This window comes from Ammospiza nelsoni, chromosome 4, assembly GCF_027579445.1.
Source record: "Ammospiza nelsoni isolate bAmmNel1 chromosome 4, bAmmNel1.pri, whole genome shotgun sequence".
In the NCBI taxonomy this organism is placed as follows: domain Eukaryota; kingdom Metazoa; phylum Chordata; class Aves; order Passeriformes; family Passerellidae; genus Ammospiza; species Ammospiza nelsoni.
This window is the reverse complement of record NC_080636.1, coordinates 49,698,952-49,832,063: the sequence shown is the minus strand read 5'-3', so window position 1 is coordinate 49,832,063 and position 133,112 is coordinate 49,698,952. Positions and strand designations below refer to the sequence as shown.

Below are 133,112 nucleotides of genomic sequence, written 5' to 3'. Positions count from 1 at the left end.
TGAAGGTGCTTTCAAAGATTTTGATGGTTTCATTGCATGCTCATGTAATTAACTGTTTTAACCAGTTGGGGATGACAAATTTCTTGAGGAACAATGTAAGTTATGTTGGATATAACAACAGAGAAATGCTGGACTTAATTTGGCTTTAAGAGTATTAATACTCAGTAATTACTTACCCCAGAATCCCTTCATTAATTGCTTATGCTAAGTATCTGAATTTAAATACTTTGATATGTGTCATAAGACTTAATTAACATTGCCCACTCATAATGTAGTTGGGTTTGTTTATCCTTAAATTCAGAATAAATTTTGTTTACCCTCTCATGATGTCCCTTGCTTTTCTGGTTTTGTCATCTGTGTTATCCTAAAACAGAGTGCACATCTGATGTGAAATAATTTAGAGAAGCAACACTCCATGAAAAATGAGGAATAAGCCTACCTGCTAAAACAAGTAAAAGCCAAGATAATGGTCTGTCCACTTAAACATCTGTGTATTAAAGGATTTACAGAGCTAAGTCAATTTGCAGTTATTTATTGGGACAAATGGGGTATAGTTGAATAATCATCAACTTAAGTATTTCACAATTTATTCTGCTGTTTGGTTTTATTTTCATCTTCCCTAGTTTGTTTTAAGTGTCTGAGATGTTCTGTACTTGCTCACAAAGTATTAGAAACACATAATGCAACTTCAGTGCAATCAGTGAACCTGGATTCTTATTCAATGTTTCTTTCTGCCACTAAATACTTTAAAAATTATTATGTGGCAGCTGGTGTCTGAATTGACACTTAAAAACTTCTGCTGCATGTTCATGAAGGAGCTAGATGGTTACTGAAATGCTGATAAAATATGCTTGGTTTGACATGTAAATGATGGGTAATAAACTGTTTACCACTTGCCTGCTTATTGAAAATAATATGACAGCACCAAGATTAGTTGAGATACGGAAATATGAAGAGCTGAATTCTTTTGAAAGTACTGTACTCATTTGCAGTGGAATACTTTAAAATCTCCCATACACAATGTCATTGTACTTGGTGTAACTTAGAAGAGGATTGCCATTGCAGTAGTTCCACACAGCCTTGCAAAAACCCAAGCAGATAAATTGGTTTCTGCTAATTTTCTGAACAAGCCAAGCAGAAGAACACTGACCTGGCTGAGTACCAGCACATAGCATTGTGCAAGTTTCAGGAAAATACAGAAGTTGGCTGCTTGGACATAAAAATACAAAATTAGTGGCAAACTTCAGACTACAGCAACAGTTTCCTCTCCTCTTGGAGGAAATTGCTGCTGTGGGCTCTGGGCAATCACTTCATATTTGCTTGTGATTGTGTTGTGGCTCCTATGGAAGGAGTTGCTCTGTGCTGCCTGTCCCGAGGGAACTGTATGGGCATTTGGAGAGGGAATGAGGGACCAGTAGGTATTGGTAAGAATAAGGAATATTCCCCTAAGGAATATTTACAAATGATTGTCGTTTGTAACCATTTCCCTTCCGTCCCATTACCTAGGAAAATCTATCTAAAATAAATCACATTTTGCAGCTGACTACGTGTAGAGGCAGTGGTTTTCTACAGAAAATTATATTTTGGATCTTTTCAGGTGGATATTCCAAGTGGTGTAGAGCTCATAAACCTATTTTATGGAATTTTCCTCTTTGCTTGAAAACAGCCACTGAAGGCAGTCGTGGAAAATATCAGAAATCTGTTGAGAAAGTCACACAGTCAACAAGTCATGCACATGCACAGCTACAGCAATGGGATTACAACTTCAGTACCAATTGAAATACAACATGGGCTACCTCAGGAGTTTCCAATGCAATTAATATTCTACTTTGCTCCTCATTTGATTTGCAGTTCAAATGGGCTGTTACATCCAAGATGGTCGTGATACCAGCATTTCTAGGGATTTGTGTAATTTTGTTAAATGTCTTATAGGAATTCTGATATCTTTTTACACCTCAATGCTCACTTACCTTGCTGTAGCAGTCTGGATGCTCAGACAGCTTCTCCACCAGTCCCCTTACCATCCCACAGCCAGCCTCTCTTATGGAAGGCTTTTTGGAAGCTGCACAGCTCCAGGTTAATTCAGTTCAGTAGCTGCCTGCTTCCCAGACACCCAAAAAGGTCCTGGTGTCTTCCCACAGTTCTGCTCTAAGGCAAAACTAGGCTTTCCCTTATTTATGGCACTGGACCAAAACATATTAGTACAAAGCTCCAGGGTACCTACTCATACACATATGTGGAAATAACACAAGCACTCCAAAAAAATGTTCCTGATGGAGGCTCATATCCTGTCTCCATACAAATATGCAAAGTATTTGGAAAGCCATCACTTGTTAGCATCAGAAGTCAGAGGAAACCCGTGCCTTGGAGCCATTCTGTAACCTTTGCCAGGACTAAAAGAGGAAGATGAATCATTTCTTCAACCCATTCTTGGCTGCTGTGAAATGAAAGTGAAAGAAAGGCATGAGAGAAATGAAAGAAGAACACAGAAAGAAATTGTTAAGGTTGAAGGGAAAGAAGATAAAAGTATATGTAAATATAGAAACAGAAAAAAAGACAACTGATAAAAATATATGGAAGAAGGAATGGAGAAGAACAAAAGCAGCAGTTTGGACAAATGGATGTGAACATCAGTCCCTGTCGCAGACATCTTTTATGAAAAATCCTTTCCTTAGGATTTTTCCTCCTGAGAAGCTGAGAGGCCTCAGGAGCAAAATGTAAGCAATGGTTATCTGCTGCTGTGGAATGCAACAGGTGCATCTGGGATTGGCCCATGTTGGATGTTTATAATTAATGATCAGGGAATAAACTAATCATCATAAAATCACCCCAAGACAGAAAGGGAAATAGCTGAGGGTTTAAGTATGACTGAACATGGTGATGAGACTCTGGAACACCAAAGAATTAAAGGAACCATTCCAGAAAGAGTTTCATATCAGAAGGGTTAAAACTACCTTTGGGAAGAAAAAACAGTTAACAAACCGTAGATGACAGAAATAAAGAAAGATGACAGCAATGATAAATCAGAAAGGGAATAAAATATGCCTGTACCTATGACTGAAAGTGGAAGAATTTACTTAATAGATTCAAGGAGAAAAGTCATTATCTCACAGCTAGTAAGTATATCAGTGTTGCACACCATGACTGCCTTACTGAAATTAATTATTCCTGAAATCTCTATTTTGTCCTAAAAGGAAAAGAGTAGGATGTATTGAGTGAATATTTCAAAATAATTTGTCAGGAAATACACATTTCAAGCAGTATTGTATGCTACACTAAAATACAAAAAAGCTGCTTTGTAGGTTGTTTTATTTTCTGTGCAGCATCCAGAAGCAGAGTTGTTAGTGGCATATAACCACAACAGGAAACCACTTTCAGCACTTTCACTAGTTTTTCTGGGTATGACTAACTATGAAAGTGTTTCACAACAATTCTGGTAGGGCACCAGAGGCATTACTTAATCTTTAGCTGTGCTGGGTAGTTAGGCATACTTTTGAATCAAAACACAACATTATTCATAATATATCCATATTCACAACATATCCATAAATTATCAGCTATGAATTATGCAGAGCAGTCTGTAAACATAACAGCATACACAAAACCCCCAAACTCCTTTCTAAGTAACTTGTAGGGTATCTTAAACTGATTCCAGGGTTGAAACAAGTTTAGGTACAAAACACTGAAATTTTCTATTAACAACAGCCAGTCTTTTAACAAGTGAGTGTTTTTACCACTTGGAAGCTCTGAAATTCTCAGTACTGCTCTAGAGGTTCTCCAGGGATGAACTTAATTAGTTTCTCTGTAGAATTAATTTATGATGTATTATTATATTGTATGTACATGCATTATCAACAATTTTGTAATCTCATACTAATGACTTTGGTTTGTCCCTTCTAGTAGCTTTCAAATGCCAAAGAAAAACCTGATGACCTGTGGGTTTTTTCCTCCCCACTCAGAAGCATTCATGGGCAGCAGCTATCTCGAAAGTCCACAGCATACAGCTCTTCACAACTCAGCAACTGCAGACAAAAATAACATTGAAAATAATGACCATAAAATGTTGTACTTTGGGTTTTTTTCCTGTAGGAGCACAGATGGCTTTCACATAAACACCAAAGTCCCTATCATTGCATATTTTGTGCTGTGGGATGGAGGCTCAAGCATTCAATCCCTAACATTTTACAAGTAATTTAGGAGAAATAGCTATTTTATATCTCAGAATTCAGCTTTTCTGGCAGCCTATGCATGGAAGTGATATTTCTGTAGCCATGAAAAAAAGTCATGGAAATGCAAGGCAGTTAATCAAGAAAGTTGGGGTGGAAAAGTTTCTAAGGTAATCTGGCACAACAACTTCAGAAAAGATTGGTTCAATTTTCAATTTTACATAAAATAATCACTAGCCCTAATATATTTCAAAACGCATGTGTGTGTGTGTATATATATATATATATATATATATATATATATATATATATATATATATATACACAATGGAAAAATCTCAGAAATCAATTTGTGTACATCTGAGAGAAAAGCAGCCAGAAATACTTTTTATTCTCTGCACAGCTTCCTGACTTATTGCATCTGTGCCTTGCTCTGAAAAGATGAATTACTCTCAAGGCAAGAAGAGACACAGAGCTTTTCAGAGATTGGAAAGTCATGTGTGTCTGGATCAGACTGATTTTTTTTTTTCTTTCCTATAAAAAGCAAGGAGGGGGAAGGAAGCAAGCTCTTGATACAGAAAGAGATTGCTGTGGAGATGAAGGCAATCTCACACTAACACAAACCCAGATATTGGAACTAGGTGATCCTGAAGGTCTGTTTCAACACAAACCATTCTGGCTTGGAATCTCCCACTAATTTGCTTTGAAACTAGTACACCTAACAGTTCTGTGATTCTTTGATTGTTTCTGCAAAAAAAGATCAAGTAGTTGAAAATCAAATCTTCAAGTTTCAATGGCTGCCTCTAAGCTTTAGACCCCAGCCTCTCGTTATGCCTGCAAAAGTATCTAACACCCTCTGTTCAAATCTGTGAGAGTCCTCAGTGTGCCCAGAAACACAGAGGAAACTTGTGACACCTTCAGATGTCACACACAACCCAGGGCGAGAACAGCACTGAAGGGATCTCTGAATCAGAGGCACCCTCCTTAATCATCTGTAGTAGAGGACCATCAACAAAGTAAAATCCATTTAAACGTAGGGTGTGTCTTGCTGGGATCAAAATGAAGAAACAACGTCTTTCTAATGCAGAAGGACCTCTAGAGAGCATTTCTCTGCAGACCATCATCAGGATATTGAGACGGTGCTGTAGTCAGCCCATGACATTTAACATATACAAAAAACAGGAGGCCCAGTCACAGGTGGATAATGTGCAAAAGAGTCACACACCTGCTTCCGCCACATTTCCTGTTAAAAACCAACCAAATAAATCCCCAACCCTGACAATTTGTGGAGAGGCATTTACCTTCTGATCATCTTGGTAATAAAGCACCAGTTCTAGTTCCAGAAAGCAGAGAGAAACAGCGCTAAGGAAGCATTGTTCTGAGCTGCTGAGGTTTCCACAGGCTGGCTGCCAGCTCCAGGTCACTCTCTCAGCATTTCCTGCCTGCTTTTAGCAGCAGAGCATCAAAGTAATTAGAGAAGGAGGAGAAAAAAGGCAGGAAAAATAAATCGGTAGAATCTGGTAATCTGTTCAAAGAATGAAGCTCCAGTGTAATGGATAACCTGTGTAATCATCCCAAAGTAACTCCTCAGACACATTTAAGAACAAATTCAACTTCTTCAAGCCTAGGTCTGAAAGTGAATTATATTGATCTGGATCAAGTGACTACATTTTTCCTCTCAGAATAAGATTATGCTCCAATGAACCCTTCAGTTACAAATATAGTAGTATAAACCCACACCTCCCATGACCTAAGCTGGTTTTCATGTGTAGACCTGTGTTTTGAAGAAGGACAAAATTAAAAATGATTGCTATTAAAACTACTTTCAAATGGTACTTTAGCAGCTGCATGTTAGCTCACAAACATGGAAGCAGGAATAATTTCAAGGTTTGCGGGTTTTCCTTTGATTATCAATCAGTAGATTACCTTTGAGTACCTCTGACAGGGTTTTTTTGTGTGATTTTACCTTCATGTGCCCACAAGAGCTGTGATGTGCAGGGAGAAAGCGATTACTCTCGATTACTCTTGAGGTGGAAAAGCTATGTGGAGGATGTGCCTGCAGAGAGCATCCTGCTGTGCTGCATCAAGCATGATGAGGTCTGTCAGAGAGTCACATTTCCTTCCTCTTTTAAAGGAGAGCACCTCAGCAATATCAGCCTAAAAGCTTTCCCCCTCCCTTCCTTGTCATTAATGGCAACTTTGGTTAGCTACCAGCCCTAGCAAAACATCTTTGCATGTTGCTTAACACACACACTACCTGAGCACATGCATAGAAAAGCACTCGCTACCCATAAAATTTATGATATATTTATTTTTAAAAAGCCTGGCTCCGTAGTTAAGATCAGGAGCGTATCTGGACATACCTGGAACTGTGAGAGCTCCTCGTTAATCAGGCAGTGACTTTGGCTGGGCTGACATTTCCCTGGCTATTTTTGGAGCATGACTCAGATGCTGAGCTCCAGAGCCAGCAGAAATCCCTGTGGGCTGATAGCAGAGCCTCATTCAGAGCTGAAGCATCACTTGGGAGGGAAAGGGACTCCAATGGGCAAAGAATTTTGCTCACCTGCCTTTGGGCTTTCTTTAGAAAATCAAGTACACATGGAAAACAAGATATTATGGCAACGTAAGGGGATATTAGGAACCGAAAAGGAAATTGTCTTACCTGGCTCTGACAGGAATATTTTCAACACACTTTTGGGCTGGTGGATAAAAACACAGAGCTTTATGAGTGCCTGCTCCTAGATGTGCAGCTGAAAACCCAGCAGACACATTTTAAGGCGTTTTTCCCCAGCCAGTGCTGTGAGTATTGAACTGAAGCCTGTGTGAAAGTCTGTAGCACAGGTCTCAGCTCCCACCTGGCCTCCTGACCATTTGTTGCTGTGAAGAGAAGACCCACAGGTCTGGTTAATGACTGTTTGGTAAGATCCAAGGGTACACATGGGTATTGGGGTCGGGGGAAGAAAATGAGGATGCAGGAAGAAAGGCATCAGTCCTTTGTGGTCTGCCTTGTTCGCATTGGTAACTGTTATGTGTCACTTCACAGAGGGCTGATGGAGTAACTTTGGGGCTTGTTTTTAAATCCCTGTGTGGCCTCCAAGACCTGCCCTTTGAAGCAGCATATCACTAGAGAAGAAGCTATTCCTGTGAGCCAGACTTCTCTTACGAAGGATGGTGCAACCTGAGCCCTCATCGATCAGCTTTAATGCAAGTTAAAGCAGTAAAACCTTCCCATTAAAAAAATCCCCTGGCTCCTCCAGTCACTGGATTTTTTTTTTTTCTTTCAAATAGCAGAAAATATATTTGGCTTGAAGTGTAGTGGACACTTTTTGCTGCATCCTGAAAAGGAATGATGTCAATTGTTTCATGTTAGCTCCATATTACCATGGCTCCAGACTGAGACAAAAGGCACTCACAGCACAAAACCTGGGCATTGCAGTAATATACAGGCATGGCAGAAGCCCCTGGACCCCATCAGCCCACAAGTGAGAAGCAGAGAGCTTTAAGCCCTAAGGAGTTTTTGCCATGATTTGTTTCCATGCTATAATTATTTTAATTCTAGTCAGTACAACTGCAAACATTACTTGTGGCGCCATCATCTCAAGCAGTGGAAAATCCCACAGATCAATAGGACATTGCATTATGTTATTCCCTTCCATTGTTTTTGGGTCTCACATCTTCCATGCCTTCATCTCAGGCAGAAGTAAGTAACTACATTATTACTACATGGCTGTTTTCTGCAAGGGCATTTTACACATCCCTTAAGCTTTCTCTACAGAACAAACACCTATTCTCATATCCATCTTTAATGGGGGTAGGAAGTGCTTAGTATCCTGCAGTATTTATGACTCTCTAGGTGCTTCTTATAGGAGATATTGGATACTGGACTAACTAGAAGGGCTCAAAGCAGATACAGAACTGTAGCTAACTTAAAGCCCAATGTGATTTCCATCTCCATCCCAGGAGCCAGCTCTGAAGGCAGCCGTGGCTCCTCTGCCCAAGGCAGCTCCCCAGGATGAATTGCAAAAACAATCTTCCCCCAAAAAGCCCCACCATACTTCAAATTAATACATATCCATCATAGAGAACCATCTTTTTCTCCACCTGTTTTTTTTGGTGATAATCAAATACCAGGCCAGAGCTGCCTGAGCACAGCCAGCACAGAAGGTTGCTGCTGCTGCAGAAAATAGCTCCTCCTGTGTGATCAGAATATGAACAGCTGAGAACTTGCATTAAAAGCAGAGAAGAAAACATGCTCTGCAGAATACAGCAAAGCAGCAAGGCTGCCTGTGACAGTGTTCACAGGGGTTTTCAGGTGAGGGAAGAGATGAGGACCTGACTCCATGTTTCAGAAGGCTTGATCTATTATTTTATGATATATATTACATTAAAACTATACTAAAAGAATAGCAGGAAGGATTTCATCAGAAGGCTGGCTAAGAATAGAATAGCAAAGAATGATAACAAAGGCTTGTGGCTCGGCTCTCTGTCCGAGCCAGCTGACTGTGATTGGCCATTAATTACAAACATCCAACATGGGCCAATCCCAGATGCACCTGTTGCATTCCACAGCAGCAGATAACCATTGTTTACATTTTGTTCCTGGGGCCTCTCAGCTTCTCAGGAGGAAAAATCCTAAGGAAAGGATTTTTCATAAAAGATGTCACCGACAGGAACGCTCCAGGGAGATCAGAGAAACCCTCCACAGTGGGATGTTCGCTTGTTTAGCACGGCAAATAGTCACAGATTTGGCTCAATAAATGAAGCCAGGCGCGGGCAGGGCGCCCGACGCCGGATTCGCGAGGCGGGAGAGCCTCCTGCTGGAGAGACAAGGATGTGGGATGCGGGATGTGAGATGTGGGATGTGGGATGTGGTGCGGGATGCGGGATGCGGGATGTGAGATGCAGGATGTGGGATGAGGGATGTGGGATGTGAGATGAGGGATGCGGGATGTGGGATGTGAGATGCGGGATGTGGGATGTGAGATGCAGGATGCGGGATGTGGGATGTGAGATGTGGGATGTGGGATGTGAGATGCAGGATGTGGGATGCAGGATGTGGGGTGCTTCTCACAGGGCTTGTGTTCCAGACCCTTCCCCAGCTCTGTTGCCCCTCTCTGGTCACACTCCAGCCCCTCCATGTCTCTCCTGCAGTGAGGAGCCCAGAAATGAAGGAAGGCATGGAACAGCCCACAAAGCAGGACTCTGAGCTCAGCCCCTGCAGCCAGGCACACTCACACTTACACTTCAGCAGTTCAACTTGGTGATCCTAGAGGTGTTTTTGAACCTGAAGAATTCTATGATCCCATAGTATAGTAGACCTTTTTAAAGCTGAAAGTATGAAAGGACACCTCCTTTCATGCTGCACCTGGTTTTTAAAAGGTTTACTACATTATGGAATCCTTGTCCTGGTGTTACTCCTTTGTGGGTGTCTGCTCAGTTTGCACAGAGATTGAAGCTGAGGAATGAGCCTTTTGCAAAATTATAGCCTCACCTATCACCACTGATTTCTCATAGCTGAATTCTGATAAATGCATTGGCTCATTAGATTTATTTTGGGCCATGAAGTCCTATTCCCTCAGGGATGCCCCCAAACCTGATCCAGGTATGAGACCCAGGACAGGTGAATGCATCTCCTTTATGGGCACCCTAAAAGTGCATTTTCTTTCTTGGCATGGTTTGGATATCACGGGACCCTGCATGGAATTTATCCAGGTTTGCTGTGCAGGAAACTCCAGGTTTACACAGGCTGTCAGAAAGCACATACAACACAATCATCAGATTTGTTTTATTAAAAAAACCTGCAATAAAATTCCTTGGAATTCACCATCTCAACTTTGAGAGTTGCAATATTTTACTAGTACATAATAACACAGTCTCACATATTTACATTATAATCCTCTATATAGCAAAAATAGCCATGTTGGACTACTGATTAATGCTTCCAAGTATTAGCCTCAACATTTCGGTATTTCCCCCAGCTGAGTCACTGTCTATGCTCTTTAGCATTTACAGTATTTAACAAAGCAAAAAGGACACAAAATAATAGAAAGTATGTGTCTCATGATGTCAGGCAAATCCCTTTAAGATGGTATTTCTCTGACTCCCACATTTTTCAAGAGAGATAAAGTGCATTGGAGAGGAAGATGTATACCTTATAAAATGTCAGCAAAGAGTTAAAAGTTTATTTGCAAGACTTTACAGAAGGGAAAAAAGGCAAAAAAAAAAAAAATCTTCGCAAACTGCTACTGCCCAGCTTTGGCAGCACGTCACAGGTAGCAGGGAAAGGGATGAAAAAGCCAAATACAAGAAAGAGGATGGCCCATGCAAATGCCACAGGATGATTGTGCCATGGCCTTTTGGTGGGTGTTTCTCAAAGTAGAGATGCAGGAATGAGTGCTTTGGAGAATTTCTCTGGGACAGGCCATTGTCTCTGAACTTAATGAAGTCATTTTGTTAAGCTGTGCACTTATAGCTTAACAAAATGTGGTCCATGTGGTATTTATTTCATGTGGTATTTATTTCATTTGGGATTTTAATTCCCTTTACAACACTGGCATTTGCTGCTATGGCTGTGCTGCATGTGAGAAGAGACACGGCTGGAAAAAGCTCTGTAGCCATCACTGAAAACCAGGATACTGCTGATAAGAGGGACGCTACCTTTTTTCTTTTTTTTTTTTTTTTTTTTTGGTTTGCTTATAAACTACTCTAAATAGAAATAATTCTCTTCTGGAAATGGATGGAATGTATATCATTTGACAAGTACAAAACTGTTTGAAATGTTCACTAAATACAAGGAACATCTTGGTATAAAAATAACAGACCCTCCCACCCACTGTCCCCTCTTTACATGTCTAATTATAAAATGGTACAGTCATTTCAGGTTTCTAACATGAAACAAGTGTTGTGGATGGCATTACATACATATACAAAACATTTGGATATTTGACATCGGAAATAACTGTATACATTCAGAGAAAACAAGCATCTTGATCTGGCTATTGTGTTTAATGCTACTCAGAACCAAGAATCAAGAAAAACACAAGAAAGGGAAAACACTATTACTCCTTTTTTTTTTTTTCCTCTCATTTCTTTTTCCATTCACTACAGACAGAAGTAACTTCCACCAATCCACAATTAAAATGTTGGAGAGAGACAAGATTAATCCTGTGAAATGGATGCACTCCAACATCAATGCTCTTCTTGCAATGACTTCCTTGGGATTTGATCCAGAGGTCATCAGTGAAATCCAAGGGACCGCTTATCATATGTGATTTCAATAATTTCTCTTTCAAAACTGCATCTATAAAGCCTTTTTCCTTTGTGCCTCAATCTCCCTTAAATAAAAGGCCTAAAAATGACAACTGACACAGGGGCTTATGTATGCTCATAGAAGACCTGTTGAGAATAATTAAATTTTAGTGCAAGTCCAAAATTAATTGTGGGTTTTGGTTTTTTTTGGTTTGGTTTTTTTTTTTTTTTTTTTTTTTTTTTTTTTTTTTTTTTTTTTAAGAAGGATGGAATAAAACATTTACTTAAGTGCTTTCCTAAGTTCAGGCTTCAGTGATGTGTAACTCAGCTTCACCTCAAGATTACCCTGAAATTTAGGGACTAAGAACATAAAACAGAATTAAACTAAATGTTCAATTAGTTCTAAATGGACAGAAAAGCATGGGGAATATTTTTTCCTTCTTTCTGTACTGAAGAAGCAAGTCAGCCAAAGTTTTAGGGATAAACACACGTGTTCCTGAATAAAATCTGACAAACACAAATTTTGACTGGAAGCTGGTTTTCACATTTAACAAGTAAATCCACGAGGAGATTAAATGCAGTGAGCCCCAGCAGTTGCATTTTGAGATGCCATCATGACACTGCCAAGTCAAAATGTTTGACCTCTGCATGAAATTTCAATGTAAGATGAATTGTTGATTCTGTGGACTGACTCAAGAGGCAGCAATGTGATTCAAATCATCTGACTCTCAGCAGAAACTATGAATTCTTGTGTAACAGTAAGCTTCTTCACAGCTGAGTATTTACACTGAAAAACCAAATCACACACTGCACAATTAACAGTGAGCTCTTACCTGGAAAGCAGAGCTCAGGATGAAATAAATTATTAGGTCAGGTCATTATTATTTAGGTGTTTTGATTTGTATTAGTTCTTTTATTTTCAAATTCCCTCCCCAGTATATTTTGGTGTATGTACCTGTATACAAATTGCAAATATTCTTCTGCAAACAAAGACAGGGATTCTGGAGGGCAACAAACCACCTGAACTCTTGTTAGATAACCAGCAGACAAAAACTGCTGTCAAAATGTAAGAAATGAAACACGCTGAGTGAAAAGACCCAAAGCAAACCAGGAATTAAACATTTCAAATGGCTGCCTCTTGCTCCCTTGGCAATTTCTGACACTGACAGCACCATCTCCAGACCCTTTGTAAGAATACTGTCACCTGCTCTATGCAGAACTGTTAATAAGCAGCCTCTGGAAACCTCTCAGATGCTCCCTCAGCCCACTGATCTGGTTTTGGTCTGTAAAATTAAGAAGTGATGTTATGCTAGATCTTTTTTTCCAGCTACGGAATTGTCACTTGGAGGAAGGACACAAATGTACTGACACCTGTGAATAGCATAAAATACAGGACAGGAGCACATGGATGGAGTGATGCTTCAAGCTCTTTCTCTCCTTCACACTGTACAATACCTGTCTAGAACAGAACTTTAAGACACAAATTAATGCCATTTTAACCCAGATTTCTGCTAATTCAGAAATACAAGCAAATTACAAATGAAAGCCTTCAGAATGCACCATTTCCAAGCCTGCCACCTAATGAAGGCAGGTGTTACTTAATGCAGGGTGCTGGTGCATGATCCTTCTGGAGCCAGCCACATGTAATTCATGCAGAAACAACAAGGGCAGGGATGAATCCTGCTCAGATCATGACGTGACCAATGAACGGGAATTCGGGTGTCTGGACTGAACTCTTGAAAAAGCTGGGGTCAGTCAATAGAAACATTGTCCATAACAAACCATAAACAAACAAACAAAATAAACATATGCCTTTTCAAAAAACACAACAGAAACTGGACTGAACAAGTGTAAAAAACACTCAAGCTGTCATTTCAGTTGCACGTTGAAGAGCCCCTGGAGAGCCCCATGGGTACTCTCGAGCACAATCTGGACGTGTCCATGTCCCAGGTGAGCCAGACAGGTGTGCAGGCGATGGAACCGCATCCAGGCAGACACAGCAGCTGCTATTGCTTTTCACCACCTCAGCATGGAGTGTGCAGGATGACAGTGCTCTGGAGGCATTGGCGTGACTGCTCCAAACCCCAGAGAGCTGGCTGGGTCCCTACCTGTGGCCCTGCCCTGTGGTTTGGTGCTGGAGCTCTGTTTTCAGGATTTCACCTCCTCGCAGTCCTGATCCGTGGAAAGCTCCACATCGGAGAGTCCAACCTCCATGGCCATGATCAATGAGATATCTGAATCACTGCTGACTGCTGGCTCCTGCTCATCTGTCAGGGCACAAAAGGAAAGGGTCAGGTCTTTCTGTTAATGCATTACTGATTTTTAGTTCTGCAGGTGGAATCCAGAGGGCCCTCCACCACTGAGATTGTGATTAGATTACAAACTTTGCTCTTATTTAATATCTGTCTACAACACTTCCAAAATACCCCAGAATTCAAGACATTCACAGTGAAAAGCATGATGAAAGGAGCCTGGATGGGTAACATTTTCTTCTCTTAATCCTCTCAGGGCTTTTCATCCAGGTCCTTCATGAACTTCCGGCCCCCATGTGAGAATTTCCCTCCCCGTCCCCTTTCACCTTCTCAACCTGGCCTCATCCTACTCTCCCCACAAACACAGCAAGCTAATGACAAAGCCACAGGCACCTGGTGGAGCTACTGAATCATCAGGAAAACATTTCCCAGAGGAAAAAACCTGCCCAAACCCTCAATAAGTGATGGAATCCCAGAGGACATTTTTAAGAGCGCACTACTCTAATGTAGGAACACTGGCATTGGACAAGGATGAAACAAATCCAGGACTTTGGACCAGGCTACCTGCTTTCCCAAGTGGCTTCTCTCATCCTTTTCTAGTCTCTTTAAATTCTCTCTTTCCTCTGATTTGAAGACACCTTGCAGGTTCTTGATGCAGGCCAAAGGGATCTACCCTAATGCACCACGACCCCAAATACTCCAAGAGTTGTATTGCTGACTTCTGCCAATCTGCAAATCACATCCTTGGAAGAGCAGCTTGTTTTTGTTTTGATCCCACAGCACTTACCATGTGCATATTTAGCAGCAAATAAAGCCAACAGATTTTAAACCACTAAAAGCTAATTTTCTTCCGAGAACAATCAGGAGAAGCAAAGCACACTAGGGAGATTTTCAAAGGCACAAAACCCTCATAGGTGGCTGAGTCTCTGAGACAAAAATTTGATGGTTCATATTTTCAAGTGGTTTAATTACAGAGATGGTATTTATACTGTAACAATACAATGTATTTAAATCTGTGACAGTTTTTCCTTTACATATTCTATTTTTTAGACATTAGAAGCAGGGCCTGATTGATGCTAAAAAATCTAGAAATTGAATATCTAAGAATTAATAAGTAAGAAACACGACAAAGGAGCCAGGAAAATAATAACTCCTCACAGTTTAATTATTCACTTGAAGCTAAGTGAGCACAGTTAATCACCTCTCAACAGCAGCATGATTTTAAAAAATTTTAGATTTTAAACCCCCCACATGTGCTGGGATTAGACCTCATGTTCTGCAGAGAAATCTTGAATGGGGTGTGCATTATTCAAACTGAGAGCCAGTGTTCTCCTTCGCAACTCTGCCCAGTTTGCACCCTGGATTGCTTTTGTGCTTTCTTGATTGCAAGATAAATAATTAATGCACACAACATGTTTATATCTCTATCCTTTTTTTTTGCCCTTCCATATGACATTAGTAAACATTTCAAGGCATTGCTTCTGACTATAAATGCTTCCACCAGAGGTGGAGGAAGTATTTACAAGCTGAATGATATATCCTTCAGATTTAGTGGTTTTAAATGACGCTGAACCTTCAGGTGAGCTGCTGGGTCCTGGAGCATCTCATACACCTCCAACACCAGAATCACCACCAAGAGTTCAAGAGAGGCAATAGAACAGGGCCAGATTTGCAGCTCACACACCTCATACCCGATGGAGGTATAGCAGGTCACTCTGCAAGCCAGTAAACTCGAGCTTTCCTTTACAAATCCTATACAATTATTCACATTCTTGGATCTCAGTCTTTGCACTGTGGGCTTTTGTGGTCTCCTTTGGAACTGAAGTGCAGGTTGGCAGGAACAAGGAGTGATCCTAAAAATGCCTATGGCTATGCTCTGGCATTGATTTTCCAGCACTGTGACAGTGCCTGGAAACAGAAGCACTCCACCTTCCTTGTTTGCTACCAATCCTAAAGATACAGCTTTGGCAGAGTGGGGAGAGCACCTTGGACATCACCATCCTTACACCTTCCCTTTCACCTGCCATTTCCTTGGAAGCTGCAGTGCATTCCACAAGGAATCAGTGCATCCCTCAGCATCCCCTGCTGGCTGTGCACACAGGAGTCCTGCTGGGACCCCAGCACACAGTTTAAAACCTTTCTGAAGCTCTGGGAGGCTGCAGAAGTCACACAGACACGATCAGCTGTAGGTAACCCTGCTGCAAGGTCTGTATTGCAAGCTGCCCCACACAACACAGCCTTGCCAGACCTTGCTGCTTTGTTTGTTGGGATTTTTGGCTGGCTGCTCAGTGACACAAGCCAGCACAGTTACTGCTATTTGTTAAAGGTAAGCAAACCTCAGCTACATTGCCAGTGCCAGGAGCTTAGCCTGCATTTTGCATCCCTGCCTTTCAGATCCCATTTGCAATGACAAAGCTTATTCAATCACACAGCTTCTGCAGGAGATGTCTGGCTCGCTGTTAACAACCTTTGTGGCTCTTCTGCAAGGTTTTTGTAATTTGCTGTTTTTCTTAAAGCCCTGAAATCAGATGAGGATCTCAACTTTCAGTGAAGATCTCAGCTTTCACTTAAAAATAAATGAAGCTTAAGAGGCAAAAAGGAAACGAAGTGTTTTAAAAATTAAATCTCTATTTTCTAGACCGATTTTATGCTGGAATACCTGACTTGTGATTTTAGCTGCTTGAAATTGGCAACCCTGCCTAACCACACACACTATAATACTTCCACTGTGCTTTACAGCACTTCTTGCCAGGGGCAGAAAGCATTTTGTTTAATGAAGCTAAAGGCACATCTCAAGCTGCTTTCCAGCCAGAGTGTCAGTGCCTGCAGCAGGGAACTGTAGACCTCCCTGCCACATTCCTCTCATGTCAGAGAAACACAATACACCACAGCACGCTGCCTCTCCAGACAGACTTTTTCCACTCACTTGTATTTCCTGACACACATTTGCTTGAGAGGTGAAATGCACCAAACTCCTTCTCTAGCCAATGTTATTTTAGATCAATCACAGCAGCATGGGAGGAATATCACCACGTAGATTTGGAAGGGGCCTACACAAGGGTGGCACAGCTCTTGCTTCTTGAAAAGTGCATCAAGTGATGCTTATATTTGAATATTAGTGCAATCAGACCAAGATGAAAATAGCTAATTGCTCTGGTGTGATGAAAACAGTAAGATTGCACACTAGTCATAGTTACCTACTGCTGCTGCTATTCAAGACCATTGGTGTAAGTCTGTAGCTGTTGTACACTAATAAATATTCCAAAAGGAAGAGGTCAGACAATGGGTTTCTAAGAATTTGATACTGCTTCAGGAGGCTTGGGAGGGAGCTAAGCACTGAACAGTGAGTGAAAAGTGCATTCACAAACCCATTGCTCTGCCAAGCATGCAGGCATGGGCACCAGAGATGGGCAATGACCCACCCAGGGGTGAGAAACAAGCTGATGGTGGCACTTCTTTCCTTCTCCTGACTTTTGGGTAGCTCTCTGCTATTGCACCCACTGGCAGTAAGCAGAGAAGTACCACTACTCATTTCACATCCTCATTGTAGTGAAATATACCTTATTTCACAACTCTTCAGTTTGTGAAGACAGATTTAAACAAAGCCATGAAACCCCTGGTGTTAGTTATGCTCCCAGATCTAGACAAGTATCTAAAACCCATGGAATACCATGAACCTTGTTTCAGTCTAGGGCTCACTTCTGAAGAAAACATTCAGATGTGCCTAGAAGGACTTTGCTTCATAAGAAACCAGGAATGTGGCCATCTCCTAGAGCTTTGAGGACCTGATCAGAAATAATATCCAGAGTACTGGAGGCATTGATATGGGATCTTTATCAAAACAATCAAAACACATTCTGCTCAGCTTGAAGCCACAGAGGAATGCCAATGCAAGCAGCACCATTCAGATTTTGTTTCCAGTATAAGAACAACCAGGATACAATTAATCACATTTGATTTATGAGAGAGACATACCTAGAGTCCTCTATTTTTCTCTGTCGTTCTAAGAAAGCACTTTACCATTACAGAGTTTATTGTTACCTCCTACTGTGGCCTTGCCATTTCATCCCTTGGCTGTTTCTAGTCTAAGAGGAAGAGCATCTTATTAAATTATTACCTCAAATGGCAACTATTTCACAACAATACCAATTAAATTTATCACTGAGATCCCTTCTTTTAAAATTACTACTGATTGTTAAAATTACTCTCAAGTTAATCATCTCACAGTTCTCCTTGGATCATTTTATAAGTTTCAAATTCCTACCATATCATCTTGAGAATTGTAACACTTTAGAATGGGCCATAACTGCACTAACATAACATTAAATAAAATACATGTTTAAAAATGCCTATAAATGGCAAATTGAAAATTTATTAGTAATATAACTAATTTTCTGAAACCTAAATTTGGACCATGTTGTACTTAAGCAATAACTTTAACACCAGTTACCTGAGAAGACCTTTTGGGCTTTGGCAAGACCAATAAACTCATTTTCAGAGAGAGTGCAGAAAGTACCAGCAGCCAAACGCTTTCTTCAAAAGAAAGTAAGAAAAAATTGTCCAAATAAGGGGAAATAACACAAAGAGCAGACAGCAAACACATTTGCAAAAGACTGAGCAAAAAAAGGGGCAGAACACATACCAGATGTTATTGTATGGAAGTAGTTGGGCCCAACTGGCTAGAAAAGTAAAACTTATTTTTTCCCATTGTATATATACGTATATCTACCTTTAATGAACATATACTAAGTCTTTGGGATTTTACCCACGAATCAGAACACTCAGCCTTTGAAATGCACAGCCCATATTAACATTATTTTAGTAGCCAACACTTTGGAAATCAGTCTCCTCTCTGTGAGAGACTAGTTGACATTTTGGGAACTTTTGATCAGCTGCCAATCCTCTCTGTGATACAGCAAACATGCCTCTGCCTGGTATGACACAAGAAATTAGAATATTTTTGCTTTCAGTTTAATTTCCTCTTTGTTCTTACTCTTACCAGGTCATGCTCATCATGTTCCTGGGACCAGCAGGGAAACTCCTTCTGTGGCCCACACGCTGCAACATCATTTTCTTTTTACATGAGTGGACCTTCCTTTTTCCCACTGGAAACTCAGTCAAAAATTGGTCACAAGGATTGCCAGAACAGCCAGTGGAGCCGTGACACTGCCTCTTGCACTCTATGCTCTTGGATCAGCTCATCCCCACATGCCAGGCCCTTCACAGGTTATCTGCCCGTCTGGTCTTCAGGGAATCACAAAGACACTTGGGTTGGGAGGAACCCTAAAGATCACCCAGTTCCACCCCCATGCCACAGACAGAGATACCACCCATGAGATTTTATTCACTGCAAAGTGTTTTGTTCCATCTTTGACCCCACACCTCAGTCCCTCAGCACTCTCGTCCCTTGTTTCACTGACAGACAAGAATCACTCTGCTTCCTTCACAGCAGGGCATCCAGCCTCTCGAACAATTTCTGCTGTTTAGATGTCTGTTAGCAAGGAAGGAAAACAACATGACAAGCTGAAGTGTCGCCTCTCAATTTTATGAGAATTGCAGTAGTTTTTAAAAATAGATTGTAGGTGCTTTCAGAGCATTCTACAATTTAAATCTCCTCCCTATGGGCTTCTATAGTACCCATACTCTTCCTCTTTTGTAGTTCCTAATTAAAAATTCTGCAAGGAACCTTTCTTTAACATCCACTCTCACAGAATCCTTACAGAAGGAAGTTTTAATCCTAATGGAAAACAGTGGAAAGTTTTGATCCTAATGGAAAACACACTTAAAATTTAGGGCCCCCTGGCAGTGATAGATGAGTTCAGCTCCTAACTCTCCTTTCCTTAAAACCCCATCACAAGCCCATCAAACCCTGCAACACATTCTCTTTTCATTAGTTTAGAAATAATAAAAAAACCCTAAATTTTGAGATTACAGCAAAACCTTTCCTTTTGGAAAAGTAAACCTTTTTAATGTCCTCTGCATCTTCTTTAGGTTGCTTTCACTGTTTACTTAGAGGATTAAGCAATATTTTTTATCTAATCAAAAGCATTCCACAGGAAAGAAAAATGAGTACATATAAACCCCATCATGAGCACATGAGATGAGGATTAAAATATGACCAGGAGGTTTGTTTGGAACAGAGATGTCCAAAATGTTTCTTGTGTCTTGTGGTAGGGCTAGTGCACCAAATAAAATTCTAACAAGCTTGTCTGAGTACATTAATGCACTCACAGAGAACACATAAGTACAGAACAACAATCCAGAAAAGCTCTCAGAAAGGAAGAGGTCAGCTGTTTATCCTGTATGTTAATTTTGGAAAATTTAAATCAGTTGATGCCAATCTCCTTTTAACTGGAACATTTGTCTGACAATCATGCAATAGCTCAACATTTTTTTTTCCCATTAAAAATAAATCTGAAGTGCCAGGCCTGGCCTGCTACACTCAAATATTGTCTGAAAAAAAATTATGAAAATAGCTGGCTGGTATGGAATCCTGCAGGGACACCCACAGAAACAGTTTTGGGGTATATAAATCTAGGGGCATTTAGCATTTCCCTACAAATCAGCCTCCAGTCACAGTGTAATTCCAACTGAGCAGCTTCTGGCATGGGAAAATCCCCTCCAAAGCCCAGCTTTTATCAGGGATGCTTGCTGAAATGCTCATGGGAACACAACAAAGGCCAAACCCAAGACATCCATTTTCTGAATTTCTTCTTAGAGCGGTGGATGGGAAAGGTCAATTGAAGTTTCAACAAACTGCAGCTGGAATTTCACTAGAAAATATGTTCAATAGGTCACTTGGCCACCACCACTAGCACCAAGACCTTCCTAACATTCTACATGTGAAACTCAAATTGGAACAGAGTAACTTAAAATCACTGTTTCTCTGCATGAAAAACCTTTGTTTCAATTTTTAAAGTTATTATATAGTCCTGTTCCTCCTTTTTTTGTGTTCTGAGCATTAACACTGCTTGGGGAGGCAGAAGAAAGAGTTTTTACCCCATATAATGATACCTCCGTAGAAAAATAAAAGTAACAAAACCACTGTAACCAACCATGTAACTTCAAAAAACCTAAATGCCTTTGCATTGCTTGTTATTATTTCCCTTTGTTACACTACTGTAAAGTTAGAGTCAAAACTCTGTGGCATTAAGTTCAGTTTTAACCCCTTTGGCCATTCCTTTTTTATTCAAGTTCCTTCACTTTTCACTCCTCTCATTGAAAAGTGGCCATGGCCAAGAGGTTCCCAGGCAGTTCCAGAACAAGTTGGACCCCAGGAGCCTTTAGAAAACACAAGATAAAATAATAAAATAAAATAACAAAAACTCCAAGAATAAAATATTGGTATATTTTTTATCTAGTCTGGAAAAAGGGCTTTTAGAAGCTGAGTACCACTTTATAGTACATATATACATTTTAAGTTTTAACAAGGGAAGTGGCCTTGTATCTGTCAGTCAAAATCAACCAAGAACTGAAGGATTAATTCAGGAATAGAAGAGAGACAAAGGGAACTACTGCAAACACATGCAATTGTTTCTGCCCTTTGGAATATACATTTACAGCAGGTTGGTAGAGGGTCATTCTTCTAAAATTCCCTTCTTTAAGGCTATTTTGGTCTTTCAGATTGACATTTATTCATGTGCAGAAAGACAGTTTGCTGGTGCCTTTTCAAAATGCAATTATAGGGAAGCAATGAAGTTCAGCAACACCTTAGCTGAATTCAATATCCTGAGCACTTGGGGGCAAAATCTGAAGTCAGGTTTCTCATGCATACCTGACACACCATGATTGGTGGCTGTCTCCCAAAGAAACCTCAGCAGCTGAACACACTTTTATAAGAACACTGTGTATTTAATTACTGGGCAAGGAACTGGCAGATTTTAAACCCCCTTTGTGTGATTTTTCTCCCCCCACTGAGATGCCACAATTTAATAAATTTAGTAAAGCTATTTCAGCTAAGTGCTTTTCATATTCTGACTGCCAGTGGCACCCTTGTTCTATACATTTGCTGTGCACTTGTCCTTTAGGAGCATTTTTTTCATTGATTTATAGCACTATGCTACCTCAAGAGGGAAAATAGAGCAAACATTCACAGAGATCTCCAGGAAAGTTGTTTTATACATTGTGTATATTAATTCATGGCTTAATTATTGCCACCCAGCAGAGCCTATGTTCTTGCCTACTCCCTGAGTGCCTCAGATATGTTACCATGAGTTGCAATGAAAAGAACAGTCAAATGCATTGGCACTTGCAGAAGACAGTCACAATGAAAAGCCAGTTTGGGTGGATGCTCATTAATGCAACTCTGATGCTAGTGTGCACTGTGCTGTTTTTACCATGCCCTCTGACTGAGCCCTGTCACAGCTCCGTGGGGAAAAGGGACCTTATTGATCTGATGTGTTCATCCTTACTCTGTACACAGTGCCAATGGACACAGGAAATGTGAAAGAGAAAACAAAAAATAAATTAGAATTTAAATTTCCTCCTTGCTTCACAGCAGTTTTGTACATCCCTTTTCGCAATTTTCTGTGCAGAAACTCTTTGTATTTCACTCCTCAACATATGGAAAGAAGGAGCAGTCTTATAACAGGAAAACTTCCCTGTGCCTTCAGAGCCTGGCAGGAGTCTTGTGGTGTATGTGATAATCCAGAGCACATTTTTAGTGCCAGGTGTGCTTCACTTGGTGGCTCTTCGAAGCCACCATGTTGGCATCAGTGTTGGTCCCAAAGCAATCCAGGAACTCAGCTCATTGGAAGTTTTGGTCCATGACAATTACTCAGTGCAATACCCCCACAGGATTTCAGCAGAGCCACCAGGACTCGTGTCACACGCCAGGCACGTGGGACCCCATCAGCTCAGCCTTCAACTAGGTCCCATCAGGATCCTCTCTCTGGGACAGCATCACAACCTGCTAATGCGAGTGCTAATAACCTGCTGCATTAACTAGTACCTAGGGAATTTTCCACCTTTTCCTCCCCCTTTACATTCCACCTATAAAAACCCCACTATTCACAGCAAGGAGGAACAGTCAAGTGGTTACACGACAACAGTGGATCAGGTTCTCATCATGCACTTTCATCCACTTCCAGAGGCTGACTATTCTTCACAAAGATATTTTAGACACACACAGATGAAAATAATTGCCTAAAAGTTATATTAATAGATGTAATGAAGAGCTATCAGAGAGATTTGAAAGGGTCCTAACAGCCATGATGAGCTGTAGGTTGGCAGGGTTTTATGGGAAGAACAAAATGAGAGGCAGAAAAGGAACCACTGATATTGTCTAGACTGCCCACACTGCTGTACACTGTGCCAAACTCTGTGCACTTTGCAGGTGGTATGACACCTTGGAGGAAAGTTTGTGGGTTTTCACACTAAAAATCCTGCTCATGTGTGCATTAGAATTATTTAGGGATCTCCCTCCAGCTACAGAGATAGTGCCAGTGGGATTTCTGAGGCCCTATGTGGTGGGATGAGATATCCTGATGGATGGAACCTAAAAGCTTGTCTAAACTGAAAAATGGGAAGTATTTATGAAGAGATAAACTCTACTGGCAAAGACAGTGCACATTATTTACTGCAGAAATTAGTAAGTGCTTCAGGGAGATAAATGACCATGGATGCCATAAAAGAATAAAATCTAATAACTACTTTTCACCTGCCAGTGTCACCATACCTTTAGAATACCTAGATGCTACTTTCCCAGAAAACTACCTTTTTAACCATATCATTCAATCCCAGCTAAGCCTGACCCAAAGAATCTTGCCATGGTCTCCTCAAATCTCAGATCCACCCTCTGAAGCTGGTGCAGCTCAGAGCTCCTTCAGGTTCAGATCTTAGCCAAGCCCAGCTCACACTCATATCACATGTAGAGCAGGAAATGCCACATGCACTGAGATTTCCAAAAATGTCAGCATTTTGCATAACTCACTAAAATTGGGCACCACAGATTGCCATGATGCATGATTGTAGAAAAAGGTCCTTAGGTTGTCATCTGTCACATGCTCTGGAGAGCTGAAAAGGTCAGAGCAGTAAACTCAGCTGGGGTGAACTCTTATGTATTTCACACTATTTCCCCCATCTACTCTCCCCACTCTTTTTATTATGACTCCTGTCCAGATGTTCACAGTACACCACATTTCTAGAGAAGGCAGGATGTCTGCTGAGCATACCCACAGAAGTAAAAAGAAAAGCACTGGCTGAGCTCCAGACATTATAAATCTGGCCCCACTGAAGCAGGCAGGAGCTTTGCCACCATGGAGACAGAATTTTACCCCATGTGAGCAGTATTCTGGGAATACCCTCCCTCCAGACACACTGTGGGAGGTCTTCTGGTTCTGAACCATCACTGGAAACACAGGAAGGGAAATTAAACCCAAACCAAGACAACAATACCAGAGTGATTAATCAACAGACAAAAAAGAATGCAGCAACAACGAAGTGGGAGGTGTTGCAGGAGTGGGAGGAAAGAAGATGGCAAGTCCTTTACCTCCTGGACCACTGAACTTTTGTGAGGAGCAAGGGATGGTGCAAGGACTGGTGGAGCTGGGTGCAGCAGGCCAGGTCAAGGCTGCACTGGAGTCTTGGAGTCTGCACAGATTCAATAACAAGGGGAAAACCTTGGAGTGCAGATTCAGCCTTGGAGCAGGCTGGCATCAGTAGTGCTGTACAGAGAGGGCAGAACCCACAGCTTCAGCAAAGATTCCTGGCAGCAGTCAGTGCCATCACTTACAAACTGCCAGGCAGGCCAGCTCACAGCAAGGGCACGCTCAGCAAGCCCTGTGCTGTGTAGCTGAGCATTCTGAATATGAGAAATACAATAAACAGACATAATGCCTATAAAGTCCATCCACTCTGACAGCTATCACCCAGTTATTTAGCCTACAGCTACCCTCTGATTTAGTTAGCATTTGGATTCATACCATAACTATACATAAGGTCCTGGATGTTCCCCTCTCACTCCCTTAAGAGTTCAGGTTGCCTACAATGCCCAGTTCTACCTGTGAAAAGCCTCTTTTCACAGCCCTTTCCTGGCCTGGCCAGGATCTCCAGGTGATGATGCTCTCCTGATGCTCTGTGGTTTGCCTGCTCTTGGTGCAAGGTCCTTGTCCGTGGGCTCTGCGGCCAGCCCTAAGGATTGTCTGTTGTCCAATATTGTTAAAGCTAAGGGGGCAAATGGAGGGTAAGGTGGAAAACAAAGGGCACCAAGGCAAAATCAGGCATTTCTGTAGCCTCACAGTATTCTGCTGGCTCTGAGAACCAGCCTTAAATGCATTTCAAAACAATTATTGGAAGGAACAGAATCCCATCTTGTTCTGAACAGCTCTTGCCAGCACTCAGGGAGACTTGAGAAAACTGAATGCCCCCAGATGGCAGCATGGAAGATGGCTGGGATTAAAACCTTGCTGCTCACCCCTTGCTGAATCCAGAACTTAGACCAAATCTGAAACCTGAAATCCACAAAACAGAATGTAAAAATCTGGGTCACCAGTATCTATGGTCACAAGTCTAGTCTTTCTAGAAGTTATTTTCACTTCAATGACACTGGCATGACAACATGAGAGAAAATGGGATTATCAAGTCTCTCCACAGAGTAAGAAGAGTAATGTAAAATCATTTCAGCCTAGTGCCATCTTCTGTCTCCTACCTTTTACACATAATATTATTACTTACCTTCTTTTTCATGCCCAGGCCCATAGCAGTACCTAGAAATCATTGAATATGCATATTTTTCCCAGAACTTAGACAAAACTGCATTTTATCACATTCTTCTACCTCCCTTCAAGCATATCTGATGATTTTCTATAACAGTCTTGTCACTATTGGTGACAAGGCACTATTGGTGTTTGATACACCAACCGGTATCAAACAGATAGGTATTTTCTACTGATCTGCTGTTTTGCCTAAAAATGAGAATTTTAGACTAGCACAGTCCTCATTCAAAATAGCTGACAACATTTCTTTTAAACTGTCAGAAGCAGATATTTGAGAGAGAACATAATTTTTAGGAACAGAGAGACATGCAAGCATTTTGAGAATTACCTGTTCCAATGGTACCGCTGACATACCTTACACAGTGAAAACTGAAGGCACTGAAAACATGTAATGATTTGGTTTTGTACAGATCATCGGCGTTGCTTAACTGCACTCAGGCTTTCAAGTACAGCAACTCTGACCATCAGTACAGCAGAATACACCATAATTAAGTTTACTTATCCTCAGGCAAATGGAAAGCCCTCAAAGGCCGCTCACTAGAGACGGGTGTGTGGCGGGGGTTCCTGGACATGCATTTCGGCGCAAATGCTGCCAGAATGTGTCACTTACTGGTGGCAGTGAAGGTGCCCTCGGCGGGCTGGGGGAAGGAGGGCCCGTCCTGGATGACCTGCAGCGCTCCCACGCTCCGGGCAGGGGGGTCCAGGGCCACGGAGCTCTCGTTCACCGTGGTGTCGCTGGCCCCCGTGATCTGGTTCGTCGGGGGGCCCCCGATGGACGCCTCCAGGTCCGGCGGTATGTCATCCATGCAGTCTGCATTGGGCTAATGGGAAGAAAAGGAGAAAATCCAGCTCCTACCTAAATATTCCATTCACTTATTACCTCTTCTTCAGACTTTATGGCTTTGAAAAATGACAACATACAATGAATAAGCACACAGGGTTTGTCTCCATGTGCTTAAAACAGTCTGTTGGGAGAGAGACCCAAAGTATGCCATGGAAATATTGAGTATTAAACTGTGTCACCTACAATTGCTAAACATTCTTATGTATGCTTTTAAAAGGGTTTGGGAATGTGCACATTGAAAAGGTAACTCACTTTTTGGTATGATCTGCTCAATCACAAATGTAAACAGAAACAGGAGCTGAGGGGGAACAATTATCTTTTCTAATGATTATTATTATTTTTTAATATACATTTTACAGAGCCAGTATTATTACAGAGCTTACAGGAATAAGAATTCAATAAGAATGCCCTGTGGATGCATCTATGTGTGTGGTGCAAAACTAGAAGCTAAAACTGCTTGTAAGACAAGTTTCTAAACACCAAAACATCATCTTTGCTAATACTGTATTTCCTATAAAACACAATTATGAGAAAAGAAACAAGCAGACAAGAATGGGAAGCTGAAGAGCATTTTTTGATTCACAGTCTTTCTTGCTATGTGAAACAACACCAGTGACAGAGGGACACAGCAAGACGTGTTCCTAAGGAAAAAGACAAGCGATTTAAGCAGTCTTGTATCCACAAACTGAAGTTTGGAATGGAAACTAGAATTGCTGTTGTCTGGCTCCAGTGTTATCCACAGGCAGCAAGAATACCTCAGATTTGGGATAAAAAAGGGACATTCAGCTATACCAGATGTTAACGAAACTCAGTGAATCTGTACTTTTGCAAGTGAAGTACAATCACTTATATGTAGGACCCAAACCTATCCCTTAGATCCATTACTCTTTCCCTCTCTCTTAGCTATTATAAAACAATGTTTTCAGAATTTCATTTTTAATTTAATTTACCTTTGATGGCAGAGTATATTAAAAACAAAAGGCCTATTTTCCTTTCTCCTACAGGAAAACATTATTTCAATTTTTCAGGGGACCAGTTGTCTGTCCTTTGCTCTGATTCCATTTATTCCTAGAATGGGGTTTTATCACAAACTTTTAAACCTTTTAAAGAGGGGATTATAACTGAAAGTCAAACCAAACATTAAAGATACAAAAATAATATTGCTTGAGATAATTAAGCAATATTATTTCCTGTTTACTCCTGAATAATTTTAATCGAAAAAATGCCCAAAACTAAGCAGCATGCTATAAAATGATTTATATTAAATTCTGATCAGATAAAGGCCAACCATTTGCTGGTAGATGGTTAATAATGTCCTGGAGCTGCAGAAGTGGAGGTGTTGGGGTGCTCAGCCACTGTGAAAATGAGTGGAGGAGTTTTGGTTGACACCAGCAGTTTATATACAGACACAAATTTTTATAGATTCCCCCATTGGTTCCCCACAGCTGCCTGGGGAATCTGAGCTTGGGGCACATCATATTTGAAGTCTCTATTACAAAGCAAATGCAGAGTTTAGCTGTGAATTGAATTGAAACATTTAGATATTTGGGGTTTAACCGATCCTTCCTGGAAAACCCAAAGTCTTCCTGCTAAATGAAGCACAATATATCCACAGACATGCAAGCCAGGTCTTTAATAACAACCACAGGACAAACATGCAGCTGGCAGGAAAAAACCCCACAGCCTGTCTGGGGCAAGATTTTCTCATTCATCCCATTGTAAAAGCCTGCAAAAGGGCTTTGGCAAATTTGCACCCAAGTCTCCCACCAGAGGCTGATGCCTGCCTAAGGCTTTTTTCTTCTTTTGTGTGTGGAAATTTCAGCTAAGAGGGCTCAGCAGGACTCAAGAACGTGGTTGGGGAATGACATTTTGCTTTATCCACTCTACAGCAACGTCTGCCACCTTTCACTGAGAAGCCCTAGAACTTTACAGGTTCTTTGAGGGCAACATCTTTTCCCAATGGACAGCAGCCTGTGGACACCTGGCTAAGTGACGAGCCTCTGAAAACACCAGTTCATGTGTGCTGGTGGCTTTTTTGGCTCATGGGAGCTCCAGAAAGCATTCCTTAGGAATGACAGCCACCCTGGGCTGTCCTCAGCTGTGCTGGGCAGGGAGAAGGGGGCGGACAGCGTGAAATCTGTGCAGGAAATTTTTACAGAATAAAATCCCCCCAAAAAAACCTTTGCTAGTGGAACATAAACATCCAAGTGCTTTGTTTTTAGTGTCAAGACACACCGACACCAAAGCTGATTTGGAAATCTTAATTTGAACCAGTTGTTCGTGTAAGTTACAGCAGCATCTTTAATGGTATGCTCAGTACAATTATCTATCTGAGATAGAACCTAAGGAAATATTTCTGTATTTAAGCCTAGGTCAGAGATGTATTTAGGCCATCAGCAGAGATGCTGAATGGCAGAGCTAGCCTTCATTCATGTATTTAAGCCTTCATTTGTGTATTTAAGCTTTCATTTCTGTATTTAAGCTACCAGTGGAGATGGTGAATGGCAGAGCTAGCCTTCATTTCTGTATTTAAGCCTTCATTTCTGAATTTGAGCCATCAGTGGAGATGGTGAATGGCAGAACTAGCCTTCATCTGGGCTTTTCATCTTAGACCCCGATTTAATAGCTGTATCACCACTAAACATATGAAAGACAATATACACATTTAGCAGAAAAAGTAGCCACTCTGTTTGGATGCATTACCCTAGCTACAATGCCCTCCTTCTTTTTTCCCACTTGCATGTTTTCAGTTTGGATTATATTAGGTTTATTAACATATCTGCCTGCTACCTGCTTCCTATCTCCATGGAACTGGTTTCTCTGAGAATGGCTATAGCAGCTCCCCAACACATTCAGTGAGCTATTTTATTTTATAGAGCTCTTTCAAATGTGAGCTGGTGCATCACTGACTGGAACTTGGGGGGCTATTTACAGCACCTGGAGGTGTTTCAGTATTGAACTTCAGGAGCCTTGCACAGGGGGGAGAGTGACTCACTCCTTCCCTGAGCTCTGTGATAGCTCCAGTTGGGAATGTGTATGGCAGACAGGACACACACCATCTGAATGCAAACACACAACGACAAAGATCAATCACTCTGGCAGCCTCTAACCACATCTGAATGCTCCAAATAACAAAGAGCTTAACAATTTCTTGTATGTCATGTGCTCCACCACATGCTTAGTAGCTGGGAGAAATGGCCCTTAACTGGAATTAGGAGTACAGACCTTACTTCAGATGGACTTTAGGAGAAATCTGACAGAAAAAGGACTTGCTTCCCCAGAATGAGCAATTAGCTGTCCTTGATGAGTATAGCAGACAAAACTTTATTTGCAGACTTTCTACTTTCAGATTTGAACCGAGGGCATGATTAAAAAAACATAAAGCCAGTCCTGAAAGCTCTGTGAAAGATTCTATAGATCCACCAAAACACCAGTGACCAATTTCTGCTTCACCAAGCAGGCAGGCACAGACACACAAATCCAGCACCCAACCAATGCCCACGCACATGCTCTGCCTTGCTAATACCAGTGGGGTGCAGGACAGAGGTAGGGTCAGACATTTCCGACTGTACTTCCCTTAGTAAATCAATCAATTGTTCAATAATATGGCAAAAAGAGGAAGATGGGGACAGACAGGTGGCTGGTGTTTCCCCTGTGCCCTGATGGGCTGCTCTGCACAGTGCTTACCGGAATCCCCAGAGCTTTTAGAATATTCATTTTGCACATCGGGCAGGTGCGATGGTCCAGCAGCCAGGGGTCCACACAGGACTTGTGGAACAGATGCCTGCAATGAAAACCAGGATATCTTAATTCAAATGCACCACAGCACAACTTACCACTTAGTACCACATGATTCTGAATTCCTTTAAGTGAGAGTATTTCAACTGGTGCAGTTTGTGACCTATTCAAGGACTGCAGAACCAGGTCCTATGCACATAAGGCTAAAATGGTTCCTGAACAACTCAAGCACGTGTGCACATTTCAGTGTGCTGGGAATGGATGATGTACATACTCAGAGACTTAGGGAAAATACACAAAATGCATTAGCAAACCCAATTCTCTTTAAATGTTAAAGGCTGCCAGTAAACAAAAGCTGTTTGTGGGAAAAGGTAACAATCATGTTAGTTTTTCTTAAACTTCTACAGACAAACCTGATTATACATAATTTAAATGTGAAGCCATTGAGGGTCTAGTATTTTTCAGGATAGAGGCATAAAGAAATAAACTGAATTAGAAAAAAACCAACCTATCTTAGGAGAGGCATGTTCAGCACATCATCAGACAAGCACTCTGAACAGGTGAAAGCATTAAGATACAGTTCTTAGGCATGTGTAATTTTACATTTAGAAGTCTAACCAACAGATTTTCTTGACTTTGTTAGTTCAGTGTTAATTCATTATGTCTTACCTTTCAGCTACATGAAATTGTTATTAGTGATTGGTTTCTTTAATTATATAATCAAACCCATCAATATTCTTATTGGCAAATATTTGAAGCATGTTTGTGCCAAAATAATCAGTCCATTTACAAAACCTGAGATATTTATGAATCTCTCAGAAAACAAAACAGATTTCCAAAATCTGTTTTGAATAAAAAATACATAGTTTCCACCAAGACATTTTACCATAGGCCAGAAAATTCCCTTTTGTTTTCAATTTCCAGCTTTGAAAGCCTCAGTCAAACTGGGATTCATATTAGAGAATTTCATGATGTTTGTTCATCACTAAAAGCTTGGAACACTTTCATGCCTTAAAGACTTTAAAATCTGAAGTTCAGTGTTCCTAAAGTTGGCTTCAAAAACAATATTCTAAAAGAAATCCTAACAACGCCAAGTAATTTAAAAACATGACAGATCTTGTCACTTTGCACATCTCAATACTAATTTAGCACACTGTATTATGACTCCGTTAATTTCAGATTTAATATGTACTACAGAGGGAACCTGATTATTGACAGAAATCCACAGAATAATGGAATGCTACTGAAAATCAGATTTGCCCTTTAAAAAACTTTTACTGCATTATACGATTAGAGCTCTTTTTGAACATGTAAACATTTGTGCAGCAAAGCAAGGTGGCAGGCTTTGCCGATTTGGATTTGAAAGTTTATTGGGTATAGTGCTATGTACATGCTAATGGCATTCAACTAATTATCAATTGTTTCAAATTCAAGAAAAAGAAATGTCAGCATAAAATATGATGAGAGAACTGCAGCATTTCACTGTCCCACGGTAAGACAAAGATGTAAAAAGATCAACTGCACCAAAGATCCCTCCCTTTCCAGTTCTGACTGAGGCAGGTTTTAAATGGAAGGAGGTGATGGAGTCACCATGGGTGATTTCAGAAGTAATGACCCAAACAGGAAAACAGTGAGAGATGTTTCAAGCTCAGGCTCAGGACATGGCTTTGACAATCAAAGTCAAAGCTAGAAAAAAATACAGATTTTTTCCCTATTGTGTGCAACCACATTCATTACAAAATGATGTTGATGTCGATTTGAAAAGTTTTTCAAAAGAACTGCAATTGAGGGGCTGACAGAGAGGAAGGCGAGATGTTGTCAGAGCCTCAAAAGGATTTTTATGACGGAAAGGAAACAACTGTTCCCCACCTCTCCCAGGGACAAGCAGCACAATGATGTTGTTTAAACTGCAGCAAGTGAGATCAGGTTACACAACAAGAAAGGCTTCACCACAGCCAAGGTAATGAAGCACTTCAATAAATTGCCAGGGGGTTTGCAGCCTTCATCCCAGGAGACTGCAGAGTGTGTTGGAAAAAGCTGCCAAGAACGATGTGTGTGCCAGTGCCCTGTGCTGCTCCAGAGGGCTGCCTTCCTGGGACCCCTGCTTTTGTTTGAAATGTACTTGTGGCTTTTTTAAAGATGCAATTTTAATCATACAAGAAAAAAAAATCATGTTGCACTCAGTCCAGATAATAATAATAATAATAGTAATAATAATAACAATAACAATAGCAATAACAAATGAAAGATATATAGATATATAGACAAATATAAATATAAATATAAATTGTTAATTATAATTATATATAAATTATATATATTAATTATATATAATTATTTATATAATATAAATATTTATATAAATATAAATTAAATAATATTATTATCTTTTTTTTTTTTTTTTTTTAGTACAGCTATTGTAAAGTGTTCAGCTTGCCAACAATTTTGAGAGGCTTTTTTTCCAGATGAAGGGAAACTATTCTCCTCTCAGCTTCCACTCCTATGCAGAAAGAGAGGTACATCCCTGATAACCCCAAGTAAGATCATCAGTTGCCTGGATTAGACCTAGGGCTGAAGTAAAGGATTTAGAATTTTTGTGAGAGGCTGAGTAGCATCCAACAAGAAGGTGTGAGATTTTGGGGGGTGCATGTACAGCATTATTTTCTTCTGAGGAGGACAAAAGAAGATGATGAGGGTGAGAGGAAGGAATAAAAGGGAAGAATGCGTGTGACGAAATAGTTTTCACAGGAAGATAATAAAAAGAGAAAGCAGGAGTGAAAACTGAAATCACAGCTGTTCGTGGAGTGAAGGTTCAGGGAAAAAGAATGAGTTGGAACAAGGTCAGAGAATGTGTTTATCAGTGAAAGAAATGAAATGGCAAAAACAAGAACCTATGAGGCACTCAGCAGAGATTAGGGCTGGAAGAAATGTCTCACCTCCCTACAGAAGTTTAGTTAGTAAAAGTTTAGTAACAGGCACACACTGGGAGCAGCAGGACCAGCACCTTCTCCAAAGCTGGAGCAGAAAAGGCAGTGGTGTTCTGAAACTGGAGATGGAAGACAAGCAGAATGAAGTAAGGCTGTGACAAGAGATGCCACTCCAGGAACAGTGAACTTGGCTACGTTTGATCTGGTGTCAGTGCCCTTAAAGACAACTTCAGGGATGTTTGCTACCATTAAACTTAAAACCAGCTGCAAGTCAGCACTTTTTACTGCTATCAAGTGTCATTCCTTGTTTGTTTAATACACTCTGTAGAGTGAAGTTTATTATTCAGTCAGCTGTGGGAGCTACCTGACGAAGACAGAGGGGAAGAAGCACAAGTTCACTGGAAATTCTCCTCCGAGCTCTCCAGAGTGGGGTACACAAGAACAGCTATCCAGAGCCAGCAGCAAAGAGAGGACAGCTAGGAAAACAAGACTAGTAAACATGTATTGTTTTTTACTTCAGAGCTCATCCACTGCTATACTGGAGGTTTAATGAGGTTCCCATGCTAGAAAATGCACATGGCTCAACTGAGGATACTGGAGCAGGAAAACTACAGAGTCTGTAGGTCTTTATCAAGATATAACACTCTCCTACTCACTTCAAAGAAACAGAAATGAATCGACTCTTTGTTTTGGATGAGGAGATGAGATTGAAAAGAGCAGAAAGAGTCATGAGTACCATTTCATGTTTCAGAAGTTCAAACCCGTGCAGGTATGTAAAACACTGACTGCCCATGCAGTTTGCGCAGCAGGAAAGCCAGGGTTGGTGAAAGAGCTGCTTGAGAAACACCTTTGGGTTTGTGTAACTCCAGCCTGCTAAGGCTCAAACTATGGGTATTTTACAAGGCAGTTCTGCTGCTGCTGCCCTTTTAGCATGAGTCACTTTCTGGGTGACCTTTCAAGCCAGCCAGAACTAAACACCACCTGTTAACTCTGTGTTTCCTATTCCCTCTGCCTGACACAACGCCCTGGGTGACAAGTGCTCATTGAATTATGAGGTAGGACACAGTGAAAGCTAAAGCTTGGACATATATTTAAGCTGTTGTAGATCTACCTCAAAACATTGCCTGTCTCTATCATGCAAAATTTCTAAGCTTTATTCTCCTTCTGTACTAACAGGCTTGATGCCAAACCAAGGTCCACATTTTCTGGTAGTTTCTCATTTTTCCATATTTCTGCTTCATGAAGTGATGTGTTTGTGTCTGCTTATAGAAAAAAAAAAAAGAGTTCACATGCAATTTGTCATTGCGGGGAATCTACAGTAGGTCAAATTTGTGATTAATCTGTTGCTTTGTGTTAGCCATTTAGTGATGGCAGTAAACAGATTTAATGAATCACATGAACTAACAGAAATGGACAGCTTGTAACATTCAAATATCTACTACAGCAGGAAAATAAACAAGTATTTCGGTTTCTCAAGCCAGTGAACATGACAAGTCAGAGGCAAATTCTCCTAAGGCATTCATTCTAATTAAAAAAAAAACAGTGAGGAAAACAGATAAATCAAAACTTCAGTTTAAAAATCCTACTAAAGACTTTATTATAGGCTCAGGTCAGACAAAATTTCTGACTACCACACGAAACCCTCAGGGTCTCACCACCAATCACTAGTTTCACTTCACGTTAAATAAAGAGGCATTTCAGATATCTTTACCAAGAGATTCAAAACAGGCCAAAATAATAAATTCACCTTTCCCTCCCCGAGTTCTCAGGTAATCTCACCACTGTGAAACTGAGAGCAGAGACTGTCTTGAAGTAGAGATCATTAGAACTAAAAGCACATTCAATTTACCTGCAAGGCAATATCCTGACAACATCATTGGGCTTGTAGCCTTCGATACAAACAGCACAGTTATCAAAGTCTGGCTCAGTTTCCTATGGAAAAGAGAATATTCATCATATTTATTTCTTAGTTTGTTAGCTAATCTCTTCATACACGAGACTATGTGACAAAGTAAAACAGTCACTGAAGCACATTGCAAATCCAGTAATGCATTTCAAAAGCAGCAAGTCAGATTTTCTGACACGTTTCCAGCTGGAAACTTGCACTGGGAAGCATGCAGATTTAGTTGGTATGTTTTAACTTTCAGAATTTTTTGCATCTTTAACCGAATCACCCCCTCTCCACACTCAGCTTCACCCATAACTTGCTTACCAGCGCTGAAGGACACAGCAGCTAAACAAGCAATTGGCATTTCTGTTCTGCCTCGTTGTTCCAGAGGTCTGCAGGAATCCCCAGCACAGAGTTTAATTTAGTAACAAGCATTTTGAAAAATTACCTTGTCACCTTTCCTGATAGTCCTGACTTGCAGCTTGCTGATTGCTTTCTTCGCAGCATCTCCAAGGCGCCGCTGCAACACAAAAGTGGCTCTAAGCAAAGAGCATCTCATCATGCACAAATCAAACCTTTTCCTCCCTAGGCTTCTTAAAAATTTTAACTACATGGAACAACAGGAGAGTGTATAGATATAAACATAATAATTCATAAAAAGGGCAATAGGTGTTCAACAATAGGGTGAACAATAGGTGTTCGACGCTGCAGCAGTGCGTACCAATGCAGGTAACAAGTCCATTATTTGGTTATCCTACTTCTTCCCTCTCTTTTTTTAATGACACTTGTTAAATGTAAAAAAAAATACTGGTCAGTTAGCAGAGTGAAGGCTGAACTTTATTCTTACATGTTCCATAACTAGTTCATGATCTTCAGCAGGATACAACTTCTGAAAGTGAGCTGTTAAATTTTTTAACTACAAAAACTCTGAATAATCTCTCCTGTCTTTTTTCCCGCAATACAGAGTTGCCTATTTCATAAAAATGAGGTGGAAGCATCTGCAGTTTCTTACAGGTACAGCACTATATAGCCCAGCAGTAACATCCTGTCCATACATAACCATTTACTCATTCTTTGCCTTTCTATCATTTCCTCCAGTGGACCATAAAGTGATTACCACGTGATGTTTCTGACTGTTCCCCCACATTTCCTAAACACTGTTACTGTGCTGGCAGGGTCACAGCCACCAGGGTTAAAGCCTGACACAAAGCACCCTGTGCTCAGACACTGCAAAAGGACGTGTGTGCTCCTTGCAAGAGGCTGGGAGCATCGCAGGGTCACAGCCACCAGGGTTAAAGCATGTAATTACAGCCTGACACAAACCACCCTGTGCTCAGACTCTGCAAAAGGACATGTATGCTCCTTGCAAGAGGCTGAGAGCATCACAGGGTCACAGCCACATGGATTAAAGCCTGACACAAAGCACCCTGTGCTCAGACACAGCAAATGGACATGTGTGCTCCTTGCAAGAGGCTGGGAGCATCACAGGGCAGCTCACACAGTCACTGGCCAGCCATGGAGCTTGTCCTGTGTCAGTGCTAAAGGACCTGGCTGCTCACTTGTGCTAATCCAGCCACAAGGCAGTCTGGAGACAGCCTCACAGGCTGGAAAAGCCTTTGGGAGGTCATGCATTCCCACCCCCTGCTCAAGGCTGGATCAACTTCAAAGTCAGAGCTGCGTTAGTCAAGTTTTGACTATCTCCAAGAAAGGAGATTTCACAACCTCTGTGGATAATTTGTTCCAGTGCTTGACCAATCTCGGCCTCTTTTCTTGTCTAAACACACTAATGGAATTTCCCTTTCTGGTAATTTGTGACCATTAGCCTGTGCACTTCCAGGAAGAGGCTGATCCCGACTCCTCTCTGGCCACCCTTTCTGCAGCTGGAAGCACAGCTGCCACGTGCTTCTGCCCCCAGACCATCCTGCGACCCTGCTCTGGGCATTCCTCGTTTTTCCATGCCTCTCTCACATGGTTTCATGCAGCAATGCCCACTCCAATGTTTTCTTTAAAACAGTTCATGACACAGCACATTCCAATTTGCCACCAATAAATGACCTGAACCCTTCCCTTCGCCTCCTTTCCCCAAACACATTTCCAGCCATGTGATGCTAGAGAGGAGAGACACTTAGGGCCTTTGGTGATCCAGAAGACATTCAACTTTCTGAGCTGGGAAACTGCAGAGTTCAGAGGGGCCTGTCAGCAGCAAGGGTTTCCAGCTGGAGGGGCTGAGAGCACGCGGCCAAAAACAGAAGAAAGTTTGAGGTAATTCATAAGCTGAGACCTAATCACCACACAGATGTGACCACTAAACTGCCACTTTGGTCTTCACATTCAATTAAAATCACTAGATTAAATTTAGACAGTAAGTTTGTTGGATTGGAAAGGCTGACAAAACACACACAATATTGACAGCAGACTGCAATTTCAGATCTGGCTAAAGAGGTGAAGACAATCTTGGCTATAAAGGAGATTTACATATGAGCTTTCCAGCAACTTAATTATTGCACATGAAGGAGTATCTTGTAGTTAGACAACATCTCTTTCTGTGGTCCATCTTTCTCAGAGTCTCCCTTAAATAAAAGAATCAATGAGAGTTGGAAACATTTCTTGTCAGCTATTTGGTTCTTTAATGTGAATCAAAGACAGACTGATAACATGCAGCCAGACAAGAGCCATTATGTCATGCTTCAGAAAGTGCTTGTGATCCCTTTTTATCATTACTATTACTTTAATGAATGAAATGTCTCAGTTCTTTTTTGAACATTCTTGAAGGGGAAAGGACAAGATTAAAAACTCCTCTACATCTTTGATTTGATTGCTTTCATGTTTTCTTTCTCTTATCTATCGTAAATATAGATAAGTTCATAACTTACACATAAATAAGAATAATTTAGTTTCTGAAAGAACAGGAATTTCTTGGTCTAAAGTCGTAACTTCAAAGGATTCTCCCATTTGAATGCAAGGCATGCTATCAATAACCAATTATTTTTCCCAAAAGATAAGAGGCATTACAGCAGTTTAAGGGTTTAAAGTGAGGCTTAGAGATTTACAGTCATAAATCTCATAATCTCATTAGCAATGCTGCAACATTCAGTGCTGGACTGGAAGGAGTTAAGCATGTCAGATGCAGTGGTCTTGAGGAGATGGCAATGCTGAATTGTCTCTGGAACTTAACTTGTCATGTAATTCTAATTCTGCTTCCAATTAGCTCTACAATGTGATATTTCTTGATTTAAACAATTTCCGCAGCCTTTTACAAAATCTCTCAACTCTCTCATCTTCAGGAGCCCTCCAGGAGCAAGCTGCTGAGGAAACAGATTTTCTTACACAAATTTATTCTCTTCATGTCGAAAGGATTCATCAACAAGGCAACCACCAACCTCCTGGACATCTCGTTAGATGGGAAAAAAGGTTCAATCAATGTGAATATTACTACCTATCTTCTACTTCCATATGTAATGTACAGTTGTCTGTGCCAGAGGTACTCTCAAAAATTAAATGTATTAAAATAGAAAATTAAAATAAAAATAGATATCTCACCACGTTTGTAGCTGACACCCTGGCTGTAGGTGCACAAGCCCATGGTGGAAGACAATTCTGCGCTCTACTGCACTGATCCTCAGCCAAGTGGGGATGAATAGACCCTGGCATTCAGCAAGAATCTCTGAAATCCTGATTCTCCACTCATCAAAATCAGGCACCTAATTGGAGTAAGCTGTGTCTTCCTCCTGGCATGTGAACTTAGATTTTGCACACATGATGAGTAAGAGTGGTGGCTGAGGATGTAGATGGACTATGTCCAAGTTTCATCTCACTGTGGAGTCACAGCAAATGATTCCAGGAGATTTTTCAGTCTCTCTGGCTTCCTCTCTCAACAGCTGGACTCACTGCTTTCTTGATAGTAACCAAATCACTTTGTTTTGGATTTACTGCTTGCTCAGAAACTTACACCTAGTGAAAGAAAGGAAGTGAACTTGGAGAGTCACCAGATAAAGAGGGACTACACAAAAGTGTTTATGAGGCCTGACAAAAGGACAGCATGATTTTGATCAGAAATTTGTGATCCCATCCTTGAACTACAACAGAATGTGTCAAAGAAAAAGAAAACCCAGAACCTGATGGAAAACAAAGAGGAAACTCATGGGAAGGGCAAGAGCAAGCTGAGCTCTTCTGAACTATCTACATCATTATATTCTGTAGCCTGGACTAAAAGAAACAAGACTAAAAAGCCACAGCAACCCATTAACACAAATAACAGAGTTTTGTTTGCATATTGCTACTGTTTTCATATGAAAAGAGCTAACAAAGAGACTAGATGTCAGACAAAACTGTATGAAGAAAACTGCATGAAGACTTTTTAGGTTGCCCCTTATAATTGCCCAGTTTATCCCTTCAAAATAATAATATTAATAATTAATAATATGTAATTACTTAGGAGGCATCCTTTCTAATTCTTCTAAAGAACAGAAACCCCTCCATAGGACAACTGCTTGTGCACATGTAGGTCTCATTCAAACTTTGTAAAGAAAATACTGAAAAGGAAATATGTTTGAACATATAAAGACATCTGTTTCAAACTACAACATATTACCTGAATGAGCTTCCTATTTTTCTGAGTTTCATGTTTATGTATGTCTATTTACACTGCTAAGCTGCCTGTATAATTACTTGACTGAAAGCACACTTACTCACACACACAAATTAGGCACGCATGTGCTTCTGCAGACAAAGCATCTAAAAATTACCCCAGACGCTGCAGTCACAGCGAATCTGCTGCCAATGATGTTCCAATTCCAGCTGGGATAGTCTCGTTCTTGCTATCCAAAATTCCAGACTGTATATTTAAATGGAAAATACATTCTTTCTGTCTGTAAATACAGAGCAGCTGCTCTCCATCTCAGAGGATGCCTGAATTTCAGTGGGGGAAGGCGAGGGATTCCTACATGTCAAGTATTTGTTACAGAGTGTGTAGCAGGGCTTTCCTCTACCAAATGATAGTTCATACTCTGAGTTTTACCTTTTCTGCAGAATAAGCTAGGTAACCCTCCTGGCCCTGACAGTAATTTATTGAGGGTTCAGAAAGCTCTCTGAATTACAGTGCATTTTTTACAGTACAGTAAAATGGTTATCTCTTCAAATTTCATGCGTTGATAACATTTTCTACTGTACCATTAGCTTGAAATGTACAAGTCTCAGCTTCCCAGTTCTGCTGAGATAGCTGCATCTGGCCAAGAAAATATTACATTTATTATTATTGTTGCTATTATTATTCACTGCTGAACTACCATAAAGATGGGCAGTGCTTTACAAAACCACTGCCACTGACGTCTCTTCAGCTCTATAGGCTTTTTATCTCTTTCAAGGGCTTTGGACAAGATGCCAAAACCAATAACAGTGGTTTAATAACATTAGTGGCTATCACTACAGTCCTGTTCAGTGATCATTGTCAAATGAAGAGCAACACTTCTCTTTCTAGCCCAAGATCCTTCTAAGGAAGCATTAAAGTGAGAATAGGTTTTTTTTCCCCCTTTCTTCACTCATCAAGAACACTGCTTGACACACACATACCTCACAATGCACTTTGATCTCAAGGGTCTTTAGTTGTACACATTGCTATGACATTTGGCTATATGTACCACAACAATATTTTCACAAATAAACATCACCTTTCTGTCTATTTTTTTGTGTTTTGCATAAGGAAAAAAACCCATAATATACATACACTATTAATTTCTGTTTTTCCTTGAGTCCCATCTATACTGGCATAAGTTTTGGATTTTCCCAGTCATTTTAATGCTCCTATTCTTTTCACCTTTATTGGGCTTTGCCTGTTTTTACTACACACAGACAATTTCTTTAACTTTTACTCCTACAACAAACCCCGTGGTGATGTTTTGGAAACACAAGCAGTCTCTCCAGCCCTGCTGACCTGATTTCTGTCTCTGGCGTTGGCGTAGCGGAACCTCTGGATGTAGTAGAAGACCAGCCATGCCAGGGAGATGATCATCAGCACGATGAAGGAGATGGAGACGAACACCACCGAGGTGCGGCTGACGTACTTCTGCAGGTTGCGCGTCCCGATGGTGATGTACATCATCACCGTGATGTTCCTCTCCAGCAGGCTCACTATCTCCTTGCCTTTGGGCTCGGGAATCATTATTGCTACCACGTCTTCTAGGCCTAGCAGACAGACAGAGAGAAGGAACCTTAGGTAAATCAAATGATCACCAAAAGGCAATCTTAGAATCACAGATTATCCTGAGTTGGAAGGGACTCACAAAGATCACTGAAGTCCAACTCCTGGCCCTGCACAGGACATCCCAAGAATTCCACCCTGTGCCTGAGAACTTTGTCCAAATGCTTCTTGAACTCTGTGAGGCTTGGTGCTGTGACCACTTCTCTCCGGAGGCTTTTCCAGGGCCCAGCTATCCTTTGGGTGAAAAATCTTTTCTCAGCATCCAACCTAAACCTCCCCGGACACAGCTTCATGCCATTTCTTCAGGTCCCATAACTGCTCACTTGAGAGAAGAGATCAGTGCCTGCCCTGCTGCTTCCCCTCCTGATGAAGTTATAACCGCACTGAGGTCTCCCCTCAGTCTCCTCCTCTCTGGGCTGAACAGACCAAGTGACCTCAGCCCCTCCTCACACAACTTCCCCTCCAGGCCCTTCACCATCCTCGTGGCCTCCTTTGGACCCTCTCTAATGGCTCCATGTCTATTTTACTGAGGCTTATCTGGATGACATTGCTGCAAACACTGCAAAAAGAGAGGTGCACTGCACCCAACACCCCATACACATTTATGACAGTCTGTTTTGCAGGGCCATGAGTCTGTCAGAGAAGCTCCTCCAAACTCTGCATTCGGATCAGAAACACTTTCAATCACAGATTCCCACATGGTTTCACAACCAGAACTCACCAAAGCATCACTGCTCTTGCACCAGGCTGGCACCCAGAGAACAGCTCCACATGCTCCCAGTGGCGCCCACAGCCCAAAGCCATGCAGCAATTTGTGACTCCTTGCTGGGAGCTGGGCTCTCCAACTGATAACATTTACAGTCAAGATCACTGATCAATTCCACAAAAACGCACGGTCAGCACTGGTGAGGCAGCAAAATCCCACTAATGGGATGAAGCAGGGACTTCCTACAGTGCTGCCAGGCATTCTGCCGTGACCCTGTGAACTGGGCCCTCCACTGATCCAGCTATCTTCAACTTTACACCCGTTTTCCTCTCTGTCCAGCACTTTTTGATGTTACCTGCATCAGACATTGCTGAAAGTATTTTCCTTTTAATTTTAAATCCCCTTTGTACATGAAATATATGTGGTCTGAAATTATCTGGGAATCACCAGGTTGTTAAATGCCTTTAATGCCTTTAATGGCTTCACAAATAAATCATCACTGCTTTACAGTTTATTATTAGGGATATTCTGTTCTTTCACTTCATGAAACAAGCACGTAGACAATTTTTACACCTAAACTATGTTTTGCAATAGCAATTGCTCTAAGCAGCTAAGGGCAGACGGTGTATTGTAATGTAAAAATGTGCTAGGAGCAGCAGCAAATGAAATGGTCACAAACTGGCATTTAGAGAGGTAAAACTGGGAGTGTCTGAACTCAAAGAGCTGTGCTGGGGTGGGGCCTCAGAATTTGACATGAAATCCCAGGAGACTGGCTGATGCTGTTAATCCCATGGCTATCTGTCATTTTACTGTGGCAGGAGGAGAAAGCACTGCAGCCATGGGGCACTCATGGAGATGGAAGGGATCCCTCGGCCACAAATGGAGGTGTGGGAGGGTGACTTGTATTTTCAGCAGCATCCCTCTCCCTCCAAACTGCTACCCAATGTGAGCCTCACCAGTTCAGCACTGCATCCTGCTCCTCAAAGTCCAGCTCAGACGTTTCTCCACTAAGAAATCCTGGGAGGTATAGCCCAGGTTTTCAAATGGATTTGGATGCTGAAGGCCACGAAGTGTTTGGCAGGCCTTTGGATGGGGATGGTGCTCAGCAGAAAACCCTAATTGTGGTGGAAATTTTATAAAATTCTGCTGGGTGCCTGCATCAGCTGGAGGCACTGAAATAGCCGTGGCAGACAGAGAAATGTGCCATGAGGCTGGGAACTGAGCCCTGGTCTCTCAAGGCGCAGAGCACAAGTGCAAACACCACCCTCTTTCCCTCAAGAGGCTTTCCATCATAACACTTCCCTGATTATGAACAGGTCACTCAGTGGATAGAGAGGATCAAACGTTTGGCTGAGTCAGGAGTTTCAGATATTCATGACTGGAAACTTAACCTTCCTGCTGATACTATAAAGCATTGCTGTTTTTCAGCTATTCCCCTTGATTTTTTCCTAGCAAGAGTCTACCATCAGCAGTCAAGACAAATCTAGCCTTGCAACTCTTCTGATACCTATTTAGTACAAAAGGCTAATGCAAACATTACCCTAATGGCCTAGGGAAAATTTGCCAAGTCTCAAAGTGGCTGAGAAGGGCACTGGTGCCACGCCAGTAATTTTCCTGCAGTCAAAAAAAAAAATTGTCTGGAGCAGGGCTTAGCTGTCCAAATGACTTCCTTTGTTCTTTTCCCCACCTTAAAAAAAAAAAATAAAAATCATTCTACAGGAAAACTGAAACACCAATCTCATGCATAGCCAAAAAAAACCCCACAGTGAAAAATTCCACAGCCAATATTACTGAATTTAATCAACTGCTCTCAAAAACCACCACTCTGTCCAAGTGACTTATCCAGCACTGACCTTTAACATCATGGTCAGTGCAACCCAGGACACTGCATGGACATCTCCATGAAAATGGAGACAGAGACAAACCCAGCAGAAAACACAGGTACTATCCTAACAATTTAATCATCTTGAATCTTGCACGTCTTAAAAAACTTTAACAATGTAGTTTAATCATGTTCAATTATATTATAGTTTAATATAGCTTTAGTATATTTCTGGGCACAGGACACTAAGCAAATTGCCATGGATGTATAATAAATAAAACTTTTTTGAAATGCAATGTAGAAGACACTGTTATTCCAAGAGGAAAACAGATGCTTTTATTTATTCAAACCCTTAATATATTTAAAATTTCAGACTATCTGGTTATTTTCTTGGAAAATATTACCACTTGTAATGAAGCATTGTTGGAAAAAATAACCAGAGCAGTGACAAATAACAATCATATTTTTTTTTACGTTTTACTGATTTTATGATAATTTCTCCAAGACATTATAGAGAATGATATTTATCAATCATGCTATTAAGCTATGTTTTAAATCTCAAATATGTTCACATTAGGAAGAAAATAAAAGGAAAATAAAGTAACTTATAATTTATTTTTCTTTTATCCCTTTTTAAACAAAATATTTGTATTATCTCAGTTTCACATAAGCTGCAACATATGTAAAAAGTATGCAAATTAAAGAAAGGAAATAACATAATGAGACATCATTATGTGTTAGAGGTGCATTTTTATGCCCCAGTACACATTTCCTCAACAGATTTAAAAAAGAGACAGGATCTCGTAACATGTACTGATGCTTCCCTGGCAAGTTAAATGCTACCCCTGCCTTTCATTAAACACACCCACAGTGGGAACTGCATTTTGTGGCACTCTTGTTCCCTAACACATTTATTTTCTTTTTCTGGCCAACATTAATGCAGAATTTGACATGAATTTTTAAGCAGCTGTCAGGATGAATCAGAGATCCATAAATCAAAGGCATTTAGGCTGCAGTGAATGGATTTTATTCTTCTTTTTTGGGCTAGGAAACATTTAACATATCAGTGTTCTAACGAAACAAGTAAGGCAGAAATTACAGGCATTGGGGGTGATTTAAGTAATTTTACCTTGCTGAAGCATACCTGCCTAATCAAATATTTCTGGGTGGAGAAAATGCATGCTTTGGGAAAAGATCCATACGACCCTCTCCAAACCACCCTCTCCATGGAAATACATTTCAGCAGGTATGGCCTCATGCAAAACCTGCAAACTTCAAGGGCAACCATCTGTTCACTAGTGACAGAGGAAATGAAAGACTTCAGTGCAGGAACAGTGGCTTTTTAGCAGAAATGAACAAGTTTTACACCCAGGAGATGTACATAAATGCACACCTTAGCTGCAGGCTGTGCTCACAAACCTGTGACATTCCTTATTTTGCTCTGGGAGCTCTCAGCGGTGACACTGAACACAGTCCTCTCCTCTCATTAGCAGTCAGGCCCAGCTGCTCTTTTAATGCTTTGTCAGTTTTTGATGGAGACTCTAAATCGTGGTCTTTCTGACACATTTTACAAGAGGCAGTTTAATTCTTCATGCTTGGCAACAGCTAGAAGTCAGTCAGAGAAGTTAATTGAACTATTTGAATAGAATTTCAATTGGGGAAGCATATAGAGTCTTCTCTCCAAGATATCCTATCAAGATATAAATAAAGATTTGTCTTATATTGTAGATCAAAATCAAGAAGTAAAGATTTTGTAAGTGAAAATCCAAACACTATTTTGAATTCAGAAATTGCCCTGACATTGCCCAGTGCTCAATCTGACTCCAAGCCCAGGAATAGAAGCTTTAGAGGAAGGTGCAAGAGCCTGAGAAACTCTTCCTTACCCCTTGAAGAAATGATTTTGTTTTTAGGAATCCATTTCAGCAGTGTCAGGGAGTTCAGTGCTGCTGGTGGTGGTGTTTTCTGGGGGCTCAGCAGGGCTCCCTCTGCATAAGGACTCACTGAGCTCTCCTGCCACAGCTTGTGCTGCTGCCCACTTCCCTGGGAATGGATTTTATGCTATGGTCTGGATAAGGGGTAATATTTTAAAGCAAATTTGGAGCAAAGAACAGACATTTGTTAAAAAAATACTATTTTTTTCCTCTCCAGAACAGCAACTCAGCTGGACAATTACCACTGAAGAGAACGAAGAGGACTCCATGGTGATGGTGCTGTGGTGATTGTCTAAGCTACAGCCAAGAACAGCCTGTTTGGCCATCAGAAGATACTACCTTCTGCTGCAGATCTTGCTCTCTTTGAAGAGTATTGCTTTATATTTGTGTTTGGTATCTTTCCAATGGAGTTTCATGAGAAATGGTGTATAGGTTAATGAGAATGCCCATATGAATTGCCCTAATATCACAGAATCACAGAAAAGTTTAGCACCCAACCTCCCTGCCATGGCTAGGGATGCCATTCATTAGATCAGGTTGCTCAGGGCCCCATCCAAGCTGGCCTTGAACCTCAGCTGCAAAATGTGCCCTTGAACTACTATCTTCATAATTGCAACAAGGGTTCCAAGCCTTTGTGACCATCCACTGAGAGCTCAAGTTCAGTTCTGATATTCTGCATGGTGCAATTATAAATTGATCAGAATAACAGCTGATAGATACCCGTTTTTCTTAGAAAAAACCAACAACTTAGCCTTACATTATGTTTTTGTGAACATTTGAAAATCAAAGCAATATTTTAAAAAATCTGATTCTCTGACCTTCACTCAATTTGGAGAAGAAGAAGCATAATATTGTTTAAACAATGTCTTAGACACTTATGTAGGCAAACAGGGAAACATTACATTGCTGGTAAGAAATCAAAGTGGGTTTTTGCCCACAGGACTGTTCCCTGCAGGAACCTTTCCCTACTGGGCATTCAAGGCATTGGCCTCAAATTGAAGTATTAATAAATGATACTATAGGAAAAACATTGGCAGGAGAAGAGCAATATACAGCAAGTGGCAGTAATACACAGTCAACACACCGTGTGTCACAGGTGAATGGCTACAGACTGTCATCTATAATCTCTTACATAAACTGTCTCAGTGCCAGAGGACTGCAAAGGACACCAATTTCTGATGAGGTTTCATAACAGATGTGGGCAGCTACAGACCTGCTTGGCCAAAGTTATTCAGTGAGATTCCTCACCCAAGACTCCTAAGCCAAAAGGGCAGTTCTGAATAAAAGAGGAAGGGGCTCACATGAGAACATGAGGAGCTAAAACACAGGATCCAGGTGTTTCATCTCCTCCCACCAACACTTCCAACTTGTTTTCCTTGTATGTTACAAAGCACGGAGAAATTTCCTTCAGCTTACCCTCTCACAAATTTCCCACTTCTCCTTGGCACTGCTAGCACTCACCTTGGTCCTTTACCCATCTTCCCAAACATTTAACTATAAATCAGGTTTCCTTTAAAAGGCAAATGCAGCAGCCATGGAGAGAGCAGTGACACCTTTTCCCTACAGCATTGCAAAACAAAATTCTTTTACACAAACTATTTTTTTTCCTTAGATAATCTTATTGCTATGAAACACTTGTCATTGCAGAAGCACAAGTATCTATTAAGATAATTAAGTAACACATAGGGGAAAAAAATGTACTGATGTAAATGATTGACTACAGTATTTAAGTAGGAATATAAAAGTTTGTTATTCTGTCCTGAATTGGACAACAACAACCTCCAGCAGAGCTGCTCTTGGTTAACATCTTTTTGATGCTAAATCAAGGAGAGACAAGATGCTTCTGACTGTGATCTTTCCTGTGGAAAGCAGCTTCAGACACTTTATTGCTGTTTAGGGACAAAGAAATTTCTGCTCATGTTTTTGCAATCAGTGCTGATCCTGCCAAGGCTGTAAGAGCTCAGGATATATTGACTTTCTCTAAATGTTATGCAGCAACTGCAGCAAAGGAAAAAGAAGTAAACAGCTACAAAGCTCACAGAATCAAATCCAGCATGATAGCTGCATTTTTGCTGGGCCTCTTTCCTGCAGTATCAGTCTGCTGAACTAACCAGTGCTAATGAACCAGTGCAGTGATACATAATCATATTTAATTACAGAAAACAGCCTGTTCTTCAAGAGGCTTTCTTAGATCCCACCTAAGGCACAAATTGTCAGACTCTGTTACCTTAACCAGGTTGGTACTTCATTATAATTGCTAAGCCTTTGCACTGGAGACCTCCCCAGAATTTTTCCTCCTTTTCTAAACCATATATACACTGCTAATGGCATATACCACTGGTTTTCTGTATTGGAATCTGCACTGGGATACAAATGGGAGCTTTATGTATCAGGGGCCAGAAATGCTCCTTCATGCAGGCTTTACAGCTCAGCTGTGCTCCAACTCAGACCAAAATATGCTACAGGGATGGTTTGTATTAGTAAATTACTACTAATAATTTGTATTAGTAAATTATTAAATTAGATAATGTATAAGTAAAATGCAACCTTTTCAGAGTTCTGGCAAAACACACCCACTGTCTAAAGCAGAAGCTGCTTTGTTATTTCCAGTGGAATTGTGCCAAAAGAAAATATGCCTTAAACGGCATCTTATGTAGTCAGGGTAGAGTAAAATGCAAACACGAACCAGTTAACATGCCTGGTGCTCTTAGAAGGGTGTAAATATATATTCTCTACACAGAAAAAAAATGCTGCCATTATTATAGAGATTAATTATTCTTACTACATGCATTATCATGAAGCTTCTAATCTAAACTTAAGACACAGAATAGTGTGTTTTTTTCATGTACTGACCAATCCTGCCCACTTACCCATAACATTAAGAAAATATTAGTGGCATATGCTACATAAACAACATTTTCCCCTGGAGAGCAGAGAACCAGGAAATTTTCAAGCCATTAAAACAGGAAAAAAAGAGAAGAAGGCATGTATGCAAAAAATAGAATTTTGTTGAAGAAATCTTGTTTGCTTAGGAACCCTGTTAGGGAAACATTCCATTTTGAGGATGGGGCAGAGCTGCTCAATCTTTGGCCTTAATTTTCAGGCATTATGGTCAAAAAGCTCATTAAAACCAGGAACCTATTCCATACACTGAAATAAAAAAGTAAAATCAGTATGAATCAGACAAAAATCAGGGAGACTGAAAACTGGAAAGTCTGGCAGAACAGTCAATCAAAATAAAATCTGCCATATCAGAGGCAGAGTTCAGAGGTAACCTAGTGGCATAGAAAAGTACAATCCTGGGATTTATAAACAGAAAACAATGAGCAGAAGGAAAGGGGAACTGAGAGAAACAGAATAATGGAAATGCTTGTGGCTGTGGAGAGGGATTTTTGGAGAGACCTTAGTTTGAAAACCATAACAGACCTGAAGAATTTGAGGAGCTTCACTGAAAACAGAACCAGGAGATGATAATTGGTAATATGTGTACACACATCATGTGTATACAGATATATATCTACATATATGTGTGTGCACATTGATCTGCATGTTACCAAACACATATGGTCCAACTTGAGCTCAAGAGCAGAAAGCCTAATTCAAAACAAGAAGCAGAACAAATACTGAAAAAAAATAAAAAAAAAAAAAAGAAAAGAAAAAGAAAAACTCCCCAAATGAAACACAAGTATTTTTTCAGGCTTCAATGAGATGACTGAACCGTGTGAGCCCAGAAATAGCTGGCAGTGCTCACCAAACCAAAGCTCTGCGAGATACACCCACCCTAAGCTAAAACTACACATCCAGCCTGAAAAGGTTTGGAATATGCAGGCCCTCTTACAGACGGAAAAAAAATAAAAAAGAAATAAAAACAGTCTTCAACAGCATGTGAAAGTCTAAATGTCTTGGAGAAAAATATTTATATTTCTATAGAGGCACACTGTTTGTCTTTCCTGGTTTCACAAGGAGAAAGTCACTGGAATGCTTTCTAATGCAGTACAGGGAAACAACTATGCTCTGGAACCTTATAGTTCTGCAATCCACGTGGAGCTTGGATATACAGCTTCTCTTAAAAATCCTTTTAATGCACACCTTGCTATGACAGTAATAGAAACATCTCAAAGGGGCATTTATATAATATGAAAAGTAAATGCCATATAAATCTTATTTTCTCACCTAAATCAGGAAGGAAAGGTCTGTACTTCCAGTTAGAAGTCACACACCTTTTCTCCTCAAAGCTGATTCTCCCAACAATGAAATGAAAGTGAAATCCCCCATTGGCTAATGCAGAACTGGTCACTTTGGGTGTAAAGTCAGCTGTGGAAGAGTTACTCAAGGGATGGAACACATCCACCACCACTGAAAAAGCTGTCATTTTTATTTATGCACTGCGCTTTAGACAATAGGTTTTAATAGACTGGCTCACAGGCCTTATTTTCCCAGCATAGGATATGAGCAATTCTTATGGATTCTGTATGGAAGTTACAGACATCCTAGGCAAAGGAAATAGGGCCCCAAATATCCTGGCAGGTGTAAGAGCTAAATGTTTTCTTAAAAACCTGAAGTAAGTCCAGCATTGTACAGGTTGTCATTTTCAGCAAAACAGAAGTGCAGACTTCATGAAACACCACTTTACCCAGCATCTGAATCAATCAATGCCAGGTATATGCTTCAGCTAAAACAAGTCACAATTTTATTTCAGAGATGCGGTTTCCAAATAATTAATTAAAACAAGTTATAATTATTGAATAACATTCCCCTGCAGATCAGATCACCAAATCCCTCTTCATCTGCTCAGCATATTATTTTCCCACTGTCAAAAGCATGTGGGCATGATAAGAAAAGGGTTGTAGCTCTGCTGTGACTTTCAGATGTAAGGACTGTATTTCTTTCAAGATGCCATTATTTTTACATCACCATTATCAAATTTGATAGAGCTATATACTTCATATTTGAATGACACAGGGAAATAAATCTTCTTTATCCTTCCATTTATTGCTTCTCAGCCATTCAAGTATCCACATGGGAAATGACTTAAGAAAAGACACAAGTCACAGCTGTTTCACCTATGCTTCAGCTGGAAATGTAAAACAAAGTTCGTGGATGGGATAAATGCTGTCTGAAATATGCCTGCCATTTGCCTGGTACTGAATCTTGCATTGTTAATAACCAGACAGTGCTTTGTAGACCAAAGTGCTTGTGCTCTGCAGGAGGGAAAAAATATCTAAAAGAATGCACTAACAAACTTGAAATCATTCTCAAGATATACTTTGTCTCTTTGTAGGAAGAGCATTAAAAAATCACCACCAAAATTCTGGTTAAGAGAAGAATTTCATTCAGTTTTAGGTCCTTTCTTTTGTTCTTTCTGATTTGCCCCCTGGGAGTGACTGTCCAGGTTTAAGAATGTTTTTGGTATAGAAGTCCTCTGTGTGTTGACTTTTAATGTACCAATCTTTGAGATTCCAGGCTCACCTTCCGGGGAAATGTTCCATAATTGAAGTGTCACATAAAATGTGTTGCTTTTTGACTAAATTCCTTTAAAGTCTTTGGTATTTCCCTCTTTTATTTCTGCAGTTCCTTCATTTCATATCATAAACACTGACCTTGCTGAACCCTTGCCTATGAATTGCTTTGAGACTGTGTGACCACCAACACAAAGGGAAGTGAGAGATTTATTCAAACCTGGCATTAATGCAAGCAAGTGGATTTAGAGGCTTTGACCTCAGGAATAGGAACCCCAAAACATCTACAAGAATCAGGAAACTGATGTTTAACTGCTTTAAAGCTAGAATCAGAAAAATTAGTGGGGAAGACACAAGAGATTTACACACCCAAGCACACAGACATTATCATTGTCAATGTGTACATAATGCAGTAACTTTGCATTAAAAACAAAATCCACATTCTTTGTTATGGTTGGAAAGATTTGATGCCTGCCAAGGAAGGTGTGAACCTCCCTTGAAATGGAAAATATGATCCCTTTCCTTTCAAATTATTGTCATTTAGAAATTAAGTGGCTTTCAGGCAAAGATATGGGAAAAGGAATAACAGTTATTTAACGGTAGATAGATAGATAGATAGATAGATAGATAGATAGATAGATAGATAGATAGATAGATGATAGATAGATGATAGATAAATGATAGATAGATAGATAGATAGATAGATAGATAGATAGATAGATAGATAGATAGATGATAGATAGATAGATAGATAGATTTTCTTCCATTTGTTGCCCAAGAGGTGTAATGAACAAAATGCACCTAGCTTAATAAAATGCAGGCCTTATAAAGAATCCTGGAGCATTGTGGAAAACATTTTAGTCAGTACAGAAAGAGCAGAGTAAGAGCACTCAGGTTAATAAAGATACAAACCAAAACTTTGTGCTCTGTAGGAACAGTTGTTTTTACTGAAGAGTAGAACACTGGCCTAAATGACTTTTAAAGGTCCCTTCTGATGCTATTTTGACATGATTCTCTCTGTTACCAGTTTGTAGCACTTACATGCTACATCATGGTGGCTCCTAAAAATGTTTGGTAGAAATCTACATGAAAGAGAAAAGAAAAAAAAGGAGATTAAGAAAGCCCCATTGAAACAATGTTTGAGACTTTGCGGTGGATCAGTTGTGAGCTTCACCTCAAAATACGGCAATCAAATGTTATAAAAAAGAAAAGAAAAAAACCCAGACATATTAAACCTAACACTTTGAACATGGGATGCCTAAGGCTCTTTCTACAGTCTAAAAGGATGAGATATTCATCCTCTGCAGAGGCCTTGCTCATTAAAACAATAAATGGATCTTACCTGCCTCATTCAGACTAGTGCTGCCACTTTAGGATAACTTTGGCTAAAAAAACTCCAGGATGAATGCCTTCCAAAGCAATCCACCACCTGCCATTGGACAACATCTGCAGGAGACCAAAGTACTATATTCCACACCCTGAAGGCTGCCCCAAACCACAAATCTGTTCAGCTCAGTTTAATCCCAGCTGAAACGTGGCTGGAGAAAGCCCGCAGGGAACAATGGACAGTAAGAAAACCAACACCTATTTCTTTACAAGAAGCAAGAGAAAAGTCAAGGAATTCTTTTTAAACATCCATAATCAGAGGTCATAGCAGAGGCACATGTTGTTAAAAAGACAGGCTTTGCCAAGGATCCAAAAGGGAGGTCACTAGGCAATTAGTACAGCGGGCTGCACTGACTCGGAATTTTGAAATCTGTCACTTCTTGATATTCTCATTCCCCATGAGGGAATGAGCCATCCAGAAACACATGAAAAAAAAAAGATAGCATGCAAAAATAAAAGGTTCTCTTCAGTCTGATTTCTTCAGATTTCATTTTAGTAGGAAATACTGCTTGCAGCTTTCACATCAGCTCTCACGTGTCAGGCAGATTGGACAGCAGCAAACAGAGCACACAGAGACAAACAAAAGCTGACTTCCCTCTGGCCCCAGAGGAACTGCAGTCACTCCAAGGCAGGGATCCTGCTGCTGATGGGGACATGCAGCCCACACAAGCTGGTGCTAGTTTGACCAGAAGTGCTGCCCAAAATGCTAAAGGGCAGCAGGACCCTTCGAGGAAAGAGAGCAGTTCAGTGTCCCATTGGAGACAGGCATCAGTGGCTTTTGCTGGGATGGCAATTACCATTTCAGATTTAGCTCTAAAAAACAAAAGTAGCATCTGGGCTAAATGATGCGAAGTGAATTTAATGGATCAATGGCAACACTCTGAGAAAAGATTGGTTCACCTGAGCTTTCAGGTTTTTAGCAATCACCATAGTGTTGAGTTCTCATGACAAAGGTAACCATGGAAGGAACTGAAGCTCTCACATCACTGAGTTAACTAAAACACTGGTTGAAAATGAGGGAAATGCTGCCAGGTTGTACATTGGTAATGGCTTCCTTCAGTAGTTACCAACCCATCATACTGCCAGAGTGCAGCAAGCACAGATGTTCAGTTTAGAAATTCCTGTATCACTAGCCCTGACTGGAAAAATGAATCCCCCACTGTTTCAAAGGTTTGATAACATTTTCTTGCATTTTGAGAGAAGAAAACGGCTGTATTGCTCTAATCTGCTTAACCACAGTGATATTATCCATTCCTTTCTACCTCAATGTTAAAAGCCATGTTGTTTTTTACTTGGCTGCAAATACCTGTATGCATTAAATAGATGTCTGGATTACAGCTGCCCTTTTTGGTTTCCTTGTTTATTAAACAGCTCAGCAGTTCATGTGCATTACGTGAACTCTTCCTGAGGGACTTAAGTTTTGAATTATACATGACACTTCACCTTTCTAGTCAATAATACAATGCTTTTTGCCTTTCAGTAGTTGTTTCATTCATTAACTACCTACAAAAGTATTTTTTTTTTATATTAAAAAGAACACGCAGCCCTGCTGTGACATTTATACACTCCCCATGGACAGAGATATCCAGGTAGCAATAACATGGGTGTATAATGAGACAGGATGCTTCCCTGCAGCTGTTAGTTCAAGTTTAGCAAGCCCAGCTAAGCAAACATTCCCAAACAACATTCCCAAAAGATACATACAGACTGTGACCCTGTGACTCCACACTGAGCTCTCCTGTTATCACAGAAATGCTTAGGTTGGAAAAGGATTTTGAGCCCTGCCATTTAACCAGCACTGCCAAGTCCAAGACTAAAACATGGCTGTAAGTGCCACATCTACACATCTTCTAAATACCTCCAGGGAAAATACAGACTTTTAAAATCTCTTATTCCTGCCCTCATTGCATGACAGCTAGACACACACCAGAGATATCCACATCTGAGCTTACAGAAACAGGTGAAAAACACATATTGCCCTAAGACACAGAACTGAAAAGTGAGTGTCCCTGCATCATTCAACCTGTCTGGGAGCAAGCTGTGCAGGAGGAGGCTTTGAGCTGAAGGCACGGAATCCTCTAGTTTCTGTCTTGTCCCCTAGGCTATTATTAGTTCAGCCCTGTCCGCACTGGCTGAAATCTCATCTCTGTGATGTCAAAGCATGGTCTTACATCATTTTCACAGAGCAAAGCACAATGCAGTCCTGAAAAGGCAAGGCTGCCTGTAGTTTTAGTGCCTGTTACCAGGCTTTGGCTGTTTCTCAGCATCCCCACTGCACTCAGTGCAACCTGTGAGAACGGCGCGTATTTCTTTGATTCCATTAAGCTTTCACCTCCTAGCAAATGCTGTGTAAATTGCTTTCCCCTGCTCAGAGGCTTTGTGAAGCTGGAGCTGCAGAGTCCAGAGTCACCCTGAAGGAGCACACTGCAGTAATCTGTGCAGATAAAGCACTGGAACTCTATAGCAGCCATAGCAAGTTCTACTGGGCTTGATCAAAACAAGCAAAAGACAGTGAAATAAACATATCCCCATCCCCATCTGTGCTCTAGGTGAAGAGGAAATAGTCTTGCTACATATGGATAGTTCCCACACATACGCTGAAAAATAATAATAGTCTGTCTCTAAAGGAAGGAGGCTAACATTAGCACAGATTGATTTTAGTAAAAGATCATGGAATTGTGAATTTAACCACCCAGGGTCTGGTCAGTATTAAAAAGTGATGAAAAATGTAATCACAGCCTTAGGAGCTGTTCAAGGGAGACTGATGATGAAACTATGGCTCTATTTTTTTTTTTTTTTTCCATAAGGGAAGCTGAAGAGAAAAGCCAATGTGATGGATGTGCTGGCTGTTAATGCCAGGTTCCATAGGCAACAGCCTGAAATTTAATCCTGTGAATCACTAAAAGGAAAATGCTTGGTTGAAACAGCTTGCTCTCAGAAGAGCTCCCCCCTCCTGCCCTCAGTCTGCTCCTGGATGAGCTGCTGTTCAGAGCTCCAACAAAACAGATTAACTGTTAGATAATCTGATTTGAGGGGGAAGCTCCCCACCAGCCACACCACACTCCGCGAAGAGCACAGGGCACACAGAGTCACAGATATTAAGCAGCACAGTCTGGTCTTCCTCTTGTCTTTGCACAGTTTGGAAGCATTTCTTCTCCAGTCAAAAATGGCAAAAGGATTTAATGAGGAGACAGCCTACTCTTTGCTTAAAATGCCCCCACAGAACATGAAAGCTGCTGTCTGAGCTATTATTCTAGAACTATAAGCAGTGCATATTATGAAAACCTGCCTTTCAAATGACAAATAAACCTCATCTAACAACAAGTTACCTCTAAATGCATAAAATTGCATGCATGTTTTTCATGTTCCTAGGTAGAGAGCTAAACCCCAGTAGTATGTCTTCCTTTTCTTTTGCTCCCAACAGCTTTTTATCAGTCAGGCCTATTCCACTCCATCCTTGCAGTGATCCTTTTCAAATGGTTTTATTTCTTGCTGTCAAGTCAATGTAAATGGCTGTTGCTGAATTAGAGAGATGTGCTTTTCTCCACCCAAAGAAGTGATTTAAATCACAAAGCACCGACCAGGAGAGAAGCAGGCAGTGAGACACAGCAGCTGCTGATTTTTCTGAGCAGCTGGACAACAACAAGCTGACAAAATCAGACCAGCACTTGGGGATTTTTCAAAATTAGGACCTGTGCATTCTCTGCTTAATTTTTACTTAATTAAGTAAATTTTTACTTAATTTTTACTTAAATTTACTTAAATTTACTTAAATTTTTACTTAATTTTTCCTTACTCTGCTTAATTTTCACTGCAAAGAGCAAAGAGATATCCACATAGATATTTCTGAGGTACCTGGTTCTGGAAGTCTGGAAATTTATTTAGCCAACAGCTTATTAATAAAAAGACAAACAAACATACAACTTCCTCTGGGTGTTTTGGTTCTTTGCCACACACAAGCTCCAGGCAGCATACAATGAAACAGTACAGCAAATTACCTTAGATCAGCTTAAATTATATTAGAATCACATTCTGCAGTAATGTAAAGTATAGGTATATTTTAGTAAAACCACCATTTTTTTTCTCCTACTCATATTTAATTAATATTGTATCTCTTATATTTTTTTTTATTTAAAGAAATTTACACAGGAATCAGAGCTCTTAATATATTATAAGGAGGATTAATTAGCATCACTACTTCTTCCATTTTGGGAAATTATTCAACACGGAAAAATTCAGAGGAAAATTTTGGCCTCTGTAACATTGACAGTAGTTTCTTAAAAAGTCCCCTTATTCCAGCTTCCCATTTGAGGCTGTGTGCATAAATCCCATATAACAAATTTAAGGAAATAGTTTTCGTTTTCAAAGGTTATTACCTTAAGCAGATCTAGATTTTATTTATATATCACATATGCCACTGATGCACAAATATTAGACACTATCTAAAAACCTTTTGTTGAGGAAATAACAGCACTTAACAATATCAAAGCTATCCTTGAAAGGAAGATATAAAATTCAGCCATAGCGCCTTTATATTCCCAGGCATATATTATTTAATAATAAATATTTTTTTTCCTGTGATCTTGTTAAGTTTTGTGATATAGCTATTTATGGACCATGACTGGATGTATATTTAATGTGTTAAGAAATACATTTTATTAACTGTAGAAGTTGTGAACCATCAATTTGGTTCATATTAGTCACCTACAGTATTGACAAATAAGTGAATTTGCATCATGTGAACCCTTTAGACTGGACAAAATTCCTCTCCAACCTACAGAACATGGATGTAATTTATACATTAAAAGATCTATGGAAAGACAAATCCTGAACTACTTTTCAGCTACAGCACAGACACACATGACACCCTGGTGACATGGCTCCCATTTGAGGCTGTGTGCATAAATCCCATGTTTTCTGGCACTACAACGTCCTTTAAATGCTTGTCACCTGTATTTTCAAGATCTGTGCCTTTTCAAAGCTGAGGAATCATAAAAGGTAAAGGTTTAAATGCCAGTTTTGATGCATAAACAGCAAAGCCAAGCTGGGCAGAGCAGAAGAGCAGGTCCCCTTGGTTCAGTGAGCAGATGCTGCCCCATCTCACTGGGATCTCTTTTCTGGGTACATATTGCACAATCATGTGTGACTGTGATGCACATCTGGAACTTCTGGACCATACCTTTATTCTCCATGCCTTTATCTGGAGCATACCAATAGCAAAACACTTTTAATTATTCTAAACTTACTTATTCACATGCAGTGTTTCCAGATTTTCACTCGAGAACACAGTACCGCACAAATATACAGGGAGTGACTCTGCAGAATGCTAGGAAACAGGAGCATGTTGGAGCCTTGCTATTATTATTATTATTATTATTATTATTATTATTATTATTATTATTACTCTCTTAAGAAGTATAGAGAAAAACTCCTCCAAACGTGCCCATCTACATTAAGCCCTGGGCTGTGGTGGAGACACATGGAATATGGGCAGAGACAGTCACTCATCAGCAGGTTTCTACAACACCAATGTCTTCAGCAAAAGTAGCAAAAAAATATTGGTTGGTGGAATTCTTTTTAGGGCACAAGAAATGGAAAGAGAGAGGGGACAGAAAGCCTGAGGATCTCTCATCTTTTTGCCCTTCTGAAAGAAAACAATGGAGCTCTGAAACTTACTTCTCAACATGCATGTGCATGCATGAGGAGGGAGCAAAGCTACAAGGACAGCTCAAAGAAATGAGAACTCAGACAGAAAACTAAAAGAGAGCAAGGAAAAGAAAAAGTCTGTTTTAGATTGTACATCACAATCTAATCTTCAAATGAAACAAAACAGTAAAATAAATTTACACCCAGAATAATCTCCCTGGTCCCAGGTAATGCAATATTCAACTTAGACTCAGTTGTTTTTCAAAACACCAGTACTTTGGTGTGAAGCAACAGCAAGACAACCTGGTTCTTCCAGTCACACATCCATCAGCCTCATCCTTTTTCCTGACCTTCACAGAATTCATCAGCACATCCATCTGCCCACAAGATCAGTGTCTGCTTAAGCACAAGAGGATTATTAATTAGCAAAGGAAGGGGCAAGGAGAACTCAGTCACAAAAGCAATCAGGAAAATACATCTAAATAAACTAAATGACTGCTGTGGGAAAGGAGAGGTGAATTGCTGTGTGTGCTACATTATTCTAATTTTCTGTTTGTTCCAACTGCCAGCACCATCTTCCCTCAGATGGGAAGTGGCAAGAAGTGTGCCCAGAAAGCAGTCAGATGCAAGGAGTGTTACCTAGAAGGACTGTGTTTAATTTCCACAAGGCTGCAGGCATGTTTCTCACACAGCTGTATATGTGATGAACATTACACAAGGAACAGAGACCAAATTTTGGGACTGAGGCCTACCTCATTAGTGGAGCTATATATCAAAGCACAGAAAAAGCAGTTTCATAGACAAGCACATCAATTATATAATTATCCTGCTGGCAGCAGCTCAGCCTCTTATGCTTCCACTGTATTTATATTCAGTTTATGTAAAAACTTTCTGTACACACATGCATATTTTTCCATGCATTTCTTATTCATAATTGCTGTTTACTTTATCTTATTAGCTTTTGCCTGTGACCTTTTTGCTATTTAAAAAAAACAAGCAACGAATACCACAAAAAGAAACCCTTGCAAATTGTTTAAAGGAGAAAGGTCTATTCAAGGAAGAGAGAAAACTGCCACGTATGCAGAAGCAGTGTGGTGACAAACACATGAAATTATTAGGTATTCATATTCTTTCCCACAGCTCCCTTTGCATTTAGCTTTTGAAGAAGGGAAGAAAAATAGAAAGGTGATCATTCTAAAGATGATCCTAAACCGTGAGTGCAGCTGGCAGAGCAGCACAAAAAGCAGACTCATGGCATAGACAGTCCTCACAGCTTATGCTGCTGTCATATTTAGATTAATGATGCATTTTATTTTCTAAGCAAGCTGAAATCCATCCCTTTTTCCCCTCTTGCTCATGCACATCCAGATGCTCCCATCACACAAATCTCTCTCACTGTACAATTCAGCTACAGCTCACTACAAGCTGAGCAAGTTATCTTTGACACTGAAACAGGAATTCAATCTGAAACAGGCTTTCAGAGAAAGAGTATTGTTAAACCTGTCTAATCAATCTTTGCCTGTTTAGCAGTACCAAGAAATCTCTCTTCAATTCCAACAATTCAGATTAAACCCTCACCCAACATGGATGCCTTCCCAAGGAATATGCGACATCTTTTTTGACCAAAATCATCTTAATGAGAATTTAGAACACAGACTTGGTTAGAAATACATCTTCTACTTTCGAAACAAAAGACATGGCAGGCACCTCTACTTCAAATCATGACAGTAGGTTCCAGTGAAAATGATTCCATTGCTGCAAAACAACCTGCTTAATAGGCCTGAATCAGTGGGCACATCTCTATAGACAAATAGTGCTAAGGGAAAACACACACAGGGATGGGGAAAAGGTGACATTCAATCCAAACTGCACAAAGGATCTGCTAGAAAAACTTCAAAATTTCAAATTTAAAATGCTTTTGTTGCTCAAGGTTTGATTTTAGTAAACTTGAGGCAGCCTGGGGATATGCTATAGCATATTTCAGGGTCAAAATCATTCTGATTGTTGAAACACTCAAAACTATGCCCTTAATTATATACTTAATTTGACCAGAAATAAACACATTTGTTAAGAGCTCTGGAATAACAAGAAATGGCCTTCTGAGGATGAGGGCTATTCTTAAACAGGCAGATTTGGGATTTGCATTTCAAAGGCACTGAGCAGTCACTCTTTCCGCTGATAGAAGAGTTGCAGGTGCTCAGCATCCCTCAGAAAAGACCAAGGTTAAATCCTTGAAGGCCGTAGCCATTAACTGTTTGCAACATTTCATATTGGATTAGAGTTTGCATAATAAAGTAAATCTCACTAGAAGGGACACAACCTGGAGCAGCAATATGGAACAAAACTAATTTACAACATGGTTAAACTAAGCAAATGAAGATTTCCACCTATACAAAAGGACATGCGCTTAAAATGTTGTGTGTTGCATTCATGTTTTTCTTTTAAACCAGCATTGAACAAATAGAGAAAACGACCAAACTTTTAGCTGAACTTGGCAACAGCAAAACCAAAGTAATTCAGACACCTCATTACTTGATTCCAGCTCCATAGGACAGAGCAGTTCAGCAAAACAGAGTGTCATTGATGACCCAGTTCAGCACTGACCAAGAATAACATTTATTGCTAGCCCCCAAAATGTACTATTTCATCACCTGCGGTGATAACAGTGCCACAAGCATCTTACTTCCCCTTCTGTGGGATCCCCAAGGAGCACTGCCGTGTCCATTGGGAAGAGCAGGCCCTGCCCAACTACTCAAGAATAAATTCTTGCTTCCATGGGTTTTGGTGAGGAACAGCACACACAAGAACCTACAGTGTAGGTAGAAAACACACATTTATATCATGAAGTATATGATACAGGCTTGGGAGGATTTTATTTCTCTCCTTAAACTCTCTGTGCTGACATAACTCACTGCTTTTCCTAAAAAGACACCATCAGTAACTTTCTGTGACACATTCTGCATTTGACTGCCTCTTTCTTTATTATTTTTTGTTCAAATTCTTCAAGTATATTCATTTCTTGAGAGCTCCAGCTGGGGGTGGAAGAAGGATGGTAAATCTGCAGCAGGTTCTGCCCTCAGCTTCACTTGCATTTTTCCCAGTAATTTTAGACTGTGAGATAACACAGTCAAGCCAGGCACTGATTACTATGGGGCATGTCAAACACTCATTTTGTGAAAAACATATCTGGCCCTCAAATAGATTTCTTTATCAATAAAATACTATTTGTCATTAAGTAAACAAAATGGAAAAACAGCCTCTCTGCCCCAAGCCCTGTTTTAAATGCCTGAAAGGAACATTTATCAGAGACAGAAGTCACCGTGCACTCCAAATTCTGCCTGCACTAATCTGAAGCACTTATTTTTGTATCTCGCTCCATCAGTGAGCATTTTCTCTACATTCTAGCAATCAGCTGAGGTGAAGATATAGACAGGATCTTTTTATGGCAAGGGAGTGAGTACACTGGCATTCAGACAGCAAAGCTTAATCTGGAATTAAACTCTGCGAGCATGCCTCAAATGCCACTTCCACTGCTCATTCACTTTATTTTCTCTAAAGGTTTTTCCTCTGAAGCAAATATAATATGATTTTAAATCATCTAGCAGCCTGTCAGAGCTAGAGCTAGGTGCACTTGTTTAGCATCAGTTTTGTTGCTGCTGCTGAGATGTGTTCAGACCATTCCAGAGCTAACAAGTGAAACCATCCCAAAATAGCTCAGGCCAGAGCTTACAAGGGCAGACGGTCATCTCAGCAATAAAACTGACTTGTGGAGGGGCATTTTGGGGTGAAACAGAATTCTCCATTTTTGCCACAGAAAGCACTCGCTTTGGTGTGGTTTGGTTTGGAGCCACAGGTGATCAGAACCTGAAAGAATTGTTCCAGTTAAACACATGGGGGAGGGAAATAGCACATCTTTCATTACCAGATTAAATGGCACACAGGAAAAGATCAACAGGGCTGCCAGACAGCTGAATTTCATTTTAGTCCATGATCAAAATATATCCGACTGTTATTTTTATCACAGAGCCCAGATATGGATTATTTGTTCAGGTCTGGATTTGACAAAATGTCTGATAAATAATACTCTTACATACTTTAATCTGTTAGAGCTATGTATTATTTTGTAGCTATTACTGTCTTTTAAAAAGATAGTAAATCAAAAGATGCAGATATATGGTTGATTTAATCTATTATATTGAGTTAATATATTCTATTTTATAATTATCTATTATATTGACTTAATCTACATATTTTAAAATGTTTTAAAGTGGAAAATCCTCAGCAAACCATATACTTTCATGAACACAACAAGGCTGCAGGGCTATAGAAATGCATATGCCACAGTAGGCAGATGAGATTTCAAAACAAACTGTTTTTTCTGGCTATTACAGTTGAAATATATCCTAACGCTAATACTAACATTTCCAGCTGCAGCGACAGATTCTTTTTTTACTGACTTTTTTATTCTGCAAGAAATTTCAGAGAAAAGAGACAGATGAAGCTTTAACTAGTTCTTCTCAATAACTTGTACATCAAATTTTCTTAATCTTTTCCAAGGACAACCGTTCACTTTCACAATAATAGACATGGGCTTAAGCCACATGTGAACTTAATACTCAGGACTATGATTAAATTGAGGTAGAAACTTAGTATATTTAAATGCACAGCTTTCAGGATAAGAACTTTAGATCTTTAAAATGTCTAGATTTGAGTGTAACAAATAATTGCATCTGGCTGAAAAAGCAAAGTTTTTTGCACAAGTAATACAGGAAGTTGCATGAAGTCATAAATATAAAAAGATAATGAAACTCAATTGTGATTCCCAGCAATTACAACAGGAAATTAAATGGAAACACTTTCTTTTTAGAAACTATTGTTTAAAATATAGTTTTATATTATTTAAAATATAGTTTTATATTGTTTAATATACAGCTTTAGCTGTGTTTTTATCTCAATATTAAAACAGATACATAAGACACGGCAGCGGTTTTTTTAACTTCAATGCATGAACATTCTCTTGCGAGGACCTATTTGCAAAACAGATTTTTTTCAGGGTCACATATAATATATAGAAAAGTTTATTGACTTTGCCACCAGTCATGTGATTTTTTCAGCAAAACTTTGCCTTCAGAAATACAAGAAAAATGCCAACTAAAATTTTATTCCTACAATTAGGGCTACCACAATTCCTCCACAATACTCAGTACTCTGATCTCGTGTATTTCAGAAATGTTAATACATGGAACAAGACTGTTTTCTTCAGCTAATCAGAAACCATCATTTTTAGAAATGTTTAGAAATAATTTTTTAGATTTTTAGAATGTTTAGAAATTTTAGAAATCATTTTTAGAACCCTAGAGCTCTCAATTGGCCAGGTAGGACTTTCACCCATTATCAAGAGAAATTAAGTCCTCGACTGACAGTAAGTGACAAGTTGAAGCTTGAAAGACTCAATTTGAAAAGTTACAAACCCCAAATAGAGGGGGATTAAGGGAAGTTCCTTTTCCACCCTGTTGTACAGATAGCAGAGAGCTGCACCTAGCACTGTAGTTCCAGGCAACATGCAAAGGATTTTGTGCCACAGGCTGAATGGATGTTAAACACATTCACAGAGTGCACAAACTGGAACTATAAGAGGTTATAATTGGGGTTCTTGTTCACCTAAAATGAAAACCTATTTCACCCTATTGAATTCTGACAGTCTGACATCTGCATGTACAGGGAACCTGACAGTTGTAATGTCAGAACACATTCAGAGCCCTCCACCTCTGCACTATTGTGTCATTGCCATATTTTCATATTTCACAGGGAAATTCAATCTCATTTTCCTCTTACTAACATGTGTGTGATGTTGTATTTACAATCACTGCAGAAAATGAGGCATTTGAGATTACCCTACTCTGATATTTCACACAGAGGAGCTGCTATTTAGGATTCTGTTTCACTTCATGGAAATGCAACTTGCAGCATTCACAGCCCTCAGTGAAGAATTCAGTGGAGCTAGATGAGATTCTCCTGAGGCATGAGTGGCATTATTTGTGTTACATCTCTGTTTTCCGGGTGGTATTCCTTGAGCAGGCTTGTGGGAGGAAGCTCAGCACTGATTTGTCACTGTGTACTGATCACACCAAAGCTAACATCTGCACACACAGAGCAGAACTTCATTCCACAGGTCTAGGGAATGAATAGGTACTTCTTTTCAAAATATTGATTAAAATGCCACTTAAAATACTTGTAGCAAATACTTAGCACAAATTTTATTTCGGCGACTCCAGACCATCAGCTTTCCTTTTCTACTGTGTACTGGACAGTCAGCTGCACTCCTCAGTAAGTTTAAACAAACAAAATAAATAACTGGCTTGAGCCATGAACTGCTCTCTGACAAGGAGATACCAGAGCTGTAAATGACAACTTCGATACATATGGCACTCAGAAAACTAATGCTGAAAGCAGAATAAGAACACAGAAAGCCATTTAATTATGCTTGTCTCTTTGATATTAATGTGGTAACTAATTGTTTTTCTTCTAGAGACACAAAGAATGCATTTTTCTTGCAGTAACATAAAATAATTGCAGACTGACTATGTGCTCCCTAACAAGGTTCTGTGATAATATGTTTTTTTCCTAACATTGCTTTCCAGCTGCTGATGGAGAGCCTCACAATAAACCTATACTGATACTAGACTCTAGTGCCAGCTTTTTTACTCCTCATCCATCTTCACTGCCCTAAGAGGCATCTGATCCCACTCTGTAACATGCATTGTATTAAAAGCAATGTATTAAAAGCAATATTTAATGAAGGCTGCTGCTATTGTCTGTTGTCCATCACAGACCTTTGTGTAAGCTTTCCTAATATAAAAGGCCCCTTCTTAAATGCAAAGTGAGTAGTCATTTTAAATGTGAAGTATGTACTGTACTCTGGGAGACCCAAACAGCCAAAGAAATGACAATCCATGCTGATGCAGTACTGTGACCAAATACTCTGATGCCACACAGACCGGCTTTGCTTGACGACTGTTCAAATGAGATGTGGAAACATATTAAGTTCCATTTTTAGCATATTCCATCTCCAAAATCTCCATCTACAAAACAGAATAAAAACCTTTTCATATAAAAGGTTTTTTTCCCATGTGCTGGGAAAAATGCTTTCCCATTCTTACTGGAATCAATTAATCCCTTCACATTTTATCTCTCAAATGCTACAATCTCTACCTTTGCCAGTTTGCTACAAATAATTAACTATTAATGAATTAAAATACATCTGTGATAAGAAGACAACACAGGATTAAAAAAAGTCCAGAATCCTTACCACAGACAGGTTTATTCACCAAGTCTAATTCAAAGAAATCATATTCGAAGTTGCATAACTACTTTAGGTTTGAGATCCTATTTGTTTGCAAGGATTTAATTTCAGTTCTGTCAAGGCACAAGAAAACACAGAGATGTGAAAAATAATAAGGAGAAGATGCTGTCCACAGCCTAGACAGTGTAATACAGATAAAAAATTAATTAACTCAATTAACTAATTCATTGTCATTGAGAGATGTGCAGCTGGGTACTCATGAACTACAACTCCATAAAACAAGATCTACCTTGATTTTAAAGACTGAACTACACCTGTTTGTGTCTTTGCAGAGGAGAAAGCAATAACTCCAGGTAACAACTAAACTGGACTGTGAGTTTCAGGCTGTTCACAACCTTGACATGATTTGCATTGTTCAGTTTCTGCTCTTAGGTCTGGAGAGCATCTGATGATCTGAGAGGCTTGTGACTATAGGAGGGTAGAGCAGGAAAGCATAATGGCTCTTTGAAGCTACAGTGGCCAAGTAGGTCAATATGTACACAAAAGAAATGTAGAAAAAGCCTGTTTCTAATTTTTTATTGAAGTCATAAAGCACAGAAGGGAAATGCATAGAGAGAAAGATGCTGCTCTTAGCCTTGATGAGAAAAGCTTCCTTGAGAAGAGTTGCACTTCTAGCTCCTTCACATCTGACATGAGATGACCAGTCATTCAGCAGTCACATGAAGGATGAGCATGAACTTTGTGTGTGCTCTTGGGAATTATGAACATCCTCCCCACCACCAGGAAGCCACAGGCAGAGTTACCCAACACGCAGTCACAGATTTCCCAGTGTAAGTAACTGCTCTTCCCTGACCTCAGCTGTCTTTCTTTGAGCATCTTCCCTGCCCCTCACAACATTTTCAAAAGGAAGATGGACATTCTACATTTAGTTCCACTACATGACAGAATACTAAAGCAGTTTCAAGAAGATGTGGTTACTGAAACTGTGCAAGAAGACCAGAGATCACCCTTAGGAAAACCACTAATTAAACATGACCAGGCAAGCACATGGCTAAGGAAGAGAAAATGCATGCCCTGGAACAGTGTGGCTGTGACATGACTTGAAATCACAGTCCAAAGAGAGAGGAAAGAGGCAAAGTGGGGGTGAACTGCTAATGGGATAGGAGTCATCAAGGATATGGTAGCTAGAGGAAGAGATGGCTCTGCAGGAGCAGGGAATATCATCGAGCCAGCCAACCCACAGGGCATGCCAAGACCTGGAGAGCGGGAAGCTGCAGCTGATGTGACAGAAATGCTGGCAAACAACAGTATGAACAGCCTAAGGACGTGTGACAGGAAAGGACTGTGTCAGCAGTGTGAGGCTGGAAAGCTGGGGCACACACATTACACCAACAGTCCCATTCCACATGTGAGTTATTCACACCAATTCCAGACCTTTGCTCCTCTAACAAAGGCTATACAGGATGTCAATAATGTCAATAATGTCAGCAGTCTGAGGGTGGAAAGCTGGGGCACACACATTACACCAACAGTCCCATTCCACATGTGAGTTATTCACACCAATTCCAGACCCTTGCTCCTCTAACAAAGGCATCCAATGGTTTTCTGCAGCCCAAACCATCTCAAACAACATTTCAGTGCACAAAGGATTTAGATGCAGGGCCTTCCCCTGGAAGTTGAATCCAGGGATGAGAATCCTTTCCCAACTGATCTCAGATTAGGAAGCTGCTAAGGGGCTTTTGAGCTTTGCCTGCACACTACTTGCTCTGTTTTGCAGACAGTGTAATAAAAACAGCTGCACTTGATGCTCAACATGAGACTTAATCCATATGCTCTGCTTTTGGGGAACAAGGCCATTTTACAGAGTTATGGGCTGCCATTCCTAACACATCCCTGCCATGCACCAAGCCTTCAGCGATGGAACTAGGGGACTGCAGGGTGAATCAAGTCTGATAGGGTCCATAAAAAAAAACAAGACTAGTTTCTTCTTTAACCTTAAAAAAGTCTTCTTGAAGCCCAAGTCATTTTGGAAGAACTAAAAGGGAAGCAAACAGCAGTTTGGGAGAGGGAACCAAGCAGCCTGAAGGAGGACAAGGAAGGAAGAGAACAGGAGAGAATGGGGAACTATTCCCACATTCACTGCTTTTCTCTTTTTTTTTTTGTAGAGCCTCCAAAACTAGAAACATTAGCTTAAAATTGACAATCAATACCTCACAGAACCTGGCTCTTTACAGCGGGAACTTTTATGGAGTACACAGGAGGCTGTTTTGGAACTTGAGGTGGTTTCATTCATTTTACAGAAATACATTAATCTCCCCTCCTTAAACTCAATGTGCTGAGTAGTTCTGATCAGGAAGCAGATTTGTAATGCTAATAATACTGCAGTTCCTTTGATGTGATCCCAATCTAGTAATTGAACCTGTTAAAAGTCACAGAAAATACTTGGCAATCACTGAGCTCAATTAAATCATTGCACTTGTATTTTCAAATGCTTTTAAAGTAACAAACAGAACAAGGGAAGCCAGTTTCCTGACACATGCTGCAGAGAAAAACAAAACAAAACCAAACCAAAAACCTCCTGTACTTTCAGCCTGTACCAGATACATTGTACAAGGATCAGGGCATCAGCGGATCAAACAACTTTCAGTGGCTGGGGATGTTAAAAAAAAACCCAAAAATATGTTTTATTCAAATATTGTATTTAACATGAAATCTATCATTTCAGTAGGAGGGGAGGAACATGGGGAAAGACATTTGGTCCAACTACAGTTTGGTGTAAGCATGCTTAATGTCATTGCCTGGATTATTTCCCTTTACAGGCACGTTTTTCTTTTTTTTTTTTTTCTTAATTTACAAAACTACAAATTGGTAGATTAAAGCAGAATTTCAGAATGTATATGAAAATGATAACATTTTAAAAATTAAATAATTACAAGAGTACCTTATGAAAGAAGTGAATACAAATAGACCTCAGTTGAAAATGGAGGAAAATTTCAGTCTTGCTGGAAAAGAAAGCAAATCAGTCTTGGTGGTAGGTAGGAGCTCAAGCATATGAAAAGAGTGAACATATGGAACCCAAACTATCAAATAGGAAGTTTGGAGAAGGAAGGTGCTGTAGGGTTAGGAATAATCCAGTAGTAGGCTGGAATCCACTCCTGGCACACTGTAAGGTTTGGCTACTCCACCCTTTTTGGATATTTCTCCATTCTCAAAACTGAGTGTTATTTATTTATCCTTGGAAAGAAAACTATCCAAAACAAAAACAAGATAGTAATTACTAGCAATTTTGAAAGTTACAAATCCTTCTTGCAGAGAGGCACCATAAAAAAGTCATAAGTATTGTATTAATTAATTGCGAATGTCTATTTAATTAAGTATATTTGTTTGCTACCTGGCCTCCTGTTCTGCACTGTGATCTTTAGTGTGAACTGCTGCTCATACACACAGCCCAGTGAAATTTAAGGAGCACCATCTGGGCACAAACACACCCTGAGTAAACTATAAATAGATAAACAAGTTAATTACATCCAGTACATGCCTGCATGGGTATTTTCAGCATGAGGGCCTGCACTGTAAAACTGATCTCTCATTTTCCTACAAGGAACCTTGTCTCTTTAGTTAAAGCTTTTACCTAAGGATCTGAACACTCCTAACAGGATTTTTAATTTCAGATCTGAAATATGGGACTACACATATCCAGAAGGAGAAGAACACGGAGATCACTCTCTGACTCATTTCTGATCAAGCAGTTGGAACAATACAGGAACAACATTAATCTCCTTTTTATCTCAGAAACTTAGAAACTCTTCTCCAGATGGAATCTCTTGCTTTCAGCATTCTGAAAAGCTGACAAATAGAAGGCAAATTCCTGTCCCCACTCTGTTACACCTGTGCATGTACAAGCTGCAGGATTGCATTATGAGTTGCCTGTGTCAAACATTCCATTTACATTTCAAAACAACACATTTTACTCACATTTCAGAACAACACATTTTACTTGCGTTATAATACCTGAAAGGTTAAGGACTCAGGTTGGCTGAGACAATTTGTTTTCCCTACCTCTCTCCTGAATCCCCCCGAATCAGAGAAGCACACAGAAGAGGGGTTTCTTAGAACTTTCTAACTTTTTTAATAGCTCTAGATTTTTGTTTTTCCCCATGTCCTGCAGAACTGCAATTGAAACGAATTGCAAAGCAAACCAGCAAAAGTGCCATCACCATGCCACGTGCAGATCAAACATAGGGCTGGTTTTGTCTATGCAGATCATTCTTGGCCAAATAATGACATGGGATCCCTACATCCTTGCCCCTCTGTGAGTTTGATACCAGGTGTGGGTTACCTGCTGTAGCTGGCCTCCCTGGAGGAGGTTAGCATTTTATGAGATACATGAATGTGAATAAAAACACACAGACACATCTGTGCCCACAGGCAAAAGATTCATGCCATCTACCCCTAAATAAAGATATTTACGCCTACATGGGAGTGATATGCACAAATGGGCCCAAATCTGTTTAAACAGGCAGAGTCCTTCCTCTGTACTTTGACAAGAACATGGCAATGCTAAAATAAATTCAGAACTAAATTCCTCTTCAGTCAGAAATACATTCCTCTATCTAAGCACATGCTTCTCAGGCAAATTCACAATGCTCTGCTGATGCTCAGTGTGTGTTCCACGTGTTCACATCTATAAAACAAAGCTTTTGTCAGAGTTACCTGTCAGCATTTTCAGGCTTCACCAAAAGGTATGTTTTTGCCCACACTACATTTTGTACAGCTGTGACTGATTTTGTATGGTTGATAATATGGTTTTCCCCATTTCTCTCTGAGATTTAGGCATGCTTTGAGGATGATGAAAACAAAAGCACTTAACATAATGCTGATACCACAGTACATTCCTAATTAGATTCTTTCTTTTTAAGTCACAAATGAATACCCATGCAGATCTTTTTACAGTACCTGCTGATTATAAGAGTTTTCCATGCTGGATCTATCTGCAATAGATAGGGCAAAGGCTATATTTCCCTACTGAAATGTCATTATCTGAACATGCACTGCAGCCAGAAGGTTCAGAGTATGAATGTGAATTTCATAGCTATTTAAATGACTTGAAACAAGAGCTTTATATGAAACATTTCAGATTGAAGATGTTCAGAAACTAAATCTTGCCCCAAATGTGCAAGCTTTAGTAGACAAGAAAGAGCTGAAGATGTCAAGGGATGTACTTAAGTTGATTCCAAAGCAAGGTTTGCTTTAAGCCAATCTTCAATGGTAGCTTCTAGTTATCCCCTGAATATTGAACTCAGATCTTGTATCATGCAGTTTCAGATACTTACATGCTATTTCACATGCCTGTTTCCTCTCCCCTTAAAAAAACCAAAGCAAACCAAACCAAAGCAAAGCAAACCAAAGAAAAAAAAAAAAAAAAAAAAAAAAAAAACCCAAACCAAAACAAACAAAAAACCCCCAAAAAACCCTAACAAAACCCAACAACAAACATAACACACACTGGCTCCCAGGGAGGAACACCAGTCATAACTATTGAAAATTTTCCTCTGCTGGTAATATTGGTGTTGCTCATGTATTTCTGTCTTTGGATTGCATCAGAGACAAATTCAGCCCATGAGTTTGAGGACGTAAAAGGCAGGTAATTTTTTTTACCTTGGTTCTTGTATGACAGCTTATGTTCTCTCTCCTTCTTTACTTTCCTGCCTCTGATGACTCAGTGTCTATGGACGAGCAGATCAGAACTGGAAGCTGAAACCATGAACTTCAGCTACCCTGTTATTTCCATGCTCCATCACCTCCCTGGATCCCTCCTTTGATTTCTCCTGCTTGTATGTAATTGTAACATTTCTGTTAAGCACTGCTGTGCATTTGATATTTCTGTCTGGATTTAGCCTCCCACAATTAATCTGGATCAAGGAGATCAAAAGGCAGGATGTCTTCAGGATACAGCAGTGCCTCTGCTGAATGAGAGACATCGATTCTCTCATTAGCAACAACCTTGATTAGCAGAGAATTTCACTGCAATATGGCACGCTGAAGGCTTACAGAGAGGTTAAACAGTTAAAGAGTTCCAAAAGGATGGTGCAGTGAAAACCTGAAAACAGCCCATTTGCACCACAAAACGTCATTCAGCACCCTGCAATCAGGCTCCGAAAAAGAGAGAGTGATCCGAAGTATGTTAGAGAACCCAAATGAGATTAACATGGTGGTTTTGAAAATCCCATAGGCTCTCAAAACAGAATGGCATCACTCAAAACACAACATGCACGTCAGGAGGAAGGCACTGAAACCACCATGTGGTATTGCCTACACTGTGCTCTCTTCAGCAGAATAGTATTTCTAGAAAAATTATGAAAAAAAGGAAAAAAAGATCACCAACCAGCCATGTATTTCAAGATCTCATAACTAATAAACCTCAGTCTGGAGCAAATTCAGCCCATATTAAATAAATGGCATCTTAACTTAGTCAGATGTTAGGAGCAGTTTAGAAGTGACCTCTGCTAGGCTTTATGTGGATAGGCACTGTCTCTGTAGCCATTTCTATGACAACTGTCCACATCCATGTGGTACCTAGATGGATGGCATACAGCACAGATCCCATCCTTCATGGAGACAGTGAATGCTAATTTTGAGCATTCTCCTAACAACCACCACGGAAGCACTCCCCTTGTGATGAGGCTGTCATCATTGCCATTCCTCCTTAGTGTACCAGCTAGTGAAGAAAGGTGTGAAAGCCACATTGCTCTCTCTGTCTCTCCAAATTTAGAGCAGGTATTTTTGCAGTGCATCCAGCCAGTACCTGCTGAGATTCTGGGGATTTTATCTCAGCTGTGGCTTTGGTCAGGCAGCATCCTCTGTGCCTGCCCTTGGAGACAGGCTAGCAGGGATGTGCATCCTGCACACCAAGCCTCTCAGCCCCTTCCTAACACAGCTCTAACAGCACCCAATTCCTCTCACTTCACACAAAAGCCATAAGCCCTGCAGGAACCAAATTTCAGCTCTCAGGAGATTTCAGAAAAAATGATGTTTTGAAGCCCACTGTCAGAAATACACATAAGACAGGACCTGTTATTCTCAAGCTCTTCAAAAGGCAAGAAAATTAACTTCTTCCACTATCATAAATGTAACAATGACTACACACTTTATACATTCACTTGAGGCCAGATGGACCCTTTGTTGAATGTTGATATTTACAGGCCCAAGGCACTCACAGGCTGACCCATCATTTTATGCAGTTACAGAATTATCTTAATGAAGCTCTGGTGCTGTCTGATGTTCTGCTTGAATCCAACAGATGTGTACAATTCATATGAAATGCTGACTGCTGATGCCTCATGGCCAATGCTGCTGAAAGCCTGCTATTATGGTTCTTGGTGGCTCTTCTGCACTTGACAAAGTGTTAAATATTAACAGGGCAGCAGAAGATATAATGAGTTCAGTTATTAATTTTTCTGATTTAACTAGATATAACGAGTTCAGGTATTCATTTTCCTGATTTAACTATTTGGCAATTAAATCCTTAGGAAGCTTTGCCATTGACTTCAGCATGGCTAGGGTTTCAGAAGTGAGGTTACAAATCAGTGGCATCAGTGGTAAGTGCATTTGTGGAAATCAGCAATCTCAGGATGCTTTTTCTAAAGGAAAGATTTGGGAGCTGGGATTTACAGGACAGTTACTGGAATTCTTTTCATAACATGCAAAATATAATTAAATTAAATGGGAACTTTGGAGACCCTTAAATAGTGAAAGAAGTTTTTCTTTCCTATGAACTTCCTGTGACTTTTCCAGTCATTCCAGTCACATTCCATTGTGCTTCTTCAAAGTAGCTATAAAAGTGGACCTAAAATTCACCCACCTATTGAAAACTTAATACATTCTTTCAGTTTTCATGCTACCAAGTCTGCACAGAGCAGCATCCTTTCTGAAATAAAAGGTCCAGTCTCTTCACTGCCAGAGCCTGGAGGTGCTTACATGCTGTGAATGTTACCCATTTCAGTGACAGGGACATTGCCATTATTAAAGATGGAAACCAAAATGAAATTGGAATTACTTTTTTTTAAGTTGACTGAATATCGTGCACTTTATGAATAAAGCCTTCATGCATTCTCAGCTCCTGAAACTCTTGCCAACCAATGGAGAGAACTGTTGGATAGCAGCATGGACATCAGGTTTATTTATAAATTAGTCAAACCTGCAATAATTCACTCATGGATGGGCTCCAATTCTGATATAGCCAACTTCTGATATAGCAATTCTGATGATAGCCAAATGACTAGCTTACTAATGTGAGAAGTGGTTTTTAAGTATTGGTCTCATTTGCAAGGAAGAGATTTTAGGAGCTGCTGTATTAGTCCAGATAAGATCCCATCAAAATTGCCTCCCTGCTGTCATTACTACAAGGATACTATTGCTTTACATATGCACAGTACCTCCTGTTTTGTGGGCTAATGCACATTTGGCTCCTGAGAGCCAAAGATAACAGCTTTGTGATGGAATTTGCAGAGTTGTCTTTGCATTGGCAAAAAATATCCAAAATATCCTGGTGAGTGTCCAGAGTATGGAAAGGCAACAGTAATCATTGTGCTAATTCAACACAGCATTGCTCAAGAACTAAGAACAGATGCTACACTTCAAATGTACGAGGTACCCAACAGGAGATATTTTCCACTAAAAATTCAGTGCTTGCTTTGTCATTTTCTGTAAGTCTGATAGCAGAAAGATGGTTACATAAATTAGTTAATGGGAATGAAGCTCTTAATTATTGCAGAAATAAGTGATGTCATGCATGTTTAGAAACCAGATAACACCAATTCTCTGGCATCAAAAATTTCCTTGCACTAACAACCATTAGAAGCCATAATTTTGGAAATAAATAGTTATGCAGTCATATTTTTGTTTTAAAAATTGTCTGTGGGCTCTCATACCTTGCACCTCAGTAAGTTCTGATCATTAGACCAGGACAGGAGAAAAAAAAAGGGGGGGGAAAGGTTGCCTGGGTATACAGTAGAGAAAAGAGAATGGGGTATTTTCCCCAGGGTTTGGGACTATCAAGCCCCATGCAAATAACATTAAGGTATGGGCAACCATTTAGGAAATTCATGCTACAAGCCTGAATTTATTTCACTTGCATGGGCAGCTACAGATCCCTGTTACACCCTGCTCTGTGAGAGCAATCTCACACTGAGTATCACTGCCATGTGTATCTAACACAGTGCTGAAATCTGCAAACCTCAGGTCAGTACCTTCAAATAATACTGATGATGATGATGATGATGATGATGATGATGAGATTCATGCACAGATTACCAGAGAAAAGCCAGTCAGGAAAAAGTCAGGTCTGTGCTCTGGAAGGGGGCTAGTATCTAAAGCTGGCAGAAGCTGATTAAAATGTAATATATCATCAAAAAAAGGAAAAGAGAAACTAAACTGCTTCTGAAACTGAAATTCAGCCACACAGAATATTTACTGAAAGAAAATTTTTATTCAAACCAGACCTGTAAGACTTTTCCAAAGAGCAAAAACTTTCCAAAACAGTTTTCTGTTGAAAATCCATTTCACTACAGAAGAAAAACAGTTGTGATAAGAAACAGTTCCCATCAGTTTTTCCAGCATCCAGTGTGCAGGGAAACTAAATCTTCTTCCATAAAAGCACGAAAGAGAGGAGGCCATAATTTAATCTTTTAAGAATTAATGGAAAAGACTCAGGGGTGTTCAGCAGCAAATGTGCTATGCCTGTCACTCTTCTGAGGATTTCTGGTGTCCCTCTCCTCTGAGCCTACCTGACAGCAGATGCTCCTTAAACCCAGAGCCAGCTGCAAAGGAAAAGCCACCAAAAGGGCTTTAGTAATCCTGCTCTGCTTCCTCTTACCGCCAGTGCTTATGCAAAGCAAATAGCCTTTGGCTCCTTCTGTCAACCTGGGAAGGAGCAGGCAGAAAGGAAAAAAAAATCAAAATAGTAGAGATGAAAAACAGGTGCAGAATGGATAAAGGAAGGCAAGAAAAAAAAAGGGTGAGAAGTCCAAGGAAAAGATTTACTGGAAGCAGGGATGATAATGTAAAAAACCCCAACAAACCAAAGGAGAGAAAAAAATAGGTAGAAAATAAAGGGGTATAGGATTGAAGGAAATATAACGCAAGGCAAAGGCAGCATTAATAAAGACATAATGCATTTTACTCAGCTCCTCATTTTCCAGCATAAGAAATTTTGATGAAGTCTTTAGTAAAGGTATGGATTTGATGCACAAGCAGATGGTACTTCAAACACAGGGACACATGAAGAGCAGTGAGAGACCAGGCACAGAGATTACAGAATCTCACAAAAGCTGCCTCCATCAAGGAACATGATAATGTCAGGTAAAACTAGGAGACAATAAACTCATAATAAAAGCTTAAAAAGGCACAAGAGGGGAAAGCAATCTCTGTGCAAGTATAAGAGGCAATCATGTATGTGTCTGCAGCATCAGACCATCCTGTTTTAAAGACTGATTTATTTTTGAGTACAAACACAGACACGTACTAGAAATATGGCCAAAGATTTAAGATTCTCTGACATGGGTTTTTGAAAGGGCAAAGAAAAAGCAGAAATTATTTCTGTCTTCTATCAGAAACTACTGAAATGGAAAAGTGGCAAAGGAAGAAGAATAGGAACATTTTAGCTAGCATCACAGGATGTAAAACCGGAGAGATCTTTATCAGATACTGATAGAGAACCCTTGCATAATTGGAAAATGCAATAAATCTTTTCTAGTGAAACTTGTTAGACACCCAGAGATCTGATCCTGAGGATCTGGAAATGTTCTGCCACTATGTGAATAACAATGAGGTGCAAAAGCTTCTCCAGTGCTCCACAAGTCAATTTAACCAAAACAACAAAAGCATAGAGCTTACTGTGCTGGGTCTGAACCCAGGCAACCCACAACACAGATTCTACTAATGCTGACACATCTTACAGCAATCTTAAGGCTAGGTATATGTGTTAATTAAAGATGAAATTACCTGCTAGGGTGTCCATACTCTGCCTGTGTAATGTCAGGCACATTCAATGAAAAATAACAGTGACCATGCTAAAAAAAAATTGGTTTTGGGCAAGGACTGCAAAATGAAACAGCAAATAGAGGAGCACAATTTAGTGATGTGTGATTTATAAAGCTGGAAGCCAGAGATTAATGTGATGTCTAATTCCCTTAATAATATAATAACATGGATGTGGTGAGATATTCTTACAATGACTTGCAAAAAAGAGATGGCTTGTAAGGAGAGACTTGAACAGTAAGAAGCAAACCAAAGAGCACATAAGAAGGGAGGAAGGCTAAGATTTGAAACAAATTATGAGGAAGAATAAAATCCTATATCATTAAACTCATTTCTGTGACAAATGATGATGGCTCATAGACAAATATGTCAATAGTGCAGGGCTGTCTTGGCAGAAAACCATACAAAAAACCTGCTTGGTTAGGGAGCACCCCACTGCTGAGGTCCTCTCTCATGATAAAGGCTCACAACACCACAGAATACAAATTATTTGTAAAAAGCCAGGTCTTATTAAGCACAAGGGAGCATTTGCCACCCACCCTGTTCCATGTACCCCAACTGCATTCCTGTGCATATGCAATGTTTCTATCTGTGTTTAAGAAATATACAAGACATTCTCAAGCCAGAACTCTATGGAGTTACATAGCAGCAATTTCTGTTTCTGGGGTTTGAGAAATAAAAAGAAAAATTTTTTTTCCTTCTAATTTTGCCTCAAACTGAAAATACCTTTCCAATTTACAGCAGGACTATCCTGTATATAAACACAGTTAAACACATCAAATTCAAGACCAAAACTCTGACAGACTCTCAGGTCTGGCAGTATAATTGAATATCACTATGATTATACTGTCAGAGGCAAATAAACAAGCACTTCAGTTTATTGACATTATTTATTGGCCACTCTTGAGAGGGAAAAGAAACAAACAATTATTTTTAAAAGCTATTATCTTTAAGTAGCACAGAATAGAGTATGCCAGCTTTTCATATTTCAGTGTGGAACAGCAGTAAAACAGTTAAATTTTTTCATTGTCTCCTTCATTTCTCCTCAGTTCAGTTTTCTAAGGTTTATTTCAAATAATTTATTGAAGAGGAGACAGAAAGTAAAGAATGCCCTTGATAGGCCTCTCCTGTAAAACACAGCTGCATAGTATTGAGGTTTCACAAGCAAACAATATTCACAACCTGTCCATTAGAACTGGTGAATGAAGAGGTGCTTTCCCCATCCATTTTTGAACTAAAAAACATTGTTCCCAGCAGTTGGTAAGAACCCAACTCAGAGATGTTCATCTGGCTGAAGAATTACCTCTACTAGTGTGGCCAGTGCATCAGATAGCAGATGTACAGCTGGTAGATCTAATACAGTGTATTTTTAAAGTTAAGGTTGCATCTAAGAGGTTTGGGTTTTCTTCTCCAGGTAAGAGAAATTGTAGTTCTCAAGAGAATTACGAGATAGTAGATCCAAATGAAAGGTAGGATACTCTGAGGGATCCTTGACCCCTGCTAATCCACATTCAGGACCCAGTCAAGCTGTGCAGTGCCTGACCTGAGGCTGAACCACCCAGATTTCTGTTCCAGAGAAACCAAAATGCTGAGGAGTGAAATGAGGAGAGCACTGGCCATGAACAAAGCCTGGGATCACATCCCACTGCAGAATAAAGACACAGCACAGCAAAACCTGTCTGCACACAACCAGCTGTGAAACATTTTGCCACTTCTTTCTTCTTCACAACTGCCATATAACTCCCCTGTGACATACAATGGATACAGCTGGCTTTTAGCCTTCTCCTTTAGTTGCTGTGCCTCTGTGGAAGTGATGTGAATTTAATATCACTGCAAGGTATGGCATTCCTAATTAACAGCTTTGTACACTTTGTGTCTCTTGCCTCAGAACCGCTCTCCTTACACAGACAGCGTTTGTTTCTGAAGCAGCACAAAATCCTCTCCTTTGCAAGAAAGCACTGTGATGGCAGTGGATGTAACACTGTGGGAAGCAGCCCTGCATTGGTAAGGTGGCAGATTTCATGGACTACTCAGTCTTTTCCATATCTGATTTCTATGAGTCAATGATTGCATTGTTCACTCCCTCCTGCACCAAAGGAGTCATCAAGTGACTGCTACTCAAATGCAGCTGAAAGGGCAGAAGTGGGGCTTGTCTTGAAGTGACTGCTGTTCCTGTGTAGGTTAGCTATGCAGGAACTACCAGCAAGTGGAGAAGCTGTTGGGCTATCCCTTCATAAAGACTTAACCCTTCATCAGCCTGGCTGGTGGTGTGCAGAGGCAGGCATCACTGGAAACTCAGTGAAACACATAACAAAGCACCAGGAGCTCCTTCAGACAAATGCTGCACAACAACGGGCTCTTTTAGGCCCTTGCTTACATGGGAAAAGTACAAAGTGTCCTCTTCTCTCACCAGGAAAAGACTCCTAAGAGTGCCAACACTGAACTAGTTAGTTTTCTCTCCCTTTCTGCTGAAAATGTTCCCATCCTCTGTGATGTGAAGGGAGGCAGCACAGAAATATATCTGCATCAATTAGTGAGCTACACTAAGCCATAAACTGCCACAATATTCCAATAACTAAATGGTATATTCTAAGATATACCATTCTAAAGACAAAATATCGATGGGACTAGGACAAACCTCTGCTTTCTCAAAAGCAAGCCATTCTCCTAAGGACTAAATAGCAAAAGGAGTTGCTCCAGACTACCAGTCAGCAGTTAGTGTGGATGTGGATGCACTTTTGTTCCTGAGGAAGATTTTCTCCGTGCTGTGTCACTTCCTACTGCAGAGATCTGGAGACAGCACTTGTATGAATGCCACTGTATGTAAATGCTGCAGATAACCAAAGCAGAAATCCAACTGCTTTTGAAGTCAATAACCTTGGAGGATCAATGGAATCTTCAGTGAATCAATACTTCACCACTCTGGCCAAAGCCCAGCCTATTACCAACACATCTTAAAATACGCAAAAGGTACAACTAGTCATTGATCAAGGAACAAAAATCTGAGCGCAAAGGAAGAGACTGCTATTGAGCTGAATGCTCCCAGGTTGAGCAGCACGTGTTGGAGGGACACGTGAATCTGCAGTGGGATGGCCATACCCTCCTCATGCAAACCTAGATAACAGCTAATTTGGTCTGAGTAAGAAAAAACTTCAGTGAGAAACTCCAGCCAACACCATGGATTTCTTCTGGAGAAAAAAAGAACATCCTATATATTATCAGAGTACTTTCCTGCTAGGAAAGTTGATCTAGAAGAAATGCAAAGCACCTAAAATAGACATTCAGAAATACTAGATGCTTTTTTTTTTTCCTTCTCTGGTTGGAGTTACTTAGTGAAAATGCAAACAAAGTCACACTCACAGCTCCTATGCCATATAAAGCCAATAACAATAAAGATGCCATTTGTAGCAGATGATATCCAAGCTAAGGACATTCCAGCAGGAGAATCCCAGAGCTCCCCTTTCCCTGTGAATGCAGATGTCATAGCTCCAGAACATAGGGCAGAAGCCACTTTGTTATGCAACAGGATGCACTTTTCTGTATAGGAAGAGATCGTAAGCTTCTATGAAACCTCAAATAAAAAAATCTGTGAGAGAGAAATGGAAAATAATAAGGAAGTAACATCGTATTTCTTTTGACTTTAAAATTGCTCTTTAGGTCATATTTCACCCTTCCCTCTCAGCCTCCAAGTATTTTCCAGGATGGAATTTTCTTCTCCTCACTCCAGGATTTCGCGTGGGCAGAGCACTGCAGATGCTGCTGAACTCAGAAACCAAGAAACTGATTCATTTTTCCCTTGAATCTTGTGCTGTCATCTAGACTGAGAACAAACAAATAAATGTCAAAGGCTCCACGTTAGAAACTCGCAGGAGCCACAATTTTACACAGCCTGGCCATTCACTCTGTCCCAGAGTAACAGCGGTACCAGAGGGAAAGTCCTGAATTCCTGCTAGATTGCTAAATACCTAAGAATAATTGTTTTTTCTTCTGTTCCATCAGACCTGTGGCCTAAAACTCCTTTTAGTTCTGACCACGTGCAGAGGATAGGCTTTCTCTAAGGTAAGCCCAACAACCACGATTCAACCTCCTGAACAAAAATCCTTAGAAGGAAGACAAATTCATCAAATCTATGAGCAAAGTACTGATCATATCCCACAAGTCTAAGTTGATTTCTGAACGTTTATTTTTATTTCAGCCACTGGTGCTGAAGTCAATAACCTTGGAGGATCAATGGAACCTTCAAACCCACTGCTGAGCATCAATTCAGTACTCGAAAAGGATTCTCAGGACAAATCCTGTGGAATCATAGAACACAGAAGAAGCTGCTCCCAGGACAATTGATACTATGTTCATATTTTTTAAATCTGAGGCCACTCGCAGCAAGAAAGTTTCCTTTCCTACTTCATCTCAGACTTTAAAACAAACCAAAGCTCTAACATTCTAAAAGGTTACACACGTTTTTTACTCTCACCATTTCTTAATAAAACACCATTTGTGTGGGAAAAGAGCTTAGTGCATACTTTAAAAACAGGCAAACCATTAATTAATCCAGCATGTTGGCAGTTTTGGAGAAACTTACTAGAGAATAATAAACTATGCTGCATCCTAAGTTTTAAAACAGCTTGAGCTTTACTGTGAGGGTGCATAAGTATGCCAAGCTCCTACTACTTTATACTTCTTAGTATATAATCAGTGACACTTAAAGTAGCAAGAAGTACAATCTGAACAGCTGCTAAACCGTGGGCAGGTTATAAAACATAGTTTTAGGAAGCTCAAGAGGTTATGAGTTGCCTGACTCACAGAACCAAAGGAAAACACCACAAAAAAGCCCCATCTTTCACCAACCCTACCAAAGAAACACTGATTTGCCCAATACAAGTGGTTAATCTCCAAAACAGGCTGGACACAAGAGGCTCCAAAATCTTTGCTTTTGCATCAGCAGTGTTCTAGCACTAGGGTTAGGCAACAAATTGCTTTTCAGCACATCCAAGTTAGCTAGTTTACTGTGGAAATGTAACATGTCATTAGAATAACATCCTGTTTTGCAGCATTGCTGTATTTCTATATACTCCAACTCTACTAAGACTCCGCTGGCATGAAACAGCTGGCATGATTAGTTACTGCATGGAAAGCACACTGAGATTTCGCAATAGGCGGCATCTTATCTCCATGGCATAGGCAGCTGGTGTAAGAGACAACTGATCCCTGGCAGAAAACACTGTCCCTAAATAGAAATCTGGTGAACAGTTTCTAGGACGTTATTTCAGATCAAGCACTGGTACGGAAACAGTGGGGGTGTTTTTGTGGGCATAAGCCCACAAAAGGGCTTTAGGTTATTTGGAATGCCTGGATTTTGACTGGGTTTTGTTGACAAGCACATGTTGGAACCTTGGCACCCATGTGCTGACTTTGCAAGCACAAACTCCACCAGAACATTCACCTGGGAGAGGAAACACTCTCCCCATCTCAGTCCTGGACAACACATCTCACGTTCTCACCAAATCAGGTACTTGGCATTTCTACTCGATCTCACAGCTTTCACATCGTTGCAGCCACGGCTGTGGACACCGCGTTCTCTACTTCACCGCACCTCTTGATGAGCCTGCACCACATCACTGCAACTTCTCCTCTCCCGAAATCTCAACCACACTGGATCCTGCCACAGGACTCTCAGGACACACCGGTGCCCCATGGTGGGATCGGCGCCCACTCCTCCGCTACACCCAAACTTTGCACGTCCCAAACTTTCCATCATCCCTCCTGGATGCACCGGCGAATACATTACCAGCACATCCATCCTTTGCCATGGCAGCACGATGACATGACCCCACGATGGGCACCAAGCGATGCCCAGAGCCCATTCCGCTCCCTGTCAGGAGGTGCGAGAACACCTTCCCGCAGCAGCTCGCACCGCAGGGATGCGGGAGGGCACAGCGGGCTGCAAGAAGGGCTCCGTGCCCTCGGCACAGCCCGGCTCACCTGCGTGCGGCATGGTGATGGTCTCGTTGGCGTTGCTGGAGCCCACGTTATAGATGACGACGGCGGAGGCGTTCTGGGCGGCGGCGTGGCGGATCTTGTCCTTGTAGGTGCAGTTTCCCCGCGGGATCAGGGCCACCCAGCTCTTGCCCGGCGCCGGGGCGTTGAAGCGGGTGCCGGGGTCGCAGGCGTAGCGGTCGGCGGGCGAGGCGGACAGGGCCACCTGCCCGCGGGCGTCCTGCTTGGGCGACTGCTCGCCGTAGCGCCCGCACTCGCTCTTCTCGCTGCGGAGCTCGGCGCCGCCGCCCGCCGGGTCGGCGTAGGTGATGTTGACGAAGGCCGTGTACCACTCCTCCTTCTCGGCCACGGTGAAGTCCAGGCACAGCAGATGCACGAAACAAAAGGACAGCAGCCATGTTGAGAGCGCCAGGCTGCGGCACGCTTGGATCACAGACATTGCCATCCTCATCTGCCGGCCCCCCGCCCTCCCGCCCGCCCTGCCGGCCCCGCTCCGCTCCGTGTGTGCGTGCGCTGCTCCGAGCGGGCGGCGCTGCTCCCCCGGCGCCGAGCGGACCCGCCAGCGGGGGAGGGGGCCCTCCCTGCCCTGGCAGCCTAATTCATGTCGGGGCCGCTGGATTTCCTCGGGCTGGCCTCGCCTCTGCCGTCCCCTCTTCCTCCTCCCTCGCTCCGTTCCTCGGCCCTGCCCGCACGCTGCCTCCCCCGCTGCTGGCAGCGCGGCCGGGCACGGCACGGCACGGCACGGCACGGCACGGCGCGGCGCGGAGGGGGCGGCGCGGCGCGGGGGGAGCTCCAGACGCGCACACGGCGAGCGCCGCAGCTCCCGGTGCCGCCCCGGCCCGGCCCGGCCCCGCGGCCGGCGGAGCGGAGGGGATCCTGCAGGAGGGGATCCTGCCGGAGGGGATCTTGCAGGAGGGGATCCTGCCGGCCGTGGGGGCTCCGGGCAGAGGGGCTGCGCTGCCCGACCCGCGGAGGGACTCCCGGCGGAGAGGGCTCTCGCCAGACGGGCTCCTGCCCGAGGGGCTCCTGCCAAAGGGGGCTCCTGGCAAAGGGTTCCCGGCGGAGGGGGCTCCTGCCAGAGGGGCTCCTCCAGAGGGTTTCCCGGCGGAGTGAGCTCCTGGCAAAGAAGGCTCCTGCAGGAGGAGCTCCCGGCGGAGGGGGCTCCCGGCGAAGGGGGCTCCTGGCAAAGGGGGCTCCTCCAGAGGGGCTCCTGGACAAGGGTTTCCAGGCGGAAGGGGCTCCTGTCGAGGGGTTCCCGGCGTAGGGGGCTCCTGGCACAGGGGGCTCCTCCAAAGGGCTCCCGGCGTAGGGGGCTCCTCCAGAAGAACTCCTGGAAAAGGTGGCTCCTGTCAGAGAGGGCTCCTGGCAAAGGGGGCTCCTGTCAGAGGGCTCCTGGCACAGGGGGCTCCCCCAAAGGGGGGTCCTGTCAGAGGGCTCCTGGCACAGGGGGCTCCCCCAAAGGGCTCCTGGCACAGGGGGCTCCTGTCAGAGGGCTCCTGGCACAGGGGGCTCCCCCAAAGGGCTCCTGGCACAGGGGGCTCCCCCAGAGGGGGGTCCTGTCAGAGGGCTCCTGGCACAGGGGGCTCCTCCAAAGGGCTCCTGGCACAGGGGGCTCCCCCAGAGAGGGGTCCTGTCAGAGGGCTCCTGGCACAGGGGGCTCCCCCAAAGGGCTCCTGGCACAGGGGGCTCCCCCAGAGAGGGGTCCTGTCAGAGGGCTCCTGGCACAGGGGGCTCCCCCAAAGGGCTCCTGGCACAGGGGGCTCCCCCAGAGAGGGGTCCTGTCAGAGGGCTCCTGGCACAGGGGGCTCCCCCAAAGGGCTCCTGGCACAGGGGGCTCCCCCAGAGGGGGGTCCTGTCAGAGGGCTCCTGGCACAGGGGGCTCCTCCAAAGGGCTCCTGGCACAGGGGGCTCCCCCAGAGGGGGGTCCTGTCAGAGGGCTCCTGGCACAGGGGGCTCCCCCAAAGGGCTCCTGGCACAGGGGGCTCCCCCAGAGGGGGGTCCTGTCAGAGGGCTCCTGGCACAGGGGGCTCCCCCAAAGGGCTCCTGGCACAGGGGGCTCCCCCAGAGGGGGGTCCTGTCAGAGGGCTCCTGGCACAGGGGCTTCCCGGCGGAGGGGAAGCGCTGGCGGCGGGCGCGGCGCGGCGGCGCCACCTGGCGGTGATGCGGGAGCGGGGCAGCCGTGCGGGATCCGGGCGCGGCCCGGGAGCGCAGCCCGGCACCCCCGAGCGCCCGATACAAATCCAGCGCTCTCTGGCTTCCCCCTTTCCCCGACTGCTGCCGGAGACCATAACAAGCTCGCGTGTGTCAGGGTTACAGTGTAGCGGTGGCACGGTCGCTTGTACAGGGGATTTTAAGTACACGCCGCATTCGTTTCCGGCCGTACTTTCCGGAATGGGAAGGACGGACGAGTTTACCGAAATCAGATGTGGCTGACAGGAGCACAGAAAGCCTCAAAGAATGGTGGAGCTGCTCTCTGGAGGCACATGTGCTTAATTTTGGCTCGGCGAAATTTTGGGGATTTTCAGTGTATGAAACACCCCGAAAGAATTTTGGCCATGACTGACACATTTCAAAAGGATCAAAACCCAGCTGGGCTCTGTGTCTGTCTATAGTAGTGCAAATGATGGCCAAAATTCCACTTTTCTATGGCTGTATTCAGTAACAAACGAAAGTCTTACGTGATTTATAGGTAGTGCCTTTTGTAGCCCCTGTGCTGGAATATCATTCACTTTCACTCACTGAGTGCCTCAGTGTCTCACTCGTGTCAATATTCGCCTCTTTCCAGTTCATAGCTGCCCATGATCCAAACAAACAACCCTTAACCATGCTGTATACACACACACGTGCTGCTTCAAAAAAGTCAATTCCCTAAAGCTGAACAAAAATTACCATGTTTCCCTGTAAACTTCTTTGTTTTATTCCCCTATTCACATTTTCCTCCCTGCATTTGGGAGGAAAATGTGAATAGGGGGAATAAAATAGAGAAGTTTGCAGGGAAATATGGTAATTTACCAAGAAGTCCACCATTAAGCAATAGGAAAAGTTTTGTTGAGAGTCCATTCTTAAATAAGCAAAGTCAGCAAATGAGAAGAAAAAAAATTACTGTGTAGACCTAACATTGAACTGCAGAAGTAGATGGCAATCAACACTAATTAGAAGGTGTTGAGATTTCATCAGGGAAGCAAAAGCCCTAAGGAGAAAATCCATGCCTGGAGGGGCTATGGGCAACAAAGCATTTCAGAAGTGTAAGAGTATTATTAGAAGAGAAGGCTAAAAAAAATATATCCATTTTAAAATAAATACTTCAGGGTTGTATTTGGAAAGAAAGGGAGGACATATTTGCCAGATTATGGACTCACAAAAGAAGAAGTATCTTCTAAGAACATATGAAAACCAGCAGACCCAGAAAAATGGCATATATGTACCAATAAAATACCAAAAGAATGGACAGAAGAGAGAGAGAGCAACTATCTGTCTAACACTTGAAGTAAATCTTGGCATAACAGGAAAATCTGGAGAGATATAGTGTTCAGTTTCCTGATAAGGTCCAGAAAAGCTAATTACAGTGAGCAGTTAGTGACAGGCTGATCAGGCTGACATTAACCAACCTGAGAGAAACAAGAGAGACAAAAATCCAGTGTATGGACAGAGTGTTTTTATGGGAAGTGGCCTGCCAGGCAAACAGGATTCCTGTTTTTGTGAGGAAGTTATCAGTGTGGTTAGTAAAGTTACACAGCCATGTCCACACCAGGCTTTTGACAAGTGTGCTATTCAATGATACATGACATTCTCATTGCACTGTAGCCTATCAGGGACCAGATAAGATGAACTCAGCTGAAACAGAATGTGCTTTAATGGAGCTTAATGCGAAAACCCATCTGCAGGTGACAAAATGCCAACCACGCTGGGGCAGTGTGTGGCTTACTGTGCACACAGGGAAGCGTGTGGGGCCAGAGCAGGGAAGAATTGTCCTTATTCCTAGGGAAAAGGATATAGCTATAAAAAGGATATAGCTGTCCCTGGATATTTCAGAGGAGCAACAAGTCGTAGGAAATAGCAGATTTTTGCTCTGCTTGAAACACCAGTGAGACAAATTCTCTGTATCACTACAGTTGCCACTGTAGTTCTGGTTTCCTTTACTTAGGTAAATTTGAAATGTTCTTGAGAATACTTTGACACTTTAAAGAAAGTTTCTGAGCCAAGTCCCAGACAAAAAGGGATCTGTGTTACAGCCAAAATAAATTGCTCACTGGAGCTAAAGGACAAGTTCAATAGAATTTATAGGGAAAGTGATATTTTAATTTAAAAACTATGAAAATAGTTGAAAGGAGCCTTACCTTCTTTGATCTCTATTTAGTTTTCATAGTGAGATAGTGCTCCCTGTGTTCCAAAGGCAAAACCTGCCATGTCTCATCATATTTGTTTAGTGTCTCTCATTAGAGGTTTTTTTTGGTAAAGTACACCCCAGGAGATGGCTACTGATGAACCCTTTTCTGCCTGTTTCTTATGCTATTATAGCTTCCTAAAAATATGTTGAAAGAAAGAGTCCCCTTTCTGTAATTTCTTTCTTTTCATAATAGCTCACTCAGCCCCCTTAAACTTTCACCATTTTCCACATTTCTCAATAATCTTATCTAGATATTTAGTCAGCCCTTAGTCAGAATATTGGCTTTTCCTTTGCAATGTAAAAATATAAAAATGTTAATTTTCTCCTGATATTAGGTTATTTCCCTTGCTCTCCTATAAAGGGAGGTGTTCAGATGTCTCACAGAAAAAGAGATCAGGCAAAACCCAGTCCCAGGTCTGCAGGGCAGCCAAGGGGGCACTAAAAGAAACACAGAGTTGAATCTCTGTGCAGAAAAAAAAAACCCCTGTATATTGTGGACAATATATAAAAACCATTACTGCAGTTCTCTAATTAGTGGCAGAATTCTGCTTTGCAATATTTTAGTTGAAACATATCAGTGAGTATGCTGTAGAACAGGCAGTAATCACACAAAGTTACTTGCTCAACAGACATCCTGCATCTTGCTCCTTCAGCAATCACCAACGAGCCTCTGAATGCAATAATGAAAAATAGATGTGTCCAGGATAATGATGAGAGGGATTTTTTTGGGCAATTCAAACATATGCAGAGATTCCTGGTCTTGCTTGAGAGATGGGAAGCATATACCTGAATTAATTGGGCATTCTGTACTAGCACACCTTGCTGATGACCTTAAACAGAGGATGTAAGCAGTGCCACAGATGCTTGGCCAAATGAAGGCAGCAATACGTTCTGCTGAAAACAGATGGGTGAGGTTACTAAAAGAAATTTCCCAAGAGAGATTCCTGGGATTGATCACTGTTAACAGGAGCATAAATGACCACTGTGCATACAAACAAAATGGGAAATTAACTGACAACATAAAATAAGGTGCCATTGGCAATGGAGGGAAAGGCATGTGTGGAATACAGCAAAATCTTATTGACCCAGCCAAGAGAGATGTGATGGAATTCAATAGTGCACAATGCCAGGTCATGAATTTACAGGCTGAAACACACATTTCTGCCCCTGACTGGAAGAGCAGAACTGAAACACACATTTCTGCTCCTAACTGGAAGCCTCTTGGTTGGGAGAGTGGTTCATGAGGATGACAGTGTCACAAAGATCCCATTAACATCCCCTGCCCCATTCAAATATGGCCCCAAAATGCATTAGCAGGTAGGATCAGCAGTGATGGGGAGCATACAAATATTTTCTTTCATCTTTTCAAGAAAGCCCACCTGGAACTGCCCTTGTAGAAGATGCAGGGAAGGGCATAGAGGAGACTGAGGGGGTAAAGAATTATTTATGAGAAAGTTAAAAGCCTGGCAACAAGGGGAGAACCAAACAGGATTTGGTGGTCTCTGTAGGTATATCAGGAAAGCTAAATGCAGTGGAAGGAAAACAGCAATTTAGGATTTGGACCTTAAAAAAAAGAGTGTAAGTTGATCATACGTAAATGAATATGAAAGAAAATAAAAAGAGAAAAGCTTTTCATTAACAGAACTGTGTAATTTTCTAATTGCCTAACTGGAATTAAAGAAAACATGATAAACCGATGTGAAGGAATTATTAAATGATGGCATGCAATAGCAAGGTTTGGACTGGATGATCCAGGAAATCCCCTTTGTCCATATCCAAAATTAGCTTTAAAGGTTGCCAGGATATTTCTTTCCTTTCCTTCCACTAAAAATAGCACAAATAGCATTAGTAGAAGGCACCAGACGTGCTGTCACAGACAGATTCACAAGCTCTGCACTTCCAGACTTTCATATCTGCAGGTTACAGCCAAAATGCTGTGGCACATTAAGCACAGTTTAGGATGTTCCCACATATACTTCTTAACATTGTTTGCTGCTGAAAACTGGGACTGAACAGGTTCTCAGAAGAGGTGCTACTGCTCAGGGAAGCACTTTCATAAGCAGATATTAAAATTCCACTTCAACTGGTATTTTTACCACCAGTTTGAATGAAAATTGCAATGAATCCTACGAATGCCAAGCCCGTGTAAAAAAATGAGAGCCTAGGATTTTGCTGTCTCATTTTCTTATTTCCTTCCTTGGATCAAGTGGAAGGGTATTTGTTAGCTGGACTGCAGCACAGGCTACAGCCTATTGAGACTTTGAACTGAATTAAAGGAAAAAGTGTGCAAAGTGTTTACTTTAAAAATTGATAGAGCTCAGATTTTAAATGTTGGGCTATTACCTCTTCTCATCCCCTTTGTGCTTTAGATTTCTGTTCTCCTGTAAGGTTAGTTTTCAAAAATAAGTGTTCTGAACTCATCACTCAGTACTTCAGACATTGCATTAGGGTTTAGGTAACAGCCCTATCCTTTGCATTGCTGTTACCTCGTACATTTATAAACTGTTTGTCACTACAATTACAGTGACAAAGAAATGGCCGTGCTGGAGGGACAGAGAAATGGCCCATGCGGGGGAAGAACTGATGAGACTTATAAGTACACTTTCAGCCAAAAAATGATTCAAGAAAGTTTGTTCATCAAGTTGTAGTTCTAATCTCTTTTGCAGACTTTTTTTAAATAAAGGATTTAGCCCAGCAGTTTGCAATGACATTGCTGTTTGTGTGACAGAGTTAAATTGCTGAAATCCCTTTGTTACATTACACCTTTATTTGGCATATGCCTCAGTCAACATGTTGTCTAAAAGCTGCTTTTTGTGAAGAGACTAAAAGTTTTGTTGTCAATGTAATGGTTCATTACAACATCGTCTTGGGAGAAGAAAAGGCTTTTCTGGAGCCAGTAAGGGTTTGTTTGTTTTTGCTACAGATAGCAAAGACTAATTAGTGTTCCTGTAAGGCAGTCCATTATAATCACCTACTCTGATTTCCTACAACGCTAATGACAGTATTAACATTTCAATTGTTAACCTTGTTTTTAATATCAGCTTTCATTCCTAGCTCCATGTTTCATAGGAAATTTGAAAAAAAAAAAAGGTAAATTTTCAACTTGTTTGTATTTCAATAATGTACATAGAGGTTTATATTTCATTATGCTTCTCAAACTTTAGAAACTAATTTTTGATTTTCAAAGAAGGTTTGTAGAAATTCATTAGTTGACTTCTAAGCTACAGAAGTTTATTCCCCAAAGTTTTTTCTTTTTACAGAGATAGATGAATGATAGATAGATAGATAGACAGACAGACATACTTGTGGTTTTCTGCTAATCTTCTGTTTTTAATAATTATAATAGCAAATATTTTTTTTATCATCATCATAATCATCTTTGAAGAATGGGAGATGAACTGGGCACCTTTCACGTTGCTGAAAGGCCTTCTAGAAAAGTGGCATCTCTTGGAGCAGCTATCACCTGTGTCTTCCATCTCTTTTTTTAAAGCAGAAGGGGAAGCACACCAAAAAGAAAATGCTCTACCCTCCTCTGTAAGCATATGAAAAACTTTAATTATTTAGTTTGCTATTTACATCATTATTTATATTTAAACTTTTAGGACAGCCAAAATTAGATTACTTACAAGCAAGACATATTAGAAATACAATTTTCTCCAGCTGATGCAGAATATTTAGTCTCTACCTCAGTCAGCATAAACAATGAAAGTATGGTACTTTCCTGTATACCAGCACAGTGCCACAACTTCTGCATTGTACCCATTTAGACTGATAGGAACATTTACCTGGAAGGCTTTAATTGCACAAAGTTTACTTGCTTTTTTGTTTAACCTTTATGGATTATTTTTAAAAAAGCCATTTCAGCTTGGAACATTAACCTCAACATGAGTGAAGTTCCAGCAAGGAGGGAGAATGTTCATACTCCCCACTTAAATAAAGGATTGCTACAGGAATAGTGTATGTTGTGGCTCTCCCTCACTTAATAAATGTCCATCCCCTTTTAGACATGGGCCAAGCCTGAATCTCTGCTGGAGAACCAACCACAAGAGGTCATCCTTGGTCCATGAGAAGCCTTTCTCTGCAGTCTAGGAGGAAAACTGTCTTCACAAGTGTGCTGAATTTACTCAGTACTTTCAGGAGTTACAGAACAGAACATAAAACTGACACAACTGAGATTGTTCTGCTTTCGTCATTTAAAAAAAAAAAAAGTTTCTGTAGTAAATTCAAAGTGGTTTTTAAAAATATGTGCCTTTAATACATTTTAATCACTTTCCTTAAATTTCTTTCTTGAACCTTTCCACATGCTCATAGTTCAACTTTAACACAAGGACCAAGGAAGGGGATATTATCTGGGACATTTTTCTTCCTAGGAGAAACAGCTACTTATCAATCCAAAAGAAGAGATAATAAAAATCACAGCTCATATATTTCCTTAAGAGATCCTTTGACCTTCAACAATCGATCTTGCCCCTTGCCCAGTTCTCAACTTAAAAAAAAAAGTTGAAATATTACAAAAACGCTTCCTTTCTATTGTTATCTGATCCAAGACTGTCTCACTGGAATTAGGAGGTAGAAAAGCTTGGAAACTGTTCTATACTCCAAAGATTCTCTTACCCTGATTACTTCTAAAACTTGCTATTCTTTTTCACAAAATCTCTTGAAAATGATTTGGGTTAAGGCTTTCTTAACCACACTTGTACATTATAAGTCTTATCTAGGAACCCATCTCATGTCATAGCAGGAACTTCACCCAGCCTGTGTAGCTTCCTTTGCCCATCTCATCAGCTTCCTTAGGTCTTGTCTGGGCACTTGCCATTTTTAGGGCAATTCAGAGTACTGTTAAAATGAGATCATCATCTTATCTTGGCCCTTTTCCTTCCTTTTTTAACATTCATCCACTAGCTTTTCCTTATTGTTCAGCACAAAGAAATTGTTGTAGTGGCCATAGTATCATTTGTGGATATCAGCATGGAAACCTCATCACACACCAAACCTAACCATCCAGGAACATTCAATTAGCACCAGTGACAGACCATCCTCATAAGTGGCTACAATTTATTGAAACACTAAACGTTTGCGGGGCAAATACTGCAAAAGGAAAGAAATCCAATTCAGTGATTTCATGGATATATTACATGCCAATTTTCAAGCTATAGAGAATATTTGTCACTGTACTTTAATTTTTAGTGTTTTTAAAATTTTTTAACGTTTTAATTTTTACATTGGGGGAATAAAGACAAAATATGTTAAATATTCTTAATAATTGCATACACACAATGCATAAGGAAATCACTGTACTGTGGCTTACACTTGGACACTGCAATATACTGAGTAGCCCTACCAAATAGTCCTGCTCATGTAGAAATTTTTTTTTATACTACATGAATTATAGTTGAACATTCAACTATTCTGAATATTTGAGCTATATTACAAGGCCTGACAAAATCCATTTTAATGTTGTATATAGAGGAAAGTGATAAAAATATACCATCTAAAATTTTCAAACTTATTATGGCTACTTTCTGTAGAGGAAAAACACCAACTCTGATTGTTTTACATCTCTATTGTATTTCCCATGGAAATTGCAGCATGAAAGATATGAAAAACTGCATCAGGAAAGGCAAGTGCCAAAAACATAGAAAAATTATTAGGTGTACAGGCCAACAAGTCTGACCAACAAGGGACCAGGGACTCCAGCCCTGTGATATGTGGGCTGAGAGGGGATTGAAATGGTGACCTTAAACTGTGCAACCAATCTTGGCTCATCTCAAGGTCCCTGTGCACTTGTTAGGGCCAAGGGCTGGAGCAGGGCCATGTCTCTGAGGACCAGAAACAAGGCAATGGCCAGGTCCCACAAGCTCAGGACAGAAAGCCAGGTGAGGGTCCTGCTCAAAGCGCCAGACTCAGCAGGTCCATGTGAAAACAGGTACCTGTACCTTATGCTCAGCAAGGGAGCTCTGAAATTCACTCCCTTCAGCAAGTATTTTCAGGCTGCCTTTCCCATTTTACAGCTCTCCCCTCGTTGCCAAGTACTTCAATCCCCAGCTCACCAATGGATGAATGCTGCAGTCAACACCCAATGCTGTGCAAAATTTGACAGATGCACCAGTGGCTGCAGAGGCACTTGTTGAGCTGGAGAGCATCCCACAAGAGGGGATATGTGCACAGGGCTCTGAACACATCATTTCCACCTTTCACACAAGTGATCCCATTTGGGCTTCAGATTTTCAAAGATCTTAATTCGAGGCCTTCCTTTGATCTTCCTGGGAACTTTAAATGACCCAGGAGAAACTGCTGGGATGCTGAATTTACTTTAGCCCCTGAAACCTCATGAATAAATTCAGCAAGGAATGTTTTTTGACAATCCAGTTACTTGATAGCCTTGATTAAATCTTTTTGGAATGACTGGGGGCTCTGAATGTTATTTATTCATATTTGAGCAGAGCAACAGTCACTCATGCACAGAAATCTGCAGTGACTCATGGAATGATGTGCTTCCTCAGTCAGTCACACAGTGACACACTCCTGCCCAGATTTACTTGGCAGCACGCACAGTGGCAGCCTGGCCCAGGGCACTGATTTTGGAAATCCTTGCTGAAAGCAAAGCTCCCCATGACTGCAGCCCGTGGTGCCAAAAGAGGCTTGTCCACCTCCTCCTCTGAGCTGAGCCTTCTCTCAGCACCACGGCATTTCCCTGGTGAGGGTCTCCCTAAGGTCACTGATGCATTTGTGAAAGGAAATCTCATTGTCTCTGCCTTCCCATTTTAATATCTGAATGGCAAAGAGCTGCTGTTCTGCATTCTGGCTTTTATTTTGTTTGGCTTCTATGGAAATTTTACATTAAACAAACATTACATGACAGCAAAGGGGATGAGATGGCTCAGGGGATGAGTAATGGGCTGTGAAGCTTTTCCTTTCTAGGCCAGTACTCCAGTTCATTCTAGGCTGTTTTAGCTGGATTTAACATAGGAAAACAGTGAGCTCATTTAAAAGCTCTGAGCTTTCTGAAATGAATTAGATTTAAAATTAACTGACCAGTGACAAAAACATTACTATGCAAATAAACTCCACTTGCAAATAAGCAGCCACTTGCAAAAAAAAAAAAAAAAAAAAAGCAACATTTTACTTCAGCTGGGTAACGATACAAATGAAAATGCTGGGAAAACATACTGGCTGCCAGGGGCATCCCATCCATCTTCCAGCCCAAATCTGTTACACAACTAGCTTTTGTGGGATGCCTGGAAGGTCTTCAAGCTCAGAGTGGGTCAGACCACGAGAAGCAGGCAGTGGCCAAAAGTTATTCCTTTCTAACTTCACTCATCACAATGCAAATCACAAATTCATATCCTCAAAGCCCTTGCAGACAAATATTTAACTTCACATAAAATACATAGCCACGTCCTAGCTGCAGATGGCAACAGCCTGCCCAGAGACATGACACCAACAAGAAACACAGGAAAACAAACAAACAACCTTCAAACACCTTGATACGTCCAGGACCCATCAGACACACACTCAGTGCAGAGATTGCAGAACTCTGTCTTGTCGAAAAGAGATATAACCTAGTAAAAATGAGCAAAGAAACCAGCTCACAGCCCAGAATGCTGTTTTCAGAAACTGCTTGCTTTTGTCCTGCTTTGTGTCTTGTCAACAGTGTTGCAGCTTTTGTTAGTGTTTTAAATAATATTTAAATACAATCAAACAATTGGAGCAAACTCTTCCATTCCCCCTTATAATCCATCAAAAAGGCTTTTGCTCAGCTTTTTAACAGCACTATGCTTCAAACACCTACTATAAAAATGGAAATGTCTTTCACAATATATCACCAGTGGATAAGCTCTAGCTCAGAGTAGGACTAGAGATTCATTACTCCACCATAAATATAAATAAGGAGTTTAGTGAACATGATTATTCACATAGTGAGCACATGACTATTTAGAATGGAATTTCAAAAAGTCTAAATGTACAGGTACTTGAGAAGCAATAGAACTGTTATTACAACTTTGGACTATAAATGAAATCTAATAAAACACAAATGAGAATGAATAGAAACTATTTTCAGAATACCAACAAACAGTAGTGGAACATAAACAAATGGGTTTTCTAAAGCAATCAGAATACTGAGGACTGATACCCATGCCTAGAAATGGTTCCAAGTGTAATTTTTCATAGTGCCATAAGCATCTGATTTGACACTCGATTACCTGCATTCAAACATCTTATTTATTATAATACAGGTATTACATCTCCTACACTGTGAAATTCAATATATGATGGATTGCTGTATGATGCTATGCTACACTGGGTGCAATGCACTTCTTTGTCCACAGTGCTTTTCAAAAACACGCTGAGGGCAAGCAAGATGGGAGCTTGGTAATTTTGTGAAAGAGATTATAAGACAGAACTCCTTACAATGTCAGGGAAGTGAACACTTGATGCAAAAATTCTCTTTCAGTCCTCTGAATCAACAGCTAAGCCACCCATGTTGTATGTCATAAAACAAATGATCTGTCCTTCAGCTTTCATTAGCTGAATAAATTCACTATTTAATTCAGCCAGTGCTCAGTGCATTATGTCATATTAATGTCATCTAAATGGAGCTGTAATTAGACAGGAAGACCATTCACTTCATATTTGCTTAAGATTTCTACAAAAGAATTCTACTAAACAAGGAAAAGCCATAATTAAAGGAGAAAAATTGCTCTCTAGATAAGAAGTGACACCAAAGAGGAACATGTCACACAGCTTGATAATAGAAGAAAACATGGAGGCCTTTGGCCTCCTCCTATGGGACTGGCTTCTCAGCTTCCTGATCACCTTGGCATCTCCTGATCATCTTGGCATCTCCTGATCACTTTTGTGAATTACTCCCATGTTCTGTGACCAATTAAAACGTTCACGTTTTTCATTCTCCTCTGCCACATCCACCTGACAAGCCTCCAGCACTGAGACAGAAGTTCTTGTCATCAGTCATCCACTGTCTGACCTTGATTTTTTTCTTTTTACCTTTTTCATTTCTGTCACACAGGTGCTGCCATTCATCAAACATCTCCCTGCTCTTCTTCGCAAACAAAGCCTCCTAGTGTCACCTATGCAGCAAATATATCATTGTGTGCCAGCCTTTTGATGGGATCAGAGAGGAGAGAAACAAGGTAATTTATGATATTGCTATCTCATAATGGAAAAACAATACTAATAACTTGCCAGCAGACAGCAACTTATTTCTCCATAACAAAAAATTATAGCTTCCCCCTTATGTTACAAAATGAGTAACTGATTAGTCCTGCACTATCCTCTCACCTCAGCAATCTTAATTAATATATGGTAATTAACATATGATGGCACATTAATTGTGCACATAAATTGCAGTATTAGCTTTACTGCATATCTTTCATCTCAAAAACCAAAATAAAAAGCCCCAGTAAGATACCATGATAAAAATGCTGTTCAGTATTTTGTTGAAGTCATGGAAGAAATGTGAAAAAACACAACTTGAATATCATAGGAAAGATTAATAGATTTTAATAAAGAAGTTGACAACTGAGTGAGCTCCCTGAATCAAGACTCTAATCACTTAACAGCAAAATTTCTCTTTTTGTTTTATCTCTTATCTTTCTTCTTTTCCCTCTTGATACAAACATTGACCAGACAAAATAACCATCTAGAAACTTCTTGGGGCATGACTTTCCAGGGCTAAGATTAATGACTGCAAGCAGCAGGTATAATAGCAGGGGGAAAAGAAAACATACACACAAAAGATCTCTACATCTAATTCGAGGATGCTTATTTTAAAATATTATATTTGAACATTCCAATTCAATAGACGTCACGGAAGATTTTTGCCTCAAGTTATTTTCTTTGTTTCCCATTTCTTTATGTAGTTAAATCAGCAAGTATAAATGTCGTCAGACAAAATTATCTTACATCAAACAAATATTGACATGACTTTTAAAGTCTGTTGCTGCAAGGTCAGGATTTAAAAACAAATTAAATTTGAAGTATGCCTTTTCAAAGGTCACTTGGAAAGGTGTATGGTGCACCTATTTTACAATGCAATCCCCAGGGAGGCAAACATATTGAATGCTGCAAGTAGACATTGCAATAATGAAGATAATTATGGTAATAGGCAGGTAGGCAATAGGGGCTTAAATAGATCAGAACATATTACTAAGAGAAAAAAGAAATTTCAGTTCATTAAATTAGAAGTAAATGACAACAACTTAGTACTTATTTCAAGTTAAGAGATACTATGCTTTCTTGTATCTTTAAAAGGACTGAGATATCACAGCAAGAGGCAGTAAAAATATTTCATTTTCATCCAGCAAAGTCTGATGTCACTGCATATGAAGGTCTTATCTGCCCCAGAATATTGCCATTCTGATAGAGGCTGTGCACACATCTCATTTCCTGATTTTCCTTTCTGATCTCCATAATTTTCAGCAGTAAAAGTGAGAAGGCACGAATCCTTTATTATTACACGAGTAATGTAAGGAATAAGTAAATGTCCATTCCTGAAACGTGCTCTCACAGTAAAGGAAGAATTTTTAAGAGATGAGCAGAGGAAGAAGTGAGCAGAACAGCCCTGAAGATGTTTAGCGTCCATGTGAGCTGGTATGCGGCGCTGCTATGGCACTACTCAGCTCTGACCTTAGAAAAAGCAAGCCCACTTCCCTCAGACACCTCTTTGCTGAATTATTCCCATCTGAAATGTGAATTTACTGCCTTGAAAATATGTACCTGACCAGCAATCACCATGCAATCCCGAGTGTCACTCCTCTGACTTGCCGCATGACTCTGAAAGGTGAACAAAAAAGAGAGCGAGGTGGAAAGATACTGCTCAAAGTTCTGTGTCCAGGAGATCCATTTATTTTTGAGAGATTCTGCTTCATTAGCATCCTCTGGCCCTTTGTATAGGTAAAACTAACTTTATGAGATGCATGAGTGGAACAGAAGAGGGAATCAGTGCATGCTGCTCCAGGGCTATGCCTTTAGCGTGAGGAGACCAGCAGCTCTGCTGTCATTGCATCACTTAGCTCACAGAAGTGACTTTCACTTTTCTCTCGAGTGACCTCTGCAGGCAGCTCAGCTGAGGGTTAAGACAGTCACCAATGTGCTGTTTTGAAAGCTCTTGACTAGACAAATACCTTTTCCAGGCAGTGTGGCGTGGCCCTCATCTGTTATCTTGGCCAGCCAGACAGCAGGCATTAAGTGAAGACGTGACAGTTCTGATGCTCTGACAGGAAATATGGAATGATAACCATTCAGAGACACACTCACTGTCCTTCCACTGCTTCTCACTGAAAACACCTCTAAAAATGAGGCTGACTCTCATTACTTTCTGCATTTTTCTTGAAACAAGTCTGCAACAACTCCCCAGAGACTGCTCCAGTACTGCTAATGGAAGTTCTGTAAGCTCTAAATTGGCTATTCTCATCCTTTTTTTTTTTTTAAATTACAGCCTTAGGCCACTCTATTGGTTTGGAAAATAAGATGTTTTTCTGTTCACGAGAGAAGTGACAAACTCCTGCCATCTAGAAGGTGGTTGCTGAAACATATTTGAGGCAGGTAATGTTTCACAGGATAAAATAAAACTAAGATAAAAATATTAGCATTTACATATCTCCTTGGGGTTTTTCTAGAGTTCTTATTTTTCAATCATGAGTTTGTGTAAAAATGCCCAGTCACACAAGAGAAATCTCCATAACACATTCCACATGTTCACAACAACACGGCAGCAAGTGAAGATGGGAATTGTTTATCATTCTTTTCTCTGAACTTCTCACAGCCTTCACCAGGATTATGCCTGGCAAAGTTGTGCCTTTCAGATTAATCAATACTTCATTTTAAAAACAGCTCAAGCCACAGACGAAAGATTTCAGAGATAACTTTTCAGATGCCCCTTACAACTGTTATGAATAAGAAGCTTGGCTAGGCCAATATTCAAGCAGCAATCAATTTATTAATTAATATGGTAAAGTACGAACAATACAGCGCTGGGTACAGTGGGGGAAGTTTTCCCTCCAACTGTGCACCGATAGTTGAGGGTTACAGGTATTTATAGGAGTACTCATCAGCTTTCTCAGAATTTCTATTCCCAATTTTTACATCACAATTCTATACACTATTTTGATTTAGTTTTTCTCGGGATGTATCTCAAAGGAGTATCCCCAGATGGTGACAGTCCAGTTTCCGAAAGAAGAAAGACGAATCCCATCTGGTGGGGTCCAGCTCCCCAGATGTGTGTCCACCTTTTAATTGCAGAGACTATAAATCTCATAACAGTGATGTCCAGCTTCCCTTGGTCGAAACTATAAATTCTTGAGTTGATGTTCATCTTCCTTTCTCAAGCTGTTTTTCTCTGCTTTGTTAAGGCATGAGACAAGCATATTTCCTTTATATAATTCCAAAGCTATAGTTTCAAGGATGCAAGCAATATTCTAAAATCATACCTCAAAAGGTTATTATTGCAGAACTCTTTAAGGATTGACTACAAGCAAAGAGCAACATCCTTAACGCTTTAATTCCAATGCTCCTAAATCAACCAGGGTTAATTGCAATAAAAGATAGGTTCAAAGGCCTTCTTCCATGCTTTACTTTCCTCAGTTATTATTAGAATTGGCAACTGTCCCATTGTTGGTCTCCACACATATCACAATCACAAATACACACTGTGAAAAAACGCATGTATTATATGAATGGCTTTTCGCGGATATTAAAATGAACGTTATATGTGTTGTGTTAGAAAGGGGAGAGGGGCAGGCCGCTGCTCAGAACGTTCCCGCCGGGCGGCGCGGGCCGGGCGGGCAGCGCACCGCGGCGCACCGCCGCTTCCGGCTTCCGCGCGGCCGCCGAGCCAGGTTGGAGCGGGGCGGGGGCGGGAATGGGAACGGCAATGGGAATGGGAACGGCTATGGGAATGGGAATGGGAATGGGAATGGGAATGGGAATGGGAATGGAGGGGCAGGCCCGGGCCCGGGGCGCTGAAGGGCGATGGTGCCTCAGAGGGGCCGGGCTAGAGGCGCTGAGGGTCTCGGTTCCGGGCCCTTACGGCTTCCGTGCCCGAGCAAGCGAAGCGGTGTCCGGCTCCCCCATAACCCAGTGCCGGGGAGCGCGGAGCGCGGCGGTCCGGGTCGGCAGCGGGATGCGGCAGGGTCGGGCACCCGAGCACCGAGGATGAGGGAAAGCGCTAAGGGCTGAGCACCGGCAGGGTCGGGGCAGCCGAGCACCGAGGCTGAGGGAAAGCGCCAAAGGCTGATGTGGCAGGGTCGGGGCACCCGAGCACCGAGGCTGAGGGAAAGCGCTAAAGCTGAGCACCGGCAGTGCCGACGGCAAGGGCAGCCCCCACAGCTTCACCCACAGCCTCGGAGCGGGTCTGGCCCGGCTCCCGGCGGTGCCAGGGCCGGTTCTGAGGGGGCAGCCGGGCAGGGGGCGCCTGAGGAAAGCCCCGCACACCTGGGCACCGACAGCACAGCAGCCACCGGGGCTGCGGGCCCACAGCTTTTAGCCACCTTGCTTTTAAAAGGTGGAGTAAGTCATGGTACCTGGAAAATAATTTTTGCGTTATTAGGACGTTCAGTTCATGATCCTTTTAAGTATGAAGTGCTGTTAATACTGTTTCCCTCAGTGAGCAGCCCATCCCAGCTGTTCCCCGTGTCTGTGACAGCAGGGTGGGCACTGTTCCACCAGACAATGAGGCAAGGCACAGACGATGCAGGAACCTGCAGTTCAGGTGCAGTCAGGCTGTGTCTTTGCAACCTCACCAAGGACAAGAACCCGTGACTTCACCAGAACTTGGATGCTGGACGTTGTTAATGCACCTCACAGCCCAACCACCATTCTTTGGAGGTGTGGTGGGAAATCCATAGTCTTTGCCCCTGGTTGCCTTAGCAAATAATGCAGCAGGAGAGTAACAGGAGGTGAAAATTTACAGGGGGGAACACAGTGCTGGCAACCCAACTCTCACATACCGCATTTTATCCTTTGAACTATTCACCCCATTCCTGCATAGCCTCCTGATATCTGAGCTCTGCTCCTTGTGCCACAGCATCAGCCATTGAGCAGGAGAGCCATGCTTACTCCCACGGCTGCTGCTGTGACCCAGGCACAGCATTTCACTCTGAGGAGGAAGCTTCAAATGGTGAAACAGCCTTTGTGTAGAATGCTTCCCGTGCAGGAGCTCCAGTGCTCTGTAGGGCAGCACAGTTGTATCCTCTGGGGCTGAGGGGGGAACCAGGCATGGACCTACAACCTCTTATTTTAGATCCTTCAGATGCACTTTTCTCTCCCTCAGGGGTGTGGGCTGCAGACAGAATCCACTGGGTCTTTCCTGCCTGAGCATTTGGTAACGGTGTGCCAAAAGTGAAGGTAGAACACTCTGCAGAGGCATTTGAATACTAATTAGTGATTTCAAAAGGTGATACTCTGCTTTGAAAGGAATTGAAGGCAGACAGGGTTTATGCTGTAATAATTTTTGGAATCATAGCATTACTAAGCTCTAGTCCAAAAATTACAAATACGGTAAATTTCTTTAAAAATTTGATCCCAGGACAAAGACAACAAACAGCCTAAATGAAAGCTCAGAGGGAAAGAGTGATAAGAATATTGATCTACAGGATGTTGTTATTATTGCATGGTGTTTGAAAGCATTGATTCACTCAACAGCTTTGCTAAAGGGACCTGACATTGCAGTTCTGCTGTCACTTAGTTCAGTGCAACTTTCCGAAAACTGCCATCTGAAATTTCCCATAGCCTGTGTCCTCAGGAGGTGCTAGGGCGGTGCTTTTCATGAAAACAGTTTGTCATTTTGGTGCTTTCCATTATGAGGGAATGTGAAGAAGTCAAGGTATAAATACTAACCATTAGATTCTGTCATTAAATCAGCATTTGAGTGGTTTGGAAATTAGTGTGGAGCCTGACTCCCAGTGTCAGAAATGTCACACTCTAGAAAAATGACAGTTGCCAGCAGGCAGCACAGCAATATAATTTTGACTACAAAATATGACACTAATACAATTTAAACATAGTGCAAAATGCAACAGTGCAGGAAAACTGATTTATGTGTGCTATCAAAAGCAAATTTTAGTATCTGGTCAGGACAATATATTTCTATGTTCAGGAAAGTTAGGATTCTTTGGTTTATAAGACCTTTTGAATGAAGATACTAATTTTTCTTCCAAGTTGAAGCTGCTAGAATTGACTGCCTGTTGATGCTGCAGCTGTCCTTACAGTGGCTTATTAAACGGGCAAGGCAAACCAATAAACCTGCAGATAGTAATGGTTTCATTTTTTTAAGGCAAAACCCTTCAAAGAGAGTTAAACACGAAGTTCAGGCTAGCAAAGTTTTCTAGATCACAAGATTCTTTGTGGTTCATCACATGGCTCTTCCTTGTGGATTGTCCCCTTATTCTGCATTTCAGAAGAAACTTTCAGGCAAGGAGGTGAATGGAGATGAAGCACAGTTAATGCAGGAACTGTCTAATCCAGGTTTAGTGCTGGATGTGTCATGTGTGTCCATGTATGTACTTACATGTTTTATGTAAGTACAGAAAATGTGTTTTTCCCCCCACAGAGTAAACATGCCTAAAAAGAAGACGGGTGCTCGTAAGAAAGCCGAGAACCGTCGGGAGCGTGAGAAGCAGATCAGGGCTTCTCGAGCCAACATAGACCTGGCCAAACACCCTTGCAATGCTTCAATGGTAAAGTGACCTTTAAGTATTCCTTATTAAAGTACCTAATTTTTGATTGTGTAAACCCAGTGATAACACCTTGAATGCATTTAATGCCACTAGAATGTCATTCTTCCTGCTATCCTTCCTATTTAAGGTTACCTTTGCACCAGACAGAATATTGATTAAAATGTTTGAATCCTAATTGTAACTCCCTGTGGAGGTCTGCAAATTTTATATATTTTTCCTAGTATGAAAATAATTAACCAGTGTTTTATTTTTTCTTTTTAGGAATGTGATAAGTGCCAAAGGTAAGAATTTTTACCCTTCTAAAACCAATAGTTTAGTATTTGCTTCAGATATTTTACAGTTATTTTTAATGCTTTCTTTTAAAGCGTAATACTTTATTTTTGTTTTTTCACCTCCATGTGCCTAGACGACAGAAGAATAGAGCTTTTTGTTACTTCTGTAATTCTGTTCAGAAATTGCCCATTTGTGCACAATGTGGTGAGTAGAAGTGATGAATGAAAACAAGCTGTCCTCAGTCCTGTTTGTGATGTTAAACTCTCAGTATCTATGTTACAGTAGCTTTATCTTAAAGTACCTCTGTGATGTGGAGCAGGTTCTTGCGAATCTGCTGTGAATATCCACCTTGGGAATTGATCTTCTTTGATCAGTATATATGCCTCTAACCCCCAGAGGTTTGCAAGCCTGGATCATGGCTTGTCTTCTTTGGAAACAATTGTCTCACTTCCTTTTAGGTTTGAGAAATCTGACTGTTTCCATAGATTGACCATGTGGAGCATTGTTTCATAACAGCAGCAAAACTACAAAAGCTCTGACTGCTAGCAAGGCACTAATAAATACTGCTTTTTTAAGGGATTATATAATTTCTGATCAATATCAATTAAAGCATCAATATATTATTATTTTATTTTTACATAGTTTTCTTATGGTTGCTTGCCTTTTTATTTTAAACAGGAAAAACCAAATGCATGATGAAGTCTTCTGACTGTGTTATAAAACATGCTGGTGTGTACAGTACTGGACTAGCTATGGTGGTATGTATACAAAATTACAGCCCTCTTTGCACTGTGAGAATATTCTGTGCAAATCTTCTGGAAAAATGATAAAACAGATTTGTGGGATGATAGCATGTACCATGGCAAATTTGGTTTTTTCCTTGCTTTTCTGTAACAAACAGATTTTTACCTTATACTGAAACCTCCAAATTTTGAAGTTTTAGATTCAACTCCTGCAGACTCCAGCACATGTCCTGGATGCTAATGGATCTGTGTTGGTGGCAGGCCCTAAGCACATGCACGAGGAGCACTGGACCTTACATGCACCACAGACAATTCCCAGCCTTCATTAAAATGTAGGATTATTTTGCAGAAACCTGCAGACTTTTGTTGCTGTTGTCTTAGTACTGCAGAGCTTGTCAGTAACACAGAGAGGAATCTGTTCCACTGGAGGGCAATTTTAATGAACAAATCCCCTCTTTTGGGCTCTTAATCAGAGATAATCAGAGCTTCAGGCCTTTGAAGGTTTGTTCTTAGAAGGACAAGTTAGTTTCTGGAAAGCAAGGTGTGAGTGTCACAGCCTCTGGATTAATGATCTAACCCTCTGTCCTGTTGCTGCCTGCAGCTGGCCATCAGCTGTTCTCAGTAACACAGCCAGCCTTTACATGCTGGTGTTATCCCATGCACTCACTGATGCAGGAGTGAACACATCACCACTTAAATTTGGATTCACCATTGTTTTCTTAGCTTTGTGTGCATGTAATGCACATAGTAATCAGTTACCTATGGGCTGAGAGGCTTCTTAAATGCTACAGTTAAGGATAGCTGAAGCAGAGATCTTACAATTTAATCAAAATAAAAGCTAAATAGTCTAACTTACTTCTAATGACTTATTTGTTCTTTGCTCTCTGCAGAGCTCTAATATAGTAGAGTTTAAAATCCAAGTGAGTGATTTCAGCTTTAAGAGTCTAAAGGCATTTTTCAGGTCTTTGAAATTTCATTTTTGCCAGAACATTGTTATCGTTTATGGATCCCAGGTTTCAACTGGAGGACACAATTTTCCATGTGCCAAGTGTGTGATAAGAAATGTAAAAACCAGGACTGAGATAGGGAACCAAATTATTTTGCATCATATGTAATCCTGCAGAAATGAATAACAAACAAACATGAACTGTGGAGCAGCTTGGTTGGAGCACTCGGAAAGCAGGTTTGGTTCAATATCTCACTCAGCCAAAGTGAGCCCATGGAGAGAAGGGATACCAGGATACATTGAGGATTATGGGGTAAGTCTCTGTTGGTGTTGCAGAAGTGCTGAGATGGTATCTCGCTGTGATTGCAGGGTGCAATCTGTGATTTCTGTGAAGCCTGGGTGTGTCACGGGAGGAAGTGTCTCAGCACCCACGCGTGCATGTGCCCTCTGGCAGATGCAGAATGCGTTGAGTGTGAAAGAAGTGTCTGGGACCATGGTAGGTTGCTCACATTTAAAAATAAGAACATATACATTACACTGCTCTCCTTGCATTGCTTAAGTGAGTGCACCTGTATTCTTTATATAGCCTTTTTAGTCTTCATTAAATTAGTCCTTGCTGTATGTTTGTTCAAAGCAAGGATTCTCCCTGTTTTAAAAATAGTCATTTTACAGTGGGGAAAGTAAATTACCTGCTCAAGAACATACAGTGCTCAATTCAGGGATGGTTACGTAATCTAAATTATGATGGTTTTATCAGCTTAATTATTCACATAATTAAGCACTGCGTCAAATTGCCAACACAGGTTTCTGCCATTCTTACTCCATGCTTCTGCACTAGCACTGGTATTTGGATTTCCAGTTGCTTAGGAAACCATACTGATCTCCTTTTCTGAATCTTTTAAAATGTTTATTTCAAGTGTGTATCAGAGCTGAGCAGAGAAGACTGGATGAGAGTGTGATCTGATTTTAAAAAAGTAGTTTATGCTACAGTCAAATTAAAATGAAGAAAAGTACTAGAAGTAATGCTTGCTTTATAGTTATACTGTCTTATATTGTAGCATAGGAGGTATTTTTCATTGTAAAAATGGATAGCGGTGTCTAATTTAGGATCTTGAAGCATTTGTCACAGAAGGGAGAACTGGTCTTCAGTCAAAACTACGTCCTAAATTGTTTGCAGAGCAGGACTTGATGCCTCTGTCCATTGTTGATTATTTTGCCTTGATAAATCTTTCAGGAGGCAGAATATTCGCCTGCTCTTTTTGCCATGATTTCCTCTGTGAAGATGATCAGTTTGAACATCAAGCCAGCTGCCAAGTTCTGGAAGCAGAGACATTTAAATGTAAGTTAGTTATTCATAATCCCTTTCACCACAGCAAAGGGATTATGTTTCCTCTGTGCTTCAGAATACTCTCCATCACCTTTCCCAAGTAGATTTTGCCACCCCTGGAGGGAAGGGTCTATTTTCTATGTACTGGCTTTTGGTATCCAGTTATCCAGACTGGAACTTGTTTCTCTTTCATGGCCCTTCCTCCATGCCAGAGCTTACCTGGCAGTTGTTTTCCTGCCAGGCTCTTACAGGACAGAACTGCTGTTTGTAAGAGGACATGATAGCCATGCCTGACACTGCTCACCCATTACTCATCTCTGGCTGAAACAAGGTGTCTTCAAGGGAAGTTAAAAAAAAGAACAACAATAAAACAAAACAAGCCAAGACTTTGCATATTTGAAATAACTAAATTTTTCTAGCAGCATTTCTTGCCTACCCACCATTAAATAGGATTGGATTTATTGCAATACAAGCATTTGTTTGCCTTCCCAAAACTTGCATGCATGTATCTTGACTATTGCAACATTTTCAATTCTTAGTGTAGAAATTGCAGGTATCTTTATCATAATGCTGTTTTCCTTTGAACTGACTAATCTCTTGTCCTAATTGATTTCTCCTGGTCCAGAATATTTGTGATTTCAATATTTTAATCAGTGTCTTTAGACATCTCTTATCTTCTTTTCATCTTCCATACTTCTGTTCCTAGCCAGCTATTTTTTGAGCCTTGCTTAGCTTGTCTTGATGTATTCTGCCAGAATTCCCTAGATGTATTCTGCCAGAATACATTTTCTTCCTGCACAGCAATATTGAGGCAGCAACAGCTGTTCCATAAGAATGTTTCTTCAGTGATTGTTGGAAGCTCTCAATTCACACATGTGGTATCACACCCTAAATAGAGGGAGAATTTTTTTGAGGGTTTTCACTGTGTTTTGTGGCACAGAGCAGACTTCGTAGAGACAAGATTTTTGTCAGTGAGGTAACAAGATTATAAGACTTGTATTTTTACAGAAGACATGAACTTCAAATGTGGTTGTGCAATTGTAGTATAAATCCATTTGAGCTGTGGAAATGGTGCTGTTACTTTCCATCACTATCTGAGAGAGGTTTTTGAACCTTTCTCAGGTACTCAAAAAACAATGCATATATATTCAGCATCAGCATTTCCAGTTCCATCTTTAACAATGCCATAGCTCTAAATCCCATGTCTGTCCTGCTCATGTGGAGAACTCATAATATTTATTACTTCAGATTGAAAAACTGCTGTTGTAGGGGTTAAACAAGGAGGAAAGGAATGAGTACTTGCACAGAAACTGGAATGTGTTACTGTTTCTTGAGGAGTAACTATTGACCAGGCTTCATGTTCCTGCCAATTCCTGAGTGTTTGCCTTTACTGTACTCCCTCTAGTGGAATAATAAAAACAATTTGGAGCTCAAGACAAGTTAAATTTTGGCCACTGATTCTGCTCCTTACAGCTTGTGTGCCAGCTCCAGTTCTTTAACACAGGTAGATTCTCTTATGAAGTTTGTGCAGTCAAGTACATTTCCAGAGGATATGACAGAAAATACAGAATCTAACAACTTCTCTAGGTTTGGAAGTTGGCAAGCTTAAAGTGTTCTTATATCTCTAACACTCCTTCATATGAATGCTGTGAGAAAAGGAAAAGCAAGATGAGACCTCTAATTAAATTGGTTCTGAAACCTCAGGTTTTAAAAGTTTAGAAGCTCAAGAAATAGTTAAATGCTTCTCCCTTCTTGAAATTTCACTTTTTGTGTCAAAGTGAGGTTAAGAGTTAAGAAAATGTACTAAAATGGTGCTGTGGGGTAAAATGACTGATTCACATTGCCAGAGTAGAGATGTGTCAGGGAATTAAAAATAAATGCCTCAATTATGGTACTGCGTACTTTTACAAGGTTTTAAAGACATGACAGGTCTGCAGTTTCCTAGCACTGAATTTGTCATTCTGCTTTTCTCCAACAGGTGTCTCCTGTAACAGGCTGGGGCAGCATTCCTGCCTGCGTTGCAAGGTAAAGACACTTGTTAGGAGCTGATTTTAGGCTTATTCTCCTTGGCCTCCAAGGCTGGTATCAGGCCTTGCCACATCTTCCTCTCCATGATTAAAAGGAAATTCATACTTTTGTATTAGTTCCTGTAGCCTGGGGTCAAACCTGTGGGGTACAGAAGGTCTTATACCTGTGCTTGCCTGTTAGCCACAAGGCAGAGTGAGGTGTTCTTCGCCCAGCTCTCTTTGAGTTGGGCCTGCAACGTGTTGGGGCTTTAAAAAACAACCAAGACAACAAAATAAAGCCTTGGTGGTGAACAGAATCCAAGGCTTTGGAAAATGCTTTGATCCAGTGTGGAACTGCAGCCATTAGGAAAGTTGTTCTTTTAAACAGTCAGGTGATTATCTGACTAGAAACCGCTGCATCCAAAGGAGTAATCCCCACAGCTAATCCAGTTATCCATATGAACAGGCTGATTTGTTGGCATTGGGCTTACATTTTTACACACTCAGAAGTAATTTTGTATAAAGAGTTCCACCTTCTGCACCATCAGCATTGTCCACATTTCTCCAGGTGCTGGTTCATTGCCTGCTCTTGCTCTTCTTACCTTCCATATGTTTTCCCTGCACTCTCCCATGGCATTGGTGGCCTGTTCCAAACAGTTCCTTTTTCCAGGTATTTTCACTGCACCCTGGTGCTCAGCCTGTGAACTTCCCATCTCTAAGTCTTTCCTCCAGGCTCCTGCATAGTTTTGTTCTGGCATACATCTCATTGTGTTTATTTAAGCTTGTCAGCACAAACCCAAGCTTGCCAGGCTCCTTGTGGACAGCCCTGCAATCCAGCCCTGGATTATGTCACTATCTCTGCATGGTTATTGGCACTTGTGTTCAGCCTCTTCCCCAGAAACCCTTGAACCACACTGAACACAGAGTGCTTCCTCTGTGCACAGACCCCATGTACACTGCAGAGAGACCTCATTAAATTGTAATGCCAGCCAGAAAACCCTGCTGCTGCTGGACACATTTTGGCTTGCTTGTTGTTGAAGAATGTGCTTCTGTGATTAAAACATTTGGCCTTTGTACTCTCCCTTCACCACACAGGCTTGTTTTTGTGACGATCACGTGCGAAGTAAGGTTTTCAAGCAGGAAAAGGGGAAAAAGCCTCCTTGCCCTAAGTGTGGCCATGAAACTCAGCAGACAAAGGATCTGAGCATGTCAAGTAAGCCAGTTTCTCTAGCTAACAAGCCATACAAGTGCCATCAGTGATTCATTTCTACCTAGGAGCACTGAGTAGCGTCTGGCTATGTTCAATTGTTTTGCACAGTTTTGCTTCATTTGTTTTGAGCAAAACTTTGTGTTTCTGAGTTCTGGAACTGAGCAGTCTCATTCTCAACAATTAATTCATTCCAAGAAAATGAAAGCTTTTGTCTGGTTTGAGATTTTAGTTGTGGATAAATGAAAAATAATTGCCATTTAAACTACTCTTCAGGTAGTGAAAAAAAGAAATGAAATGTTGGATTAGTGGGAGCATGATGATTTTTCTTTGCCTGCAGCACGTTCATTGAAATTTGGCCGACAGACTGGAGGAGAAGATGCAGATGGAGCTTCTGGTTATGATGCCTACTGGAAAAACCTTTCCTCCAGCAAGGCTGGGGAGGCAGGTGACCGTGAGGATGAATATGATGAGTATGAAGCAGAGGATGATGATGAAGATGACAATGATGAGCGAGGGAAGGATTCAGATTCTGAGGCCACGGATGTATTCAGCAATTTGAATTTAGGAAGGACCTATGCTAGTGGCTATGCACATTATGAGGAATCAGAAGATTAGGCTTAGTGTGCTGGCTTTGGAGGAGCCAAGCAATGCTTCACTGAATTGTGTACATGCTAGTAGGATAGCTCTATCAGGTACTTAGGTATCAGAGTTAGAGAGCAAAGAATGTGGGACTTCTGCAGTAACTCCAAAGGACACTTTTCCTGTAGATGAACTGATGTTAGGTTGGGGATTGGGGGGAGAAAATCAAGATATTTTTATCCCCCTAAACAACAGAATGGTTTTGTCCTTGAGTTACTGGGTATAATGGTTCAATACCATTTCCTCCTATCAACACAGGAATGTGGGAAAGCTGTAGCTGTTGCTTCCATTTGCCCATCAGAAACTAAGCTATTTTTTACAATAATTTTATTAACTGATTTTATGCAGTGGTGGGTTGGTGACTGCATTTTTTTTTTGGTCTGCACAATAAAAGTCAACTGCATTACCTAATGAACTGTCATAATTATTGATCTCCCTTGAATAGCTGGAAAGCAGGTTGTGTACAAAGTGTAAATTGACACTGAAATTACTTCCTTGTTTATGTCAGTATGGCAGATCAAGGTAGTTCTTTGTGTATTTGCACATCACCTTTTCAGTATTTTTATTATTAGATATTAATTGGTGGGGCTCTATGTAGTCACTATAAGAGCACCCCAGATAATGAAAACTTTTATGGAAGTAAAATATTGGTATCCTCTCTGCCACAAAAATCTGTAAGGCAGTTTGCCATTAGAAGAAAAGAAGACTGGTTTCTTCTGTATCTAGCTTTCAACTCTTTTCCTTGCATATGATAAAAAAACAATTAGATAGGAAACAACTCTGTATGTGAATTGAGAAGGTGAGAAACCATGGGGGGTTCAAAATGCTGGGTGCAAATCCTGTTCTGTGCAAGGCTGCCAGTTCAAGGCACTCTGAGCTGAGATGGTGACACCTGCAGAAGTGTTTGCAGTGTTCTGATTGGAAAGTGAACATGTTGATTGCCCATCTACAGATCTAAGTGATGGCATTTATTTTCCCTCTGTAGGGGAATGTTTTACAGCAGACAGATCATGATACAAGGGCAGCCAACCTAAAGTGTTGCTTCAGCTTTGTAAATGCCATGCCTTAATGCAAGAGAGCCCTTTTTGTTATCTGTCAAATACCTGAACTGATGATACCATTACTTCCTTTTGTGGTGTTTCTCTACCCTTTCTGAACAGCTAAAGGTCATGTTTTAGCAGAGCATACCCCGTTGAGACTCATTTTTAATGATGTTAAGATTGCCAGATAAACATTTTGTAGCAAAACAGGATTGGAAAACCTGGTCTTGATACTTTCTTCCTAAATGCATCTCCTACTAAGAGCTGGGGCCCATCCAGGACAAAGGCAAACTGCCAGAGAGTACAATTGGTTATGGCAGCTGAGGGAGAGACTCTGCAGGAGAGAGGGGCACAGCTGGTGAGTGCATGCCTTGAGAACTGGAGAGGAAACAAGTCAGTGCACTTCTGAAAGCCAAATCCCCTTCAAACATTGAAACATCCAACATTGTGTGCAAAGGCCTATCTTAAATGATGTACCTGGGAGATGTCTTCATTAGTCTTTGTCATAACCAAACTTGAAGTAATGGAGTGGGACGCCTGCCAGTTCAACACTGATTATTTATTTGTGAAATTGGCATGTGAGAGAGAATTTCTGCTCAGCTTCATGTGGTCCAAAAACTTCCACATTGAGTCCATCTGTGACTGGTCAATTCCAGCAACAATGCCAGGTTTTAAATCTTGGCTGATGTTTCAAATACAAAACACCTTTACATCAGTAGCAAGTACTATACAGAACTGAGGAAAATACACGTGGTTATCCATATATGTAAAATCATGGCTGCTTGTATGTCATTTATTAATATTAGCCACACAAAACCCCTCTTTAAGGTTCTTGGCTCTTGAATTAGATTTTTCCCCTCTGAAATCTACTGCTGTCACTGGCTGTGCCAAAGGCTGCTGACATAACATAATTAATCACCATAATCAGGATAAAGAATTATTCATTTTCTCATTGAAGTGCCCTTGCACTGATCCTTGCTAGATCAATACTCCAGAGCTCATGTGAGCTCCTGTGGCACACTGGCAGTGAGAGTCACAGCAGGGCCTGCAGCAGATGCTCAAGGTACCTGCTGTAATTTAGCAAGGTCACTTCTCAGTGGACATTTATTTGTACTGCTGTTCTGACCATTGCAAACGCCTGTGCTGTCAGCCTGTCTGGAAACTGGGATCAGGAATTACCCCTGCAATGCCTGGCCTTCCAGGGCTCAGAACAGGCAGGTTTAAGCTGCTTTAAAGTAATCTGGTGGACTCAGGCTGGAGCAGACAAACATGTCAATCTGTGGCAACACAGGCCACATAGGATGGGATGTGTCGGGTTTTCTTTGCTTATCCAGTACAGCTGAAAGCAGCTGCTCTGTTTGGGATAGGCTTGCTTTCAGAGAAAGTGCATAACTTTGGTTATCTTATCTAAGGTAAATGGAAGGAACAGGATGGAACAGAACATGAACATGTATTCTGACTTCATTGAAAAGCAGGTCAGGTACAAAATCATATTGGCTCAATTTTTCTTCATTGCTTACATTTCCTTTAGGAATACTGTCCCTGGTTAAAGGACATTTTGATTTGAGAGTGGGACAGTTCTAACGTGTAACCACTGATACCCATGAGTTATGTGTTGTACTCCAGGAAGCTAAGACCTTGATAAAATCTTACACTTGAAGTTTTTTAACCTCTGTGATGATCATTTTAACAAAGCTTAAGTAGGACTTGAATTAAAATCACAGCAGCATTTATTGTGCCTATAGAACCTGAAAAACAAAAAAAGCTGTGGTCACCTCTGTAAGCTCTTGCATTTCTTTATTATGGTGACAGCACCAGCTCATTATGAATTCATTGGGTGCTCCTGTAGATTTAATGCATTTTCCTTTAAACTCAGGTGTAATTTAGCACCTGTGACTGGGAGTCTTTTGATCAATCCAGTATTGCTCATTCTCTTTCCAGAAAGTGAATGGGAAGATCATTAAAATGTACTGAGCAGCTGAAAAAGTAGTAGCAGGCATGTCACAGATAGTTACAGGCCAAACTTAGAGGTGCTCAGAGTCCTCTTTGTTTAGGCAGAAAGGTGTTAGTGTGTCTTGCAAGACATTACATGCATCTCTCCAGGTCCTGATTCTATTTCCAGAGGAGCCAATGGCAAAGTTCCTTTTTATCCAAGTGGAAACAATTCAATAATCTTCAGGATCTACAGTTCATCTTTAATGTCAGGAGGTGTTAAGGAACACAACATGAGCCTAAGCAGAAGCGGGGAAGATGAAGCAAAGCTTTTAACATGAGGTCAATATGTTAACCATTAGCATGAAAATATTAGTTCTAAATTTCAACAGTTGCACAGGAAAGTGCTCTCAAGACTGAAAGATGAAGCTGCTTAAAGCAGGAAGAGATCCAATTCTACAAGATGCAGAAATGTAATTAGTCATCTCCCAAAAGACTTCATGCAATTAATAAATATTTTCTAAAAGCTCAAAGCACTTAGGACATAGACAAATGTTATCATCTCTTTTTTAGGTACATAAATAGAAAACACAGTAGTTGACAAAATCACAGCCTGTCCAGCTGGCAGCAGCCCTCTGCAGCTCGGATCTTCATTCCTACCCATGAAGCTCCAGACTAAACATATTTTATGACTCTCCTTTATTAAGATTATGTGTGCTGTAATTGGCTACTACACATGGGAAATTTGAAGCAAAGCCTAGTTTTTAGCTTCCATAAGCAGTTTAGACAAAGATCAGCAAGACAATGTCAGAGATGTGAGGAATAACCCATAGAAAAGCCACTAGTTTCCCTTTGCTAAACAAACAGTAGGTTCACAAGCCTGTACTTCAATATGGAACGGGGAGAAAATAAATTGCATTTCTGTGTCTCACCAAATTAAGCTACTACAGATAAGCACATTTGCTAAGAAACAACTGCTCAGCATGAGAAAACCTATTGTAGCTATCCCAATTGTAGCTCCTACTATTTTCTCACACTAAAGTATGCTAAAGTGTTTGTTGCATTATTTTAAACCTCACTTCTACAGCCTGTGATTCTCCCAAAGTGTTTCCCAGCTAAAATGGAATTTGAAATTCACTTTGGTTTCCTTCTGAAATGAGAAATACTGAGTGCCTCAGGGCCCAAGTAATGTTTTAACTTCATCTTGATGTTACATCACATCTATTGTAGATTTTCACATTACAAAAACACTAATTAAAAAAAAAGAATTATTAGAGTGTAAAAATGCCAATCCCCCCACAAGTTCCTTAACTGATAATACAAGTATTTTACTACTATAATTGCCTGTTGCTGTTCCTACTGTTTTATTTTTGGCATAGAGTAAGAGGTTGATTATTTTGAAAGCGAATCCCTGCTAGTCAGGGTCACAAACCCTTGGGCTGCTTCCCGTCTGATTTAAACTCAGCCCCTTGTTTTGATGGCAGAGGCAAGGATGGGCTTTTTTTTGCCAAAGCACTCACAGTTCCTGTGGAGCACTGTGCAATTCCTTACCAGGCATTTCGCACATACAACCAGTGCTGCCAGATTTGGAACATTAAAATAATTCGGAAGTTAGACAATAAATTGCATTCCTTCCACATTCTCCATGCTTTCTTGATGTTACATGCATTTCAAAGATTCCCTCTTGACATTTACCTGCTAGTACTGCACAAGAACACTGCTGTGATCTACTGTCAAAAGCATTTCTGAGCAGACAGGGCCAACATAAAACGTAGCATATTCCATCTAAGCATAGATGCACCTTCAGAAAAATACTGCTCTTCTGTTCAACACTTCACAAAGTCACCAGCAAATCAACAGCTTAACAATCCTTTCCTGTAAGCACCATTTCTGACCTTGCTTTAAGTCAGCAGTTTTGGTCAACCAAGGGCAGACCTGTGCCCAACATCCTGCTGGTGCTGGAGTATGGATTCGCATGTGCCCAGCATCCTGCTGGTGCTGGAGTATGGATTCCCACCATTGCCATGTGCCCAGCATCCTGCTGGTGCTGGAGTATGGATTCCCACCATTGCCATGTGCCCAGCATCCTGCTGGTGCTGGAGTTTGGATTCCCACCATTGCCATGTGCCCAGCATCCTGCTGGTGCTGGAGTATGGATTCCCATGTGCCCAGCATCCTGCTGGTGCTGGAGTTTGGATTCCCAGCATTGCCTCGGCTGTCAGAACCTGTGTAAGTATAAATAACATTTATCCTATTTAAGATGTGGCAGATCTCCTATGCTATGCTATTTTATTATATCTAAAATGAATTTGGAGATGATGATATATATTTGCTGCTGACCCTGAAGGTTTTATCTTAAAATCTCTTGCTACAATGCCTTCATAATATATTAATATGACTATCTCAGCTTCTAGAAAACTAAAATATGACCTCATGGTCTTTTATGTGCTGTAATCTTTTCTTGGATATTAAAAAAAATATATTACAGCTATATCAGATTATTAACATTGAAAATGAGCCAGAGTCCCTAAAGTACCATTTAAAAATATCTGAAAGTCTTTGTCCTTTTGGAGATGTTTGGTTCTCAGATAATGACTTGCTTCCAGCTTTATACAGAAAGTACAGAGGTCTTCCCCTTGCTCCATGGCTGCTGTCACAAGCTGCAGCCCAGCAGGAGAGTGTGCCCTGCCCTGGGGTGACAGGCACTGCTGCAGTGACAGAGAATTAGCTCAGCCCAAGCAGTGATCTGACCCGTGAAGTTGCAGGACACGGTGTTTTGTTTCCAGCTAAGCTCAGGTTCTTTGGTGAAATACCCTAAGGTGAGAACAACAGCCAAAATATCTGTCATGTTCTTTGCTGGACTAAGTCTAGCATTGCATTTTGTTCTGATATATGGAATACTGCCAAACTACATTACTAATAAACTTGAGGATAGTTTTTCCTGTACTTGTCACTTGTAGTCCTTCAGCTCCCAGGTGCTGAGCAGTGCTCTATGGTTGTGCTCCTTTGCTCAGAATAATTTCAATACTCTTCCCTCCTGCCAAAGCCCCACTGTTGCCCACTCCCCTTTAGGTTTAGCTGAGCTGCAGGAGCTGATGTCTAGTTCAGTAAACCATGACTTGGGATGGGTTGGATGCCAGTGGAATGCAGCCTGTGGACTGTCCTTGGATAACTTCCCACGTGTTCTGAGCCTGTGGGACCTGAGACAGCCCTTTCAGACACACCTGCAGCTGTGGCAGGGTCTGCACCATTGTGTTGCCCTTCTCCCAATATTAACGTTCCTCCTGTCACTAATAGTGACCATTTGGTGTGTGAGATTAAACCTGTGAAGCCTTGGAAGCTGCTTTTGCAGCATGGTAAGTGATGGAGAGCCCAAGCACAACCTGCTTCTGTTTACTGAGAACTGGCAGAGGGGAACAGCAGGAGGCAATCCTTGTCTCAGGAATCCCAACCAGCACCACTTGCTGTTTCCAGGGAGCCATTTCTGCCTAAGGAATCAAGCCTGATCAAGGACCAAGGCAAAGAGCACAAGCTCCAGCTGCTTGCAGAGTTCATGCTCCCTCAGGTGATGCCTCTGCTGAGAGCCTGGCAAACCCACACAACATTTCATTCTGAAGCTGAACAGAAAGACCAGCACAGAAAGCTGTTTGGGTGCTTTGGCTTTCTGCAGACAACAGGAATCTCAAGTTTTGAGATTCAAAATTAATGAATACACATTTGGCATTAGTGGCTGCAGTTTAAAAAGCCCTCACTGAAGATGCAGCTCAAATTGCCTGTGTTAAGTGCAGGAAATCAGCAAACAATAATTTCCTGTAATTTAAATTACAAGAGTTGTGCAATTGATCTTGGGAAAGAAAGCTAGAAATGTGCTGGGATAACAAGTATCCACTGGCAATCACAGAATCACAGAATTAATTAGGTTGGAAAAGACCTCTGGGATTATCTAATGAAATTTTTGACCTTGTCAGCCAGACTATGGCACTGAGTGAGCTGTGTGAATGTGTGAAATGTGAATGGTGTGAATGTGTCAATGCGTGAATGGTGATTGCACCACCTCCCTGGGCAGCTCCTTCCAATGTTTGACAACACTTTCTGTGAAGAAATTCTTCCCGATGTCCAACCTGGCACGGCTGCCTGATGAACCATTGCTGGCACAGCTGGATGCCGTTTCCTCTTGACCTTTGGCTTGTTGCCTGGGAGAGGAGACTGACCCCAGCTGGCCACAACCTCCTGTGAGGGAGTTTTTAGAGAGTGATAAGGTCCCCTGTGAGCCCCCTTTTCTCCAAGGGGGAAAAGGGGGCTGCCATCTTAATTGGGAATTTTTGGCACACTGGATCAACTGTTTGCTGCTACAGGCACACTCTGCAGGGAAGAGGAAACCAAGATCATGCTTGACTGGCTGAAGGAAAACCTTTTAGAGGTGTGGAAGATGCAGTAGTGAAGTAGAAGTGCACGAGGTGGAATTGCCAGGTCCACTGTACACTGCAATATATTCTGAGGGGTTGGAATTAATTGCATGCTATCAGTCAGTTCAGATTGATCCTGAGGTCTGGTAGCATCAGATGTCTGTGGTCATCATTCTTATTTCTGCCATGGCAAGAGAAGTCTTCGCTCTTGCATTTTGATAGCCACCATGAAATATTTAACCATGGCTGAAATGGTGAAAGCTGTTTCTCCATCTGTGCCTGTAAGCCACAAAAGCACTAGTTTTTCATATGAATAAATCTGAGTTCTATAACACTTCAAAGATCCAGAAAGTTTGTAAAATTTTCTGCTTTACTAATGCCACTACTCCAAACATTTGTATCCCATTGTGCCGTTATTAGTATAGGAGCAGCTTCCGACCAGATGGTCTTAAATTAGTGCTTCTAAATATCTCAGAACTTGCACTGTCAGGAGCAAAGGTCCTTCTGTCACTTGTCCTTTTACACAGAGAGCACTCAGTTATGTGACACATAAACTATTGCCCAGCTGAAGGAATGCACACAGTGTTTATCTGGTTTCAGATCCATCCAGCTGATGATATGATAGCTCAGGTATTAAACTGCCTATGTGATTTCAATTACCTGCCTTTTATATGCCTGGAAAGCCAAGTTATCAGCATAAAACTAATAAAGCAGAGAGTTCTATAAAAGTGACAAGTGAGTTACTGCAATTGCTTTAGGCAGTGTAACCTACTTCTGCACAGTCACAGATGGGCAAGGTTTACTTGTTGCCTAAAATTTATATGTGCAAAAAGAAAAGCAAGGCAGAAAAACAATCCTGTTTCCCCTACAAACTCAGCTTTTCCTTCTCCCCACTGCCATCCTGTCCCCCATCCCCTGCCTCCCCAGCCACCATAAAAATCAAATAAATTGCTTTTAAAGATGAGGGATGAAATGGGGCTGTACTGTGAAGTGGAGGAGAAGGTAAGGTGAAGGAGGAGGTTATTAACTAAAATGATATTGCAGCTTAGGGGATAACAGTAAGTCTAAAGATGTGATGAATTTCAGAAATCCAAAATGCAGCTGCTCTAAATTATATTTTTTATATTTGATTGATCAGGCAAATGTATTACTTTAGAGATAAGGCAAAAGTTATCACACTGAGAGATGGCTTCTGGTGACACTGTCATCTGGTTAAAAAGATACAGCACCCAAGGGCTCTGCTTGCTTATTAAAAGCATCTGTTTTACTTCCAGAAGAAAAATTAATAATCATTGCTTCAAAGAGGGTATGACAGAGCTGGAAAGACAGAGTTAGTTAAAGTGTGTGACATTACACACACTCTGACCCTTCTCCTTCCTGCACATGATTGCCAGTCACACCAGAGTCCTGCTAATTTCAGCTTAACTCCTGTAGTGCCCAAGAGGTGCAAACTGGAGTGTGTCAGTGTGGTTCACATGGGTGGGTTTAACTCAGCTGAGGAGCCTGGTGTCAATGTGGCAGTGGTAAAAGCCAGCCCAAAGCAGCGCAGGAGGATGTAGCACCTGAGCCAGGTGGGTTGAAGCTGCTCTGGGTGTGTCTGAGATGGACCTGCTGCCCCAGAGCAAGGGAAAAACTGATGGGCAGGATGTTCTACCTGAAACACCAGAAAAAGCTTCTTTGCTGAGCTCTGAGCACTGGAACAGGCTGCCCAGACAGGGTGAGGAGTCTCCTTCACGGGAGATATTCCAGAACTGTCTGGACACAATCCTGTGCCGTGTGCTCTGAGATGACCCTGGGACCAGATGACCACTGTGGTCCCTTCCTGACCCATTCTGTGACTGTGTGATTCTGTCTTTGCTGGAACTGACAGAGGGCAGAGAGCCCTTATGCTGGGCAGTTGTGGCTTCATAATGCTGCTGCTTTTAGATCCCAGTGTGCCAAATGCAGAGGGAATGATGGAGAAGCTCCTGTGTTCTTCAAATGTGTTTCATCTCACCTGCCACTCACAGAACCTGAAGACAGAACACCGTGAAAAGAGTATTTGAGGATTGAGTTCACTTTCTTTTCAGCAGCATACTGACTTCTTTTAATGTTTGCAAAGCTTTTGGCTATAAAGATGTACATGGCTGAGAGGTTTCTCTTGGTCTGGACATCCAGGGGGATTAGAGGCCCTGGGCTGTGGTCAGCTGCACTGGTGCTTATTCAGGGCAGTCCCTTTTTGTATTTATACCTAGGTACTTACTGGGCTATTGCATTAAAAGATCCTAATATTGCTTTCACCCCTGTAGGATATTGATTTTAAGAAAATGCTCCATGCTTCATTTCTCAGGGTTGCAACATAATTTAATAGATCACATACTTAGGGATCCACTCGCACTAATTCCAAGCTCACATTCTCACTCTTTCACAACACCAAAATGTCAGTGGCTTTAGCCTTTTCAAAATAATTTCTTCTGAGAGCACACAAGGAAAAAAGAAGGCAAAAAATAAGCTTTTATTTAAATTGCAGCACCTATGTATTACCTTTGAGCATGCAGGAAGAGTTGTAGAAAGGCCCTTCCACCTACCTTTTCTTCGAGCAGGCTAAAACCCCATTTATTCCTTGAGGATTGACTTTTGTTTGTTTAGTGTGGCCCTTATTCCCTCCTTGTTCACACATTTAGCAAGCATGAATGTTTGCTATAGTTGACAGCAGTGGAATTTTATCAGCAGAAAAGTAGACAAAAATGTAAGTACTACTGACAGAAGAGGCAGTGTCTGAAAGAAAAATATACGCATTTGCTGTTACTGAAATGAAGGAAATTTAACTTATACTTGTCTGTTTGTAGCTATATTCCTTTGAAGCATTACAAAACCCCATGAAAATCTAGATGTTAGAGACTGTATAATCACTTAGAAAGTTAATGTGCATAAACATACATAAAATGATTGTTTGCTTTTTTTCCTGCACAGCCTTTTTACTGTATTACTGTATAAATCAGACCTACTTTATTTCCACTTGCTTAGCTTTGTACTCTTTTTAAAGCATCTCAGTGAATGAATGCATATTTCTAGATCCTTACAGCCTTAACCCTCGAATTTATTACTGTATTTTCACAGCAAAAAAAGGTCTTCCAGACAAAAGTACCTTTTCTCTTGTTTTGCTGGTAATTGCAAAGGCTTCAATTGTACTTGTAGCTGTTTTATGATTTGCTATAGTGGGCCATTGCAATTTGGAATGGAAACATCACACAGAACTGGTCTATGATCTCTGTGATGCAAATAAAAATAGTGCCATGAGTGAAGAAATAAATATTCCTTTCCATTTTGTCTTTTCATTTTTATTGCTTCCCAAGATCACTTGAAATGAAATTGTCCTTCACAGGTCAAGTTATGGCTGCTTTGCAGACAGGAAAAAAGACAGTGCTTTAGATCATTAGAGCCCTGGACATGTTATAGCAATCCAAATGATTTGCATTTCTGAAGGAAAAGCTTTTATTTCTGAACTGTTCACCTCTTATTGATCTAAAAATGCACCTTTTTTTTTTTTTTTCTTATGAAAATGCCTGTCCTCAGAATTAAAAAAACAAGACATATTCCTAGCCTTGATGTGCCACCTCTCCATGAGCGCCTCCATCCCTGAGGAGCTGCCCATGGCACTTCCAGTGCAAGTGATGGTGATGGAGGAATGGGCACTTTGGGCAGTGGAGCTGCACTAGGACCCAGTGAATAAAGAGGAGGGAGAAGGAGGGAAAGGACAGGGACCAGATGGGCACTCCCTGTCTCAGGAAGGAGGCTGCTCTTGTTCTGTCAGCTCCAGGAGCTGTTTATGAACTGGCTGCTGGCAGGCAAAGCTGTGCAGCCTTGGCAGAGTCTGGGTTTCAGTCTGGAGGGGATGTTCAGACGAGACTCTCCCACATCCCCATCAGACAGGAGACACCATGCCCCCACACCAGGGCTGACACGTTGCCATTTTGGGACAGGATGGGGACAGAGCATATGCTCAGACTTTGAACAAGAACTGCAGATATCGGACTGGTGGCACCTGTAGGGGCTGTACCTCCACTGCATTTTCTTGCCTGAATCATCTGGGCAGATGTCCTGGTTTAGGGCAAATTTGGTACAGAATCTCCAGAAAGCAAACCCACACAGCCCCCTCCCCACAACCAGTTTGGGGAGGATTCCTCGGAGAGAAGTGTAACCTGTTTATTTAACAGGCACAGCAACCCCAGTGTTGAACAATGGGGTTGACACAGAATGAACAATACCAGATGACACCACTCTGAAAAAGATGGCAAATTCAGAAAGTCTCTCCTGGGGGTGGTAGCTCTGTTATCAGTCCCTCCGGCTCTGGGGCAGCTGCTGCCCAGAGCAGGCCCCGCTAGGCCACAAGGTGCAAACTCTTGGTGTTTGCCAGGCCCAGCCCAGAGCAGGTTTGAGTAGGTCCAAAAAAGGGAAAGGAGAAACATTCCAGGAAAAAAATTTGGACTGTTTAGCTAAACTAGCTATACTAGCTAATGAGCAGAAGCAAAAGCAAGCAGAAACAAAGCAGAAGCAAGAGCAAGAGAGAGAGCAAAGCGAAAAGAAAAAGCAAAAAACCCAAAAGCCGCACCATGTACTGCCCTGTCTCTGTGTCCCATCAGGCTGATAAGAAAACCCAAACAAAACTTTCACTCTTCAGAACCACCTTAAAGGCACAGAACATGATATCCAGCATAAACAGAACACATGAATGGGGATGCAAGCATCACAACATCACCCTAGGACAGCAGAGTGTTTTGCTTTCCTGCTAGGTTCCCCTTTGTCCAAGAGGAAGGCATCCTTGCCTCTAGGCAGAGGATGGCTGAGGCTGGGTGCTGCCATCGAGAAGGCTTCCTTTCCCTGGCATATCTTTGTATGGCTCTTATTTTCAGCCCTGGTGGTGGCTGTCACTGGTGCTGCCAAGAGAGGCCAGGGCCATGCCCTGGGCAGTGCCAGCCTGTGGAGTTCAAGTCAGGCTCAGGAGACGAATGAGGATGCATGAAAAAAGTATGTGGCAAAGTTAATGGAAAATAATGCCTCATTGCTCACAGAGAGGTTATTACATTTCTAAGGCATTTATGAACAAAGAAAGTACATCTACAGCTAGAGAAAGAGCTTACCCCACACCTGCCATGTTCCCCTCCCCACCTTCCAGCAATCCTCTCACTTATTAGCATTTCAACACCACTTTTCTTTGATAAAATACAGACTGTATTTTACTAATATTATTTCCATTCATGCTGTGGAAATGAAATTCATGACAGTGTTGATTTCTCAGATCTCCTCAGAGTCTTTGAAATTTGCATTAGATTATTCTAATCACTTAGCCTCATTGTATATATTTACACAAGCACTTTTGATGTTTAAACAGATCAGGCTGCGATGAGAAGTGCAGGGGGAAATACATACCCCTAAGGAAAGGAATGCTCATTTTATCAGACTATAACTTCAGCTTGAAGTTTTCAGATAGAACAGTGGGTCAGTGCCTCTGGGATGTGAGGGAACCACTATTGGGCTGGGAAGATGGAGGGGTTGGCTCTGCGTGGTAACTTTTGGTCACATTGTGCCTGAAAGAAATTCTCACATTACAAATTTTCCCAAACACAGGAATTATTTATTCTCTTTCCCCCCTTTTCACTGAAACTTTTTGCTCAGCTTTACAATGGCTTGCAAGACTAATGCCTTATCATTGAAGGCATTACTAGAAACTAAGCGATGCATTAGCAGGTCACATCCCATTCACTTCCCTGCATCCATCTTGTACTAAGAGGGAAAATGATGCTGTATCCAGAGGAGCAATATATTTGCTGGTTTTATTTCTGTGAAAAGCAATTCATTTTAAAACAGCCATAAATTTACACATTATTTCTCAGGAAATTCAATGGACTTATTTGCTTTGACTGCACAAAGGCACAAATGATCCTGTTGGCCTTGCACTTGAACCCCTCAGTGGCAGATAGTTGTTCTTTGCCAGTCCTCAATTACTGTAGAGGTATAAGACACTTCTTAGAAGTTTGAGGACGTTTGTTCTGACCTGCAGTAATACAGAAAGGATTTGGTAAAAAGGTCTAGCTGCAAGAATTAACTTTCTCAGGATTAAACACCCCATTTATCATCGTGGTATGACAGACACTTCCCAACAGATGAGAAAACCAGAACCTGTAAATTATCAGCTGCAAGGTGAGACCAACAGGACAGAGAGGCAAAGAAAAAGTGAGGGAGGCCCTTGTTTAATGCTCCCTTCTCTGCTACAAAGGGAGCCCACATGTTCTGTTATCCCTGACAGGCAAGCTTTTCCATTGAAAAACAAGAAAATTTATTAAATAGAGTGAGAAATCAAAAAAACAAAAATCACCTTATTGCCTAGAGTTAGGAGTTACTATACCAAGATAGTGTGTGCTAATATAAAACTAATTGCAAAAATTAAACAGGCAGAAGGAACAGAGGTTCCCAGAAACTTACCTCTGGCAGGACAAGGAACATTTCCCTTGTCTTTTCCTTCTGACTAAATCCAGATGGACACTGTTGTGAAGATGGTGTGTGAAAGCCTGTGCTGCTGTTTCCCATGAAGCATTTTTCATGTATTTTGGTTTATAGGGTGTCCATATTCATAAGCATTCAAATGATCTAAAAATAAAACACGCAAGAATTTCTTTGGGAAAATTCCAGTTACCCACAGACACTGTCTGGATTCCAGTAAATCAAGCCCATGCCACAGTGTAACTAGGCCACATTTCACTTTGACAGGCAGATTTTTTATTTTTCACTTTGGGAGTTTGTTGCATTTTTTTCTTTTTTATGATCTCGGATGTTTTTTACTATTAACTAAGGAAAAACTTATAATAGCAGCATTATTCCTCTTCATTTAATTTTGAATTAACTCCTGATTCTTTGTGAAATCTCCAGAGTTATTCTTATGTAATGGGTTACATCAGAAAGCTCTGATTTAGATTCTTATGTGATTAAACACCACATTATATAAACATAGCAACACAACTTCCTTTGAAATATTAATAATGACATTTCATTATGGAAATTAATTCTCACAGGCATAAAAGTAATATTTTATTGCCATCTAATAAGCATGTGTGCAGACAAAATTTTGTCATCATTCAGCAGCACAAAAGATCACATCTTTCTTGCAAAACCAGTTTAGAAAACAATGCTGTAGAAATAACTGTCTCATCAAAGATAAAGCCACACTACATCCAGGGGGAGAAACACCATCCATGTAGCAAAGAGAAATGTGTTTAGCCAAAGGTGAAATCCAAAGGAATAGGGTGGATTGACCTCTCAGCTTCTCAGGAAGAAGAAATCCCAAGAAAAGGATTTTCATAAAAAGATGTCTGCGACATGATGAAAATTCAGCGGCAGCGAATTTGTTTGGAAATTGTTTCTTCCAAACAAAAAATTTAGAACAGATAAAATAGAAGTTGTATATATTTAACAAGAAAGAAAAAAACCAAAAAAAAAATGCAAGAAAATACTTACATTGATATTAAATCTTCGCATTTAATAATAAGAGAATTATAATTTCCTTGTGAATTTGCAAATGCAGACAAGGTTGTTTCAGACTGAAAGTATTAGATTTATTCTCAAATCATAACCTTGCCACAAATCCTGCACTAGGATCTAACCTCTGTATTGGGGTGGGACTGGATGTACACACATCCTGGGAGCGCAGGACCACGGCCAAGGCTGCCATTCAGATACAACTCTGTTCTGAAACAGCCACACAGGAGATATGAAAAAGGTGATATCAGCTGAAATGAACTGTGAAATGAGCTTTACAAAAAGCAGTGCCTGCTTCAGGAATGTTTGTTTTTAGAGTTTGTCTCAACATGCACACTGTTATTGCCAATAACCCTGCACCAATTACTGCAGTAGGACAGTTCTGTGCTGTGATTGCCCTGAAAACAATCATCAAATATGTTCTCTGTTCTTCAGTTCTCCTGTTCTCCACTGGACTTCCTAAATACTTGGAACTGCATTACCTTCTTGCCTTTATGTTAAATAGGAACAGGACCAGATACCACTGAACCATTTCTACGGTTTTGATTGTGATAGAACTTTTTTTTTTGTGGAGTCTTTCCTGCATAATTTAAGAATGTGATCTCCATGAAATATTTAGAAAGAAGCAAAAGAAACTGTGCTTTTAAACAGAGCAGGTTCTTTTGAAATGGAAACTAACCTGGTATAGGTTGCTTAGAAGAATTACAGGCAGTGCTACAATGCACTACACCCAGAAAACTGGAAGAATTTGTAGCATAAGAAAAGTTTTAGAAGCTCCTACACAATTGCTCCACTAAGAAGATGAGAAACCCAGATTTTTTTTCTTCCCCCCTTTTTTTTTCCTCATGGGAAAATAACAACAAAAAAAAAAAGGTCTGGTATCAGAATGCAATATAGGAACACTAGAAACAAATTTTAGGGCCTTTAAATGGACAGCACATTTTTTCCAAGCTTCCTAAAAGAGAGTGCTGTAAAGAAGACATTCTAAATTACCCCAAAATTATTTTCTACATGTCTGTGATGTATGAGGCAAGTCAAGATAGCATCATAATTGTGAGGCAGGCAAACATTGTGTTCTGATAATGGAAAACTCCAATAGCCTGAGACTTTTTAATTAGAGCACTGCATCTCTGCTGCTGTACCAAGTTCCTTCTACCAGTGCAGAGCTGATTTAGTGACTGCCCAGGCCCTTCCTGCATTTGTTAAATCAAAGGTAAAGGAATTTTCAGGATTATTACTGAAATTCAATCTATTTAAGGAAAGTAATGGCGTTTTTCCCCTCCTCTTTTATAGAATACAGTTTTATAGGTGATTAAATTGAAGTATGGTTTTGGACACATTTATGTAGTCTCTACCAAACCCAAATCTAAGAAAGATAAAAAAATTCTAGTGTTATTTACTTGACTGATTATTCTTTTGGCAGTTAAACAGCCAGAAAACACAAAACACTTGCCTGTCTCCCCAGCATTTGCTCAATTAGCAGACTATGAGCCAGAGTGACCTTTTACTTCCATTTCTGCATGCGAAACCTGAAGCACATTCTCATGGAGAACAAACAAATCCTCCAGCATCCTCTAAATATAGGTTTTAAATTGCTGCAATCATTGCCTTCTAGTGGAACTATTTCTGAGAAGCTGGGGAAAAAGTGCAGTCAGCAAGATTCCATTTTACTTCTAGATATTTCATCCAAGAAAGCTCAGGAGGAGGGGAGTGACTTATTATGGACTGAAGCAGGTTTTCCTGAGGATGGTTATTTGGGGTATCCTCATCACAGTCTTGGCTATAGATACTTTCAGATTTTATATGATTAATATGAGTAATTCCAGAAACACTGACTTAACATGAAGAAGCAAAGTGAAAGTGTCTTGAATTCGCACTTAAGGAAGAGCAGCCTTTCTACACATCTTTGCTTTTTCTTTTAGTAGTGACACAACAAAAAAGACGATAAAAATTCAGAAACACAGCCTTAAAGTTTTAGGTTCATGAACAAAAATCTTCTCTCAGGATTTCAGAACTATATAAAAGCACTGTGCAAACTGGGAGGATTTTTATGCTGACATAATGGTTACATTGGGAATAGAGTGAAACAGAAGTTGCAAAAGCTTGCAGATCCTAGCAGAGGAACTAATTTCAGCAATAAGAGGAACTAAAACAGAGGGAACTGAAATAATTGGATTTCCTTAATTGCAACTGTTTCTAAATAACAACAGGCATGGAAATTTTCAGTAATTTTGTAAGAAGAGTAACTTGTGAATGGCAAAAGCATTCTTCTCTTTAATGCACACAGCTGGCAAGAGAAGAGGCAACCCGTTCAACACAAATCACGTTCATTCTACCTGCAAACTGCTTTAAAAATCCAGGAAAAGGGGCTGAATAGAATTTGTCACCACATGATAGTTCTCATGTGACCAAGGCAAATTTCCTAATAAAAGTGAAGATTTTTAATTTAAGTATTCTCACTATTATTTGTAGAGGACGCAGTGCAGCTGCACAGCAAACCACCACTCATCCATTGTCCTCTGACATCAACAGTTTTCAAAGAAACAGTCCCTCAGAAGGTGCTCTCATAAGGTTTAGAAAGGAAATAACAAATACCTGCAACTAAATAAAAAATAATTGCATGAGCATGTGCATGCTGCTTTGTTGTCACGATAATTTTAATTACAGAATCACAGAATCACAAAAGTTCAAGACTGGAAGAGACCTATAAGATCATCAAGTCCAGTCGATGTTCTAACTGTTCAACTAGATCATGGCAGCAAGTGCCACATCCAGTCTTTTTTTGAATTCTTCAAGGGATGATGACTCCACCACCTCACTGGGTAAATTATTCCAGTATCTGACCACTCTTACTGTGAAATATTTCCTTCTTAATTCTAACTTACATCTCGCTTGACGCAACTTGAGACTGTGTCCTCTTGTTCTATCTGTTATCGCCCGGAGAAAGAGACCGACCCCCAGCTCACCACAGCCACCCTTCAGGAAGTTGTAGAGAGCGATGAGGTCGCCCCTTAGTCTCCTTTTCTCCAGGCTGAACAACCCCAGCTCCCTCAGTCGCTCTTCGTATGGCTTGTGCTCCAAGCCCCTTATTAGTCTCGTTGCCCTCCTCTGGACACGCTCAAGTAACTCGATGTCCCTCCTAAAGTGAGGGGCCCAGAACTGGATACAATACTCCAAGTGAGGCCTCACCAGTGCCGAGTACAGGGGAAGAATGACCTCTCTGCTCCTGCTGGCCACTCCATTTCTGATACTGGCCAGGATGGCATTGGCCCTCTTGGCTACCTGGGCACACTGCTGGCTCATATTTAATCGACTGTCAACCAGCACCCCCAGGTCCCTTTCCACCTGGGCACTATCCAGCCATTCCGTCCCCAGCTTATATCGGTACAGGGGGTTATTGTGGCCGAAGTGCAGTACTCGGCACTTGGACTTATTGAAGTTCATCCCGTTTGATTCTGCCCATGCATCTAACCTTTCCAAATCATCTCTCTGGAGAGCCCTACACCCCTCTAGCAGATCTACACTCTTTCCCAATTTAGTGTCATCAACGAATTTACTAATAAAAGACTCTAAGCCCTCATCCATATCGTCAATAAAAATGTTGAACAAAACTGGCCCCAACACAGACCCCTGAGGGACACCACTGGTGACTGGTCGCCAGCTGGATGTGACACCATTCACCACCACTCTCTGGGCCCGGCCATCCAGCCAGTTCTGAACCCAGCAAAGGGTATTCCTATCCAGACCACGGCCAGCGAGTTTGTCTAGGAGTATGCTATGGGAAACAGTGTCAAAGGCCTTGCTGAAATCCAGAAAAACAACACCTACAGCCTTCCCTGCATCCAATAGCCGGGTTACCTGATCATAAAAGGTGATCAGGTTAGTCAGACATGATTTACCCCTCCTAAATCCGTGCTGGCTGGGTCTGATACCCTGGCCGTCCTGTAAATTTTGCATGATGGCACGTAATATAAACTGTTCCATTATTTTGCCAGGTATAGAGGTCAGGCTGACTGGTCTATAATTGCCAGGATCTTCCTTTGCACCCTTTTTGTGAATGGGTATCACATTGGCCAGCTTCCAGTCATCCGGAACCTCACCAGTGATCCATGACTGTTGGTAAATGATAGAGAGTGGCTTTGCAATGTCATTTGCCAGCTCTCTCATTACCCTAGGGTGGATCCCGTCTGGTCCCATAGATTTATGAATATCCAAGGATTTCAATAGTTCTATAACAGCCTCCTCTTGGATAATGTGGGGACCATTCTGTTCCCTAAAACCAACGACCAGCCTAGACGGACGGGAGTCTTGAGGGCAAGTCATCTTCCCATTAAAAACCGAGGCAAAATAGGCATTGAACACTTCTGCCTTCTCCTCGTCTGCAAATACTAACTTCCCACCTTTGTCCAGTAAGGAACAAAGGCTGGTCCTACCTTTCTTCCTACTATTAATATATTTATAAAAACATTTTTTATTATCCTTAACAACAGTCGCTATCCTGAGTTCAGAGCTTTGGCCTCCCTAATTTTTTTCCTGCATACTCTAGCAGCCCTCTTGAATACTTCCTTGGAGACCTGACCCTTTTTCCAACTCTGATACGTCCTCTTTTTATTCCTAAGTTCCTCCAAGATCTCCTTTCCCAGCCAGGCTGGACGTTTGCCCCGTTGACTGATCTTTCGGGATACAGGAATGGTTTGTTCCTGCGCCCTCAAGATCTCTGCCTTGAAGTAAGCCCACCCTTCCTGAACTCCTTTATTTTTAAGGGCAGCTTCCCAAGGGACGCTCTGAATTAATCTCTTAAACAGGCCAAAGTCCGCCCTCCGGAAATCCAATGTACGAGTTATACTGGTGCTCTTCCTAATATCGCCAAGTATTGAAAACTCTATTAATTCATGGTCACTCTGCCCCAAACGATCTCCAACCATCACATCTCCCACCAGCCCATCCCTATTTGTAAATAACAGATCTAATGTAGTCCCTTCCCTGGTGGGTTCATCTACCAGCTGTAACAAGAAGTTATCTTCAATAGATTCTAAGAATTTTCTGGATTGCCTCTTTACTGCTGTATTAAGTTCCCAGCAGATATCTGGTAGATTAAAATCACCAACAAGAACAAGGGTTGATGATCTAGAAACATTGCACAACTGCTTATAGAATAAATCGTCTACTTCTTCTTCTTGATCGGGTGGACGATAACAGACTCCCAATATGATGTCGGCGTTGTTGGCCTGCCCCTTAATTCTTATCCATAAACATTCAACACCTTCTTCCTTTGTTTCAATTTCAATGGCATCGAAGGTTTGCTTAACATAAAGAGAGAGCTACGCCACCTCCTCTTCTTCCTTTTCTATCTCTCCTGAAGAGTCTGTATCCAGCCAATGTAGTACTCCAGTTATATGAGTCATCCCACCACGTTTCCGTGATGGCAACTACATCATAGCTTTGCAGTTGTACCATGGCCTCCAGCTCTTCTTGTTTATTGCCCAAACTGCGTGCATTGGTATACATGCACCTCATCTGGGCAACTGAGTTCACCCCTATCTTACGCTTACAATTCTTGGGCCTGTTTCCAGTTAGCTCAGCTGGTTCCCCTTCCCCCTTCAAGCTTAGTTTAAAGCTTGCTCAATGAGGTCTGCCAGTTCATGAGCTAAAATCCTTTTGCCCTTAATGGAGAGGTGTACCCCATCTGATTCCAGCAAAGAAGATGCTGTAAAAGTTTCGCCATGATCATAAAATTAATAATAATTAGTCAGGGACCAACCATAGACCATACAACACTGTGAAATCGTAGAGAAAAAAGTAGATCTGTAGGTGTCTGTTGGAAATAGATTTGTCTGTTTATTAAATTCTGTGTGTGTTTGTGTACATGAGCAAATATGTAAAGCCTGTAAAGAAGGAAGGAGTTAAGCAGAGAACAGAAAATAGCAGAAAAAGGCAGGAGAAGGGATGCAGCCAAACATCAATTCAGAAATGAAAAAGAGGTTCAAAAGCAAGAGAAGAAAAGACAGCAAGAAAGGAGCTGGACATCAAGCAGCAAAGGCCACTTCTCAACAAGCGGTGACAAATTGCTCAATCTCCTTCTGTGGCTTAAATTATCACTGTGTATTTCTTTCTTAGAAACATTTTAACGCTGGCATTATATGGCAATGTTAAAATTGGAATGTCATTTCAGGAAAACCTATAGCCAGCCATGAAAGAAAAATATAAACTACTACAAATAAAGAAGTCAACATGAAAAACTCCTTGGGAATAACACAGGTGTGCCTGTAAATAACACAAGTAAAGGTTTAATAGAAAATAGTCACAGAGAAAGTAACTATGAGAAAGCTGATCAGGAAAATTTGCAAGGCTATATGTGTAGATACTGAGGAAGCACAAGGACCTTATGATGTGACATGCTTAGAAAATATGGGTTCAAGCATACCTCTATAGCAGTGAATTTGGTAATATCTACATTAAGCTGCTATGGAGTTTCCCTCTTTACCAACATCTACCCAGCAGCTGCCATTTCACACAAATCAGGTGCTTTCAGATCAGCCGGAGTACAGAGCCCAGAGTGCTCTTAATGCTGGTTTGGTGTGAACAAACAATGCTTGATCTGACAACATGCTAATACAATGGTGTAATACAACAGTATTACAAGTTAAACATATTTGAACAAATCTGAATCTTCAGAGGGAATTTACACTGGATCACTGCTGTGTTTCATGCAACTAGAAGCTCTCCAATCCCAATTTAGAAGCTTGAGTGTTCTATTTACTATATAATCAATAGATATAGTTCAGCCTCAGCTGAACTCTTGAAAATGAATCTGCTCAATGCACTGCAAGCCACCTGGCACGCTTCTGTTAAGTACATCAGTAGAGAAGCATGTTTCAATGACAGCTGGAATTTCCATAGTCGCTCTCCCTCTTGCTGCAGCGGAAGACCTTATCCCAGTACGGTGAAAAGGGATGAGCATATGGCTAAATCCTTTACTGTTTTTCTTATAGTATTTAACTTCTGTCCCTGGGCTTGTTAAAATGCATTTTGTGATGCACCTTCTCTTTTTCCCAGCAAGGACCACTGAGATGGAACATGTACACAGGCTAAAGCTAAAAGAGATTCAGTGGACAAGAGGAAGAACTCATACTGAGGATGCTTGTCTCAAGGGCCAGGAAATATTCTATGCCTCCTAGGAAGATAAATACGCAGCTGAGAGGCAGTTTTGTAAGAGTTATGGGAAACAGCAATTCTGGGACCACAACCACCTCAAGAAAAGAAAAGAGTTCTCCATGTTATAAAGCAATAATAGGAAGGGGAGGTTGCTGCTGGTGTGAGCAATGCTGGCTCACAGGCAGCCAGAATGCAGAAGCCTTCTGCTGTTCCTGCAGCCCGGGTGGATAAACAATGGACAGCTGATTGCAGCTGACACTCAGTCTCAGGAGAATGGGAAACTCACTGGGAAAGCAGCAGGACTAGGCTGGATAAGCACATGGAAGAATTAGCTTCATTTTGAGGCTGAACAGCAAGTGTGGCTGCCAATAAAAGAACTAAGCAAAGCAAGTAACGTATCACTGAGAACACGTTATGGATGATGTACAGAATGTCCGTTGTGGCTGACCAGCAGGGCAGGATGCCACAGGCTTGCACAATGAATTAAGCACCAGATTTCATTTGAAATACAGGGGGGGAAGAGAACATTAATCAGGAAGTCTCCATTTTCTCCCAAAAAGAATTGGTCTAAAGAGCCTCTATAGTTTTAAGGAGAGAATTTCCTGGACAGTAGACTAAGTTTAGAAGCAGTGCCCTCTGTGTCTGTCAATTCCAGCTGACCAAGCACAGGATTCATGACATGGAGTCTGGCCAAGGCCAGGCAGAGCTGCAGAGACAGTGCACCAAAACTTCTTCTCCAAAGCTGCTGTCAAACCAAAGCCACTGAGCTGCCTACTAGTTAGAGGTAAGAAGGTAAATTGAAGAAATTGAAACCATTATTTATACACCCACAAGACCAGCTACTGCATAAGGCTCTCACAACTTGTAAGGCTTTTAAAACAATTGGTTCCCAACAGAGGCTGTAATGTGAGGATAGACTCAAAACTGGAATATGTAAAACAAAGTTTAAAAAGCATGCTATGAGCAAGACATTGATTTTGAAACACTCCATACTTTGCAACATGAGCAGTGACAGTTCTGTGTCCCAACAGGAGTCTGAGGAGCAGCTTTGAAGTTCACATGATTCCAAATACAATTTACCTGAAGAGGCAATCCATTTGCCTCCTGTAATTCACGTGAAGAATCATCAAAAGCTTAACACAGAATATCTCAATTTTAGCAGCTGTTGGTATGTGTGTAATCCAAAGGAGGACTAAATCCCAGACAAACTTTCATCTGATCTTTCAGGTTCCTTACATGATTTTTGAAGTACATTTTTGAAATACATTTGAAGTACATTTTTCCCAGTGGATCCCAGCAAGACATGACACTAATGTTTTTAAGAAACTTTCCCAATAGCATTTCATGGCTAAGAGCTGTCCAAGACAAGAAACTGCACATTAGTAATACAAGAAGTTTCTAAATCAGCAAAGTGCTGTTCTACAAAAAATTCCTTTTTTTTCCCCCTCAGAAAATAGTCTCTGTATCCTTACTGATTTTTAACAGTCTTTTCTGTTTCAAAGTCCATTTATGCAAGGTGTTTCCTTACTTGCTTGTTTACTTGCTTGAAATCCATGGAAATACGATGTGCTAATAAAATCAGGT

General features: G+C 41.1%; 2 protein-coding genes across 4 annotated transcripts; one reads left to right on the top strand and one right to left on the bottom strand.

Moving 5' to 3' along the window:
- Nucleotides 1–11,609: 11,609 nt before the first annotated feature.
- Nucleotides 11,610–82,900, bottom strand: RNF150 (ring finger protein 150). 2 transcript variants are annotated; one of them, XM_059471012.1, is made up of 7 exons: nucleotides 82,243–82,900; nucleotides 40,707–40,957; nucleotides 35,226–35,297; nucleotides 34,739–34,821; nucleotides 29,912–30,008; nucleotides 25,991–26,201; nucleotides 11,610–13,681 (listed from the first exon to the last, which is right to left on the bottom strand). In XM_059471012.1, the coding sequence occupies exons 1-7, from the start codon at nucleotides 82,706–82,708 to the stop codon at nucleotides 13,563–13,565; spliced, it is 1,299 nt and encodes a 432-aa protein (XP_059326995.1). In that variant the 5' UTR covers nucleotides 82,709–82,900; the 3' UTR covers nucleotides 11,610–13,562. The 2 variants fall into 2 exon arrangements, with proteins under 2 accessions (XP_059326995.1, XP_059326996.1); XM_059471013.1 differs by lacking the exon at nucleotides 11,610–13,681 and adding an exon at nucleotides 25,150–25,371.
- Nucleotides 82,901–99,325: 16,425 nt separating this feature from the next.
- ZNF330 (zinc finger protein 330) lies at nucleotides 99,326–109,894 on the top strand. 2 transcript variants are annotated; one of them, XM_059470279.1, is made up of 10 exons: nucleotides 99,326–99,501; nucleotides 102,213–102,339; nucleotides 102,601–102,620; nucleotides 102,746–102,816; nucleotides 103,291–103,370; nucleotides 104,671–104,797; nucleotides 105,536–105,640; nucleotides 107,607–107,653; nucleotides 108,730–108,847; nucleotides 109,182–109,894. In XM_059470279.1, exons 1-10 carry the CDS (start codon nucleotides 99,362–99,364, stop codon nucleotides 109,457–109,459), a joined length of 1,113 nt encoding a protein of 370 aa, XP_059326262.1. In that variant the 5' UTR covers nucleotides 99,326–99,361; the 3' UTR covers nucleotides 109,460–109,894. The 2 variants fall into 2 exon arrangements, with proteins under 2 accessions (XP_059326262.1, XP_059326263.1); XM_059470280.1 differs by lacking the exon at nucleotides 99,326–99,501 and adding an exon at nucleotides 100,471–100,489.
- Nucleotides 109,895–133,112: the final 23,218 nt, after the last annotated feature.

What these genes read in the sequence shown, in the direction of transcription:
- RNF150 (XM_059471012.1), bottom strand. Translation starts at nt 82,708, where the DNA reads ATGAGGATGGCAATGTCTGTGATCCAAGCGTGCCGCAGCCTGGCGCTC. An exon ending in ACGCCAGAGACAGAAATCAG is followed by an intron (nt 35,298 to 40,706) that starts GTCAGCAGGGCT and finishes TTTGTGTTGCAG; the next exon opens with CGGCGCCTTGGAGATGCTGC. An exon ending in TAAAAGCTCTGGGGATTCCG is followed by an intron (nt 26,202 to 29,911) that starts GTAAGCACTGTG and finishes TCTTCCCATTAG; the next exon opens with CCCAATGCAGACTGCATGGA.
- ZNF330 (XM_059470279.1), top strand. Translation starts at nt 99,362, where the DNA reads ATGAACGTTATATGTGTTGTGTTAGAAAGGGGAGAGGGGCAGGCCGCT. An exon ending in ACCCTTGCAATGCTTCAATG is followed by an intron (nt 102,340 to 102,600) that starts GTAAAGTGACCT and finishes TTTTCTTTTTAG; the next exon opens with GAATGTGATAAGTGCCAAAG. An exon ending in GGAAGCAGAGACATTTAAAT is followed by an intron (nt 105,641 to 107,606) that starts GTAAGTTAGTTA and finishes TTTCTCCAACAG; the next exon opens with GTGTCTCCTGTAACAGGCTG.